The 141,666-nt window shown below is 44.6% G+C and overlaps 7 protein-coding genes across 10 annotated transcripts in view; 5 read left to right on the top strand and 2 right to left on the bottom strand.

Moving 5' to 3' along the window:
- Positions 1–51,169: 51,169 nt before the first annotated feature.
- On the top strand, positions 51,170–54,533 carry ADORA3 (adenosine A3 receptor). Of its 2 annotated transcripts, none has more exons than XM_059374285.1 (2): positions 51,170–51,893; positions 53,406–54,533. In XM_059374285.1, exons 1-2 carry the CDS (start codon positions 51,544–51,546, stop codon positions 54,010–54,012), a joined length of 957 nt encoding a protein of 318 aa, XP_059230268.1. In that variant the 5' UTR covers positions 51,170–51,543; the 3' UTR covers positions 54,013–54,533. The 2 variants fall into 2 exon arrangements, with proteins under 2 accessions (XP_059230268.1, XP_059230269.1); XM_059374286.1 differs by having other exon boundaries at positions 53,557–53,655.
- Positions 54,534–60,392: 5,859 nt separating this feature from the next.
- On the top strand, positions 60,393–66,373 carry TMIGD3 (transmembrane and immunoglobulin domain containing 3). The gene is made up of 6 exons (XM_059374287.1): positions 60,393–60,459; positions 61,597–61,944; positions 63,405–63,471; positions 63,993–64,093; positions 64,605–64,666; positions 66,069–66,373. The coding sequence occupies exons 1-6, from the start codon at positions 60,411–60,413 to the stop codon at positions 66,078–66,080; spliced, it is 639 nt and encodes a 212-aa protein (XP_059230270.1). The 5' UTR covers positions 60,393–60,410; the 3' UTR covers positions 66,081–66,373.
- Positions 66,374–70,342: 3,969 nt separating this feature from the next.
- C14H1orf162 (chromosome 14 C1orf162 homolog) lies at positions 70,343–75,160 on the bottom strand. 2 transcript variants are annotated; one of them, XM_059374283.1, is made up of 7 exons: positions 75,070–75,153; positions 73,034–73,109; positions 72,173–72,239; positions 71,598–71,692; positions 71,257–71,324; positions 70,755–70,859; positions 70,343–70,646 (listed from the first exon to the last, which is right to left on the bottom strand). In XM_059374283.1, exons 2-7 carry the CDS (start codon positions 73,068–73,070, stop codon positions 70,584–70,586), a joined length of 435 nt encoding a protein of 144 aa, XP_059230266.1. In that variant the 5' UTR covers positions 73,071–73,109; positions 75,070–75,153; the 3' UTR covers positions 70,343–70,583. The 2 variants fall into 2 exon arrangements, with proteins under 2 accessions (XP_059230266.1, XP_059230267.1); XM_059374284.1 differs by lacking the exon at positions 71,598–71,692 and having other exon boundaries at positions 75,070–75,160.
- A 13,450-nt stretch (positions 75,161–88,610) lies between these two features.
- Positions 88,611–102,576, bottom strand: ATP5PB (ATP synthase peripheral stalk-membrane subunit b). The gene is made up of 7 exons (XM_059375730.1): positions 102,448–102,576; positions 102,132–102,168; positions 98,062–98,207; positions 96,081–96,244; positions 95,557–95,682; positions 89,984–90,163; positions 88,611–88,941 (listed from the first exon to the last, which is right to left on the bottom strand). The coding sequence occupies exons 1-7, from the start codon at positions 102,485–102,487 to the stop codon at positions 88,864–88,866; spliced, it is 771 nt and encodes a 256-aa protein (XP_059231713.1). The 5' UTR covers positions 102,488–102,576; the 3' UTR covers positions 88,611–88,863.
- A 106-nt stretch (positions 102,577–102,682) lies between these two features.
- On the top strand, positions 102,683–110,925 carry WDR77 (WD repeat domain 77). 2 transcript variants are annotated; one of them, XM_059375728.1, is made up of 11 exons: positions 102,683–102,963; positions 103,216–103,401; positions 104,408–104,549; positions 104,837–104,886; positions 107,200–107,270; positions 107,403–107,457; positions 107,938–108,009; positions 108,564–108,672; positions 109,445–109,513; positions 110,170–110,245; positions 110,301–110,925. In XM_059375728.1, the coding sequence occupies exons 1-11, from the start codon at positions 102,849–102,851 to the stop codon at positions 110,397–110,399; spliced, it is 1,044 nt and encodes a 347-aa protein (XP_059231711.1). In that variant the 5' UTR covers positions 102,683–102,848; the 3' UTR covers positions 110,400–110,925. The 2 variants fall into 2 exon arrangements, with proteins under 2 accessions (XP_059231711.1, XP_059231710.1); XM_059375727.1 differs by having other exon boundaries at positions 110,170–110,925.
- Positions 110,926–110,981: 56 nt separating this feature from the next.
- OVGP1 (oviductal glycoprotein 1) lies at positions 110,982–128,764 on the top strand. The gene is given in 12 exon segments (XM_059375726.1): positions 110,982–116,813; positions 117,213–117,417; positions 118,344–118,400; positions 118,622–118,787; positions 119,288–119,412; positions 121,096–121,204; positions 121,300–121,485; positions 123,059–123,175; positions 126,802–126,937; positions 127,929–128,456; positions 128,459–128,503; positions 128,506–128,764. Coding segments are annotated over 11 exon segments (1,653 nt in total). The 5' UTR covers positions 110,982–116,813; positions 117,213–117,337; the 3' UTR covers positions 128,610–128,764.
- A 9,195-nt stretch (positions 128,765–137,959) lies between these two features.
- LOC132000643 (pepsin B-like) overlaps positions 137,960–141,666 on the top strand; it is a 7,168-nt gene continuing 3,461 nt past the window's right edge. The window contains exons 1-5 of the mRNA XM_059374277.1: positions 137,960–138,015; positions 138,462–138,618; positions 139,609–139,726; positions 140,224–140,342; positions 141,015–141,214. Of these exons, the coding sequence (XP_059230260.1) occupies positions 137,960–138,015; positions 138,462–138,618; positions 139,609–139,726; positions 140,224–140,342; positions 141,015–141,214 (650 nt within the window). The remainder of the gene's footprint in view (positions 138,016–138,461; positions 138,619–139,608; positions 139,727–140,223; positions 140,343–141,014; positions 141,215–141,666) is intronic.

Raw genomic sequence — 141,666 nt, 5'->3', positions numbered from 1 at the left:
CTGCAGGAGCCACATGTTTACTGCATTGTAAATTTTCGAGTAGCCACATTTCTTTTTAAAAAGTGGAAAGTAGGCGAACACTCCAGCCCGTAATAGCATTGGTGATATAAATCCAAGGATAGAATGTGGTCCCGCCAACACAATAGTTTTTGTTTAATGGGACAATGTTTCACACTGCTTCAGTTTTTACATTTAAATTAATGAAAATTTAGTCAATTTAGAAGTCCATTTCTTCAGTCACACTGGTCACGCTTGAAGTGCTTCATAATCTCATGTGGCAAGTGGCCAGTGTGTTAATTACAATGCAGACGTCAGTTTCCCTGGCATCCCCGGCTTGCACTGGGCACCCCCCGCCCCCCGCCATGTTGCTATAGGATTTGGGGCTTAATCCCATCACAGTCCCTATTGCATGGTGATAGAGTTGCCTGCTTGCTTGTCTCTGTTTTCCTTTAGAGTCTATGCCTCTTGATAGTGGGGACTTTGTCTTATTCATCTTCATCTTTTCTGCACCCAGCAATCCTGGGCTCCAACAGCTGCTCAGGGTGTTTGTTTGAACGAGACTGGACGCCTCAACAGCCACAATCTTCTCTGGGCCTTCGGGGCACAGCAGAATCTGGTCCCTGACCTACTCTTGGGCCTCGCCTCCGTTTGATCACTCAGCTGCAGCCATCTGGCTCTTGGCCGTTAATGGAAGTCCTGCAGATGTGCTAACCTCAGACCTTCAGCACTATGTTCCCTGAGCCTGGATGGCCTTTCCCCTGCAGAGCCAATGAACTTCACTTGCTACCTCAAAGCATTCAAGCACCTCATCGAAGCTGCTTTTTCCGGCCACGCTTTCAGAAATAGACCCCATTCTGCCAGTCATTTCCTAACCCCTGAACTTCGTTTCTCATGACACTGCCCTTCACCACCTGGCATGCTGTTGACTAGAATGCAGGTTTCACGAGAGCATGCCCTTTCCTGTGTTGTCTGGTGATGTATTTCCAGAACCTGAAACAGTCCCTGACACCTCATAGGAGTTCAGTAAATACTTGCGGATCGCAGGATGGTTAGACTGTTGATCGCAGGGGAACTCAGGAGAGGAGAAAAGATAACCAGGCATTCAGAAGCAGAGTTCCCGAAATTTCAATAGTTCTCCCACTTCAAGTTTCAAAACGTCCGTTGGAAAGTTACCCAACAACCAGCTTTTCCTTGGTTTATGGTGTAAAAGTTGCAGTAGGATGAAAAGGATAATTATCCATTTCAGGAGGTTGAGGCTTCATGAAGATGTCTGATTCTCTGACCGCAGGACCAAAGGACACCTGATCCTCCAAAAGCAGAGGGGTTTGATGGTTGGAATGTGGTTGTTGGAAGCTTCCACGGCAGTTGGTAAAGGAGACACCAGTTGGACTGATGGAAGAGATCCAGCAGGATGCACAGAATAGAAAAACGTCAGGTAGGGAAGCTTCTGGGAAAAGCAGTCACACTGGATGTCGGGCTTCCCTGTCCTGAGTGACAGTGAGCAGAAACTGAAAGGGCTGGAGGCAAAGATCTAGGTCTCGGTCTGCATATGGACCACTCTGGAGCATGACACGGTGACGTGGGACAGGCCATTCACTCGGTGCTTTGTCCTCATTTGTGTAATGGAGGTAATTTGTATCTCCCAGGGTTGTTGTGAAGATCTGCAGAAGTGCTCTGTAAGCGGTTACATCTCTGAAAGATGCGAGTGATTAGCACCATGGGCACTTTCCCATGGGTTCTCTCGTCTGCCCACCGTCCACAGCCAATTATTGCGTTTACTGATTGTGTACAACTCAGGGGTCTTGTAAACTTTTATTTTGTTATAAAACTCAGAGCCTTTCCTCTTGACTGTCCCTCAGGGTCCAGAAAACTAAATCTGATCTAATCTGTGACTTACAGAGCTGTATTTGGCCTTTCAACAAATACTGTTTTTCAATGATTTCATGTGTGAATTTCTTAGCTCCCCAGATACACTGTAAGCTGCTTGTTGTTAAGAGCACAGACTTCAGGGATGCCTGGGTGGCTCAGTTGGTTAAGCAGCTGCGTTTGGCTCAGGTCATGATCCCAGCGTCCTGGGATCGAGTCCCACATCAGGCTCCTTGCTCGGCAGGGAGCCTGCTTCTCCCTCTGCCTCTGCCTGCCATTCTGTCTGCCTGTGCTCGCTCTCTCTCCCTCTCTCTGACAAATAAATAAAACCTAAAAAAAAAAAAAAAAAAGAGCACAGACTTCAGAGTCCTTCAGTTCTGGGTTTAAATCTTGGCTTCCATACTTCCTTGAAGTGTAGGGCTTTTATGCAATCCCTTTAAGAAATTTAATCTCTTTAATCTTCTCATCCATGATATTCACATTGTGATGTCATTTGTAAAGTGTAGTGAGAATTAAGAGATAATGCATCTGAAGTTCCTAACCAGTACCTAGTACATGGTAAGAGCCCAATCAATGGTACCTTCTGAAACATAGCTGCTAGCACAACACTAGGTATTGGAACGGATTTTGCCAAAATGCTGGATTGAGAGCTGGAAGTAAAGCAAAAGAAGCAATTAGTAACTCAAGGCCATTTTTGGCTGTAAATTCCCAGCTTATCAATAGGAACTAAAAGGGTATGGTTTCCGACCCAGGCAGAAACTTACATGGTATATAAAAGCGATTTATTTTCTTGGGTTGGTAAGTGATAAATTTCACTTGAAATATGGCAGTGGGTTTGGGTAGAGGACAGGGGGATTGGTGATATTAGTCCTGACAGGTTTGGTTGGTGGGATGGTTGTGGGACATGAACGTGAGGCAGCATAGTTTTTTTAGTTTTATTTTTAATATATTTTTTAGATTTATTTACTTGAGAGACAAATAGAGCACACCTAGAGGGAGGGGCAGAGGGAGAGAGCAAATCCTGAAGCCGACTCCCGGTTAACGTGGAGCCTGTCGTGGGGCTCAACCCTCGGACCTCAAGGTCATGAGCTGAGCCTAAACCAAGTGACCTAAGCTGACCGTTTAACTGGCTAAACCACCCAGGTGCCCTGAGGCAGCATAGTTTTGAGGCTATTTCCCAATTTCAAAGCACCTGCCCCATTTTCACACTGTGTGTCTTGATTTTGTTCAAAAAATTTAATGGACATGAAGATAGATGTCTTATTATACATCACCAAAAATGATTAGCATTTTATTTATTTGTTATTTGCTTTATTTATGTACACAAGCAACAGTTCTTAAACTACCTAATTCTTTGCTACATTGTATAAATCAAAGATGAGACCCGGTTTCTTTTTTGAGAGAGAGAGAGCGTACAAGTGTGGGGGATGGGATAGAGAGGTGCAGAGGGAGATGGGGAGAATCTTCAGCTGACTCCTTGCTGAGCACAGAGATTGACCTGGGGCTCAATCTGACAACCCTGAGCTCATGACCTGAGCCAAAATGAAGAGTCAGATACTTAACCAACTGAGCATCCCAGGCGCCCTAAGACATACTTCTTTATCTTATATTCTGGTATGGGAGTCAAACACATAATCACCTATACTGAAATGCTGAATGTGTTTTTTTTAGTTCAGAGTGACATGGGGAATATTTTTCCTATCTTTGTAAGACTTTTTAAATAAGACATACATTGTCAGGCAGAATTAGATTTCCTCTCAGTCTTTGGAAGACATTATACTTGTCTATTTTGCCTTTAATCTTGGTATTGAGAAATCGGTCGTCAGTGTAAATATCCTTCCTCTGTAGCTGATACCTTTTCGCTTTGACTAGTTTTACCATTTTCTCTCTGTTCACCCGTGGCTTTACCTCAATGTGTCTAGATTTGTATTTCTTTTACAAGGGATTCATTGTGATTGCCTAAGTTGAACATTTGTGTCTTTATCAGTTCTAGAAAATGATCTACCCTTATCATTTTTTCAAGTTTAAAAAATTTGTGGTAAAAGATACCTAACAAAATTTACCGTTTTAACCATTTTTATGTGTGTAATTCAGCAGCACTAAGTGTATTCCCATCATTGTATGACCATAACCACCATCCAGGTCCAGAACATTTTTTATTTTCTAAAATTCCGTACTCATTAAACCCTAACTCTCCCTCCCCCCAAGACCCTGACAATCACAATGCTATTTTCTGTCCCTTCAAATGAGACTATGCTAGGTACCTCATAAAACTGGAATCATACAGTATTTGTTCTTTCAGGACTGCTTTATTTCACTTAGCATAATATCCTCAAGATTCCTTCATATTGTAGCAGGTGTCAAAATCTCCCTCACTTGTAAAGCTGAGTAATACAATATTCCATTGTTTGTACATACCACATTTTGTTTATCTATCCATCCATTGATGGGTACTTGGATTGTATTCCTGTATTTGGGCTATTGTGAAGAATGCCTCTATAAACACGAGTGTACAAACATCTATTTGAGTCCCTGCTTTCAATTCTTTTGACTATAGACCCAGAAATGGAATTGCTGGATCAGATAATTCTGTTTTTGATTTTTTAAAAAGATCTTTATTTATTTATTTGAGAGAGAAGAGAAGGACAGAGGGAGAGGGAGGAGCTGAGCAGAGAGCCCCATGTGGGGCTCCATCCCAGGACCATGGGATCCTGACCTGAGCTGAAGGCAGGTGCTTAACTAAGCCACCCAGGCATCCCTGTTTTTGATTTTTTGAGGCACCACTATACTATTTTCCATAGTGGCGGCACCATATTACATTCATACCAGCAATGAACAAAGAATCCAATTTTTCCACATCCTCATCAACACTTGTGATAGGTTGGTTTGGTTTTCTTTCTTGATAATAGCCTTCCTAATGGGTATGATGTGGTATCACATTATGGTTTGGGTTTGCATTTTCCAAATGATTAATGATATCAACCATCTTTTCATATGCTTGTTGGCCACTTGTATATCCTTAGACAAATGTCTATTCAAGTTCTTTGTCCATTTTTTTAATAGCGGGTTGTTTTTTGTTACTGAGTTGTAGGACTTCCTTATCTATTCTAGATATTAATTCCTTATTAGATATAGGATATAGATATAGGATTGGGAATGGGATAACCCATTCCATGGGTTGCCTTTTTACTCTGTTGATGGTATCCTTTGATGCAGGAAAGTTTAAAGTTTTGATATAGTCCAACTGATATATTTTTTTCATTTGTTGCCTGTTTTTTGTGTCATATCCAAGATATCACTCCTTAATCCAATGGCATGAAGATTTTCCCCCCGTGTTTTCTTATAAGAGTTTTATACTTTTAGCTCATCCATTTAGAGTTTTGATCCACTCTGAGTTAATTTTTGTATATGGATTAAGGTTAAGAGTCCAACTTCATTTTTCTGCAATCCAACACCATTTGTTGAAAAGATCATTATTTCATGAAATACTGCCTCTTCTCATTTTTTTCTAGTCTCTCTCTTGGAAAGCTGAATAGACACAGTTTTAGCTTTGTTACTTTGGCCTTTATGAGGTTTTTTGGTTTGTTTGTTTTGTCCTTCATGTTTCTTTCTTTCTTTTCTTTTTTTTTTTTTTTTTTTTTTTTAATTTTTTTTTTTTTGACAGAGACCCAGCAAGAGAGGGAACACAAGCAGGGGGGAGAGGGAGAGGGAGAAGCCGGCTTTCCATGGAGCAGGAGGCCCGATATGGGGCTTGATCCCAGGACCCTGGGATCATGACTCGAGCCGAAGGCAGACGCTCAACGACTGAGCCAATCAGACGCGCCCTGTCCTTCATGTTTCTTAATCTTTCTTTGTCTTTATCTTTGTGATATTATTTAATCTGTCCGCTGAGTTTTAAATTCAATTATTACATTTGTTTCTTTTTTGAAAGGTCTATTTGGTTCTTTTCTACATAGGTCTGACCATTTTTTAGTCTCTTATTCTTATACTTCTAGTTAATTCTCTTAATTATAAACATACTATATAAATGTATTTAGTATTATGTAACCATTGCTACCTATACTTAAAGTCTTAGAAGGTAATTTCCCCCCTACATGTTGTTTCTGTGTGTCTCAGGGAATTTTGTGTCCTCATGTATTTTGTGATTTTTGATTGTGAGCTAACATTCTTTGGAACTTTGTGGGAGTTCTTAGAGGACTGAGTGGAGAGAATTTGTGGTTTCTTTGCCAGATGCTTGGGTACTACCAATCTTGGACCACTTGGAGTAAATATTTGACTGATTTGTTTGTTTTTGGAACATGGAGGAAATCTGAATTCAGGCCCCAAACTTATCTGGGGTCTCACATGTGGTTAAAAATTCACAAAGGAGATTTTGGATCCCGTACCAAATACCTCAACGGATATTATTATTTCTTACTATATTCTTTTGGGAGGTATGTATGTGTCATTTCTTAACTATTCACTGAATGTGTAATCCTTTGCAATCCTGGAGAAATGTTTGGGTCTCAAATATTACTCTTGAACTCACTTGGACTCCAGACTTACTGTGCTGCCTCCAAGTGGCCACTAAAACAAATGCTATAGATTACCCTGTATCAGCAGACCATCTAGAATAGCCCCTTGCTTTAACATTCACCCTGCTTTTTGAGTTTGTGCTGTGGTTTCATCTTTGACCCTTGAATATCTTCTTCACTTTCTTGTGAAACAGAATGCTTTTTAAATTTTACCTGGTGGTTTATAGCAGAAAGGTTTCTCAGGTAAGAAATCCTGAGATCATGACCTGAGCCGAAGGCAGCGGCTCAATCCACTGAGCCACCCAGGCGCCCCTGTTAATTCTTATAATGAGTCTGTAAGATAGATATTATCATGATCATTAGCACCCCCCCCTTTTTTCTGGGAGAGAGTATCTGGAGGGAGGGGCAGAGGAAAAGGGAGAGAGAGAATCTCAAACAGGCTCTACACCCAGCTTGGAGCCGGATGTGGGTCTCAATCCCACGACTCTGAGACTAGGACCTGAACTAAAATCAAGAGTACTAGGACCTGAGCTAAAATCAGGAGTGGACGCCCAACAACTGAGCCACCCAAGAGCCTCAATCATTATTCCCACTTTAAAGGGAAGAAATGGAGGCATAAATAAGTTAAATAATATTCCCAAGGTCACAAAGCCATTAAGTAGTAGGCATTTGGATCTGGGATCTCTGGCTTCAGTGCACATGCGCTTACCCCCTTTAGTCAATCACATTCAGTTTCTGCCTTGTCCCCAGCTTCCTGCTTACAGTTAGAATGAGGAGGCAATGCATACCCATATGGAACCCCTAAAAAACAATATTAGACAATAACATGTACTCAAATTCTATGTTATGTGTGCACGTTCTTAACTCCTATAGATGTTCACAGAAACAATGGTCAATGGGGACTTTTTCTGTGGGACTTGAAACAGGTCTTGAGAAATGGATTCAAACTGACTAAGTGTGAGAAAAGGGAATGAGGGAGGAATTCCAAAGTGGAGGAGATAGGAACCCAATGTCAGAAGTAGAAATGAGCCTGATACTATATGTTTTAAAAATCCTGGCCCATGAAGAAGGTCTTCCTCAAGATGAGATGGACAATTCAGTTGGAGAGGTATGGAGGAGGCTAAAAGCCAGATAAAGAAATTTAGATATCTAAGTAGAAATTAGGTTTCAGGAATATACCTTTGTAACAGCATACTGGATGGAAGTTATAAAAAACTCTGAAGGATCTGACATTTTACCCTACCTGCAATCAACAAAGTTAGCCCTTTGCGGGGATGCTGGCAGAAGATACAAGACTTTGGAGTCAGAGACAAAGGACTTTATTATTTGTGGCACGAAAAGCAGCACGAGTTTCAGTTTCACATCCATTCTCCTTGCTCCTTGGGTCCCACAGAGGTGATGCAGAGTGAATGCTCTATTCTCCATGGCATGCTATCACAGCCAAGGAACCCCAAGCCCAAGAAACTCAAATCTTCTGTAGTAGTCTACAAGAGCCTCTGCCTGACTTTTGCCTGGAAGGAAATATTCTCTTTATTAAACTAGACAGTACACAAACCTGTTCTCTGCTCTAGAGGGAGACAGTCTGAAAATAGAGCCATCTGTGCCTCTGCTTGGAAGAGGGGAAGCAACATGAGAAACCTGGGAAAAATTATTTCCTAGCAGAAGTAATCTGAAAAATAGCAATCCAAGTATGAGGTGTTTGGGATAGTTCATGTAAGTTCTACAAGATCAGAGATCTTACCTGTTACTATTGGCTGAATGATGGTGTCCCCTCCCCCCAAAATTATCTGTTGAAGCTCTCATCCCCAGTGGGTTGGTATTTGGAGGTAGAGCTTTGGGGGGAGGTAATTACGTTGTGAAGGTAGAACCCTCCTGAATGGAATTCATGAACTTCCAAGAAGATGATGATCTCTCTTCCATGTGAGGGTACAGAAGGAGGCTAAGTACAAAGCAAGAAGATAGCTCTCAACAGACATTGTATCTGCTGGCACCTTGATCTTGGGCTTCCCAGCTGCCAGAACTGTGAGAGATAAATGTTTATTATTTTAGCCACCTAGTCTGTGGTAATTTGTTAAAGCAGTTCACATTGACTAAGACACCTGTGGTCAGACTTGTTCACTGCACAAGTCCTACAGATAAGTGTGTAACAGGCCTTTAATAAATATTTACTGTCTGGTAAATATTTAGTCTCTAACAATTTTTTAGCATTTGTTATGTGCCAGGCCCAGCACTTACCACTTGACAAGTGTTAACACATAATCCTCATAACAACCGGTACTTTTATAACCCCATGTTACAGATGGGATACACACAGACACACATGTAGAACTGTTCAGCAAAGTTGAAGGATACGGGATCAAGATATAAAAATCAGTTGTATTTCTGTACACTAGCAATGAGCAATCCAAAACTGAAATTTAAAAAAAATTCCATTTACAATACCATCAGAAAGAATGAAATACTTAGGGATAGATTACTGTTAAGATGGCATCATTTCACTTCAAACCCACTGGTATGGCTAGTACCCAAAAAAAAGCCAAAACCCAGGAAAACGACACAAAATAACAAGTGTTGGTGAGGATCTGAAGACCCCGAAACACTTGCGCACCATTGGTGAAAATGTAACTTGCAACTTGCAACATGGTCAAACTTTTGGGACATTGTGTTGAGTGAAATAAGCTAGTCACAGAAGGACAACTCTCTTTGATTCCACTTACATGAGGTACCTACAGTAATCAAATTCATGGATACAGAAAGTAGCATGGTGGTTGCCAGGGCTGGGCAGAGAGAGGAAAAGAGAATAACACTCAGTAATTGTGCGTTTCAGTTTTAGAAGATGAAAATAATTCTGCACATGGATAGTGAAGATAGCTATAAACAGTGTGAATTGCAAAATATGGTATGGCCATATAATAGAATATTATTCAGCCTTGTAAAGGAAGTACTGATACATGCTATAACATGGATGAATCTTAAAAACATTATACTAAGTGAAAGAATTCAGATACAAAAGGTCACATATTCTATTATTATGTTTATAGAAATGTCCAGAATGGTCAAATCTATAGAAACAGAATGTAGATTAATAGATGCTAGGGAATGGGGGAAGGAGGGAATTGAGAAGTATGAAGTTTCTTTTTAGGGAGTTGGAAATGTTCTGGAATTAGATAATGGTGATGTTTGCACAACACAGTGGATATACAGAAAGTTACTACATTGTACAAGTTACTACTCTAAAATTGATAAAGAGTGTCTGGATGGCTCAATTGGTTAAGCATCCAACTCCTGATTCCAGCTCAGGTCATGATCCCAGAGTTGTGAGATCGAGCCCCAAGTCAGGCTCCATGCTGAACATGGAGCCTGCTTAAGATTCTCTCTCTCTCCCTCTCCCTCAGCTCTTCCCCCTTCTCCAAATAATGTATTACACCTAAGTTCACATAGAACTTTAATTCCTTTCTTCCTCTCTTTTTCTTTCTTTTCTCCTCTCTCTCTCTCTTTCTTGTTCATCATAAAAAATAGCCACTAAAACTACATTTAACAGTTGGGTTACCAAAGAACTTAAACTTCTGCTATGGGTATGGTTAGCAAAATTTCTTTAGAAACTTTCTAGATATTATAACCTCTTGGGGGAACCTACCAATAGATTTTTGATTTACGTTTTCCCTTGAATTCCAAATCCTGGTTTTTGTGTTTTCTTTTATCAGGAGAAAACTGAGTTTGTGAAGGGATAGAAATACAGCTACACAGTTACTCACCTGTCATTTCAGAAGGCTGGCTGCAGTTCTCTCCAATAATAAATCCCAAGAAGTTTCATGGTGAAATAAACAGAAATCTGCAAGTAATATTTTGGTAAGATATTATGGGAATCAATACTGTATTTATTCATGCCTGGTTAGCTCATCTTTATGAGTGGTCTGAGAATTTCCCTAGAGAATTAGGAATTTATAAGGATGCTCTCAGAGCTGCTAAAATCCAGAAAAATTTTTGTTTTTTCTTTCATCTTCTATGGTTACCAAAAGAAATATACATTATAAATTTCAAGTCGAAGAACTGGTCCTGTTGAGGACAGACACGTCTGGTATTGTAAATCTGTGAGTAAGAGAAATTCTCCCTTCACTGCCTATGTCACAGATCAAGGGCATCCACGTGGCTGTGTGGTATGATGTCTGTACTGCTGTAAATCAGATTTCCCCACCCTTAGGTGACTCTTCCAAAACTTCAGTTCTCTCTTCAAACTCTCTACCCAGCCCTCTACTTCCTCTCTTCAACGGCGCCTGCTATTTGGTTAAATGAATAGAAGCCGCCAGGCAACTTCCTCCTGCTTCCGTCTCCCATTCACGCAGTCCTTCTGCCTACGTGGAAGGGAGCCACACAACCACTTCTCCTTTATCTGGCCTCTGCGCATCATCCCCAAGTTCAATGGCTATGTGAAGAAGGGAACACTGGCAGGAACGTAAACCTCTTACATTAAAATTCACATCTTGCTTCTCCTCTACAGTTGTTTCTTTTGAAGGCAGTAGCCATTTTCCTGTCTCTTTCAATCTTGACTCACTGAATTTTTCAACCTCAACCAGACCCAGTTTTATTGCCATCCCTCACAGCTCCTTGAGACTCTCCATTTCTGTGTGTAGCTTCTGTGAGGCTCTTTTCCTCTAGGGGTCTTAGATTTTAAGACTCTTTTATGGGTCCCTCTTCCCCTGCCCATCCCCTAGAGGTTGAGTCCCTCAGAGTTCTGCCTTAGCTCATTGCTTTTCTCTTGATTTCCTCCTCCTGATTATTTCATTTGTTTATGAGGCTATAGCCATCACGTATGTGTGGATGCCTGCTAAACATCTCTACTTGGAGATCCCGTAGGCACCTCAAATGTGGCACATCCCAGATTGCCTCGCCTACAAATTTATCACTCCTTTTTCAGTTTGCCTGCAACTTATCTGATTTCAGTTCTCGCCTCACTGTACCAATCAGGATTCTGTTAGGGTGCTCATAGACAATTTCAGATCCCCTATATGGACCTTGAGCTAAGAATAAGAATGGAAAGCTCTGAGCTCATCATTTCCTTCTCTAAGTTTTTCAGCACACTTAGAAGCAACCAATCAATCCTATTATAGCTCATATTGTCACTAAAATATCCTACGGCAGCAGACTCTTGTTCACCCAAGCTTTACCTTTTATGGCAGAAGTTGGCAAACTAAGCCTCCCAGACCAAACCTGGCTTGTGCTCTGTCTTTGTAAATAGTTTGATCAGAACACAGTAACACCCATTCATATTCTTACTAATGGCTGCTTTTGAGTTACAACCACAGAGTTGAGCAGCTGTGGCTCACAAAGCCTATTATTTTTACTGTCACTTTCTTTTCAGAAAGGGTTTGCCAACCCCTATTCTATAGGCATTTGATTAAAGGTGACAAAGTCTGACAATCTGTGTAACTGCTTTTGCCACATAGAACTCTAGTGTCCTCTTTACCACTGGAAAGGGGACCATTAGTAGTACCTTTAAATCTAATAAAATCAGAGAACGCATTCCAGATAACCCAGAGCCTATTCAGAGAACTCATCCTTCAGGCCTTAGACCCTGAAACCCTGTCCAGCACTAAATTCTCCATCAGAGTTCAATCAGAGAACAAAACCACTCAAGATTTGACCTCATACCATTGTGAGATGTGGTTAATATGGTCTCTGTGAAGTCATGTTCTCTGTGCCTGGTGCAGAGCATGAAGTTTGCAAGGCAGGGAGTTAGGAACAGAAGGAGGAGATAAAGTGGGGGAGGAAGAACAGGAATGGGCTAGAAGCCAGGGCCTTGAGCTGAAGGCCCATGAAGATGGACTAGAACCTGTGTCAGTTTCTCATCACCTCCAGCCTCTGCAGGAGGGGCTGGCCTACTTTGCTATGGAGCTAGATACTGACCTGTCCCAGGAGTTGGAAAAGGTGAAGAAGATCCAGGAGGAGGTAGAGCAGCTGCAGGACTGGCTGTGGCCCCACGCCAAGGAGATGAGCCAGTAGATAATTGACAATGAGCATGAGTTCCATCCATGCCTCCTGCTTCTGCACCAACCTTACACATGTGAAAACATGGCAGCAGCTTCTCTTCTGCTTTCCAACCAGAAACATACAGAGAGTTCTGAGAAATAGTCATTTTAACCAAATTAACAAATTGCAAACCACCATAATCACATTCCCAAGTATTCCCAACTTTTTAATTGGATCATTCCAAATTTTGATTAAGTTACTTAAAATTTCCAATTTATATTTTCTGTCTTTCTGTGTATCTCAAACGTATCTAGTCTCAAGTAATGACACCCTCTTCCCTACACTTCTAAAGCTGGGTACCTGGGTTCATTTCTTCCATCCTCACCATTAGTCACTCACCAAAAATGGCTCGTTTTAGGTCCTAAATATATTTCTAATGTGTGTGTTCTTCTTCGGCAGTGACCTAGCACTTCCCTAACCCAGGCTTTCCTCGTCTTTCGGCTTTTTGCTATCACCACCTAGCCAGTCTCCCTGCCTTTGATTTTGTCCTGGTGAAATTCATCCTTCTTTCTATCCTGTCTCAAGCACAAATTGAATTACATCCTCTATTCTCCCATTTACTACTCCAGAGTATTCTACTTGGTAGGAACAGGGGGATCTTGTGCATAGCTACGAGTAACTTGAGTAACTTTCTTGCTTTTCTGTGTTCGAAGGTGGGGTTTTTTTTTTGGGTGGGGTGGTGATAACATTTAAATAACATAAAACTTGTTATTTTAACCATTTTCCAGTGTACAGTCGTTCAGGAGCATGAAGTATACTTACATTGTTGTGAAACTGTTCCCATCATCCAACCCCAGAATAGTTTTCATCTACCCATGCTGAAACTCTGTACCCATTAGAGACTCCCCAGCTCTTGGCAAGCATCATTCTACTTTCTGTCTATGAATTTGATTATTGACTACCCTAGGTACTTCATAGAAGTGGAATCACGCAGTATTTGTGCTTTTGTTTTGTTTTATTTTTGTGCCTGCCTTACTTCACCCAGCATAATATCCTCAGAGCTTATCCTTGGTGTAGTCTTTGTCAGAATTGCCGTCCTTTTAAAAGCTGAATAATGGGGTGCCTGGGTGGCTCCGTCTTTAATGCTCTGCCTTCAGTTTGGGTCATGATCCCAGGGTCTTGGGTGGGACGCAGCCCGGAGCCGGCAGCAGGCTCCCTAGCTGGGTGGGAAGCCTGCGCCTCCCTCTCCCACTCCCCCTGCTGGTTTTCCCTCTCTTGCTGTGTCTCTTTCTGTCAAATAAATAAATAAAATCCTAAAAAATTATAATAATAAAAGCTGAATAATATTCTGGGGGCCCCTGGGTGGCTCAGTTAGTGAAGGCCATGATCTCAGGGTCCTAAGACAGAGCTCCCACTCCAACCCCCACAACATCCGGTTCCCTGCTCAGCTGGGAGTCTGCCTGAGATTCTTTCTCTCTACCCCTCCCCTTCTGCCCCTCCCCACCTCCCGCTGGCTGGCGCTCTCTCTAATATAAATAAATAAATGCATAAATAAATAAATAAATGACATTTTTAAAGGCTGAGTAACATTCTGTTGTATGCCTACACCACATTTTGCTTCTCCATTTTTCTGTCAATTGACATCTGCATTGTTTCCATCTTCTGGCTGTTGTGGGTAATGCTGCCATGAACGTGACTGTACTCCTGAGTTTTTTCTTTCAGTTCTTTCAAGTATACCCGAAAGTGGCATCTTTGGATCATACGTTAATTCTATCTTTAATTTGTTGAGTAACTGCCATACTATTCTCCGTACCCTCCCCCCCCCCGCCCCCCGTGGGGATTTCTCCCTTCTCCACATCCTCACAACCCTCCTTCATTCATCTGTTTGTTTCAGGAATACCATCCTAATGGATGCAAACCGATACCTCATTGTGGTTTTGATTTGCAATTCCCTACGGAGTAGTGATGTTGAGCATCTTTGTATGGGCTTAATGGCCATTTGTATATCTTCTTTGGAGAAATGACCATTCAATTCAATTTGCCCATTTTTTAAATTGGTTGTTTTTCCATTGTTGGGGATTAGGAGATTATGTATACTATGTATATGTCTCTATCTATCTATCTATCTATCTCTTTATCTATCTATAATTTATTTATTTTTATTTTTTTTTAAGATTTTATTTATTTATTTATTTGACAGAGAGAAATCACAAGTAGATGGAGAGGCAGGCAGAGAGAGAGAGGGAAGCAGGCTCCCTGCTGAGCAGAGAGCCCGATGCGGGACTCGATCCCAGGACCCTGAGATCATGACCTGAGCCGAAGGCAGCGGCTTAACCCACTGAGCCACCCAGGCGTCCCTCTATCTATAATTTATTAACCTCCTATCAGATATATGATTCACAATTATTTTCTCCAGTTCCATGCTTGCCTTTTTACTCTGTTAATAGTGTCCTTTGATGCACAAAAGTTTTAAATTGTTTTTTAAAGTTTTAAATTTTGATCAAGTCCAAGTTACCTATTTTTTCTTTTGTTGCTTGTGCTTTTGATGTCATACCCAAGAAATCACTGCCACATCCAATGTCATGAAGCTTCCCTCTTGTGTTTTCTTCTAAGAGTTTTCCAGTTTTAGCCCTTATGTTTAGATCTTAGATCCATTTTGAGTCAATTTTTGTGTATAGTGCAAGGTAAGTGTAACTTTATGTGTGAATATCCAGTTTTCCCAACACTTTTTATTGAAAAGACTGTCCTTTCCTCATTGAAAGGTCTTCAAACTCTTGTCCAAAATCATTTACCTATATGTGGTTTACTTCTGGGCACTCCATTCAATTCCATTGACCTATATATTTGCCTTTTTTTTTTAATTTTTATATATATATTTTTATATTTGTCTTTATATTAGGAGCACACTGTTTCAATTATGGTAGCTTTGTAATAGGCTTTGAAATTAGGAAGTGTGATGCCTCTGATGAAGTTCTAGAATATAGGTGAGATTCGGTGGGCTGAGGTCTGGAGCCGATGACCAAGAAAGAATTCTTGAGACTCTTCCATGCAAAATGGTGGTTTATTAAAGCACAGGGACAGGACCCGTGGGGCAGGAAGAGCTGCTGCCCTGGGGGTTGTGTGGGGTGGCAGGTTAGGTACCCTGGAGTTGGGGGGGATGTAAGGAAAAGGGAGATTTCAATAGAACTTTCACATGCTAAAGAGGGCCTACAAAAGAAACAGAGGCCTTGCCACCGCCAAGGTCGTTTTGCCCTCTAGCAAGGTATTAACATTAAGATGGGTGGGAGTCCTAAAGAATGTCACATACGTCCCACCCAGAAGTTGGGTGGGGGAAAGTTGGAGGATGTCAGCTTTTGCTTTGTCCTCAGCCAGCCTCATCACCTCCACCATTTTTTTTTTTAATTGCAATTTTTCTTTTTTTTAAAATTAACATATAAAGTATTATTTGCTTCAGGGGTACAGGTCTGTGATTCAGCAGTCTTACACAATTCGCAGCACTCACCGTAGCACATACCCTCCCCAGTGTCCATCACACAGCTACCCGATGCTTCCCACCCCCGCTCTACTGCAGGAACCCTCAGGTTGTTTCCTGAGATTAAGAGTCTCTTATGATTTGTCTCCCTCTCTGATTTTGTGTAGTTTCATATTTTCCTCTCTTCCCCTATGGTCCTCTGCCTTGTTTCTCAAATACCACATATCAGAGAGATCATATGATAATTGTCTTTCTCTGACTGGCTTATTTCGCTCAGCATAATACCCTCTAGTTTCATCCATGTTGTTGCAAATGGCAAGATTTCTCCAGCAGTTTTTTAAGATTGTTTTTGATATTTGGGGCTGTAGTTCCTAGTTTTCTTAAAAATAAGTGAGTATTAATTTCATGATAATAAAACATTAAAAGGCAAGTTTAATAAAATATTATCTACCCAAACAGCTCCCTGCATAAACAAAGAAAAACTCATCGATGCGTCCTCCCCGTGTGCTGGATTCCTTAGCATGCCATTCAAGGTTCTCCACATCTTGTCTTCTATAGATTTACCCTTCCTTGTCTCACCTTTATTCCCACCTTCTACCTTGTGCTTCTTTTGCCTAACTGCTTGCATTTCTTATCGTCGTTCATCTCCTTATGCCACTGGACCTTTGCTTACACTGTTCCATCTGCCAAAAGCACCCTTCCTTATTTTTCCTTTAGAAATTAGGTTATATGCCACCTTTTTCAAGAAGCTTTTCCCCAACCCCCATGCTGGGCTAACAACCCTCTCTTCTTAAGTTCCAGTGGTCCCGAGTCTATGTTGCTTGGTTCAGACATTATATATTTTTAAAAAGATTTTATTTATTTAAGGACATTGTGCTTTTTAAAAAGATTTTATTTATTTATTTGAGAGAGAGTGAGAGAAAGCACGGGTGGGGAGAAGGTCAGAGGGAGAAGCAGACTTCCCATGGAGCTGGGAGTCCGATGTGGGACTTGATCCCAGGACTCCGAATCACGACCCGAGCTGAAGGCAGTGGCTTGACCAACTGAGCCACCCAGGTGACCCAAGACATTATATTATATAGCACTTGCCTATAAGTTCTTCCAGATCAGAGACCAGATCTTCTCCCTTTTCTGTCTAACTTCCAGCGGCTACACAGAATCTTTGGCACACAGATTACATTTGTTAAAGTTAATTCAATAGAACCAAAAGGAATTTTGTTTCTCTAAGGCAAGTGCTTGTTGCTAAGGGTGGGATAGCACTGCTATTGGCAAAGGGAGGCCCAAGTGGGAAAAATTTTCCTGTATTGTTCCTGGGGATCAGGTTCACTGGGATGTAGAATATATAAAATTTTCCTGGGGAATATAAGTATCAGATGAATTCAATATCATAGATTGGGTAAATTCTCCTCTTGCCAAGTCACTATGCAGGGCATCTATTTGAACAAGTATTTACAGTTTAGGTCATTCCAAAGGCTCCCAGGCAAAAATCCAATTCCTCTGTGATGTGGCAGTCCTTTCCTGGAGGAACGCCAGAGGTCCTGGGAACCTTTTTATTCTTCAGGGCCCTGAGATGGAAACATGCTTTCCTCAACCTTAGCTCTTTAATTCTTGAGACTGTTTCCCCAAATGTATTCCAAGGATTGCAGAAGTTGCAATTATTTTGTAGACACTGTGGCTCTAAACCCAAAGGAGAGTCTGTGTGCTTGGCTTCCGGGACTTCAAAGATGAACCAAATGCATTTAAGGCACAGTAGGTAGTAGTGGGCGCCCACTACGTGGGGCCGGATGCCAGGAGGGCCAATTCAGCAGCCACAGCAAGAGACACACGCTTATCAGGAACTCTCTGCTCATGCCCTGCTCAGAACCATTAGTCATACCCAGACATAGCTTGTCCAAGCAATGAACTTGATAAAACGCTTGAACTACACAGTTTGTGTAGCCATGAGAAGGGTGTGGGTGATGAACTTCCCAATGCCAATCCTCCTCCTGTATTTGCTAAACTTGAGAGCAAGGAGTCACTGGGGTACAACATAGTTTTCTGCACGGTATCTTGTCTGTAATATGTAATTGATAAATGATTTCTAATTATTTGAAATCACGTGTCGATATCTTATTCAGAAGAACACACTGTGGTTTTTCAGTGAAATTTCTGTAGTTGTCTGCATGTCATAGGATTTTAATGGCATATCATCCAATGACATCATCCTGATATGCTCAATTTTGTGATGCAACCATTCTTTTAAAAATTGTGAAAATGCCATATGAGCTGACAAGTAGCAAATAAGCAGGCTTTAATTTTAAATGCTTAGGTATTTAGGGGCAGGGCTTAAAGAAAATTAGAAGCCCATCTTGTAATAAGGACGTGGCGGGGGTGGGTGGGAATCCCCTTGAAAAAATGAATATTAATTAAAATGGTCCAGCAACAAATGATCACGTCTATTTTGGGTGCCTGGCTGGCTCAGTGGTAGAGCACACAACTCTTGATTTCAGGTTCGTGAGTTCAAGCCCCACCTTAGGCACTGAGTTAAAAAAAAAAAAAAAAAGATGACATCTATTTTAATCCTGGTTACCATGGTCCCTGTGTGTTTCATGTTGTTAATTATATTGTTTTAATTTTCTTTAAAGTTTACTAATTCCAGATTAGATATGTCTTCTTTGGTCTTGGCAAAGTAGGCTGTTTCCCTCAGAAACAGTCCCTGTATTCCTCAGCATTTCCAAATGACTTCAAACTACCTTCTTTCTAATTCTGTGAAATCACATGTCAAAAAAGGAAGGTTCCTCTTAAAGGAAGGAGAACTCTCTGGTGTCCTAGGACAGCTTGTCCCAGGGACAATTTTCAAAGTGCTGCTTACACTTGGAACCTCTTTGGCCTCAGTGACCAAGGGAAGTTTCCTCTTTAAAGCAACAATGCTTTAAGGAATTTGTTTTTTGTGTCACAAGCGCCATTGACATCCCTGCCTACAATGCTGGAAGGTGAGCTCTGACGTCAGATTACCTTCAAGTGCTCGGCAAGTCTTCCTTGAGAGCCCGCCGAGAACTCAGTGCTGCGCTGGGAGCCATTCATTCATTCCGTGTGGAAATTTACAGAGCCCCTATGCTGGGCTGGACATTGGAACAAAAACCAAAAAGGACGGCTCCTGGGTTTGAACTGCTCAGCGTGCAGGCGAGGAGAGGGCTGAGGTACAGGGACGATCTGAGCGCTCTTGTGTTAGAACTCCTCACCCAAGGTAACCCAAGAAGCCATTACTCTGGCGTTGAGGAAGAGGAAGAGGAACTTGAAGAGAATCCTTGATGCCATCCTTTGAAGGAGGAGGGGCTTTTTACCAGTTAAAGAAGAGTTAGGGGAGAACCATGGGGAAAGGAATTTGGATAGATAAGATGGTTGTGGGAAAAACGTGAAAACCAAGGGGTGGAGTTTGGACCTGAATTGGTGGGTAATGGGAAGCCGTCAACCATGGATTGAGGAGCAGAAGGACAGTGTGACCAGTTGAGCTGCTCAAGGAACATTCCTCAGATGTGACTTGTTGGAGACAAGAGAGGTCGGCCTGGAGGCAGCCAGGTAGCTCTTGCAGATGTTGATCTGTTGGAGGGAGGTAACGCCTGGGGATGAGATGACAGAAGAGGGAATGGAGAGCGAGTGGCAGGGCTTGGCTCGTGGTGGGAGACGAATAAATGTCTGTTGAGAGAAGATTTAAATGGCTAACTAAGAGCACTGGATGTATCGAAAGGGAGCGAACGTAAAACATGACTCACTCTAAGAATCTGAGCCAACACGACAAGAAGAATGGCTTATCATTTCACTGACAGGGATGAGGAGTATGAGAGATGACGTGTATTCAAAGAAAAAGAAATTAACTAGTCACTCTGCATTTCTGTAGGGGAGACTTTTGCCTCCTTCTGAGTATGGTACTTTGTATATAGCCATTACCACGAAGGGTTAATGGGAAGTTAATAATGCAAATAAACAGGGGAAACAAGGGCATGGCTCTTAGCCTCTCTGGGGTCCTAAGGTGGCCTGTCCTGGGGATACCTCGCAAAGGGCTGCCCCGGCCCTTGGCCTCTTTGGCCTTGGTTTCCGCATCTGAAAAATGCAGGAGCTAATCGGTGGCTAGCTAACACTCTTCCAGGGTTAAAAATCAGTGACTTTGTTCTTTCTGCTGATATTGGTATTCTTCCTCCTGTAAAACAACTTAGCAAATGAGCCTTAACTCCTCAGGCTTTAGTCCTTCCCTCTGAAGCGAGCAGAGGAAACTGATGTATGAAGTACAGAGAATGCAGAGGCCTTCTCCGCTGAAGGGCTATTTCCCATTGCCAAAAATGGAAGTGGCGTTTGGAGTGTTGTTTTTGCCATGTCCCCTGGACTTAAATGGAACTGAATTCTCTTGCAAAGTTGGAGAGGAGAGGAGGGGGTGCCTTGACTGGGAGCTGGCTGGTAATCTACGCACTGGATGTCCAAGTTCAAATATGCTTTCAGAAAACTTCAGTTCATTTTTCTCCGCACACAATGGGACTGTTGTGTCTCTAGAAGCTGGGAGAAGGCAGCTGGATTTCTAGAGCCCCATGGCCAGCATCTTTCTGATTCCTTTTTGATTTTCTTCTTTTGGAGAAACACCCCACAGGACACATTGGTCTGGAGAATAAAATACTGGCCGGTAATTGTCTTAAAGTCTAGAAAATGAGAAGCGCATCGTGAATGGATGTTATCAGGCCCTCATGAGCCCTCGGCCTCAGTGAGTCATTCAGCAGTAGATGCAGTAGAGGCTTTCAGTAGAATGGGAGCATTAAATACTTCAATTTCACCTTGATGATTTGTCCTGCCTATGCCCACCCTTTTAGGTAGGTTAAGTCTCCAGACTGCTGGATCCTTGTGCTATGTTATTGTAATTCTGTCAACTACCCCATACAGGAATGTGTTGAAAAACGCCCATCTGATTTCAAAAGTCCAGAAGGATTCCTGTGCCTCCTGCTTACAGGATCTAATCAGATGGTCTCTGAAATGGCTCTGGCCCTCTTTTGGGGAAAAATATCTAAAATTAGAAATTGTGGGTTTTTTTCTGCTAAATTCTGTGTGCTCTGTGTGTGTGTGTGTGTGTATGTATGATTTCTGTTTAAATAGATGAAATTAGAGACTCCTGAGTGGCTCAGTTGGTTAAGCATCTGCTTCAGCTCAGGTCATGCTCCCAGGGTCCTGGGTTTGAGTCCCATGTCGAGCTCCTTCAGTAGGGAGTCTGCCGCTCCCCCTGCTTATATTCTTTCTTTCTCTCTCTCCCTCTCTGACAAATTAATAAAATCTTTTAAAAAAAAATAAACAGATGAAATTTGAGGAATGAGCCCGAAAGGAAACAAGCTGAGACATTGGGATATGCGGATGTATTTAGATACAGTAATGGAGACAGCTGACATTTCTTCAGTGCTCACTCTGTGCCAGGCGCTGGTAGAGGCACCTTATGAAATTAATTCATTAATCCTTAAAATGACTCTATAAAATAGATATCTTTATCACCCTAACTATGAAACGCAGGGAGATTAAATCACAAAGCCGATAGGTTGTTGAAATGGGCTCCCCAAAGTGGTACTCAGGGCCAGATACTATACTGATTTCCTAGAGCTGGGTGTTCCCCAAACTTTCAGGCCTCTTGGCTTAATGTTGTGTTGTGTTCTGGAGATGCCTATTGTGTTGTATGTGTTGTGTTTCCGTTCTGGGTACAGGTCTTGCCTATTCATTGCCTTTATACTCTGCTTCCCAGATATAAGATGAGCAGAAAGTAATAGAAGGTAGATAGGAGTGGAAAGCAAGGGAAGAAGGCATGACGTTGATACCACGTGCACGCAGACACACCCACGCACGCACACGGGCACACAAACTCACAAGCCGACCCATTTGTTTATTTGATACATCAGCCGTGTGCTCTCACAGGCTCCTTTCCTGCCAGCTTCTACAGAGTCTTTCCCTGAGGGACCAGCCCTTTCCAGTCCAGGTCATGGGAAGGGGCAGGAAGGGGGAGGACTTCCCTTCCAAGAGCCTGCCGGAAAACCATGTTTGGACAGGGTCACTTACAAGAATTGATCAATAAGGACAGCAACTGTGAAGGCCAAGCCTCTGTGAGTGGAGCAGTGCAATCAGCAGCTCTCAGAGCATAGAAGGAAATCTGTCCTGTCCTTTAGGAGCTCAGCTTCGACAAAAGCAAACACAGATTCTGATGTGTCTCCCCCCCCCACCTGTGCCTACAACCCAGGATGCCAAGATTAAGATCTTGGGATATATATTGTGGGATATGCTGTCGTGTGCTCTGCAGTCTCTTGTACCCTGCATTTAAAAATAACTCCAACTCATGAGGGCCTTGCATGGCTCAGATGGTTGGACATCTGCCTTCAGCTAAGGTCATGACTTCCAGGTCTGGAGATTGAGCCCCATATCGGGCTCCCTGCTCAGAAGGGCCTCTGTTTCTCCCTCTCCTTCTGCCTCTCCCCCTGCTTGTGCTGTCTGTTTCTTTCCCTCTCTCTCAAATGAATAAAATCTTAAAAAAAAAATAACTTCACTCTTACAACTATACAATATAATCAAATATTGTGTCATTGCAATGAATGAGGTTGAATTAATTTTGAAAGATATCCGTGGGGCGGGGCTCCCTAGGTGGCTGGTTGGTTAAGTGGTTAAGCGTCTGACTTTGGCTCAGGTCATGATCTCAGGGTCCTGGGGTCCAGCCAGCATGTTTTGGGGGGTTCCCCTGCTCCATGGGGAGTCAGCTTGTTCCTCTGCCCCTCCCCCCACACGTGCTCTCTCTGTCTCTTTCTCAAATAAGTAAATAAATCCTTAAAAAAAGGAAAGAAAGATATTGATGGTATGTTTATTAGGTGCAACACACTCGCACAATAGGATACTTGGTATGATACCATTTGTGTAACAGATAGAAATACAAGCATAATAACAATAATAATTCACAACAATAATCTGTGTAACGTTTATTACACACCAGTATTTATTTGTTCTAAATGCTTTGCATTTATTAACTTACTAATCTTCACAACAACCCTTTAAAATGGATACTAATATTATCTCAACTTTATATGAAGAAGTCAAAGAAGGAGAAGTTTATCACTTGCTCCAGATCATCCAACAAATGGGCAAAGTCTGAATTCAAAGCCCCAGCCTCCTGGCTCTAGAATGTCTGTCATGAACCAGTATGCTGTGCTCTACATACCATGTAGGCATAGAATCATTCTGGACAAACACACAGCAACCTGCTAACCATGGCTAGCCAAGAGGAGTGGAAATGGTGGTGGAATATGAGACAGGGCAGGAAAATCCGTTTTTATGATACATACCTTTGTACTTTGGGACATTATTGTCAGACTCTCCTGTGATTTGTTCAGAGTTTGAAGAATCCTTTAGCAGCTAAAGACAGCGATTAAATCTGGACAGACTGTTTCTAGGAGGAGAGAAGGAGACGTGGGTTGGCTATGAGTAGAAGGGTAAGAGCAAGATTTGACTTAAGGAGAAAAGGGTGATGCCAGCAAGGGACTTGGAGCTGTCAGAAGCCTGGAGACAGGAAGTGGGACGGTGCTTGCTGGGGGTGGGGCGGGGAGCCTGAAGTTAGTGCTTCATGGGTACAGTTTCAGTTTTACAAGATAAAAAGAGAGGGGTGGGACTCTTAATTAGAGAGAGCAAACTGAGGGTTGCTGGTGGAGCGGGCGGGTTTGGGGTGGGGTAACTGGGTGATGGGCATTAAGGAGGGCATGGGATGGAAAGACCACTGGGTATTATACGCAACTGAGGAATCACTAAGTTCTAACTCCAAAACTAATAACACACACTCTGAAAAACAATCTGAAGGTTTTGAAGGGGCAGAGGGTGGGAGGTTGGGGGAGCCAGGTGGTGGATATTATGGAGGGGCACGTATTGCATGGAGCACTGGGTGTGGTGCATAAACAATGAATTCTGTTACGTTGAAAAGAAAAACAAAATAACACAGTATGTGTTAATTAATTGAATTTAAATTAAAAAAAAAAAGAGGGGTGCAATGGATGGTGGTGGTATTTGCACAGCAGTGTGAGTGTGTCTATTACCACCAAGCCTGCACTTAAAAACAGGTTAGGATGGTAAATTTCATGCGAAGTGTATGTTGCTACCATAAAAAAGAAATTGAAGAGGATAACAAAAGAAAGGAGAGAGAGAGAAGTGGGAGGAAGAGATCAAAAGAGCCAGGAGAGGCAACAAAGAAGGGAAAGGAGTTGAAATTGGTCATAAATGGGTACTGAGGACCTTGGCTGCTAACACGTCCAGCTTTAACGACCTATACTTAGACACAAAGTCTCTGTGAGGGGGAAACTGAGGTTCTCCAGAACAAAATGTATGTTATAGAGAGAGCATAACTTATGTTCTCCAGAAATGAGTTATCTTGCACGCTTTATAAATTAAACCATTAACTGTCCTTTTGGGAGCTAGTTAGAGGGTCCTGGAGAGAATTCCAATCATAACACGCTTACTTGTCTCCATCCTGAGACTGAGCAGAAGTGAGCTCCCTGTCTCTGAAAAATGCAAATACAAATTGATCTTCACTTCTGTGGAGCAGTATGGATAAACAGGGCCAACCGCAAACACATCAGCGTGGGCGAGCAGGGACCAGATTCAGCCGCAGGGACACCCTGCTGGCCTGCTGGTGAGGTGGCCCCATTCCAGCAGATCCCAGTAGCTCCTTTGCTAGGTCTGGTATCAGCTCACCCACCTTTGGCCTTGAACTAGAGCCAAGGTCTCTAGAGGAAGGAGTGTGCTATTGACATTCACATCTGGGTCTTCCCAGTGCCCAAGGAGGTCAGGCTGTACTCAGCACTGAGTGACTCCCAGGGCTTCAAGTGTGGGGCATTGTCCCTGGAAAGACCGAATCTCTGGAAAAGATAGCCTCAGAAGGGCCATCAATCGGGGCAAACAACAATCATCCTCACTTGGGACCTCTCTGACAATTCTGCTTTTGGGGGCATACAAATGAGATTTTCTTAGATTTTCCTAGGCTTGGAAGGACTTCACTTTACAACACAGCATGGTTTCATTTTGGCAAGTATGAAGAGTTACCACCTTCTTGTGTCTTTCTTGTGGTCACTGTTCCATCTCCAGATAGCTACCTTTATAATAATTTATAAGAATCAGAGTTAGAGTTACTGAGTGACTACTACGTGCCAGAAATCATATCTGAACCCTTCTCACAAGAACATGCTGTGATGCGGAATATCGCCACCATTTTATAAATGGATGAAACTGATCATCAGAGAAGTTATAAGCCTTATCCAGGGACACCCACTTGTGGCAGAGCTGGGATTTGAACCTAGGTCTGTTCAACTCCAAAGCTGGTAAATTTATATATTCAATTTGTGCATTAAAAATTATGCCAATTGCCCTTCTGAGTGCAAATAGGAACTGTTTTTTAAGATTTTATTTATTCATCTGACACAGAGAGAGCCTGCACAGCAATGGGAACAGCAGCAGAGGGAGAGGGAGAGGGAGAAGCAGGCTCCCTTCTGAGCAGGGAGCCCAGTGTGGGACTTGATCCCAGAGCTCTGGGATCATGACCTGAGCCGAAGGCAGACACATAACTGACTGAGCCATCCAGGCGCTCTAGGAACTATTTTCTATTCAAGTAGCTCTCTAATAAATAGGCAGCCAGAGCCCCGCATAACTCAGAGTACCTTGTCAAGATGTAAGGTCTCAGATTCTCCTCTACCTTACCAGGTATGAAAGGCATTTGCATATAGAAGATTTGGAAACTACATTTCCTCAGCTGCTCGATACCATGAGGTCCTAGAAGTGGCTTGCTGTATCCCCAAGGTTCCTCATTTACGCGGAGGATTTAACTTAAGCCCTAAGAAGAATTTGCTCTAATTGTGTTCAGAGGCCTGTAGAATGAGCTAAGCTAATCCACTTCTCTCCCATTGCAAGGCCAAGGACAGGCTCTCCGAGCTCATTGCCTGCAGGGGAGGCAGGAGAAGGCTGTTTCAGTGTTTCCGGCTACGTGTCTGAGGAAGAATCATTGATTAGCAGTCAGGGCTGATTGGTATCTAAGAATTGCTTCTCTGCTGGAGGTCTGTCCTCACGGTGAGGCCGTTCTGTTTGGTTTGTTAAGGCTAGCCCCAATTTCCCAGTATCTCTTGGATGTGATCTTAATGATTTATGCTACTTGAGTTCAAGTTCTCAATCTTTATACAAATTTCTAACTCCTTTTTAAAAAGACAACTCAAGGGGCACCTGGGTAGCTCAGTGGGTTAAGCCTCTGCCTTCCACTCAGGTCATGATCTTGGGGTCCTGGGATCAAGCCCCACATCGGGCTCTCTGCTCAGCGGGGAGCCTGCTTCCCCCTCTCTCTATGCCTGCCTCTCTGCCTACTTGTGATCTCTCTCTGTCAAATAAATAAATAAAATCTTAAAATAAAATAAAAGAACAACTCAGGAGGGTTCTGTTAAAGAGGTGATTTTCTAAAGCTGGTTGACCTTTGCATGACTCTACTCTGCAACGGACAGAATTTTATTACTCATGAAAATGTGTCTTTAAAAACAGTGTTTTTACACTCCCCCTCCCCAACAATCCGTCAAAAAATAGATTTTAGACTTCTAAGTCCAAACAAGACAGACTAAGAGGAACCAGATTTGCTTTCCTGGCTGAAACAAGTAATAAGTTGGACAAACGAGTAATGAGCAGTCTTTAGACACTATCAGGCAGTGAAGACAGTGTTCTCTGAGAGAGGGAAACAAATGAAGTTAGCCCCCCAGTCATCCAGATTACTTCTGGAAGGGTTTCTAGGTTGCAAAGCAGAGAAGAGGAAGCCAGGCAGAGCCTTGTGATGGAGCAAATAGAAATGGGAGTCTGGGGAGCTGAGGTGGCTAGAGTCTGCAGAGAGAGAAAGTACTGGACACTCCCAGAGGGTCTCCTCCTAGTCTAGCCGAGTACGGCTCAGCACATGCATGTGAGGAAATTAGCTGTAGCTGGACAGAACCACCCAAAAGGGAGTAGAGGACAGGACCAGAAGAGTCCATGTACCTCCCCGCCAGAGTGGAAAACTTCCTATTTGATGGGACTTGCAGCAGAGATCTCGTAATGATACTGCCTTGGTTGTAGAACAAAATCAGTCCTAGACTAAAGGCAGCTCTGGTCTTCCAAACAAAGTTTGAAGCAAGCCTGGAAAGGATAAAACTGTTTCTAAGTAACTTAACCATGCTCCAGGACAGAACCCAAGAATATTTATAGGAATACAAAAATATCTAGCACTAACAAGGTAAAATTCACAAGGCTGTGCATCTAATCAAAAAAATTGCCTGTCATGTAAAAAAGCCAGACTATGACCAATAATTATAACATTTATAGAAGTAAAATGTACGGCAATAGCACAAAGGCCAGGAAGGGGAAAATGAGTGTCTACTGCTTTTTGGTCTTATGCTTTGTGTGAAATGGGATATCTGCAGCTGGACTGTATTCTACAAATCTTTTGTTACAAAATAATGAAGAGTTATAGCTAATGAGTCAACAAAAGGGGATAAAATGGAATCTTTAAAAATATTATTAAAGGAACAGGGCAAGGATGTCCCCTCTCACTCTTCCTTTTCAACATTGTATTGGAAGTCCTAGCTAATGCAATAAAACAAAAAGAAATAAAAGGTATAGAGATTGGAAAGGAGGAAATAAAACTGTCAATTTTTTTTAAGATGACCTGATGGTCTATGTAGAAAATTCTAATGAATCAACAAAAAGCTCCTGGGATTAATTTGCTATTATAGCAAGCTTGCAGGATACAAGGTCAATATATGAAAGTAAATTCTTTGCAAGCTGGTGCAGTCACTCTAGAAAACAGCATGGAGGTTCCTCAAAAAGTTGAAAATAGAGCTACCTTTTGACCCAGCAATTGCACTACTGGATATTTACCCTAAAGATACAAACGTAGTGATCCGAAGGGGCACATGCACCCGAATGTTTATAGCAGCAATGTCCACAATAGCCAAACTATGGGAAGAGCCTAGATGTCCATCAACAGATGAATGGATAAAGAAGATGTGGTATAAATACACAATGGAATACTATGCGGCCATCAAAATAAACGAGATCTTGACATTCGCAAAGACATGGATAGAACTAGAGGGTATTATGCTGAGCGAAATAAGTCAACTGGAGAAAGACAATTATGCTATCTTGATATGGAGAATTTGAGAGGCAGGGCAGGGTGTTTGTGGGGGATCAGAAAGGAGACATACCATAAGAGACTCTTTTTTTTTTTTTTAAAGATTTTTATTTGTTTATTTGACACATCACAAGTAGGCAGAGAGGCAGGCAGAGAGAGAGAGAGAGAGAGAGAGGAGGAGGAGGCAGGCTCCCTGCCGAGCAGAGAGCCCGATGCGGGGCCCGATCCCAGGACCCTGGGATCATGACCTGAGCCAAAGGTAGAGGCTTTAACCACTGAGCCACCCCCATAAGAGACTCTTAATCTCACCAACAAAATGATAGTTGCTGGGGTATAGGTGCGTAGGATTAGGGTGGTAGGGTTATGGACATTGGGGAGGGTGTGTACCGTGAAGTGTATAAGCCTGATGATTCTCAGACCTGTACCCCTGGGGCAAATAATACATTATATGTTAATTTGAAAAGGTAAATATTTTATATACAAGCAATGAAAAGTTGGAATTTGAAATTAAAAGCACAATATAATTTATATTAGCATTATTACATAAATATGAAATGCTTGGATATGAATCTGATCAAATATCTGTGAGAGGAAAACTGCAAAACTTCAATGAGAGAAATAAAAGAATAACTCAATGCATGGAGAAATATTCCATCCTCACATATAGGAAGACTCAATATTGTCAAGATATCAGTTCTTTCTGTCTAGAGCTATAGATTAAACATAACCCCAGTCAAAACCCCAATTTTATTGTATGGATATCATTTATTTATTGTATGGATATATATGAAGAGGCAAAAGACCCAGAATAGCCAACATAATATTGAAGAAGAAGAACAAAGTTGGAGGACTGACACTACCCAACTTATTGTAAAGCTACAATAATCAAGACAACACAGTATTGACAAAAGAGCAGACAAACAGATCAATGGAACAGCATAGAAAGCTCCAAAAGAGACCCACGTAGATTCAGTCAACTGAATTTTAACAAAGGAGTGAAGACAATACAATGGAGAAAAGCTAGTCTTTTCAACAAATGGAGCCAAAAGAACTGGACAGGCACATACAAAAGTACATTTAGATATAAATTGTATACCATTCACAAAAATTAATTTAAATAGACCATATATCTCAATGTAAAGTGCAAAATTATAAAACAACTAGAAAATGACAACGAAGGGAATCTAAATGACTTTGATTATGGCAAATGACTTTTTAGATACAACATCAAAGGAACAATCCACGAAAGAAATAATTCATATGCTGGACCTCATTAGGTTGAAAATTTTCTTTTCTGCAAAGGGCACTGTCAAAAGAATGAGAAGACAAGCCACAAACTGGAAGAAAATATTTGCAAAAGACATATCTGATAAAGGACTGTCATTCAAAATATACAAGGAACACTTAAAACTCAACTGTAAGAAAATGAAAAACTAGATTTAAAAAATAGGCAAAAGACTTGAATAAGATACCTCCCCAAAGAAAATGTGCAGATTTTCACATAAGCATAGGAAAAGATGTTCTTCCTCATGTCATCAGGGAAATGCAAGTGAAAATGAGACACTACTACACACCTAGTAGAATGGCCCAGTTCCCAAACACTGACAACAACAAATGCTGGCAAGGATGTAGAGCAGCAGGAACTCTCCTGTGTTGCTGGTGGGAATGCAAAATGGTATAACCACTTTGGAAGAGAGTTGGTAGTTCCTGATGAAATAAAACAATCTTACCATGTGATCCAGAAATCACACTCATTGGTAGTTACCCAGATGAGTTAAAAAACAAAACAAAACAAAACCAACTCATCTCTATACAAAAACCTGCACATGGATTTTTATAGGGACTTTTTTCATAATTGCCCAAACTCAGAAGCAACCAAGATGACTTAGAGTAGGCTGAATGGATGATAAACCGGGGCCCATCCAGACTGTGGAATGTTATTCAGCACTGAAGATAAATAAACTATGAAGCCACGAAAAGACAGGAAGGAGCCTAAAATGCATATTACTAAGGGAAAGAAGCCAATCTGAAAAGGGCAAAACCGGAAAAAGCAAATAAAACAAAACAAAAAACCCATTGGTTGCCAGAAGTTGAAGTGGAGGGGGTGGGACTAATAGGTAGAGCACAGAGAATTTTTAGGACCATGAAATTATTTTGGGTGATACTATAATGATAGATACAGGTCAGTACACATTTGTCAAAACCCATAGAATGCACAACACCAGGAGTGAACCCTAATGTAAAGTAGGGACTTTGGTGATGATGATGTGTCACTATAGATTCTTTGGTTATAACAAGTATACCACTCTGTGCAGGTTGTTGATAGTGGTGGAGGTTATATAGATGGGGCAGAGGACAGATGGAAACGTTCAGTACTTGCCGCTCAATTTTGCTGCGAACTTAAAATTGCCCTAAGAAATAAAATCCATTTTTTAAAAATTCTAACAAATCATCCAAAAGGCATAAAAGTGGAGAAAGGAAACCCAAAACAATGGAACAAATAAAGACCAAACAGCAAGAAAGTAGATTTATTTATTTTATTTATTTTATTTTTAAAGATTTTATTTTTATTTGTCAGAGAGAGAGAGAGAGAGGGAGAGCGAGCGAGCACAGGCAGACAGAACGGCAGGCACAGACAGAGGGAGAAGCAGGCTCCCTGCCGAGCAAGGAGCCCGATGTGGGACTCGATCCCAGGACGCTGGGATCATGACCTGAGCCGAAGGCAGCTGCTTAACCAACTGAGCCACCCAGGCATCCCAAGAAAGTAGATTTAAATCCAACTATATCGATACTTACCTTAAATGCTAATTAAAAGGCAGAATATATATATATATATATATATATATATATATATATATATATATAATGTGACCATAGAAATGGTCACATTATATAAAGAAGCACGAGGGGCACCCGGGTGGCTCAGTGGGTTGGGCCTCTGCCTTCGGCTCGGGTCGTGATCTCAGGGTTCTGGGATCGAGTCCCACATCGGGCTCTCTGCTCATGGAGCGCCTGCTTCCTCCTCTCTCTCTCTCTCTCTCTGCCTGCCTCTCTGCCTACTTGTGATCTCTCTCTGTCAAATAAATAAATGGAATCTTGAAATTAAAAAAAAATAATAATAAAAAATAAAGAAGCACGAATCAACTATATGTTGTTTCCAAAGAAATCCACTTTATATATAAACACATAAAGAGGTTAAAAGTAACACCATAATACACCATGGTACCACTAACCAAGAGAAATCTGGAGAGGCTCTATTAATATCAAAGTCAATTACAGGGCAAAGAATATTATTAAGGATAAAAAGGGTTATTCCATAGTGATAAAAGTGTCAATCAAGAGGACAGAACAACTTTAAACATTTGGAGTTTAATAGAGTATAATAATAGAGCTTCAAAATAAAGGAAGCGAAAACTCATAGAACTCTAAGAAGAAACAGACAAATCTACAATTATAGTTGGAATTTAACACCCTTCACTCAATAGTTATTAAAACAAGTAGACAGAAGTCAGCAAGTCTATGGAAAAACTGAGTAACAACCATCAATTAACTGGGCCTAATTGCTATTCATAGAACTACCCATGCCGCAAGAGAATACGTATTATTTTCGAGTACACATAGAACATTTACCAATAAACCATGAAATAAGCTCCAATAAATCCAAAAGGATTTAAATTATACAAGTGGTTCTCTAGCCACATGGAATTAAATTAGAAATAAATAATACAAAGATATTAGGAAAATTCCCAAATATTTAGAAATTAACACACTTCTAAATAATCTGTAAGTCAAAGAAAACAGAAGGTAAATTAGAAAATATTTTGAAATAAATAAGAATAAAAATATAACATCAAAACTTGTGGACATAGCTAAAGCAGTGGTTAGAGGGAAATTTTTAGCACTAAACATTTCTACTAGAAAGATCAAAACAATGGCCTTGGCTTCTACTTTAAAAAGTAGAAAAAGAAAAGTAAACTAAGCCCAAAGCAAGCATAAGAGAGAAAATAATAAAGATAACAGCAGAAAGCAATGAAATAAAAACCGGAAAAATGATAGAGAAAATCCATGAAACAAATGCTGGTTCTTCGAAAATATCAATAAAATTGACAAACTTTGACAAAAGAGAAGACAAAGTCACTGAAGGGGGGACATTACAGCAGCTCCCATACAGACTAAATTGATAATAAGTGGATATTATTTATAACTTTGCTGATAAATTCAATAATTTAGAAGACACAGAAATATTTTGTAAGGCACAAACTATCAAAGCTAAGTGAATTGAATTTCTTGTTATGAAAAAAAAAAAAATCTTCCCATGAAGAAAACTCTGGGGCTAGATGGCTTTACTAGTGAATTGTATCCAACATTTAAGGATGAAATATCAAGTGCCACCCAAACTCTTCCAGCACATGAAAAGACTTCCTGATTCAGTCTGTGGAACCAGTATTGCTTTCATACTGAAATCAGACAGACAGACACCACAGGAAAAGGAAACTGTGGACCAATATCCTTCATGAAAAACATCCTTAGAATTCTTAGGAAATTAAATCTAACAAGACATAAAAAGGATAACATACATGTCCAAGTGGGATTTATCCTAGAAATAGGAACTTGGTTTACCATTCAGAACCCAACCTATAATTCATATATTAACAGACTACAAAACATAAAAACCATATCATTATATCAATCGGCAAAACCATACATAAACCCTTAACACTGAAAACTACAAAACCTTCCTGGATGAAATATTAAAAGGACCAATAAAATGGAGAGATAGATTGTTTTCATAGATTGTTAAGATTCTGTGTTGTTGAGATGAAAATTCACTCCCAAACTGACCTATGAATAACACAATACCACTCAGATTTCCAGAAGGCTTTTTTGAAGAAATTGGAAAGCTGATTTTAAAATGTATATGAAAATCCAACAAGCCTAACAGCCAAAACAACAAAGTTGGAGTTCTGATATTACTTGATTTCAAGACTGACTATAAAGCCACAACAATCCGGGGCATCTGGGTGGCTCAGGTTAGTTAAGGTTAAGTATGTGTCTCTTGTTCAGGTCATGCTCCCAGGGTCTTGGTATCAATCCTGGGTTCCTGCTTCCTGCTCAGCGGGGAGCCTCCTCCTCCTCCTCCCTCTGCTGTTCCCCGTGCTTGTGCTCTCTCTTTCCCTTTCTCTGTCTCTCTCTCTCTCTCAAGTAAATATATAAAATCTTAAAAACACACACACACACACACACAACAATGGTATGAAGAAAAAGTGAACAGATTGATGAAACAGAATATAGAGTCCAGGAATAGACCCACATGTATAGGGTCAATTGATTTCAAGAAAGATGCCCAGGCAATTGAATGGGGAAATGACATCCTTTTTAACAAATGGTTCTAGAACAATTAGATAGCTAGCTATATGAAAGAATATGAACTTCAATCCTTACCTCATGCCATATATAAAAATTAACTTGAGGGGCACCTGGGTTGTTTAGTGGGTTGTGCTGCTGCCTTCGACTCAGGTTACGGTGTCAGGGTCCTGGAATTGAGCCCCTCATCGGAGACTCTGCTCAGCAGCGAGCCTGTTTCTCTCTCTCTCTGCCTGCCTTTCTGTCTACTTGTGGTCTTTCTCTGTCAAATAAATAAATAAAATCTTAAAAAAAAATAACTTGAAATGGTTCATAAACTTGAATATAAGGCTAAAACTATAAAATTTCTGGGAGAAAACATAGAGGGGCCTAGTGGTTTTGAGCTTGGCTCAAAGATTTTTTAAATATGACACAAACCCCACAAACTATACAAGCAATAATAAGTAAATTGGCTATCTAAGCAAAAAAAAAAAAAAAAAAATCAATCTTAAATCCTTTGCCCTTCAAAAGGCACTATTAAAACAATGAAAAGGTTAGCCCCAAATTGGGAGACGGTATTTGCAGAACATATATCTGACAAAGGACTTGTAACAAAATACATAAAGAACTCCCACAACTCCTTAAGAAGATGAATAGCCCAATTAAAAAATGGGCAAAAGATTTAACAGTCACTTCACCAAAGAAGATGTACAAACATCAAACATGAAAAGATGCTCAAGCTCCTTGGTCATTAGGAATACGAAAATTAAAGCAATGAGCTATGACTACCTAGCCACAGAATCTTTAAAAATTAATGCAACTCACCATTCCAAGCATTGGCAAGTTCCATTTAGAGGACCTGGAACTTTTACTCATTACTGGTGGAAATGTAGAGTGGTGCAATTATTTTACAATTTTGTTTTGGCAGTTTCTGAAGAAGCTATGTATATATCGACCATATGACTCAGTCATTCCATAACCAAGTATCTATCCAAGAAAACATATTGCCTTCATAAAAACTTGAATGTGAATGCTTATGGCACTTTTGAATGTAGTAGTCCCAGACTGGAAACAATCTAGATGCCCATCAATAGAGGACTGCATACCGAATTTGTGACAGATTCATGCAGTGAGATTCTACCCAGCAATAACAATGAATGAACTACTGATACATGAAATCACCTGGATGAATGTCACCATAAGCAGCCTGATAGAAAGGAGCCAGACAAAAAAGAGAGTGCCTTTACTGCATGACCCTCTTTCTACACTTTTCTAGAAAGTACGGACTATAATGACAGAGGGCAAATCAGTAGTTAGTGGGTAGAAGTGGGCGGAAAGAGATTACAAAGAGATATGAGGAAAATTTTGGGGGGACAGGGATATGTTACCTTTTTAAAAAAATAGAATATTGTTTTTTGGGGGAGGATTTATTTATTTACTTTTAAGTAATATCTATGCCCAACATGGGCTCAAACTCATGACCCCGAGATGCTCTCCTGACTGAGCCAGCTATGCACCCTGGATATGTTATCATGATTGTGGTGATGGCTTCACACGTGCATACATAGGTGAAAACTCATCAAATTGTATACTTTAAATGTGTGAAGTTTACTGCATGTTAATTATGTACTTCAAAAGGGTATAAAACAAAAGGAATTAATTTTGGCGTGCTATTGGCCATACACCCAAACATACTCCTGAAACAATCTTGCCAAGGGGGTATAGCTCAGTGGTAGAGCATTCGACCGCAATTAGTCTTGCCCTGAACAATGTTATCTGATATATGCATTTCATTTCATTCCATTCATTTGGAAATATACTCTGATCACGATCTACTAAGTTGAGTTCATAATTCCCTACTAGGTTGATACCTATAGTTTGAAAAACACTGCTTTTAAGATCTGTTTGAAAAACACATGGCTTGAGCCCAAAACAGTCCCTTAATGACACTGACAAGCCCCCATGAGTTAGTTCCTATGTCTTTTTTTTTTTTTTTTTAAGATTTATTTATGTATTTGAGAGGGGGCAGGGAGGAGCAGAAGGAAAGGGAGAGACCATCTTCAGCAGACTCCATGCTGATCACGAGGAGCCCAGGGCAGGGCTCCATCTCTTGACCCGAGATCACCACCTCAGCTGAAACCAGAAGTCAGCTGCTTCACCACCTGTGCCACCCAGGAGCCCTAGTTCCTAGGTCTTTATCACCAATGGTCCTCCTCTTCTGTTAATGTGGTGACAAATTATAGAGTCTTAAAGTAGACGGCCTAAGCTTTCAAATTCTTGTTCTGGAGACCGAGATCAATTCTTACCCTTTTACCGCCATCTTCCTACCTCCTCCTTTGGAGTTGGTTGATTTTAGGACCTCAGACTGAAAATTCTTGGGTGACGGCTCTGGTCAGGAGGAACACTATGGGGAGCTCCCAGGGGACAGTGAGATGGCAGCCGCTGATGCACAGTTACAACAGTCATGCTAGCAAGGGTAGCAGCCGCTGCTAGCTATCATTTCCCTCATAAAGGAAAGCAAACAGGCTCCGGCTCTAAACCGGCCCTTTGTGATGACTTATTTAGCTCCCTGAAGAATTTACTTTGAGTTGTTTTCCTGCCTATGCATGAAGGAGGCCATATGGAAAGTAGCTCCTGTTTCCTAACACACAGCTCACTGACAGTAGTAAGTAACTGTGTGTCTGTGCCCAGCGGGGTCCAGCTAAGAGGAGGGAAAAGCTAGAGAAGAGAATGGATGGAAGAAACCTAGGCTTGGGGTAGTTTCAGCTCGGCCATGGATTCGTGTTCTTGCGTGCAACCTTGTAGTGATGAAGGTGGCAGTCTGTCTTCAATGACACATCTTTCTGTGTCTCAGGAAGTGGTGTCATTTGCAAATTCAGTGCATTTGACGTCCATAAAGATTTTTAATTAGAATCTGGAACAAAAAGGAGTTGAAACTCAGGCAGAATTTGGAATTGTGAGTCTGGATCCCAAGCCAAGCTGGGTGGCCCATTCAGGAGACGTGGGGTCGTGAAGGAGAGCTTGAATTCCTAGGCTTAGCAGAGCGGCCGGGGTCTCAGTTGATTTAGCTCCAAAAATCTAAGATCTGGATTCTGCTCAGAGAAGTAGCTGCCTGAGGCTGTAAGTTCAGAATTTGAACATTCTTTGGGGCGAGGAGTCAGAGTATATTGATACTGTTTCTTCTGGGCAAATAGATTTCGGTGTCAAGTTGATACCTTCCTTATTTAGAACCAGGAGAGAGCATGATATCATGACAAATACTTGGTCTTGGTATCAAGCAGACGTTGGTTCAGATGGTGTCTCCGCTGCCTGCCAGCCCGTGACCTTGAATAGATCATTTAACCTCTCTGAACTTCAGAGTTCTGGTTTAGAGTGGGAGTTCTCAACCGGGAGGGATTTCGCTCCCTTTCCCCCCACCGTTCCACGGGAACATCTGGTGGTCTCTGGAGACACCAATGACGTCATGACTTGGCGGTGAGAGGTGCCGCCAGAATTTAGTGGGAAAGGCCGAGGATGTTCTAAACATCCTATAGCGCACACATAGCGTCCCCACAGCAAAGAATTGTCTGGTCCAAAATGTCAACAGAACTGAGGTTGAGAAATCTTCGTTTAGAGGTAATGTATGCAAAATGTCCGGCATCCACTAGGTAGATGCTGAGTTGGTGGTAGTTTTCATTTGGTGTGGCAGATGGAAACCCAGATTCTAGGGAGGCAAGGATCATGCAAGTCTATCTGAGGTTCAGGAACCGTCCCCAGTAAGCCCACTGAGAGCTACTGTGGGTGTAGCAAAGAGGTTCAAAGCAGTGGCTTTGGAGCCAGCCAGCCTGTGTCCGAATCCTGGATCTACTGTTCACTGCTTGTATCATCCTGGGCAAGTCACTTAACCACACACTATAAAGTGTGATAATGTTACCTGCCTCAGGAAGGACAGGTGTGCCTTGCACAGCAACTGCTCATCCAATACTTGCTATTGTTTGGAGGGAAATAAATACGGAGCAGATGCCAAGAGGAGCCCTGACTGAGTAAGAAACGGAATTTTTGGAGAGGAAGCACGGAGGGGAGCACAAACCAAACATAGATGGGTAATTGACACAGCGGCAGAAAGTTCATCAGGCCGCTAATGACCCATGCTGCTGCTGGGCAAGAGGCCAGATGTTTGTATCATCTCACTGAATTCCCTTGATGACTCTTTTGAAATGGCTTCTATTAACCTAGTTTGGTCTTCTTTCACAGACACGGAAACAGGTTCTAAGCAATTCAAATAGCTTGCCCAGACTCTCACAGCCTTCAGGCTAGAGCTAGGGTTTTGGATCTAGGTGTCTGGATCCAACCTGTGTTGCTGTGGGCTGAAGTTCAGAAGTGCTCAACGTAGGGCCAGTTCCAGGATATAAAACACTCAGCCAGCGGGGGTTCCCCGTGTTCAGGAAAGGAAGAAGAATGGAGAGCCAAGCTTCCCTCTCTCTCTCTCTCTCTTTCTCTCTCTCGGCAGCCTAAGAGGGGATGTGGATGGTTAGGTTACTCAGTGTTGGTGCTTTCTGCCATGAGGAGAGATTTTCTAGAGGATTCCTGAGCTGCCCCTCCCCTCACTAAATGTTTCATGAGGCTAGTGCCGTGAGCGTGTGGGTGCACGTGGGAGCTTTTGTGTGCAGCGAGATGAGACCCCAAGAGCCTGGGACTGAGCAGCCAGCAGACCCAGGAGAATGTTCCTGGTAGAAGCTGTGCCCCTTGCTCTAAACAAGCAGCTGTGTTTACAAGAGAGGTGGAAATGGTGCCTAAAAATAGCCAAGAGGCCTGGATGTGTCCCAAGACGGGCCACGTGAAGGGGTCCCACGCACGGAAGCTCAGGGCCAGGGCTGTGAAGTAGGCGTTGTTTCATGGCTCTCTGGCTTTGCTGGGGGTCCCCTTCACTCCAGACGTTGCACCTGCTTGCGCCCAGAAGGCCATTGGGCAGACCTCCCCAGCGGTTGGCCCAGCAGAAGCCGAGGAGGGGCGCAGCACAGGCCACAGGGCCTTGGACCCATCTACTGCCCTGTGTGTCCTGTAGGGGGCTGCGTTTTTCTCCCCGGGGCAGAAACTCTCTCCCACGTTCACTAACGTGGTTTTTTAACTAGAGGAGAGGAAACAGATGCTGGCTGGCCGGACGTCTCCGCGAGCACACGGTTTTGGCAGGGAGCTTGCTAAGGCTGATAAGGACACAGAGTGTGCTCCCGGATGGGCCTCTGCCAATTCGCTTTCGGGCCTTTTGGAGGTTGCCCTGAGCCACCACCATCGGAACCTGGCTCCTTCCCAAGCCCCTCCACACAGCTGACCGGGAGGAGGGTTATTTTTAAACTGATCTTTGTGACTTCCTCTTGGCCTTCCCCCTTGCTCTCCTCTCTCAGAGACCCTGAGAGCAGTTTCCTGCCTGGGCCCACGGGAACACTGGTGACAATGATGCGTGCAGGGTTTTTGGGAGGTGAGGGCTGGCTGTGCAGGGCAGGGACATGGCCTGGGGCCGGGGTGCATAGTGCTGGGGGTGGGGGCGCGGGGTGCCACAGTGGGTCGACAGGACTGTCACAGGACTCTTGGCTTTAGGCTTAAATGCTGGGAGCAGGGGGGTGCTCCCAGAGTGGTCATCCAGTAGGGGTCATGTGAAACCTGCTGTTCCAGAGCTCTCCAGGGCCACGTAGAAGGGTACAAATGCCCTGAGCCTGGTCATCACCCTGCTGATCCCATGGGGGGGCTTCCTGGGCTGTGCTGTGCTGTGCTGACCAGAACAGCACTCCTTTGCCGTCTGCGGGGAACACCCCTGCAGTGGGCCTTGGCTTACAGAGTCCTGGGGGAGCGCGTCTGGCTGGCTGTACCCCCAGCGTCTTCAGAATCTGTCATGGATCAATCACACTGATGGTCCCAGCCCCAACACCCCCAGCCATAGAGGAGGAGAGCTTCGCTGCTGGCATGGGGACTTCTGGGGGCTGTCTGGGAGACACATCCTCTCACAGGGGCCCCAGAGCTCTGGGGCTTCTGCCCCTGGCTTCCTCCAGTTCCCAGACCCCCAGCCAGGCAGCTCAGGGGCAGCTATGGAGCCCAGCAGCGGCCCCAAGAAGGGGCCCATTGCCTTGGGTGCAAGCGAGCACCTTTGTCATCTGCTGGGACGGACAGCACCTCCGCTCCCACTGGGGAATACACAGCTCCTGTCCTCTCCCCACCTCTTGGGCTGGCCTGAAGCCAGGACCTGAAAACACCTCTCAGCTGGTGACTCCTTTTTCCATCAAAGAAGCAGGGCTGAGGACAGCCATGGAACGGTTTGGGAAGCAGATGATTCCTCTCCCACACAGGGGGAAACCCAGGCTCAGTCCTTACCAGGAGGTGACCCCTGATTCTGCAACCCCCATGAAATCGGGTGGGAAGAGCCAGGCTGCGTCCCATGGGCCAGTCTCCATGTGATGCTCGGGAAGCCCTTTCCAGGTTAGAGTCTGGGTCAAGAACTAGGCCTTCACTCTGGAGATTCCCTCTTTAGGGGACACATGGACCCGGGGGGCATCTCTCTGTCGAATTCAGAATTCTAGATGCTCAGCCTCTGTCAGTCACCCATGGAGAGTGACACCCCACCCCCCTCAGGGTTGTGGGGGGAGGGAATGGGCTGCTGAGACAGGAGCAGCAACCCCCTCCCTCCTTACCCTTTCGAAATGTCAATGTCAACTTCCTTACCTGCGCCAAGCAGTTGTGATGGAAACGATGAGCCCAGTGACATGGCCGCGGCCAGGACAGAAGGAGAGTGTGTGTGACAGAGCCCTTAGCGTGGCGCCAGGTCCACAACAGCCCACGAGAGGGCTCGTGGTGATGCCTGCGCTCCTGCCCGGGACACCCCCAGCCTGGCTTCCTGCACACAGTAGGCAATGGACCCTTGTTATGTTTTCCCCTTCCTTCCTCAACATCTTGAGGGGAGGTGACAGGGTCGGGTGCGTGTGTGTGCCCCCTACCACACTCCACACATACAGCGAGAGGTGGTGGTGCCAGGTGCTAGTTTACTTATTTATTTATGTATTTTAACATTTATTTACTTATTTGAGAGAGAGAGGGAGAGAACACGCATCCGCGTGCATGAGAGAGAAGGGGCAGAAGGAGAGAGAACCTCAAGCAGACACCCCAGTGAGTACGTACGCAGCCTGACGCAGGGCTCGAACCTACGACCCTGAGATCATGACCTGAGCCCAAACCAAGAGTCAGATGCTCCAAGGACTGAGCCACCCAGGTGCCCCTCTGTGCCAGACACGAGTCTAGACTTGGCTTCTAACTCCTTCTATCTATTCCGTCTGAGGGCTTTTGCTGTCCCTTATGAAACAGGGAGTTGGGCCCATCGCTTTCTACGATCCAATTACAGACAGAATTCCAGACGTAAAATGATATCTGTGAAACGGCACGCACACACTCTCTCCATTTCGTCGCAACACAGCGGAGCTGATCTCCCGCAAGGAAAATCAGGAGAAACTGTGTGGCTGGCAGCCGTCCTTGGGCCTGACCCCAAGACCCGGCCGCCTGTCTTTCCTGCTCAGATGTGGCACTGCCCTCCTCCCTGAAGGTCACGCACCTTCCCCACAATGCCTCTCCCACTGCCTCCCCGCCGCCCCACCCGGGCCGGTGGCTACCCTCGCCTCCCTACAGATGTTTCCAGTTTCTAGACGGCACGGAGTTCACGTGGGTCATTTATTTGTTCCGTTTGCTCAGAAACAACAGCCAGCATTATGGGCAGGAAACGGAGACGGTGCCAAGTGCAGGATAACACAAAAAGCCCTAGTCATGGGCACTGGGCAGGGTGGCGTCTGGGGGAGGGGAGGAGCACGGGCTGGATTGTCTCGCAGTGACCTAGAGTTCTGCTGTCCCGGCCCAAGTCATGGTCCCTGAAACGAGGTCCTGCTTTCCTCTGGGAAGGGCCAGAGAGGGCCAGCGGACTCAAGGCGGAGGGACAAGGACGGAATGAGATGCTATCTCGAAGGCTGGGAGTGGCTGCCGCCTGGCCCCAGAGGCTGAACCTTGACCAAGAACAAATTCTGTTTGTTTGTTCCTTCGAAATCAGGAAAGATCGCTGCGTTAATGAAAGACTAAATGATGTTCAGCATTTAAGGTCGAGAGCAAATACAAACAAATGTAAAGCAAATGAAATCGTGGGCCTCCCGTGGCCCCGGATGTTTGCCATGCAGCTGTTTCTGCAGGAGTCGGGTGTGTGTCCAGCCACCTCTCACCGTGCGTAGGAGGGGCTGCCCTTCATAGCAGGTGGAGAGTGCCCTGTGATCTGCCGGGGCTTCCAGAATGAATGGCACCTGAGACACAGACACTCTGGTTATTGCTCTGGATAACCCAGCTCTGGAAATCCTTGCTTTGAGAGCTTCCCCAGCGTAAGAGGAGGCTTTTAGGGGCTAGCGAGCTGGCAGGCTGCCCTTCCCCAGCCCCAGCGGAGTCACGGGTGGCTCTGTGGGTGAGCCCACTGAGCAGGCCTGTGGATGCTTTCCTGGGCAAGCAGGTGCTGCTCCCAGTGTAGACAAACCACTCAGAATGGGGTCAACAAAGCACTTCCTGGCAAGCAGGAAGAAGAGAGGTGTTACCGCCTCCCGAAGTCTCCTTTGGACACGTCCCATTGCTGAAGCCAGGAGCATGTTGTGGGAGATTGGACCAGAAAAGAGCCCCTTGGGTGAGAGACTGAGAGGCAGCACTGGAGAAAACAGGCCCCTGGGGCACATCTTTATGGGCCTGAGGCCTGTCCTGAGTGAAGCACTGGGCCAGGAGCTGGAGGGAGCCTGGAGGTGAAGCCTGGCCCCCTCCCTATCCCAGGGCCCTCACACACACTGTGCAGGGGTGTGAGCCAGCACCGGGGCCCACTAGCCCCTGTAACACCTGTTGTGCCTGTAGTCACTTCACCTGGGCTTCCCTCAGGTATCTTTGTCATCGACCAGAGGGGCAATGAAGACACGGAGAATAAACAATTTGTTCAACATTTTCATGTAGAAACAATTTAAAACAAGAGAGATGGGTTTGCCTTGAAGCCCCTGGCGGGACCTGATAGTGAATTCTCCCTTGGAGCTCGTGGATCAGAGTGCCGGGGAGCAGGCCTCCCGCTGCGTGGAGAGGCCTCTGGCTGTGGCTGAACCCACTGTTGGCCCATGAGCGAGGATCCACGGGCAGACTGCCAGGGGTCAGGAGCAGCAATGAAAGAAGGAAAGACCAACTGTGGGGGGAGGTCCCAGGCTGTTCAGAGCGATGCAGACCGGGGGACCAAAGAGCCAGCAAAATAGAACAGGGAGGGAGCCCCTCCAACAGGGCACTTGGAGAATCAGCCCCAAGGAAACGCAGGAACCCGGAAGCACGTTTTAATGAATTCCCAGCCGAATGGATGCCTAACCATTTCTGCAAGGGAAGAAACCTGGCTGCTTCTCCAGGTCTGACCTTGAACTAGCCTCTCTGGGCACCAGTTTCCTCCAATGTGCAGTCCCTCCCCAATTCCTGGTCCTGCAACCGCCGGCCCCCCCCACCCCGCCCCCTTCCATGGAGCACGGTGACCCAGTCACCATACTTTGTGAGTCCTGTGCCCTCGTGTGTCCGACCGAACCAGCCAGGGGGCAGAGGCAGTTTGAGGTCCTGCAGAGAGACCGGTGACCAGTAGGTGTGCATAAACTGGTTCTGATTGTGTAGTGGGAATGAGCAGAGTAAGGCAATGGACAGTATGTGTGTGAGTAAGTGTTGAATGTGTGTGTAAAGGGCACACTTTAGACATATTACAGAGATGAATGCCATGGGCCGTCCCAAACTACGAAATGTGATGGAGCTATCAGTCAGTCTCTCCCAAGGCCCCTTTCCCGAGGCCCTAACCGATCACATGCTGTTTTCCATCTGAACTGGTTCGAGGTTGACGTTAGATGCAAAATAAACCCCATTTTTTCCTGAGCAAGTGGTCTCCTTGCTGCCTCCCGATTCCTTGCTGGATGTTGAGAGTGTGGTCAGCGCTCCTGGGGGTGGAGGAGCAGCCAGACCCCAAGGTCAACGCATCACGCGTTCAGCGAGGATTTACCGAGGGTGCCCTTTGTGCCTGGTATTATTTTAGGCTCTTGGTACTCCGGGGACAAGGGCAGTGGGAGGGAGATCTAAAGATGAATCAGGTATAATTTCTTACGGAATTTGCTTTGGGACTTTACTAGCTCGTGGGAGAAGTAGTCAAGTAAATAAATAACTATGAACGGTGTTGTAAGTCCTCAAAGGGAGGAACATGTCAGCAGATGTGGGTGTACAGAGGAGGAAGCTATTAACTCAGTCTGCTAGTGACTTCCATCCTTTGTGGAGTAGGCGGTGTGTACATAAATCAAAATAAAGTCTACCTGAGGGAAATCATAATATCACGCCCTACACGGCACCAGTCCTAGGGTGTTTACGATGCGCTAGAGTATGCGGGATAGCGGTGCTCCAAGCTGCTGACCGAAAAGCTCTCCTCAAAGAGCTCAGTAATCTCCAGGGGGCATTTTCTGTCGCCTCATTTTTTTTTTCTTTTGCCTGGAGTGATCATTTAAAAGACCATTGTGGGGGCACCAGGGTGGCTCAGTCGGTTAAGCGTCTGCCTTCAGCTCAGGTCATGATCCCTGGGTCCTGGGATCTAGCCTCACATCTGGCTCTCTGCTCAGCAGGGAGTCTGCTTCTCACTCTGCCTTTCCCTACCCCCTCGTGCTCTCTCTCTCAAATAAATAAATCTTTAAAAAAGATAAGATTGTGGACTACTTGTTGAGGAAGAGAACTTCACCCTGAAGTCAGGAAGTTCTTGAAGACAAGAATCTTTGTGCAACACCAAAAAGAATCACCTTACAGGGGCGCCTGGGTGGCTCAGTGGGTTAAAGCCTCTGCCTTCAGCTCAGGTCATGGTCCCAGGGTTCTGGGATCGAGCCCCGCATCGGGCTCTCTGCTCCTCAGGGAGCCTGCTTCCTCCTCTTTCTCTGCCTGCTTCTCTGCTACTTGTGATCTCTGTCTGTCAAATAAATAAAATCTTTAAAAAAAAAAAAAGAAGAATCACCTTACAGACCTACCTTGGAAATAAACGCCAGGGCTCCTTCTAACGTTAATTGTATGTATTTATTATACCCTGCCTACTTCCAAAAAGGATGGGAGGTCCCTCCCAGTCGGAGAATATGGCACGACAGTCGCTCACACTCGGGGAGCAGAGGGATGGCAGGTAGCCTAAAGACGCAGGGGAAAGTCTCCCAAAAGCGTGGTCACGAAGACAGAACACCGGCTCCGAGCCTCTTTGCTGCCTTGGCAAAGCTGAATTACACAAAGCCTCGCACGAAGCGATGACACAAAACAGGCTGGTTTAGGAAGAAAAGCAACCTCTCTGCCAGCCCTAAACTCCTCGGTGAAGTTTACGCCAGGAAACTTTCTCTAAGGAACACGGCAACAGATCGCTCTCCTCAGTCGTGATGAAATGCTGGGATATACTTCCTATGAAAGCTTTCTGTATTTACCCTTAATAAAAAGCAGAGAGGATCAGGTTACCTGGGAAGGCATTTAGGGAGATGCTGCTGTCTAATCACAGACTGGAGGAAGGAGCAGCACACGGAGAAGGCAGAGGGGTGCCAGCTGCCCACCCAAACCCCAAACCACCATCTTCTCAGCTGAGCTGGGGAGCAGACAATCGACAAGATAATGCACTGCTCCCGTTTCTCCCCAGCTCGCCTGACCCGTGACACAAGACTTACCCAGTAGAGCACCGAAGAATGTCTGCCTCCAATGACAAGCTGGGTTTTGGTATAACTGAGGTGGAACTGCGCTGGGAAGAGCCACGGCTTTGGAACCAAGGGTAGACTTGGGTCTGGGCCCCAGCTCTGTCATTTACTGCTGGTGTTGCCAAGAGTAAGTCACTCATTTGTCACCATGCCTGTTTCCTCATCTGTGGAACGGATGGATCTAACAGTCCTTACCTACAAGGTGTTGGTGTTCTCTCACACTGTCACGATCATAGATACGAAAGGCCTTGTGGAGTAGGAGGGAAGACCGCCCACGGAGCAGAAGAGGGAGGTTACGTATCTCCTGCTTTGTTCCCAGTTCATTACGGAGTGTCATCGCATAGGTTAGGTACAAGGTTTAAAAGAAAAATGGGTTGGGGGGCAGGATATGGCCCCGCTGTAGACATTTAGGATCAGCGGTTGTCCTGTCCTACCCGTTCATTCGTTCCTGCACTTTCTGGAGTTATAGATAAAGGCAATGTGGGTCAACGCCAGGATCTACAGTTGGCGCCCGAGACCTGCCCCACGTTGGGATTTGAGAAGACACCTGACGGGTGCGGGTGATCAGAAGCCTGCCATTAAGTTGAAGACATTCAAGGTGCTTTGAGAAGTTGCAGGCTCTGAAAGGCAGGAGGCGGGACCAGCAAGACTGGCCACAGAAAGGAGAGGACTGGGCGGAGACTGGCAGGTGCTAAGGGAGGGACCAGGGACAGGGAGCAGCTAAGCATCCGTGTGGGTCCACCTCACCTGGAAGGCCCTCTTCTGGTCTTCTCCGACCTGCCCTGAGGTGAGGAGGCCAGCGGCGGCGGGCGGGCTCCCGTCCCTGCATCGCCTCTGGCTTTGATCAGACCCCCCCTCCCCGACCTCTGGGGCTCAGTGTCTTCTGCTGTGAGCCCAGATGAGTAACGTGGCCCCACAGGTGTTTTGTTTTGTTTTGTTCATTGAGTGAAGTGGAGCGAGCGTGTGAGTAGCTTCGCACACACTAAAGAAAAGCGTAGATACTGGCTTTACTGGAATACTCACAATCTCAAAGTAGAAGCAGCTTCTCAACCTTCTTGAGGCAAGAGGAGTGAATTTAGTACTGCCCAGAAATTCACCACGGGATCGGCTTGAACTTGGGCAGGGGGCAATCTGTTGTTGTTTCCCTTGCCCTCGGTTCTCAATTCCTTCATGTTCTGAACCATCTGAGGTCTCTGGCTAAACGGTGCTGGAAGGGGGTGCCACCAAGTGCTCCCTTCTGGTTTTTCTCTGAGCTGCTTCTCAGCTTGGCGCTCATCCTGAGAGGCTGTGGGAATGTGTTGCCACCTGGTGGTCATTGCTGAGCATAGCGCCCCAGCCGGGGCTCCCCAGTAAGCCTGTCAGACACTTGAAGCTGGTGCTGGGAAGCCTCTAGCCGCTGAGACTCTTGCTTGCTGGGTGCCTACAACCTGGACAAAATTTAGAGTTAGCTGAACTCTTCTCTGGACTCTCTGTTAGGGCCTGGAGGCCTCTGACACGTGCGGTGTCAGTGGGGGTCTGGTGGGTGGCGCGTTTAATCAGGGAGTTCCCCTTTGCTGAGCAGGATTTCCTGTTGCTCCCGGTGCAGGAACCTTGAACTCTCCCTCCCCCTTGCACTGGCTCTGAGTGAGCCTCCTGAAATCAGGCTATAAGGCCTCAGGAATCCCTGGTTCCTTCTTGGTCAAACCCATGTGGATCACTTCCCTAGTATGAAGCCCCCTGGGGACAGCGGCTCCAGATCAGCCCCTGGAGGATGGCTTCTGGAGAGCCCAGCCTCCTGCTGCTGGGCTGAGAGCAGGATAAGGAGGGGAACCAGGAGAGGCCGCTTTCTTGGCCATCTCGCTCTTTCTAAGCCTCCACTGCTGCCTAGCAAGCATGAAGCTCTGTAAAAATATAAGCCTTTGGGGAAGTGGTGATGGGGCCAAGAGGAAGCGAGCAAACTGGTTTTGGGCAACTCTGCCGACAGCCGTGGAGGCAGTGTGAGCCAGCCCCAAGCAGAAGCCACTGCCTCCCACCTGACAGACATCCTGTCTCAGCAGCAGCCTGGGCCAGTTCTCAGTCTCTACAGGTCTCCCCCCTCCCCGGGGTTCCTGGGTGCTTGCTGGGCTCTCCAGGCTTGTCTGGGAAGCTGCAAAGGAGCTCAACAGCTCTCTGGCCAGCCTGTCACGAAATTAAGCAGAACCAGGGCAAGGTTGCCTCCCTGTGGCTGAGCTGTGTCTAGGTGGCTGAGCTGTGTCCAGGTGTGTCAGGCCATGGTTTGGGGTGGGCGAGGCCTTTCCCCCAGGACTCCAGATGCTTTTCCTGTGGTTTAGCTTGACGGATCTTCCCTGGTTCTTGCCTCTTCCACGGAGTCCAGGTTCTTTCAGTGAAACTGACACACACACAGACACCCACTTCTTTCAGGTGGGGAAATTCCCTGAGCCACGTCTCCCTTGTAATTTATTTTATTATTAAAAAAATATATTTTTGGCACTCCGGCCCAGTGAAAGATTTTCTTTCTGTCCCAGAGCTCCCCTTGGAGCCCCACCAAGTGGCCCGTTGTATCCTCCCCCTTTTTGGAACTCAGAGCAGGTGCCAGACCTACAAGGACTCTGTGCTCTCTTCCCACAGTCTTGGTCCCCTCTTCCTTTCCCAGGCGTGAGTTTAGGACGTCCGATGGATAATATGGCATCAACAAGTCTGGGGTTGCCTTGCGCTTGTGAAAGCTTCCCACAGTTGTTCACTTGCCCATTCATTTACTGAAGCCCTGAGCCTGAGTTTGAACGCTGGCTCTGCCACTTCCTGGCTGCGTCACCCGGGGCCAGTTACGTCACCTTTCTGAGCCTTAGTTGCCTCCGCAGTGATTATAGTGTCTATTTCATTGGAGTGTTGGATAAGACCATGAAAGCAAAATGTTCAGCACTCTAGATGGTATAAAGGAACATACTCAACAGGTCCCAGCTGATTTAATGGTCTTCTGTAACCAGTGCCAAGCTGATGCCCTCTGGTTCACTGAGGTGTGTTCATATTCATTCATTCAGCAAAAATATACTTGAGCACCTGCCATCTGCCAGGCTCCGTGGTGGGGCTAGAAATGAAAAATGGAGGTCACTACGCTTCAGGAGCTTGCAAGATCACAGGGGAGAGGGGCTTATAAACACAACATGGGGAGGGGATGTCTGGGAAGTTCTCTTTGGGGTCCCATCTGAGAATACTCTTGAAGGGAAAGTGCTTGTGTTCTAGATGGACGTGAGGAGAAGGGCTTTCTGAGCTGGGTGCACAGGGGAAAGGAAGTGAAAGCTCAGTGGTGCTTGCGGTTTCGGGGGGAGGGGGCTCCAGGCACCAGGAGCTGCAGAAGCTGGGAGACCCCCCCCCATCGTGAAGGGTGGGATATGAGACTCTGCCATTCCAGGGAGGTTGGACTTGATCTGAGGGCTACACGGAGGCTGAGGGGACTTGCATCTGGGTGTGGCTCTGGGGGCTGAGGTGGTCTCTCCCTGAAAGATAAGGGAAGTTACCCAAGAGCAGCTGTGGCATGTCTGTGTGTGGTTGGGGGTGGGGGTGGGGGTAAGCAAGATGGCCATCTGCCCTGGCCTCTCTGTCTTCTTTTCCAGGCTGCCTTCTGGAGCTCCATCTGGAAGGAAATGTTGCCTCAGGGCCAATCTTAGGCCAAAATGCTAAGTAACCGTGGAAACCTGTCTTCTTATCCCTCCAGTCACCTCCCTGAGCAGGGATGGGCTCAGGCCTGCCGTGCTCATGGAGAGGAAATTTCCAGAGAATTCCCAGGTGGGAAGAGGTGGCTAGGTCAGATGCCCTAAGCATGCCCCCTGCCTCTCCTTTCCCCCCTGGGTTATTCTCTCACAGGCTATCCTGCACCAATCACACTGTTCTTATCACTGGTGCTGGGTCACAAAGCCCTCTCCTTGGTGTCTCTAACCCAGCTGAGATGGGCTGTTTCCGAAAGAACTCACCTACCTCCTAAAGGAGGGTGAAAGGGGTAAGAATCTGCAAGCACAGCGGTCAGGTTTCCAGCGCCAGCTGTCCAATCCTTCCCCAATGCCTGGGTCCCCTTCCTGTGGCTGGATCCGTGGCTCAGTTTCTTTCCTGGCTTCTGCCGTCTTACCCTGCGCCCCGTTTCTGGCCCATAACCCCACAGAGGCCCCCATCTCTCTCTCTCTAAGTGCAGGAACTGTCCGTCCTTTGACCAGCTCTCAAACGTGGAGCAAAGCTATGAGGCTGACCTGGAGCGGCCCAAGCCCCCCAGGAATTCACTCCTTCCCCTGTCCTTTCACCCCTACCGGGCAACACGACTCTACAGCAGACAGTCTCTCTCTCACATAGGGCTGTTTGGTATTACCCGGTGGCAAGGGGCTGAAGGGGAGGGTGCATTTTTTTTTTTATTTTTCTTAAGCGCGTTATCAAGATTCAGCGATTGCTTTCCGGCGACTTCTTTCGGTAGCACGCATCCTCCTCGAAATGGCTCTCTGTGACTTCCTTCTCCGGAGCAGAGATAAAGAAAGCAGTTGCAGTAGAAACTTTGATGAGAAGTCACGCTGAGGGCTGGCAAAACTTCCCAAGCTCCCAGGGCGCAGGGATGCGGGCATAGTGAGCGCTGGAGAATGCCAGAGCGACAGAGATGCGTTTGCTGCGCTTTCCCGTCTGGGGCTGGGGGTGGGGGGAGATTCACCCAGAGGGAAGCGGCGAGTCTAGAAGGCATGAACCAGGGATTCAGGATTCAGGGATGGACAAGGACTCATCCCCAACGGCGATGAGGTGGGGAAGCAGAGGACGATGCGGAAGCCGCAGCCCGAGGCATCTCCCCAAGGCCCTGGAGAGGGTGTGTTGAATTTTCATTTGGGTGCTACATAGATTGGTATTTAAGGCAAATGTTATAAACCCTTCAATCCACAGTGCTGGTTCAGGTCCACCTACCCCTTCCTCTAAATCACCCTTTTGGGCAGGACTGAGACACCCATGAACTTCGTGGACCTTAAGTCCCAAATGCTTGTAAGTGTCTGGTTTCCAGAAGTTGCAGCCCAGGTGAGCGACTTCCAGGAAAGCAGGTTTCTTCCTCTTTTCCAGCAGGTGGTGTGGTGGTGGTTGGGGGGGTGGGTCGGGGTGGGGGGGGTATGCCATGTGGGAATGTGAGCCTGTGGCCCTTTCTCTCCTTTCTGCCTGACCGGTCATCCTTTCGTCCTGTAGTTCCTCAAAAAGGTTTGTCACCGGATGGTTGCTGGGGTGAGGGCATGTGAGATGTTGGTGGGTGTGCCCCCCCCCCCCCCCGCCTCCGCCAAGGGAAACATAGAGTCAGCAGATATGCTTCCGGGAGGTGCTGAATTTTCTGTCCTTCTAAGCAGGAGATCTTAGCTTGTTCCTTTGTCAAAGGATCTTTGATGCAAAAGCTGGGTCCCAGCTGCGCCTGACCAAGAGTCAATCCATGCTGCCCAGTTCCCAGGGCTTGCTGCTTTGCACTGTTTTATTCTGTCCAGGCTGCTGTAAATGAATACCAAAGACTGGGTGGCTTACAAGCCACAGAAATTTTCAGTTCTGGAGGCTGGAAAGCCCACGATCAACGTACTGGTAGATCTGGTGCCTGGCGAGAGCCAGTTTCTTGGTTCATGAATGGCTGAAGGGGTGAAGGAGCTCTGTGGGGTGTCTCTTCTGAGACACAAATCTCATGCATGAGGGCTCCATCCTCATGACCCAGGCATCTTCCAAAGACCCCATCTCCTAATACCATCACTTTGAGGCTCAGATCTCAATCTGTAAATTTGGAGTGTGCGTGTGAGGGGGTGGGACACAATCATTCAATCTGTAGCATGGGCAAAGAAACCATAAATTCTGGCTAAGACTGCCACCAAAATCTATTTCTTGCTGTGGCTTCTGTTTGCCTCCTTGTCACAGGATCTTTCTGCGATACTAGCAGAAAGCCAGAATTTTCGAGCCTGTGCTTCTTCTGCCCTGCCCTGCAGAGCTACACTCCCATCTGGTCCCCGAGTGAATGAATTCTGAGCCTTCTCCACGCCGCTCACACCCCCTGGTCTGCTCTTTCCATCTTCTTGCTGAGCGTTCCTGGTCTGTGCTTCCTCTTGGCCCATCTCACTTCCTGAAACAGCCCTGAAGAGTGTTGCTTATCTTGATGGAGCTCTAGTGGCCCTCTGGGGGCAGGAGGCAGAGGCCTCGAGCGTGTCTGTCTGGGGAACTAAGAGAAGCGGCACTTTCAGATTCAACTCACATCGAACTGTCCTCCACGCTTCCGATAGCCCAGGGATGTGTGGCCCACAAAGGGGCAGAAAGTGATTGCCCCTGGATGGGCTCTCTCTAAGAAAAGCAGGGGTCTCCCAGGGAGCGTTCCACCAGAGAAGAGAAGGAATGAGTGAGTCGTGATGTTCAGACTGTCGCAGCTGCCCCTGGACCTCTAGCAAGATGTCCGGCGAGAGCTAGGCTCACCGGGCCACACGGATCCCGTCCACACGCCTGTTGCTTGGGAGTCGCCTTGGGGAGGGCAAGATGGCTGTCAACAGCACTGCCCTGTTGATGGCCAACGTCACCTACATAACCGTGGAGATTCTCATCGGGCTCTGTGCCATTGTGGGCAACGTGCTGGTCATCTGGGTGGTCAAGCTGAACCCCAGCCTGCAGACCACCACCTTCTATTTCATTGTCTCCCTGGCCCTGGCTGACATCGCTGTTGGGGTGCTGGTCATGCCTTTGGCCATTGTCATCAGCCTGGGCATCACCATCCACTTTTATAACTGCCTTTTCATGACCTGCCTGCTGCTGATCTTCACGCACGCTTCCATCATGTCCCTGCTAGCCATTGCTGTGGATCGATACCTGCGGGTCAAGCTCACAGTCAGGTAGGAGGGGGGCAGTGTGGGGCGGTGAAGGGCTGGGACACGGGGCTGCTTCAGTGAAAGCAAATCCAGTCTGGCCTCTGAGCTTGAAAGAGGGCACTAAGCTTCTTTGCACCATTTGGTGTGTGAGCTGGGACTGGAGAATAGCTAAAGATGAGGAAAGCATGATGCATCTTTATTTTTTTTTTCTTAGCGTCTCTTGCTTGATGCATCTTTAATTAGTAAAATATTCTTGAGTTTTAGAAATGAAAGAAACTTACTAGCTAAAATAAGGAGCAAACAGAGAAGAACAGGAGATTTAAAGATGGTTCTGCTCTTTGCAGATGTAGGTTATTTTAAAGTTATTTTAACTTTGCTTCCTCTTCCAAGTTGAGGAGGGGACCAAGAAAAGTTCTCCATTGCCGAAAGTAGTAGCAACCGTTCCTAGGATGATGTGAACAGAACAGACCGCCAAATGGAGACATCTCAGTCCCCAGGTGTCCTGAGCGGCAGTTGGCTTATAAGCCGCCTCTCTCGTCTTGGGGAAGAGATGTGGAGAGGAAGCTACAGACAAGCTTTTGATACTAAAAAGCCCGGGCTCAAAGCCCAGATCTTGAGGTCTGAGCTGGGGCAAGTGACTTTTGTGGATTTGGTTCCTCGTCTTTCCACAGCAGTTAGGATACTCTAAACTCAGACTTAACCTCATTTCCATTTTACCTCTGCCGCTTTAAGCGTGTCAGGGTCACCTGGCTGTTTCTTTTTTTCACCTATAAAGTAGGGACAATAATTGCCCCTTCCTCATAAAATCCCACAGTTCACACGTATAAGGCTTTTAGAAAAATGGCTGCGCCCAGTCTCTGCTCACTCTAGGGTAGCTGTCACTACGGTTATCCTCAGCCAGTCGCCAGCAAGGACATGGGGATTGTCGTAAAACTAGCTTCGGTTTGTTGTGAAATGTGAGTGAGATAAAGTCCGAGTACACTGTCAGTACGTAACAAAATCAGCTTCCTTCTTGTAGTCTGTGAGGTATGTTGCCGGGAAGGTTGGCAGGAGGAGGAATGGTGCCTCTCTTTGGAGGAGTCATTTGAGGTCCTGGAAACACTTCAGCCTCAACTCCACACCTCCACAGACCCCCATATATCGAGCAATAAGTGGGGTGCCGGAGCAAATAGAGAAGCAGGGGTGGGCACAGGTGGAGGGCAGCACGGGAAAGGCAAGAGTTGAACTCATGGCCTGCAGCCCAGCAGCCCAACAGAAACAAGACAGCGCATGGCTGGAAACATGCTCTGAGAGCATCTTGGGTAGGTGATCCCAAGAGACTTGGAAAACTCTTACCTTCCACAAACTGAAGAATTCTCAGGCTGGAAGGGTGCCGTGAGTGTGGCAACATATGTCTAAGCCATTTGACATCATATTTCCTTTAAAAAGTCCCCCAGAGAAGAAAGCTGGAACACCAGCTTTCTCCACTCTGATCACCCCGCTCCCTTCGTAAGCAATTCCTACTGAGAGCTCACCCATTCTCTTCCATTCAAACAGATACAGGAGGGTCACCACCCAAAGAAGAATATGGTTGGCCCTGGGCCTTTGTTGGCTGTTGTCTTTCCTGGTGGGACTGACACCCATGTTTGGCTGGAACATGAAACTGACCTCAGAGTATGACCGAAATGTCACCTTCCTTTCCTGCCAGTTCCGTTCTGTCATGAGGATGGACTACATGGTCTACTTCAGCTTCTTCACTTGGATTTTAATCCCCCTGATTGTCATGTGTGCCATCTACCTGGACATATTCTATGTCATCCGAAATAAACTCAATCAGAACTTTTCGAGCTCCAAAGAGACAGGTGCATTTTATGGACGGGAGTTCAAGACGGCCAAGTCTTTGTTTCTGGTTCTCTTCCTATTTGCTTTGTCCTGGCTGCCTTTGTCCATTATCAACTGTATCACCTACTTTCATGGTGAGGTGCCGCAAATCTTTCTGTACTTGGGCATTCTGCTCTCCCATGCTAACTCCATGATGAACCCTATTGTCTATGCTTATAAAATAAAGAAGTTCAAGGAGACCTATCTTTTGATCCTCAAAACCTGTATGATCTGCCAGTCCTCGGATTCCTTGGACCCAAGCACTGATCAGACTTCTGAGTAGTTATCCGGCAAAGATGACTCTTCTCTCCATTGATCTTCGGATTCAGCATCAGTAAACACTTGAGGACCTATCCACCTGAGCCACGGCCTTTCATGTCCTTAATTCCTTCTACTGAGGTGGGAAGCGTTTGACTGACTGCCTCCAGTTGTACCTCCCCTAACATCCCTTCCTATAATCCAATTGTTTTTCCTGTCTTTCTTCTCTAATTCAATGTTCTGGATGCCTGACTTGAGGAGAATGTTCTATGGTTACTACTACCTGTGGTTGCTCCTCCCCAAACAGGAGAAGTCATGGAATCTGAAGGATGCCGTGTGGACTTAGTGATGAAAGTTCCCGGTCCCACTGGACATGGGTGTGGTGGTGACTCAGTTCCACTCTTCATGGCACCAGGCAGAGAAACCACAACAGCAGAGGCTGGGGAGATGGCAGGGACAGAATGTCACAAAGGGGCACTGAAACTGCTGAGTTCACCTGTAATTGTGTTTGAGTGAATAAAAGATGACCGCTAACTGTCCTGTAACTCTTTGCTGAGGGTCAAGGTCATTTGGGGTTCGCAGACCCAGCTGGCTACTCTTGGCACTCAAGCTGCTTGCCACTGGGAACCATGCCATGTTCACCTGTTTGAACTCTTGGCCTCTCACCCCTTGCCCTAGAACACCCTGCTCCTTCTTCCTGGGCTCATAGGAGCATTTGCCAACTTCATGAGTCCGTTTGTCTATTGTTAAGAGAAGGATCAAAAGAGGCAGAAAAGAGACACGGGATATCTACTATTTGTGGAGTGCTGTCTATGTGCTAAGCACTTTCCAGACATGAGCTCTTCTGATCCTGACTATCTCTGAGGTCGGTGCCACCATTATTGTCCTATCCATTTTGCAGAAGGAAAATGGAGGCACAGAGAGGTTAAGTAACTTGTCTATAGTCACACAGTTAACAAGTAATGTGTAAAGCCGAGATTTAAACTCAGCCTTACATTTCAGGAGAACCCAAACTCCTCACCACCTATTCTCAGGCACGAGGAAGGACTTGTCACTTCTCCAAAGGCCAAACTCTCGAGTTCACCTAATGGACAATTACCAGATGCAGTCCTTGTGTGCTCAAGGACTCCTGGATCTTTGGGGAGGTTGCCCCTAGGTACTGTCACGGATGTCTCATTAATCCAGACACCAGGCAGGGACAGAGTCCCAGTCACATACTTTCAGCACCAAATGTGGCTCCATAGATTCAAGGGGACATCAGAAGCACTTCATAGTGTACATAATTTACATCCAAATTTGCAACTGTGGACTCTCCCCAAACAATGAATGTTTGAGCCTAATGAGAGCAACAAGATGGGGATTTCAATTAAACCACTTCAAAGAGGGTAAATGTACTTCAGATTTTTTTAAAAGTAATTCTTAGCCACTTCTGAAAGTTTATCCTGACGGCAAGCTTAGGCCATATCCCATTAGTCATATTTATCTAGTTAACATTACATTTCATTTCAGTGAAGTTCCTCACTGCTCCCCCCACCCCCCGCCCCGTCACTATCTGAGAAGTCTGAAGACTTACGTCTACTTTCCTACTAATGCCAAGCTGAGTTGCTTGCTGACCTGCCCACTTTCCTGCACTGCTCACAATCGTATCTTAAAGGTGAACGACCAGGACCAGTCTCCATTGTCCCTGGAGGTATGGCAGGCCACCTTCATCTCGTCAGTCTCCCCTTCAACATTTGGGGATCTTTGTTCTCTAAAAATCCAAGCGCGGACCCCAAACCACAATTTTTTTCTTAATGGCATCCTGTTGTTTGAGTTAAGGCTTCTCCCCCAAACCCCGAATTCATGGTTGTGCTTAGTTAAAATGCCCCTTTCGGATGATGCCCTGGGTTTACCGTGAGGCTTCTGGTGACCCTGGTGTGTGCTTCAGCCCAGAAGGCATCTTTGCCCAGTTGGATCCTTGAGGGAAGTGCTATTTCGTTTTTTTTCGTCCCAAACAGAAGCACTTCATAGTTTACAAGCAATCTCTGCTGGTTGCTATAGCAATACTTAGCACCTGCTCTTTAGGGAAACCACCAAAAAAGGGACCACTTCCCTCAAAATGAAACAGCGGTCTGTCCTGTGTCATTCGGTGTCATAAGATGAGCCGTAGTCTCTGAGTCTCAGAAAAAAACCTGTTTTCCCCTCTCTTCTCTTTTTGTCCTCATCCTCCCCCGTCTCTCTCTCTCTCTTTCTGAAAGCCACTGCTTAGCAAACCCACGGGGGGTTTGCAGGGAGTTGCATTTATTTATTTATTTTTTTAATTTTGTTTTGGTCAAATGAGAACATCCTGAGCTAAGAGGTTCCACCAGCCCAGAAGAAAGCCTTAACGCAAGAACGCCTTTTGGAGTGGACTCCGGAAAGATGAACCAAGACTCCCCGGTGAGGAGCTCTGGTAGAAGTGGCCGAGCTCCACTCCAGAATTTCAGGCTCAGAGATTAGTGTTCTTGCAGCCTCCCGGAGCCCATCTCCTGGCTAGCTCCCTTCCACAGGGCCGCTGAGGGTGGCTGCAGGATTTGGGGGCTCCAGGAAGAAGGGGAAAAGATTATACCCAGACAAAACTGAAGTTGGCTTCCTCTTCCTCTGTATGAATTCACTGGAACAAACGCAGATGTTGAGTTTATAGACTTAATTTTTTTTTTTTTTTATCAAGTCTACTGTGGGTAAATGAAGACCAAGTCAGAACGAGCAAAGGCTACTGCCAAGCTTGCGATGGAAAGAGAGCAGGTGAAGGCCACTTGCATTTTGGCAGGGACTCGAAGGCAGGCAGCGGAGTGGGGGCATCTTTCTGGGGGTCGCAGGGAGGCTCCGCTGGGCCTGGCTGGAGGCTGGTGGCTAGGGAAGCTTCGGGAGGGCTCGTGGAAGGGGGGCAGCCTGTGGGATGGGTTAGGAGAGCATATCTGGCTTTCTCTGGTTGGTCCCAAGGTGGAGGCAGGACAAAAATTTGGCAAGCTCTCCATTATTACTAGCTACTTGGGGTTGATTGTCACAGGGGTTACCATTCGGTGTTCTGGACTTTTGCTGGAGATTATGGTCTGATTTCCTACAAATCTGACTTCTGGCAGGCTGGCTGCCCCAGCCAGTTACTGTAGATAAGATGCTGGTTTCCTGGGCCAGACATTCTGCACAGAGCTCTATTTTTATAGATGGTCTGGCCATTGTCCATGGGTACATTCAGTTTTTTACAACCAGATGTACATTTTCTAGAGACATTCTGTGCTTAGAGACCATGCTGGGTATGGTGCAAATGGGAAGACAGCTGCGCATTGCCCCGACTGCTCAGCTTACACGGTATATGCCCCGTCCCCTTGTGAAGTCTGACGTCTCTGTACTTTGCCGGGTCGTTACTATTGTGGAAGACTTAGCACCAGGTCAGCCTGTTGTACGAGCCATGTGAACCCAGGCAAGTTCCTAGGACTGAACCTTGTCATACCTAAGTGTTGTTTGGTTTGGTTTTTTTTTTCCCTTTTTATGATGGAAAAGTTCAGGCACACAAAAGTGAAGAGGCCAGAATAATGGCCCCTCAGATATCTATTATCCTGCTTCAGTAGCCATCAACTTACAGCCCACATTGATCCACTTGTGTCCCTCCCCACCTGCCGCACCCTGATTATCTTGACATTTTGGACATCAAATCATTTCATCTGCAAACATTTCAGCCTTTATTTATGAAAGGTATTTTTTAAATGATCACTTGGCTTATTCTTATTATCCACTCATCATCTTAAGTTATACATCTAAGGAGTGAAACTTAATTCTACCCTGATGAAGCAGCAATAGAACAAAGAGCACCAAGGAATACTCAGAATGCTAGCACATGACTCGTTTTCTGTAACTCTGGGCCTCTCATTTGCTTCACAATGTTACCTTTTCATGAGTTGGGCACTTTACTGATATCGGTGCCCAATCCATTTCTCCTTGGGTTGCTACTTTCTTCGGTTTCATGGTGCTATCTCCAAGCCTTTCCCAGCGTCTGTCTGGATGTGGCTTTCTCAGAGATAAGAAGTGATTTTTAAAAATACAACCACAGTGTCTGTATGAATGATCAGTTGCTGTATGTTTTTTATTGATTTTTCTTTCTAAAAAATTTTTTAAAAGATTTTATTTATTTATTTGACAGAGATCACAAGTAGGCAGAAGGAAAGGGGGAAGCAGGCTCCCCGCTGAGCAGGGAGCCCAATGCGGGGCTCGATTCCAGGACCCTGAGATCATGACCTGAGCTGAAGGCAGAGTCTTAACCCACTGAGCCACTCAGGCAACCCTGATTTTTCTTTTCTTTCTTTCTTTCTTTCTTTTTCTTTTTTTTTTAAAAGATTTTGTTTACTTATTTATTTGAGAGAAAGAAAGCAAGAGAGGGGAGGGAGAGGAACATGTAGACTTTGCACGGAACATGGAGCTTGACACAGGGCTCAATCCCAGCACCCTGAGACCATGACCCGAGCCAAAATTAAGAACCAGGTGCCTGACTGACTGAGCCACCCAGACACCCCAGTTTTTATTGATTTTCTTGATCACACAGGCCAGCCCTGATTCAGTTTAGGAGGGGACTGAATAATAGTATGAGTGCCAGGAGCCATCTTCGAGGTTGGTTATTTTTTATTGATTTATTTTATTTATTTATTTTTTAAAGGAACTCATAGTTCCACCAGCCTTCTAAAAAAGATTTTACTTGTTTATTTATTTGAGAGAGAGCGAGTAGGGGGTGGGGAGAGGGAGGGAGAAAGAATCTCAAGCAGACTCTGTATTGAGTGTGGAGCCCAATGCAGGGCTCGACCTCAAAACTCTGAGATCACGACCTAAGCTGGGACCAAGAGTCAGATACTCAGCTGATTGAGCTACCAGGGGACTGGCACTCCTCAGAAACTGGCTCTTGATGATGTCATTATCACATCTGAAAAGAACTTAACAATAATCTCTTAATATCATCAACTAGCCACTGTCTAGACCTGTGGTCAGGATTCAAATATGTTCCATATACTGCAATTTGTCGTTCTTTTCCTAAGCCCCTTGTAATTGGCAGATTCCTTCTTCCTCCCTTCTCCTCCACCCGCCCCTTTTCCCCACCTTGCAGTTTATTTGTTGAACTCACAGAGGTTTGACGAGGAGTCAACGAGGCACAGGTAAAACAGGCACAGAAAACAGGCCTGCCGCTGGACCACATGCGTTGCTGAACAACCTGGACACACATCCATGCCCAGCCTTTGATGGGGAGGGCTATCTTTGGGGTGGGGAGGTGATAAGTAGTGTTCAGCCTAAATTCACTGGAGGGGTGGTTCTGTAATTCAGACTTTCACAATCAGTGGTCAGGCTTTGAGCCCCAGCAGGAGCCAAGAGAAGCTTCTCTCGCTGCAGAGACAGATCTCCTTGATTTGTCCCAGCTCTGCCCCAGGAAGCTCTCAAGAGGTCTGGACGCAGCAGCTGTGGCTGCCGACACCCAAACACCCACGTGTACATGGCTCCATGCTCCAGATACCAGATGCATCTGTTCCTAACAGCTTCACACTTCACCCCCAACCACACTCCACGAGGGAGGCTTCAGTGTTCACCTGGGAGTCAGGGAAGTTAGCATTCTCACCTGATCCATTGGCAGGACAGGCACAGTTGCACACCTGGATGTGTGTAAATACTGATGAGTGTGCTTGTGCTCTTCCAAATGGGTACAAGGCTTTGTTGCACCAGGGTGCATTTATCCAGAAGGGGAATCTCCACTGCTATTTTGGGAGTGCCAGGCCCACAATTTTTTCTGTTGCCTATATTATTATATAAATAAGTTTATTTCCACAAAAGGCTTCCCTCTGATGAGGTATGCTTGTGCAGTGCACAACTTGGATAGCTATACATTGCAGCACTGCTTGGATTGACTGGTTGTTTCCTTTGGCCTGGTCTCTTCAAGCAGGATAAAACCACTTGAAGCTCAAAGATCTCAATTTCCCTTAATCAGATCCAGGATTCCTGAGACCCCTGGGAATGGTTTATCATTCTAGTTGAAGGCTGTTCACTTCCTTCCAGTCATGGGGTTCTTCATTCTGCTCATCTTGACTGTCTTTTCAGGTAAGACAGGGGAAGGAACATCTCTAGCCTCCAAACTTCCCAAACACCTTGCATTTCCTTGCCTTTCCTTCTCCTCTCCTACTTGGAGTGCTGGCTCAGTAGCTCGAACCCCAGCAGGAATGGGATAGGAAAATAACAGGAGGAGAAAAGAGATCCTGTTCAAATTCATCCTTGTTCTTAGCTCTGATAGGAGGGTAATGAGGGGAGGGAAAAATTTTTTTAAAAGGAGGGTTGCAAGAAATTTGAAAACCTCAGCTAAAATGTGGGCTCCGTATTCTCTCAGTGTTAAGTTCCCTTTCCCTGTCCCTTCCCCTTCGCCAAAGAGTGTTTGTGCAGATGGATAAGGCCGGGACTTTCTGCTGTCTGCCTGTGCCCGAGCCTAGAGGTGAGACCCCGGGGACTGACCTGGTGACCTTGACAGCTGCTGTGCCTCTTCTTGGGTCCCCACCCAGGCCTGTAGAGTGAGCATCACCCCATCTACTTTGTGGGGTGGATAGGAGAATAAAATATCAATTCATATGGGGGACGTGAACCTGCCATGCAGGCAGGTCCCAGGCAGTGCTTGTGGGGACCTAGCCCATCTCTGGAAGGCTGAGAGACAGGGGGCCCTGCTGCCCATCTCTGCTGCTTGTTCAGATACTTCCCCAGCCATGGTCAAGGGGGATGTGGTGTGCATGACTTCCTCACTACACAACATCCTAAGATGACGGTGCTGCCTCTGTAGGCCTTGCACAGAGGAAATGGAAAGTTTTGAGCTCCTAAGACCAGAACCTGACTCCCTCTGTTCTCAGCCCTGTGCGGCCGGCAAAAGCCTCCAAACCTTCTCAGGTTTTGAGGGGGCCTCAGCTGGGTAGGGAGCTAGGGGCACAGGATGTGCTCACAGTGAGCCTCGGGTTCTTCAAGCCCCCTGTCAGGCAGTGGTGAGAGTCTGCCTATATCCGTGTAGAGGGGGACACCTCGGGCCAGGCCACAAGACTTGCCTAGGGTTGTGGTAGTAGCCGTCAGGCTTGCCGGAGCCAGCACTTCAGACTGGCTGACTTGAACGACAGAGATTGATTTCTTCCCATTTCCGGAGGCTGGAAGTCCGAGATCAAGGTGAAGGCAGGTCTGGCCTCTTCTGAGGCTGCTCTCCTTGGCTTTCTTGTTGTGTCCCACATGACTGTCCCTCGGCCTGTTGTGTGTATCCTAAGCTCCTTTCTCATAAGGACACCAGGCAGGTGGCCTTAGGCCCTTTCTAACGACCCCACTGTAACTCAATTACCTCTTAAAAGGCTCAATCCCCAAATACAGTCATATTCTGAGGTGCAGGAAGCTAACACCTCAACATACGAATTTTAGGGGGACCCTATTTGGCCCCTCATAGTCACTAACCCAAAACAGGCAGAAAAAAAAAAATCAGCTTTTGTGCTTTAACTGATTTTTCTGGGGGACAGCAGGGGCGGCAACATGTTTAAAGGAACATTGATACGTGTATGTGCGTGTGCATGCACGGGCACACGCTTGCCCTTGTGTGTTTTCACAGAGGCTATGGTCATGGATGAAAAGGTCAAGGAGAGCTTTGCGCTGGACACAACTTCTGCCACCTGCAGCTACAATGCCCACTATAAGGACCACCCCAAATATTGGTGCCGAGGCTACTTCCGGGACTACTGCACCATCATCGCCTTCACGCCCAACAGGACGGACCGCGTGGCCCTGAGAGACACGGGAAGCCAGCTCATCATCACTGTGTCCTGCCTGACCAAGGAGGACGCGGGCTGGTACTGGTGCGGCATCCAGCGGGCCTTTGCCAGGGACGACATGGATTCTACCGAGCTGGTGGTGACTGACAGCACGGGAGGCCTGGCCCATGATCTCTGGTCTGGGAAAGGTATGGAGCCTGTCAGGAGTCCAGTCAGGGGTAACCCACAGTCGTGCGTGTGCGTTACATGTGGTAACTACTCGCTGAGGCCGGGGAGAACCAAGTCAGGCTCCCCCTAGTTTCTTTGGGAGTAACCTCGTTTCTCCTTCCTTCTGAAGTTGGGTGGTTGCTGATTGTTGGGGATTAGCTTGGAATTCAGGGAAGAGTAGGGTGTGTGGGCTCTGGGGTCCTCTTGGAAGCTCTCTTTCCTGACAGCGATCTGGCTCATGGGATTTGGGAGAGGCTCATGGCAGCTAATAATTGGAAGGGCTTTGTGCTGCTGGCCAGGGAAGGCTCAAAGGTTGATATTACACATCTGTGCTTCATAGCCAGCCTTGTAGGTCTAGAATCTTGACACTCCATTTCTTGAGAGGCAAGTGAGGCTATGAAAGATGACCCAGGAACCCGGATGAGCCCCCTCAGAAACGGGGATGAAGATCACGGCCAAACCGGTCAGGAGTACAGTTTACATGGAGGCTGCTGGGTGGGTGAAGGTTGGACTGGGGCATGTAGAGGAAGGTCTGTCCAGGCCAGTCAACCAGTCTTTTGGGCCAGGGCTGAGTTCTCCAGATGCTCACCAAAATTCTTCTGTCAGTTGTTCAAAGTCTCTTTTCTACATGAGAAAGCCTCTGTCTTGGCAAAGAGCTTAAGGAAAGCACTAGCCTTTCTCTTTTTTCCCTCTGTGTCTTCTCAGTCCTTTCCGTTTCTAGGAGGGAGGTCTTTCTATCATAGCCCAGAGCACAATGCCGGTAGGAAAACAAACCAAGAACTTAAGGAAAGCTGTAGGAAGCCTTCTGGTGCTGGAGAGAGGGTCTTGCTCATACGTGAGCAACTACTCCTTTGTCTAACAAGTATCTTATTCAATGGGTGACATCCTCACACCTAGTGTGTTTCTACTGTTCAGTTAGGCTCGGGATGAAAGAGGCTCACCTAAATGTCTCCTTACTTTAAGCCCCCACAACCCCCCCAACTAGATTTGCCAGAGAAGGCAAGTGGGTGGCCATGGCAGAGCTTTTCCCATTGGGTTTTGGTGTCAGGAGCACAGTGTGGCAATGATGTCATCTATTGGCTCCTTCCTTAAGGGTTGGACTGGCCCTCTTGTGCCTCTGGTGTCCCCTCCCATAGGCTTCAGCCTGGGACTCTCTAACCATGGGCCACTTCTAGTCCACACAAGGCTTTTGTGCAAATCTGCAAAGAGAGTCCCATCTCCAGGTGCAAGGAGCCCAGTGACCGGTGGTATATGGCTTGGCGAGCAGAGTGTGTGCTGGATGTCAGCCCCTACTTGTTCCCTCTACTCTTAGGGTGCCTCAGCTTGGGCCAGCATCTGTTCGGAACACAGTCTCTGACAGCCAGAGACGCAGAGATGCAGAAGGCAAGGGCAGGTCTGGGGACTGGCTCACTAGACCCTCAGCACATTTTTTCTGATGCAGGCCTGTCAGGCAACAAGACCAGAAGCTGCAAGGCATCCAGAGTGGTCCGCAAGGCCGATCGCTCCAGGTGAGGACAAATGGGCTATGGAGGTGCCGGGAGGCAGGCAAGGGTGACACAGCGTGGAGAAAGATCTGTCCTAAGGGGAGAGCAGTGTCTCACATGTGAAGGGAGGGACATGGCGCCCTCAGGAGTGGTCCGGAGTGCCTTTGGGACTTTTTCTTAGTCTCTGATCTGCTGCTCTCACGTGTGCTTGCCACCTCTCTCTCTGCACTGCCCTTTTCTGTTTCATTTTGGCCGTTTCTAGCTCCTGAGCTTATGTCTCCCCTGCTCAAGAGACCAGCCAGTCTTGGCTCTGCCTGCTTCAAGTCTGTTAGTCTCTGAGGGAGGGGCCAGACCCGCTCGGTCTGCCCACCAGTCCAGGTCCGATCAGGCTTGGGCTGGGGGACAGGAGCACTCTGAAGGGACACGTGGCAGAGCTCCTGGAACTGGGTAGGGGCGGGGGATGGAGCAGATCCCAGGAAAGTGGATCCTGGGCAGAGAACCGAATTGGAGCGACATGAATTCTGTCGGTCTGTGACTCCTTCCAGGATGTCCATTCTCATCGTCTGCATACTGATCACGGGCTTGGGGTCCATCTTTATAATCAGTCATTTGTCCAAAAGAAGGAGAAGCCAAAGGAGTAGAAGGGGTAAGTAGTCACTGGGGGGTGGGGATTAAGCAAAATGAAAGGGGCCAAGGAGTAGCTTTCAAATGAGTGAGTGTGACCCTCTTCCTGTTCCCTGGACCCATGGAGGTCAATGCAACCAGCCATGGGCTGGGGGAGATTCTGCTTCATGGTGACTAAGGCCCCATGAGAGGTGACAGAGAGGGTATGGCAGCCGTGGTAAGTGGGACCACTTAGACTCGGGAGCAGGGAGGCCTTGAGACAACCACACTGTTAAGTCCCAGTGTGTGGAAGGTCACCTGCCTCCCCAGCACACAACCTTCCAGAGGTAGACTTACTCTTTGCTTGAAACTTTTGTTCATCTGTGGGGACTGTCAAAAGACCTCTGGGGCTTGTGGGTAAGTAGACATAGAAAAGTCTCCTTGAGAAGGTTCAGGAATGGAGACGACAGGCCCACAGGCCTCAGTTCTGGTCTTCGGTCACCAGAGGAAGGGCCCTTAAGCTTTGTGCCTCCTTTTGCCCTTGGGTATTACAGGTAGAATCCTCACTAGAAGCCAGAAAACCAGTCAAGCTTCTTTTGTGATCCCCACACCTCTGGTAAGTTCCCTCCATGGCTCATCCTGAGCCCTGGCCCTCACAGTTACCTGATCTTTAGGGATCCCCTTTCCTAATCAGAGGATAGGAATTTTGTTCAGCAGGGACTCTGTGGATCTGCCCACCTTCCCTTTCTCTCTCTCTCTTTTTATTTTTGTTCACCTTTCCTTTGGGGCAGCATCAGAGAAACCAAAATCCTCAAGACCACCATGTGGTGGTTCTTCTAACCTCTCAAGGAGACACAGGATAGGAAGAACACCACATACAAGTGTCACTGTTTGGCTAGTAGGACTTTTTTTTTTCTTTTTTTATGCTCAGAAGTCACAGAAGTACGTCGGGCCACAGAGGGACTGTATACATAGTTACGAGCAGGTTCCCCCCTCCTCTGAGTCTGGAAGTGCAGGAAACAATGCTTCAGAGAATGAGAGTAAACGTGCACACACACCCACACACATACACACGTGCGCACACACACACACACACACACACACACACACCTGGAAGCACCTGCTACGGAAACACGGGGTAGAACTGGAGGAATCTGGAATTCAAAGCTAAGTCTGAGAGGTCTCATACTCTCCCTGTGATACTTTGGCCCCATGGCAGAGCAGGAGCCCTAAGAAATCAAAGGCCTGGCTCCCTTTTGTCCTCTAAGGGCTTTGGGAACTGGTGGAGATGGGGAAGGTAGTTGTGCCCAAGACCCCTCCCTTCAAGACACAATTATACTGTAGGTTTTTGCAAAAACCAGTGTCACTTCTTCAAGGCATGATCTTGGGTAACTTTTCACTTCTCTGGGCCCATTTTCTGCTATAGATTGAGGACCCCATTCTCATATTCCCCAGGAGTTTTTAGTCATACATTCACTCTTCTTTCAATGCATGGGGACCATACTAGGTGTTGGGGATACAAAGGCAAGAAAAAGAAATGGCATCTGGCCTCATAGAACTTATAATGCAAAGTGGGAAGGAGACAAACCATCACGCAGATGAAAACTGTCAGCATAAATACTCGACAGGAAAGGCACACAGAGTGGTGGAAATTGAGGCAAGAGAATCCAACCCTACTCCGTTTGAGCAAAGAGTTGTGTGACCTGTATTAGCCGTGGCCTGCTTCCTCACATTCAAGCAATTGGAACATGGCAGCTGGAATCAAAGACCCATCTGGCTTTGATGTCCCTGGGCTCTGCAGGGGTCCAGTGGCATTAAATCACCAAAGCTTGGTGAGAGGTGACTGACCAAAGGGCTTTCAAGTAATGACAGCTGATTTCTGCCCTGAGAACAAACTACGGTGTTCAGTCCCCATAAAGCCACCACGAGAGAGTTTGCAACTTCTATGGCAGAAACATGCAGCAGAGGAAGGCAACAGATCTCAACTTGATTTCCTTTTTCTCTTCCCCACAAAATAGACAAGTCACTGAAGCCCTCCTCCTGTGTCCTGACTCCATAGAAAATGGCTCATGCTGAACAGATGTGACTGAAGATTTATTTAGTTTATGACTTAAGTGATGCTACAATAAAGTTGTCATGACAACCGACCCCCACCTTGTGGGACCCGATTGTGATCTCTCAGGTGTACTGCAGGACCCTCTGACTTGGCAGTGATCGCTTGCTGCTAGCTGAGAACAGCAGGTGCAGGTGAAGAAAAGGGGCAAAACCTGGCTCAGAGGGCCAGGAGATCACTTGTGTTTTCTTGGTTTGCCAATAAACTCCTGACTGGTGTTGAATGGACTCTCAGGTATGACTAACCTCTCCTGGGATATCCCTGGAAGTATGTTTCCAGGAAAATTTAAAGCACAATATTGCGATATTTATTTCTGCATTGGTATTACCTGCTATCAGAAGAAGGGGTATCGGCCAAACCAGCAGGTGTCAGGTTTTCTTGGGGGAAAGATTGTCCCCTCTGGGACATTGTCTGCAGACTGAATGGAGGCCGCTCTGGATCAGTCAGAAACCAAGGTGTGGTGAGTGAAATATTCAGTCACATCAGGAAGCACAAATCAAGACGGAGGGAGGCATCGGGAGCTGTGGGTACAAGGGAGGCTGTACTGTCCGAAATGCCAGAGCCACCTGCATGTCTGCACCTTCTCTCCCCATGTGAAGTCTTCCCTGCTATTTCAGGGAGTTTCAGGAGCTCCCCATCACTGCCTCTGCTGCCCCTCACAATCCTACAGGTTTGTTCTAATTCCACGAATGAGGGTACCAGAGACTTTTCTTCTTCCCTTCCCTGGCAAAGACCTTTTAAATCTATGGTCAATAATTTAACTACTCATTTCACCCTCCAGCAGGACTAGGGGCACACCAGTTTTCATGGGAGGGAGACAAAACCTAAAACTTTGTAAGAGTAGGGTTCTGCTGTTAAAAATAGGAAGCTTCTAGAAAACAGAGGGAGGGTAATTAACATGATACGTCATGTCCAAGTAGATGGTCCTAGGACAATGCGTCCTTCTCTGGGAACTGTGGGACAAGCCCTGGCTCTCAACTGGAAAGCTGACCGGACTTCTAGCTTCAAGGTCGGTAGTGTTGTTTGCTGTCAGGTGAAAGCTAGAGAGGCACTTTCCCAACCACCGACAGAAGAGCCTCTGCTGCCCTCCTCGGGCGGCCACTCTGCTGTGCTGTGGCCTCTTCACAAGACCATATCCCCAAATTGTCTTTCTCCTTGGTCCATTCACTCCCACACTGGACCCACCCTTCCGCCATCTTCTCAAAAACCAGCTGTCAGGAGCTTTTCTGGATCGGGTCACCGGACTTGCCCTTGCTAGTTTCTCTGCCACTCTGCCTGCTCTGGGTGAGGCAGCATGGCCTGGAGGCAAGATGCAGGGGACTGCAAGTCAGAGGACTGGATACAAGTATGGCTCTGCCACCTCCTCAATGGGAGAGACTGGCTACATTATTGATCTCTTTGAACTTGAATTTCCCAACCTCAGTCTTTAAACATACTGCCTGATGTGCTATCTCAGAGAGATTTGGGGAGGCTGCTTTTCTCCCACTGCCGCTTCCTTGGCTATAGACTGAGCCCCAGTAAGGTAACACTCCTCAGGAATGTCCCATTGGAGGAGTGACCCATCTGATGGGAGTCCATGGGTCAGAATCTGGGTGAACCTGCTCTGCCCTTCCTCTTCCCTTTTTAACCTTCTGCGTGCAGCTTTCAAAGTACACATGACCTCTTTTGTGACTCCCGGGCTCAGCTGAGCCACTGTTCAGAGACGGGGAGGGGAGGGAAGGGGATTGTCCCCTTCTCTGCAGCCACGTACATGCTACGTTCTCCAGTGCCAGATGTGTGATGAAGACGGTACTTCTCAGTTGGTTCAGAATCCAGGTGGGGATGGGCGCACCAGGTACCTGGTCCCCTGAAGATCCTCAACAAGGGAAGTGGAGAACTTCAAAAGTTACAAAAGGGCTTTTAAGGGACAATACCTCCTCCCCCTCCCTGCCCCTCAGTCCCTCGGTTATCAAGCTCCCTTGGCCAGGGGCAGTCACGGAGACCAGTTAAAGGTATTTTCTTTCAGAGACTAGATATGGACAAATATAGGTGCACACATACGCACGTGTGCGCACACACACATTCTCTCCTGGACACGAACAGAGCGGGCAGAATTCTGTTTAACAGCTTATGTTTGATATAACTCTCGGAGATCTTTTTTGTCCTAGAACACAGAGCGTCTTCCCTCTTTTGAATGGCTACATTGTACTCCATTGGCTAGTCCCCTCTCAACAGACACTGGGGGTTTCTTTGATCTTCCACTGTTGCAGAGTTGAGCATAGTGGGAAAACGGGCACACTCTGGAGCCAGCCCACCTGGGTGTGAGCCCCAGAGCCAGTGAGAACTCAGCACATTACTCGGCCCCTCTGGGTCTCCCTTTCTCTTCTAAAATGCGAATAATGACCATTGTAGCCTCCTAGTGTTTTTGTGAGGCTTCCATGAACACACATGCTGGGCACTAGGAGTGTACTTAGAGTATGAGGAGCCTCACCGAGTTTTAGGCAATTTGGTGAACACGACAATTTAAACTATGCATAATTTAAACCTTAAACAGGATGTATTTGCAGCTATAGGATTTAAAACCTGGTTAGCTTTTGCCAAATTGCCAACCATATCATTTGAATGTGTGTCTTTGTTCCCCACAGGGGTTTGTTAGCAGACTTTGTGAATGTTTCTCATCTCATGGATGGAGAACACCTAACTGTAGTTTTAATTACTATTTCTTTTATTATGAGTAAACTTGAGTATCTCTTCATCTATTGAAAAGCTACTTACGTTTCCCTTTCTGTGACTAACCCAGACTCATCCTTTGTGCTTTTTTGTTTCAATTTGATTTTCCTACTGAGTTGCTGATTTTTTTTTTTTTTTTCTGACTGACTGACAGAAGCTCTGAGTATATTAAGAAAATCAGCCCTGTGGCTATGAGATGCTTTGCAAATATTTTCCAGGCTTGGCATTTTGAACAGTATTTTGTAAGTCCAGTTAATCAACTTTTTCTGGTTTATTGGCTTGGGGTCACATATTCAAGGCAGGGACCACTCATTCTTAAAGTTCTATATACTCCTAGTACTTTTACACTTTTTTTTTTACAGTTAAATTTTTGATGCGTCTAGAATTTGATTTAAGGAGGGAGATGTGGATCTGATCTTATTTTCTTCCACATGGCTGCCTACCTGTCAAAACACTTTTTACAGATAAACCAATTTCCCCCAAATGATCGGATATGCCATCTTACTCAATCTTTAATAAATCTTTAGTAAATCTTAATAATCTTAATAATCTTTAGTAAATCTTACTCAATTTCTTCATGTATATCTATTTCTAGTCTTCTTACTCTATCCCATTTGTTTATTTGCGAACCATGAACACATTTTAATGACTCATGCTTGATTTAAAAAAAAACACTTTTAGTTATTGGTTAGGGGTAGCCTTCCTATATACTTTTATTTGCTTCTTTTGATAAATTTTCCTGGATTTGCTTTCTGGTTTATTGTCTACATAGGGACTTTAGAGTAACCTCACTGAATGAAAAATAATCTTACTGGGGTGGGGGGGGGGATGCCTGGGTGGCTCAGTGGGTTAAGCCTCTGCCATCGGCTCAGGTCATGATCTTGAGGTCTTGGGACCGAGCCCCACATCAGGCTCTCTGCTCAGCAGGGTAGCTTGCTTCTCCCAGTGTCCCTACCCCCTGTTCGTGCTTTCTCTCTCTCTCAAATAAATAAAATCTTTAAAAAAAAAAAAAGAATCCTATTGGTATTTTTACTGGGACTGTCTGTGGAATCATCCATTAGGATTTGGGGGGGGTTCACATTTAAATTTTTTGTTCCCATATAACATCACTTTGCATATCTTTTATGCTATATCAAAGAGGTGGACATCCACATGTGAACATTGCTTTGTACATGTGGAACTTATATTTGTGTAAAACTCTTGGGATGTACAAAGTACCATAGAAGATGGTACATCTTCCTTATTCTCAAACTAACAGGTAAACGTTATTAGTTCTGTTTTCACGAGGAAGCAACTACACTTACCAAAAGAATGCAGCTAGCTGGGGCCGAGATTGAGGCCGGAGCCCTGATCAGTCCTGAGCTTGTTCTGGGGTACCATCCTCTCTGTTTGGCTTCTGGCTATGGAGGAGTTCTGGATCTCTGGATGTGATAGGACCAGACAAATAAATGATACCGGAGGAGCCAGCACTGCAGACTGGTTGGTTTTATTTGGAAATCCTGCTCACTTGCCCATTTGGCTGGCTTCTCCCAAGCTGTTCAGTGGCACCAAGTGAGCACCCTTTGTGCGCTGAGCTCTGTACCACGCACTCTGGAAGAGGACCAGGGAGGCCGTCTCAGCCCTCAAAGGGCTAAGAGGCTGTCCATCCAAGCAGGAGGGCTGGCAGTGTCTTCTCAGGCCAACACTCCCCCTCGGTCTTCAAAACTGCCAGCTAACATTTCCAGATCCCACCCAAACAGCTCCAACCAGACCATGCTTTGGTCCAGAATTTGTCCTAAGGGGAAGTGATGAATAAAGACAGAGCCGAGAGTAAGCGGGACAGGCATCAAGCCTCACTGGAAAGGTAGGGGGAGTCTGTCCCTTTGACTGGAGCATAGACAACCTTGTCCGAGGGTGCAGAATGTTTCTCCGTCAGGTGTTCACTCTTCTCTTCCAAGATTTTGAAAGCTACGCTAGCATAGGTAAGTGCTTCCTCTGGGGATGAAAGCTGCAGAGGAAGAAGGAGGAGGAACGACTGAGTTCAGTTTGGAGGGCAGTGTCTCTTTAAAAGCCAGGGTCTCGGGGGCCTGGGTGGCTCAGTGGGTTAAAGCCTCTGCCTTCAGCTCAGTTCATGATCCCAGGGTCCTGGGATCGAGCCCCCACATGGGCTCTCTGCTCTGCAGGGAGCTTGCTTCCCCCTCTCTCTCTACCTGCCTCTCTGCCTACTTGTGATCTCTGTCAAATAAAATATTTTTTAAAAAAAGGAAACAGTTTTTAAAAAAATAATAATAAAAAATAAAAGCCATGGTCTCTGTAGAAGCCACTTGGAGGCTGTGGTCATAAAGGATCAAAGAGATCAGAAGATGCACGTGCCCAGGGTCCCCTAAACAGTGTGATCATCTTACCTTGGCCGGAGGATCACGGCTGGAGTGACTGTCCAAGGGAGTATCCCGGGCCCAGGGACTGGAGTGGCCTGCCACAGGGGCCAGGAAAGAGAGGAACAAGTCTCACCAGCGGGGCATGGAGGAATGGGAAGACCCTCTCTGCAGGCTGGGGGGCGAGGTGGGTGTTGGAGGTGGCAAAAGTGGAGGGGTAGGGAGGGCAGGGACAGAAGCCAAGGGGATCAGTTCCCCAGTCTGTGGAGAGGGTGCACTACCAAGGTTTTACTCCCCCTCAGAGCTAACACCGAGACTAATTCTCAATGTCAGAGCCAGAAGAGCCGTCCCATCTCTCGGAGACCGCTTACATTTCCTGTAGCTCTTCACGATGAGGAAGACAAGGACCAGCAGCAGCAGTGTTAGCAGGACCCCCACAAAAAAGGCCAAGACCAAATGCTGTACGCTGTTTTGGCAAAGAAAGGGAGCAGATGACCAGCTGGGCTTTCTGAAGGCCTCTGCTAAAGGCCAGAGGGTCACCGTTCCTGCCTGCGGGTCGATCCCTAAAATAGCTTTCATGCTGGCTAGGTGACTTTTACCCACTGCTTTTCAACTTTCTGCTTTGGGGTTCCAGAACTCTCTGAAACCTCAGTGCAAATCATGAGCTCTTGTCCCCCTCAAAAATCTTCACAAGCCCGCCCGTACACACAGTTTGTCGACGAGCTGAGGGGATTCATGGATCTCCTGAGGGATCTCCCTCCCTGGGGCACTCCGGGTTAAGAACCACACTCTAAATATAAAAAACCGATTCTTTTTTTTTTTTTTCAACTGTTTCTGGTCCCTTTTCCCCAGCCCGCCCTCCCAAGTCCCATCAGGCAGGGCCGTCAGCACAAAATCCAATGCCATGTAGTGCAAGATGAGATGGGCGGGAGAATGGCTCGCTTACTTGGTGGGCTCCTGGGAGCAGTGTGTGGAGGCAATTGTCGGAGCTGTGGTGCTGACACTTGGTTTGTCTGTGAGAGAATGCGAAGGGACTTAGTGCATCTGCCACATCTCGTGAATCTTTCCAGCTTAAATTAAGTCCCCAGGTGCCCCACCCTATCCAAGCCCCCAGGGGACATAAACAATGGAGAGTCCCACTCTGTAAAAGGAGAGAACGGTGTTTCATGTCCTGGATCCTTTAACAAAAGTAGAACTTTCACTTAAAAACTTAAAAAACAAACAGCTACACCCATGAAAGAGGAGCCTCACGTTTCTGCAGCCCCGTGTGCCCCTTTGACAAATAAACACATCTCCTGTCCCTCCCTCCAAGATTTAATGGACCCCAGGGAAATGTGCTTCCTCGGACATAAGCAGACAATGTCAAGGCCAGGGAGTAGAGAACCAAAAGCAAAACCCAAAACTAGCATTTCCCAAAGTTTTGGGGAACTTGACCTTGGAAACTACTGCCTTTTTTTAGTGGTTCCTTTGTTTGCGGGTGGCTTTTAACAGTGTCTAGTCAAAGGCAGCCACAGTGAGTTCTCGCAAGGCCAGAGTCATAAATAGGGGGCCAGTAGAGGGAAGTGAACTACCTTGCCCTAAGCTACCCAGCTGGTCTTATACTGAGCACACAGACGCCCTTTACTCAACTTGGGAGGGTAGACTGTTCTCCCTGGTTCCCCTTGACACTCTTCTTGGCATTGGGTAAAATTTGATTCTTCCAACCTCAGAAATGTTGTCCCATTCAGCTCTTCAGTATCATTACTGGTTAATCCAGTCCATGTTAACTCAGTAGTGAGGCAGGTAATGGTTTCTGCCCTGGACTTACCATTTTTGGGTTCAGGTTTGGAACTCCATCCTCCCATGCTGTCTTCCCGAGAATAAAAAATGTTCCTCTTTGAAAGCTAGAAAGGAAAGGTAGCAGAGGGCTGAACTCTGAGGCTGTGATTTTGTTACCAGAGCAGTATCCATGAGAGAGAGGCTAATCATGGTGGGTGTTCTAGTGAGGACAGTGGTCATGGACTTTACATGGTGTGGTTATTATACCTCAGCCAACAGTCCTCAGCTTTGCAGGTCTAGAAATCTGATTTTAGCAGGGCTAAAATTCAACCAGAATGACTGATGGGTCCAGAACTGACTCATACCAACTAACTCCCAGGAGACTGATGTATAAACTGAAATGACATAAGGAACGTGTTGGTGTCACCAGTGCATTCTATCAGAACACATGGGAGAGCCATTTAAAACCACAGTTTTGCTTGGCAAACATTGAATTGAACTGAGTATGGGAGAAGATGAATGGATGATTTTAATACTGAATGTCATAGAGGTCTAATGTATTTGCTTCACTCCTCACTGGCAGCTGGGTAAGCTTTGACCGTCTTTCTTGTGAAGGCCCTTTCTCTAGGCTGTTTCAGAATTTTTATTCTGTTCAAGTATTATCTTTTCAAGAGTGTCAGTGTCCTTATCTGGGCTACGGTTCTACTTTTTACGTTAAGTTTTCTGTATTTTCCCTTTTATTTATTTGTACTAAAAAGTGTAAAGTACCTAAGAGAAACAGAGTAAAATCACCTGAAATCCTACTATTGATTATTATATTAATAATTTTGGAGTATTTCTTTTTAGTTCATCTTCCATGCATTTCCTAAAAGCTAGTTGAGACTTCATATGTCCTTTTCTGTTGTTGTTTTTAAGTTTTTTCTTTATCATAAACATCCCTCCTATGACATTCAAAACTTTCTATAAGCATTTTTAGCAACCATAAGTGTTTCAGTTATAGCTATATACTATAGCTCGCTTAACCAGTTTCTTTGCTGATAAAAATGGTCTCCACTTTTATTTAAATAACAGGACAAAGACATTTTAGGAAACCACAGTTTGACTTCATATTTAGGCACACCCATGATAAGAATTTTTGGCTCTGTCTATACCTGCTGTATTTTAAGGTAATTTATTTAGATTATAAATGTCACCTATTTTTTGTGTTTATTTATTCAGCTTTCAAAAGTGAATCAATTTCCAAGTCCTTGGACATGGGGAGGGTCGGGAGAAGGATAACTAATCGCCATTTACCTCTTACAACAGCAATAATAATAAGTGCGTTAGACTTGACCAAATAATATAATATAAGGTAAAGTGCCAACAGGGAAATCTGGTGAGAATTCTGAGACACAAGACTAGGAAGCCCATCATCTGCAGCAGAATCATCAGTGGTAACAATTTTTCTAGCATTTTTGCTCCTTTTCTAATTTAAAAGTCAACAATGCTCTTTGTAGAGCACCATAAAATAGAGACTATTTTTTAAAATATTGAAATATGTGTTTGCCCTAAAAAGAGCATGATCTTATGCTATGAATTTATATTAAACTTCACCACTGGGGACGTAGGAGATGAGACGATTGTAGGTTTCTGTAAAGTCTTAATTTTCAAATAAGTGGCTCTGAGTTTACAACCATCCCAAAGAAATGCCACCACAGCCACCTTTAAAATTTTGGGGGCCACCTCATATTGAAAGACAAAACCATCACACAGAGCAGCAGGAAAATAAATACTTACAGATCCAGGCCAAGAAAAGCAGGAAACACATTTCCATTTGAAAACAACGCCCCAAACATTTGACAGAGCATAAATTAAAATAGAAACAGCACTATATATACTTTTGCACATTTTGTCCAGTACTGGGAGACTCTTACCAGTTGCCACAAAATCCACTAGCTACGTGCAGCCACTCAAATACAACCCTTTCCCCACCGAATAAAGTTAAAGAGGAAAAAAAGAGATAGAAACCACTAGAAATTAGATGACATTTCCCTTGCATGAATAATTATTTCATCTAGATTAAAAGCATGGGGTAAATGCATTTACCTTCTAAGAAAAAGTCCGGTCATAAGATGCCCGTTGTCTAAGACTGAACTTTTCATTTGCTTCCGTGACTACTCCTACTTTTCAGAGATGACGAAATCATGATTTACTGCTACTACCCCATCAAGCTGTGTGTTGCAAAGATCTTGTCTAAACTTGAGGTCAGACTTCCCCTTTGAGCCCAACATTATATATATATATATGTTTTAATTATTTTTTAATCCCATGAACAGCTTCTCTTATATCTTTTGACACATGAACACAAGAACGTAAGGGTTAAGACAAGTGTATTTCTAATTAAGCACTTAACTACCATGCAAGATAAGGTGGAGTTCCCAGCAATATGGCATTATCATTGTCATCAAGCACCTTCAAATATCACTTGTTCTAACCAGAGAGATGAGGTTGATAAGGAGGGACAAAGAGCAGGGTCAAGCAGAGTCAAGCGTAAGGTACTAGCTGGGCAGACATGAAGCGTGCTAGGAGTTATGGAGATCACTGAGGGTGCCTGAGTGGCTCAGTCAGTTAAGCATCTGACTCTTGATTTTGACTCAGGTCATGTTCTCAGGGTCATGAGATTGAGCCCGTGTGGGGCTCTGTGCTTAGCAAGGAGTCTGCTGGAGATTCTCTCTCCTCCTCCCTGTGACCCTCCTCCCAGCTCATGCTCTGGTGCTCTCTCTCTCTCAAGATAAATAAATAAAATCTTAAAAAAAAAAAGTTATGGGCAATCCCTTTAGGGTGATGGTGAGTCATTTCTTTGTAAATATTTATCCATAAAATAATGTTAATAAAGTACTCTGCATCTTAAAAGAAGTAGTGAAAAGTAAAGGGAGGATGGATTTAGAATTTAGAAAAATAAACATATGGATTTAGAAATATTATCCAAAAGAGAATTTATGAAAGATTCACTAATACATATTCACAGATATTTAAGAAATTTGGCACACAGTAATTTCTAAGAACACCATAGAAGTTCTGGTCACTCCACTGTGTTTTGTGTTTGGCTCTGTAAGAAAACCTTGAGAGTGAAAATCTGATATTTAAGGATTCAAGAAGTTTGACAAAAGAAAATAATCCCTGAAATTATTATTCTTTTTACAAAAGAATTTGTAATTTGTGGAGTTAATGAAAAATAAAGCAAGAATTCTTATGAGGCCAAAGTTATCAGAGGAACAGATTGGATAATCCTTGTTAGATTTTCCTCTCAGCAACTAAAAGAAACTATTGAAATAGAGTAAAAACACCTTTAACTTGGAATTACTCCCTCTGGATCTCTTAATCAAGAAAGGCATGTTATTTTTTTATGTGGTATTTGAAAATAAGAAACATTCTAAATTTGAAAAAAAGATTTAAAATATTAATACATACACTTGCTAAATAAACTGTGTGTGAATTAGGTGCTATGGATATTTCAGAGAACAAAGCAGAAAATTTTCTCATGGGGCCTATTGTCTAATTGAGAAGAGAAATCAAAAACAAGAAAACAACAGACATTACAGATTGTGTTAAGGGCCATGAGGGACAGAAGCAGATTAAATGGTGGGAGGTCTTTAGATAGATGGAGGAGCAGGGATGGTCTGTCCAAGGAGCAGACACTGAGAACCAGAGGATGGGAAAAAGCTGGGCAGGCAGAGAGCCCCAGAAAGACAGTTTCAGGCAGAGGGCAGAGCAACTCAACAGGCAAGGGAAAAGGAAGAGCTGGAAGAGCTTGTAGAGCTAGTGAAATCAGGCAAGGCTGCATGCTGGTGGACCCATAGCTGGGGCTCTAGAGCATGGATGGGTTTTGGACAGAGGGAGCAGAAAGGAACCACATAGGGTACCCCAGGGCGGGGACTGATTGCTGGGACTCAGGAGATGTTTTCCTAGAGATCAGCATGGTTCAAGAGTGGAGCATTTTTAAAATGTATTAAATTCAATTGTTTAACATTTAGTGTATTATTAGTTTCAGAGATAGAGTTCAGTGATTCATCAGTCTTACATAATAACTCCGTGCTCATTATATCACGTGTCCTCCTTACTGTCGTCCATCACCCAGTCACCCCATCCCCCATCATCCTCCCCTCCAGCGACCCTCAGTTGTATTGTATGATGAAGAGTCTCTTAGGGCTTGTCCCCCTAATTTTGTCTTATTTTTCCCTCCCTTCCCCTATGATCCTATTTTGTTTCTTAAATTCCACATATCGGTGAGACTGTATAATTCTTTCTCTGATTGACCTACTTTGCTTAGCGTAATACCCTGTATTTCCATCTACATCATTGCAAATGGCAAGATTTCATTTTTGTGAAGGCTGAGTAGTAGCCTCTTGTGTATATATACCACATCTTTATCTCTTCATCTGGCAATGGACATCTGGGCTCTTCCCATAGTTTGGCTATTGTGGACATTGCTGCTATAAACAATGGCATGCAGGTGCCCCTTCAGATCACTAGATTTGTATCTTTGGGGTAAATCCCTAGCAGTGCAACTTCTGGATCATAGGGTAGCTCTACTTTCAACTTTTTGAGAAACCTCCATACTATTTTCCAGAGTGGCTGTGCCAGATTGAATTCTTACCAAAAGCATAAGAGGGTTTATACTTTCTCCGTATCTACAACAACACCTGTCATTTCCTGACTTGTTAATTTTAGCCATTCTGACTGGTGTGAGGTGGTATCTCAATGTGGTTTTGATTTGTATTTCCCGGCTACCAAGTGATGTTGAGCACTTTTTCATGTGTCTGTTAGCCATTTGGATGTCTGTTCATGTCTTCTGCCCATCTCTTGATTGGATTATTTGTTCTTTGGGTGTTGAGTTTGATAAGTTCTTTATAGTTCTTTATAATCTGTAAAGATAAAGGGTACTAGCCTTTTATCTGATATGTCATTTGCAATTATCTTCTCCCATTCTGTCTGTTGTCTTTTTTTAAAAATTTTTTTATTTTTTATAAACATAAAATATATTTTTATCCCCAGGGGTACAGGTCCGTGAATCGCCAGGTTTACACATTTGACAGCACTCACCATAGCACATACCCTCCCCAATGTCCATAACCCCCCAACCCCCCTCGCTGCAGCAATCCTCAGTTTGTTTTGTGAGATTAAGAGTCACTTATGGTTTGTCTCCCTCCCAATCCCATCTTGTTTCACTTATTCTTCTCCTTCCCCCTTAAGCTCCCATGATGCATCTCCACTTCCTCATATCAGGGAGATCATATGACAGTTGTCTTTCTCCAATTGACTTATTTCACTATGTCTTTTGGTTTTGTTGACTGTTTCCTTTGCTGTGCAGAACCTTCTTATCTTGAAGTCCCAGTGGTTCATTTCTTGCCTTGGTTTCCCTTGCTTTGGAGATGTGTCTAGCAAGAAGTTGTTGCAGCTGAGGTTACAGTGGTTGCTGCCTGTGCTCTCTTCTAGGATTTTGATGGATTCCTGTCTCACAATTAGGTCTTTCATCCTTTTAGAGTCTATTTTTATGTATGGTATAAGAAAGTGGTCCAGTTTCATTCTTCTGCATGTGGCTGTCCAATTTTCCCACCATTTACCAAAGACATTGTCTTTTTTCCATTGGACATTCTTTCCTGCTTTATTGAAGATTAGTAGACCTTAGAGTTGAGGGTCCATTTTTGGGTTCTCTATTCTCCATTGATCTATGTGCCTGTTTTTGTGCCGAGATGTAAGTGAATTTGAGAGATATCTAGGAGTGGAAACAAAAACAAGGAAGGGCAAAAGATCAAAGATGTTACCAAAGGGCTGAAAGATGAAGAAGAGCCAGAGAGGGAAACAGTAGTAGCTCAAGACTTAGAGTGACAATTAATTAATTAATTCAACATTTACTGAGAACCTTCTATGACCCACATGCATTGCCAAGTTATGGAGTAAACAGCATAATGAAATATTGTAGATGAAATGCTGATATCTGCACCAGAAGAGTGGGACCCAATGGAGAAAGGGCTGAGCTTACACAATAAGGAGGGAGACTGAGTGTCCCGAGAAGCACCATAGAGGAGATGATGTATGAGTTGTGTCTTGAAAGATGAATCACATTTTCTAGACAGGCAGAGGAAGGAAGCGTATTCCAGGCAGAGGGATTGCATGAGTAAAACATGCTTTGTCATGTTAGTTACAGTCCAAGAAATGCAAGTTTTTTTTCCATGGCTGGTGCAGTGGGGAATGAAGGTCAGGTGGGGATGGGGAATGGAAGAGAAAAGGCTGGAGGAAGGAAAAGACCAGGTAATGGAGGACTCTAAACAAATCTTACGAGAGATGGCTGAAGAGTGACATGGTCACAATGGGTTTAGGCAACAGAACATAGGAGGGCCTGGGGAGGGGCCAGGCAGGGGGGGAGCAAATCCTTTACCATTGCAGAGGTCTGACCAGAGGCAGTGGCCATGACAAAGAAGAGATGGGGAAGAGAGGTGATGAATCTAGTCATTTACTACTTGTAAGAGGAGGGTATGGGAGAGAGGAGCTCAGGGTAGCTCCCAGATTTCTGCATCGTTATCACTGACTAGTTAGTGCCAATATAGAAGTGATGTAGAATTGGACAAATAATGTGTTTACTCTTTGACACATTGACTTCAGGGTGCTTGTGCAACATTCAGGCAGAAATGTGGCAAGGGTAACAGGACACACAGATCTAGCGCTCATAAAAGAGCTCTAGATTTGTGTGATAGACAGTCCTAGTTCTTGCCCACAATCAATTCTCTTCTCCTTCTGGCCCAAAGCCTCGCCTGTGATTTGGGGGGGGGAGGGAGGTTGCTATGTGACTTGTTGTGGCCAAAAGACTATGAATGAAAGTGAGTTATTCCCTTTGAGTTGAAGCATTTAATCACTGAAGTAAGACCTCTTCTGACCCCTTCTGCAGGGTGGTCACGGAGATTTGTGGTGAGAAGGTAAGGTTGCAGGCTCTTGAAGCTGGATCACTGCGTCATCATATAGAGGATAGTTTCTCCGGAGGGCCACCTGGACCTGTGGTGGATTCTTTATGAGCAAGAAATAAGCATTTCCACATTACACAAAGATTTGGGGATAGTTTCTGATCTCCCTTAACCTAACCCATCCTGCCTAACACGATTTGAGTTAGAAGTGAGGAAGTCAGCTGCATACAAGTGATAGTAAAAGCCATGGGAATGGCTAAGTCTGTCCACGTAGCCTGTAGAGTGGGAATAAAAATTCATAGGCCAGAACCCTGAGAAACACCAATATTTAGAGGGAGGCAGACAGCTGTCAGCTAAGGAAACTGAGAGGAAGCAGTGACAGCGAACACAAGCTATTAGAAGCCAGGAAGAAAAGGAAGGAAGGAAAGCTGTGGCCAACAGCACCAGATGCTGCCAAGAGGGAGACCCAGTAACATGAGGACTGGAAAGAGTGGACTGGATCTGGAAATGAAGGGATCATGATGACCCCTTTCTGTGAACACAGCTTAGGGTGTGGCAGTGGCAGAGAATAAGACTTCAGTGGGTTGAACGGTGAACACGAATCCCAGGACATAGAACAGACTGGATCTTTAAAGAGATCCTCTTGTCAAAGAGCACCAACCAATGCTGATGAAACATTTTAAACACCAGAATTGAGAAATGCGTGGCTGAACTGGATGCTGGGAATCCTCAAAAGTACAAAGGAAGCATATTGAGTGAGAGCTGGAGCTGGGGTTTGCTCTGGGAACAGCTGCTAATTTTTGTTGACTCAGAGTTAGGGTCGAAAGGCCATGTGCATGAGATCAGGAAACCGAATCTAAAGCCTGCACCAAGGCGGGAGTCGGGGGGTGGATTGCATCAGACCCTCTGAAAGGAGAACCACAGTGGGTGGATTAGGAAAAAAGCCACAGATGGACATGTTAAGGATCCTTGTACTAGCTTTCAACAGCAGCATAACAAATGATCACACATTCTGAAGCCTAAAAGAGTACACATTTATTATCTCTCAGTGTCTGTGAGTTAGAGGCTTTGGTACTGCTTACCAGGGTTCTCTGCTTAGGGTCTTATCAGAGTGCAGTGAGGGCACTGGCTGGGGCCTTGGTTTCATCAGAGGCTTGACTAGGAGAAGATCTACTTCCAAACTCCATTTTTTGCATGAATTCTTCTCCTTTCGGCTGTGCGACTGAGGGGCCCTAGCTTCTTACTGCCTGTGTGCTGGGGTTAGCCCTCGGGTCCTAGAAGCTGCCTGTCGTTCCCCACCTGTGGCCCTTTTCATAGGTAGTTCACAACATGCCAGTCTGCTTCTTTGAGGCCAGCAGGAGAGTCTTGCCAGGCTGCCAGGATGGTGGTCTACAGTGTAATGTAGCAGTGGGAGTGACTTCTCATCACCTGTGCCACATCAAATAACCCAATGGAGGGAGTGGCAACATATCACCTTTGATATATTGTATCATTAGATGCAAGTCACAGAGTCCATCAGTGCTCAGGGCAAGGGATTTTACTGGGGTAACACCAGGGAAGACACTGGGGGGGCACTGTAGAACTCTGCCTGTCACGCTGGTTTATTCCAGTCTTGGCTCTGGGCAGAGGAGAAAGAGAAAAACAAAACAACTTTTGAGGATTCTCTAACCACAAACCCGACTTCAGAAGTTTGGGGCCAGATTTCGTACTCCTTGCACCTCTGTATCTTCTGTTTTTTGTCATTCATTTCACAATAGTTTCTAATTTCTTCTTTGAGGCGTGGATTGCTTAGAAATGTATTTCCTAATTTCAAAATACACATTGATTTCCTTATCATTTGGTTAATTTTTAAGCACAACTGCTCTGTGATCAACAAAAAATACTATGCATGATTTCAATCCTTCAAAATCTGTTGAAGCACGCATTATACAATATTACATGGTCAATTTTTATGTACTATCTTTTTTTTCCACCAGATTTGTTTATCTATTTGAGTGAGAGAGAGAGAGCTTGACAAGGAGGGAAAGAGAGAGGGAAAGATAATCTCAAGCAGACTCTGCACTCCGTGGAGCCCCCCTACACAGGGCTCGGTATCACAACCCTGAGATCACGACCTGAGCCGAAACCAGGAGTCAGCGGCTTAAGTGACTCTGAGCCATCCAGGGGCCCTTTGAATGCTATTTCATATGTACTTGAGAAGAATGTGTAGCCTGTGGTTATTGGCAGTAGCATTCTGTATGTCTCTATTAAGTACAGTTTGTTGTTCTGTCCAAATTCTATATCCTAACTGTTTACTAATTTTTTAGTCATGGATGTGATTATGAATTTGTCTACTTCTACATAAAAATATTTTAATCTCCCAAGAGCTTATCTTTACACTTATCTTAGGTCTACTCACGTATTCTTTTTTTAAAGATTTTATTTATTTATTTGACAGAATGAGATCACAAGTAGGCAGAGAGGCAGGCAGAGAGAGAGAGAGGAGGAAGCAGGCTCCCCGCTGATCAGAGAGCCCGATGCGGGACTCGATCCCAGGACCTTGAGATCATGACCTGAGCTGAAGGCAGAGGCTTAACCCACTGAGCCACCCAGGCACCCCTCTACTCATGTATTTAACAGCTGTTTTTCTTCCTTTTCCCGTTTCTGGCATTTTCTATGGGATCATTTTCCTTGTCTTAAGGATACCTTTTAGTGTTTCAGTGAAGTGCTGCTGGCTGTTAACTCATTTAGTTCTTTCAAAATTTTTATTTCTCTTCCATTCTTAAAAGATATTTTAATGCCATGGAATCCTGGTTGGTTATTTCCTCCCCATATATCGACCACTTCGTGTCATGATTTTCTGGCTGTGAGCTCTTTTAAGTATTGCCTCTGCTTCATTTTCTTTGGGGATTCCAACTGCATATTAGACCTTGTTGTATCTTCTCTCCTACTGTCCATTTGGTATTTCTCTCTCTCTCTCTCTCTTTTTTTTTTTTTGTCTCTCTCCTTCCTTCTAGATATTCTAAGTTATTTCCAGTTCATAATTGCTCCTTTCACCATGGTCTAATCTGCTATTGACAAGAGCCAACTGAGCTAATTTTTCTATATATTTTTTTCAGTTCTAGAATTTATATTCTTCAAATTTTGTTTCTTTAAATGTATGCTCAGTTCTGTCAACATTTTCAAACTTGACTTTTATCTGCTTTAATACAATAAGCATATTTAGTTTATGGCTTAATATTTAGTTTTTGCTTACAGTATCTTATCTTCTAATCATCTGATTATATTTTACTGTAAAATTGGGTTTGAAAAATCATTCGTAGAAATATAAGAGTAGGGTCACGTTTTATTCCTCCAAACCAGGTTTCTTGTATTGCTTTTGCCAGGAACCTGGCGCCCCCAGCAATCTGGGATCACCTTAATCCAAGTTCAAGGCTGAGTGTTCATGGAGTTATCCACTCACAGCAGGGCACTGGCCATGGAAGGGCTGGTTTTTTGGTCTTCACCTTTATTTCCAAGTACAGCTGACTGTATGTGTGTTGGTGGTGGTGGGAAGTGGTGATGTTTACTCGGTTCCCCTCCTCAGTGGGTCCTTGACTCCATCCTTCATTTCTCTGAGAATAGCCACTATTCTGTGAAGTCACCGAAAGAATAGTTTAGTCTTCTGGCCATCTCTCTCAGATTGGCAAATGCTTCCAGGGCATATGTGGGCCCGAGTGCTAAACTCACCTCTCTGAACTTCCACTGTCTTTCGGTCCTTGGCCTGATGATATCTCATTAACTCTTAGTGCTTTAATATTTTTTTTTAACTTTTTAAATTTAATTTAATTTATTTATTTGACAGACGGAGATTACAAGTAGGCAGAGAAGCAGGCAGAGAGAGAGAGGAGGAAGCAGGCTCCCTGCTGAGCAGAGAGCCCAATGCGGGGTTCGATCCCAGGATCCTGGGATCACGACCTGAGCCGAAGGCAGAGGCTTTAACCCACTGAGCCACCCAGGCGCCCCAGTGCTTTAATATTCTTAAGATATGTATTATATCTCACTCAGATGTTAAAAAATTTCTTCAGTTGCACAGTCTGAGTTACCTAATCTACCATTACCGGAAGCAAATGTTACAAGATTTTGCATTTCAATTGCATTTTAACCCCAACCAACAAAGTTCCAGGAATCCACATCTTAATTTTATTTCTTCAACAACAAATAGAAAATATAAGCAAGGTACATTTTATAATACTAATAAAGAATAAAGAGTTTTTAGAATAAATGTTATAAAAGAGGTACCAGACCTTAACAGAGAACATCAAAAAACTTTAATGGAAAACACATAAGACCTAATACATGGAGAAACATAATCCTTAATTTAATTACTTCCTTTAATGTCATTTATCTTGTTCCTCTATCTCCTGTAGTTCCTGGAAACTGGAATTTACATCTTAAGCCTTGACAGATTCAAGTTCATTATTTTTGGCTAGATTACATCATAGGAGACATTGTCTACTTTATATTTAATCACATCAGGAAACATTTCTGGGTTATCTTACCATGAGGGATGTTAAGAATAACCACCGAATTAGGGTGATTGACTTGACTAGAATGGTCTTCAGATTATTATTTATCATTGAAAATAATTTGTTTTGCTCAGTATAAAACTTACAACAAAAGAATCTAACATTTCCCTTTTTTCACTAACAATGTAATTGATTTCTTTTGCTCATACAAAAATACTTCAAATTCAACTGGACTTTTTCATATCACATACTTAAGAAATAATCATGATACTCTCATCTGCAGATTGCCCAGCCAGCCAGTCACCATGCAGCCGGTTGGTAGGTCCCAAACCACATCTACCGCATAGAAATACATTTCTGATAATTTGGAAGTAGAGATTTGGAGCCGGGGTCTGGAGTTTTGCCTCTAGGACTCCTGCTTGGCTTATCACCTCCTCTTTGGGTTGACATCATACTGCTTGGGCACAGGTAAACAAATTCCTCTAGCACATCCATGGCCCCTGGCCCAAGAGAAGCAGCACGTGCTCTACAACTGGGCACCATTGCTTATGTCCAGGTGGGAAAACCCTCTCTTGGCAATGTGTCAGTGTTGCTGAATGCAAGACGTTGGTCATCCGGTTCTCTGGTTCTGGGCACTGTGGGGCCTGTTCTTAGACTCTGCTCAGACCAAATGGCCTGATGAGAAGCCCCAGATGAAACTGTTCTCAGCCTGAAATCGTTGGCCTGAGGGTCAGCCCCCCTGCCCCACATATTAAGTAGTATCTCCGGCATATTAGCCATCTGTGGCAACCTGTCTGGGAAGCTTGGAGTTTGTGCAAAGCGTTCAAACTGGAACAGTTCAGATGTGTGAGAAACAGCAAAGAAAGGGTGGCCAAAGCAGAATCAATAGGGAGAGTGGTGGTCATGAGGTCAGAGACATTGCTAGGGACCAGATCATACAGTACCTTGTAAATAAGATAAGGATCAGATTTTATTCTAAATGTGATAGAGCATTACATAGTTTTAGGCAGGGTAGTGATAGGATTCAACTTACATTTTATAAAGCTCACTTTGGCTGCAGAGAATTGTTAAAAGGATGCAAGTGTACGACAGAGAATTGTAGTAGTCCAAGTGAAACATGGCAGCTTGGATTAGGCAGTGGTAGGAGTGGACATATTTGTGATAATTTTTGAGTAGAAGTAAACAAGACTTGCTGATGGACTGGGTAAAGTGAAAGCCTGGGGCTCCTGGGTGACTCAACTGACTAAGCATCTGCCTTTGGCTCAGGTCATGATCCCAGGATCCTGGAATCGAGCCCCACATTATCATTTTCAGGCTCCCTGCTCAACAGGGAGTTGGCTTCGTCTGCTTTCCTCCACCTCCCCCTATCCCCTGCTTGCAACTGCTCACTCTCATAAGTAAAATCTTAAGAAAAAAAAACAACAACAACAAAAAAAAAACGAACAGTGAGAAGGACTAAGGTAGACTCCTAGTTTTTTGGGCTGGCCAACTTAGGTGAAAGGTGGTGCCATTATGGGATAGAGAAGACTTAGGAAGAGCAGGGTGGGGGTGGAGACTAAGAGATCTATTTTTAACTTACATTTGAGATGTCTTTAAGGAATCCAACAGGGGTGTAGACAATACAAGTGAGGGTGAGTAATGTTCTGAAAATTATTCTATGTAGATCTATTTCCTCACTGCTTCTCAATCCTTTACCACAACCGTAATCTATCTTTTGCCCTGCTATTCAACCAAACCTACTCTAATATGGGCCACCAGAGACTTTCTGCTATTAACTCTAATGCGCACTTTGAGTCCTCTTAATCTCCCTGAAAAAGTGGCTCTTCTGACACAGAACTCTCCACGGTCTTGATTTTTTGACACTGCTCTCTCCTGGTTTTCCTCCAATAACTGGCTATTCCTTTTTTTGTGTAATCCTCTACCATTTCAAAAACACTGATATTTTTTCATGGCTCTATACTTACTTACATTCTTTCCTGAGTCACGGTGAGTAACAGTGCCTCCCATTCTCTTCCCTTTCAGGCTATAACTTCTCCAAGAAAGCTGTAACTCACATTGATTGTTCCTTCCTTCCATTATCTGCACACTCAAGTCCCATTAACGTTGCCTTTAGTGTTTCTCAATTACCTTCTTTCCAACCACACTGACAAGGCCTTCAGTTGAGGTCTTCAATGTCTTTTGGCTAGAATGATCCTGCCGCTGAGCAAGCTCTGCCTCTCCCCAAACTGTCGTCTTCTGTTGACAGTACCTTTTCTGAAACAAAAATCTAGTTGTCATTCCTCTGCTCCCCGGTCCTCAGAACAAAATCTAACTGCTAAGCAGAACATTTAAGGACCCTAATATAACTCCTATTTGTATTTCACTTGAGTAACTTAGATTTAAAAATGTTCCTCTTTTACATTAGCTTTCCCACAATCATGAGTTCTGCTCCTTCTTTCTGGACCCAACCCCTAACTCTTTTGGCTTTCTCTTTCAAACACCAGCTCAGCCTTCCCTTTCTTACCTGTCACCTTTCTGCTCTCTCCACTTCACTGGATGTTCACGGACTTCTTGGGATTAGATTTTTGCTTTCAGTATTATTCATCCAGGCTAACATTTATTAATAGGCTAGTTATTGTGGTGGTTTGTAATGTGTTGAGTGGGTTACACGAAATTACTTTCCAGAATTCTCTTCCCTGAATATTTCTGTTAGAGTGAGCAATCGGTCCCTGAGCAAGTTTACAGAGCAGATGTGAAGCAGCAACTATTTAGGAGCTCATATGTGTTGTTGGTGATCTGTGGCTCCCAGTTGTTAACTGGCCGACAACTTCCCCGTCTTTCCCTGGAGCACTCTTCAGCTTTTCTAACCTTTGGCCACCGTAATATGTGTGAAAAAGGACCCAGGCTTTTCTGGAAGTCATACCATCAAAGTCCGAGGTAATAAAAATGACAAGGGTTTCGGTCTGTGGTTGCGATTTCTACTTGTTCCTGTGTCTCCCTCTTTACAGCCATCTTCCCCTCTTCCCTGCCTACTCTTGGACTTTGAGCTCCTACATCAGAAACAAAGGTTAACAGCCTCAGAGAGCCATGCTTAAGCAGTTCCCACAACAGTGCCAAGTCAAATTCCGTACAAACCTCTGTCCTAGTAGTTGTGCTTCTCCGACTGAACGCTTACTGATAGTTCTATAAAAGGAAAACGAGGCTAGTGAAACCACCTGAAGTGCCATTATATTCTCAAAGCACCGGTGCTAAAGTCTCTATTGTTCACATACTCTTACTGCCTTTTCTAGATTTTTAACTTTCTGAGAGGCAATTTTATCTCTGTATGACCAGTGAAGAATAGTGCTTAGCACAAATTAGGTATTTATAAATCCTTTGTTAAACAAAGAATTTGGAGCACCTCTGCCAACCATAGCAAAATCTCTTTAATAACAATAAAGATGTCAATCTGATTTCTGTAGCAAATGAATATATTAGCTACCAATAAATACTGACCCTACATCGGCTGTTACATGAATTAAAATCCTAGGAAGTGAGAGAAAATAGCAGTTACCCAAATGGTACACATTTTCAAATATTTCCTATTATGTAAGTTGCCCTTTGTTTATAAGTACATCCTTAAATAAGTATGGGAGAATTAAATACAAACAAGCCTATGGGGGAACGTAGGTGGCTCAGTGGGTTCAGCCTCTGCCTTCGGCTCAGGTCATGATCTCAGGGTCCTGGGATGGAGTCCCACATCAGGCTCTCTGCTCGGCAGGAGCCTACTTCCTCCTTTCTCCCCCTATGCCTGCCTCTCTGCCTCCTTGTGATCTCTCTGTGTCAAATAAATAAATAAATAAAATATTTAAAAAATAAAAATAAAACAAAAAACAAAACAAGCCTATGGAAGGGCAGAATTTTTTGACATATCTGCTGGACTCTTTAGGTTAATTTTATAACACATTGGGTCCATAATATATCCTACAGACATACTAAAATAATAAAACCAATGTGACTGGATACACACTTCCTTTAGTTATTTTAATAATAAAAAGCTTTAAATTTCCTGTAACTTGTCAGTAGCCAGAAACAGCTTACCACTAAAACATCAGTTCAATGATGCGTTCAATTTTTAGCCATATGATGTTAAAATATTTCAGAATATTATACAACCTGAAAAACCTAGTTTCAACTATCACTTATACAGTGCAAGATGGTAGAATTAACTACAGATTTAAAGTATAGCTTGGTAATCGTTAGCCACCAACAAGTTTTATTAATAGCAACTTCTCATTCAAAAGTGATCATGGAAGGATGAAAAACATCTCGTTCACCAACAGACTGTTTTAATTCTCTCACTCTAAGAAACAAACTTTTCATTTTTAGGGAAGGTGAAGTGTAACTTCAGTAGATAGCAATACAGAAAGATTGTGTCACATGGACTAATTTCTTCAGTCAATTGCTTCTAGCTGTCTCCACTGGGACAGATGCATTTACAGAACTGGCTGTGCTTGAGCCTTCTTTGCAAGCAGCTTTAGATCTGCAATGCACTTGGCGATTGTCTCCTTTTCCTATGATAAGGAAAGAGAACTCTAGTTAGACCTCTCCAAATAACAGAAGTATGTATAAATACTGTAATTCTAAATGACAGTTCCTGTTACAAGATCTTGAGGTTCCTACAGACTCTCAAGATGACATGACAGACCACTACACATTTTTTACGTATCAAGGGGGGATGCAATTTACTCTAAGCAAATCCAGGGAATTAGTTAAAATCTCCTGGCTCACAGTTTTTATGAGTGAAATCTAAGTAGAATTTGAAGCCAGGCACTCCTATAACCACGTGCCACTTGTTAGCTTGTATAGCTAAAAGCTGCATGAGAAACAGCAACCTAACAAACATTAACACAGAAATGTTAAGAATAAAAATTTTATCTTTTTTCTTTAGGGTTTTCCCCATTTCTTAATTATGTTATTTTTAGGTAAGACAATTTACTTAAAAAAAAAAAAATCACTAAATGTTGGTAGACCCTGTTCTTCTAGTCCCTGATGGCTATATAGAAAATTATCAGAAATGCCTATATATTCCATATATTTGGGAAAGAAAAAATCAAGTCCTAATTAAAAAAGGAATATAACCTTTAAAAAGGAAAACAAATTAAGGCAAGTAATAAAAAAAACATTTCTCTTCTGTTCAAGAACAACAATGTAAGCAGCTGGGAAGAGGAAACCGAGTAGAGATCATGGTATTAGGGAATGGAAGGGACTCAGAAAGTTTTATCCAGTCTGCTGTACAGAGAAATGAACTATGTAGGTTAACGTTTCCCACGTGATGGAACCTGAGTACAAGTGTGCCACCATCAGTGTTCTCAATTATCTGCCACTGTCTCAGACTGTGAGGGACCCTGTGGAGACCACATTGTGAGGAAGAGGAAAGCCACCAACATAGCTGTGCAGTGTCTTCCACGTTACCACTACCCACAATGAACCAGGGCAACCCCAGCATCTCTAGGCTAAAGACTCCTTGACAGCTACTCCTATCCTAAGAGAGCAACAGCAAAGGCCCATTAAGAGAAACCAGTACAACTCCAGAAGCTTCTGAACGCCAAATACCTGCTGTGCAGAGATGCTCTGCACCACATGCTTCTCCACCCAGTTTATCATGTGCTCTTGTTCCTTTCGACGCATCATGTTCTGCACAGAGATGTGATAGTCCAGGCGATTCTTCACCTCCCTGTATACCTTGTGCAGCCGCTCCCGGTAAGTAAGTTCCAGTGCCATAGCAATGTTATTCTGAAGCAAAATTCAGAACCGATGAAATACTTGGCATCACTGAAGGATCACTTCCACTCTGTGGATTCTGCGATTAGAATACCTCACCACTTTCTTGTATTTTATGATAATATTTTATTTAACATGAACAGGTAAGAGATGAATGTGGTAAATAAATTCTAATAGCATATGGTAAAAATATACTTAAAAGTACATAAAGTGAGTTTCCTCTCATCCACCCACAGGGCACCATCTTCCTGTATTTCTTGTATTCTCTCCCAAATATATTCAGTAAACAAAATACAGGTATAGGCAGGCATGCACACATACCCATGCACACACATCACTTTTACTAATTGTGACATCTAGACCCACCACAATTTTAAGTTACCCTGAATTCTATTACACTGGTGTCCCATAATCCAGAGTTCATTTAGCTAAACTCTATTAATACATTAAACTGCTTCCAATTTTTTCTACCAGAAATAATGCTGCAACTGTTCTGTATGTCTTTGCACCTATGTGTAAATACTTGCTATAAATGGAGTGGCTGGGTGGCTAAGTTGGTAAAGCCTCTGCCTTCAGCACAGGTCATGCTGGGATCCAGGCCCCTGCTGGGCTCCCTGCTCAGTGGGGAGTCTGCTCCTCCCTTTCCCCTCCCCATCCCGCTCGTGCACGCTCTTTCTTTCTCTAATAAATAAAATCTTTAAAATAAGTAAAAAAACAAAGTTAACAAAAAAAATACTTGCTGTAATAATAACATGTACTCAATATAGTACCTACTATATTCTAAAAACTGTGTCAATTCAGCTAAGTCTTATAATCATACTACTGGATAGTTGCTATTATTATATCCATTTTACAGCAAAGAAACTGAAGCAGAAGCTAAGGAACTCATCAAAAGTCACAGAGGTAATACATTGTGAAGCCAAAATCTGAATACAAGGAGCCAGGCTATAAAACCCATGCTCTTAAATTGTGATTAATACTGTCACATTCTACATAAAGCTGAACTACACTTCATTCTCCTACCAGTAACACAAATGCTTATTACTTCAAACCCTAACCAATGATAATTAAACCTTTTACTCTCTATCCTCATAAGCGGAAAAAATAGGAATTTTAATGTCATTATCTAAGAACATTTACATATTCAGAAACCACTTACACTTATTTATTTATGAATGGTCTATGTCCTATGCCTAGTTTTCTACTGGGATGTTGGTCTCTCCTAAGGTAATACCCTTTTGTGTCAGATGGAAAAAACTTATTCTTCCCAGTTTGTGGTTTAACTTAGTGTATGATTATTTTTACATGTAAAACGTTCATGAGATCCATTTAACAACTCTTCCTCTTATAGTTTCCGGGTTTTTAAAATTTTTATTTTTTTTCTCTCTCAAGTTTTATTTAAATTCCAGTTTGTTAACATACAGTGTAATATTAGTTTCAGTGTAGAATACAGTGATTCAACACTTCCATACAACACCCAACGCTCATTGTAGCAGGTGCATTCCTTCATTCCCATCAAACCATTTCATCCAACCCCTACCCACCACCCCTCTGTGACCATCAGTTTGTTATCTACAGTTAAGAGTCTGTTTCTTGGTTTGCCTCTTTTTTCCCCCATGCTCATTTATTTTGTTTCTTAAATTCCATGAGTGAAATCATACGGTATTTTTCTTTTTCTGATTTATTTCACTTAGCATAATACTCTCTAGCTCCATCCATATTGTTGTAAATGGCAAGGTTTCATTCCTTCTGAGGGCCCAGCAATACTCTATTGGTTGTGTGTGTGTACACACATCTTGATCCATGGACTTCATAAAAATTGAGGTGTAATTTAAAGGTTTTATGAACTGAGGTATAATTTCAGGTGTTTAACATAGATTCAGTACTTCAAATATACTGTGAGACGACCACCACAGTAAGCCTAGTTAACATCTGTCACCATTAAGTTTGTGGATTTTTTAATCTTTATTAGAAAGGCTTTGTCAGGGGCGCCTGGGTGGCTCAGTGGGTTAAGCCTCTGCCTTCAGCTCAGGTCATGATCTCAGGGTCCTGGGATCGAGTCCCGCATTGGGCTCTCTGCTTGGCAGGGAGCCTGCTTCCTCCCCTCTTTCTCTGCCTGCCTCTCTACTTGTGATCTCTGTCAAATAAATAAATAAAATCTAAAAAAAAAAAGGCTTTGTCAACTCCAAAGGTATTTTTTTTGTGTGTTTATGTTCTCTTTTTCTACCTTATGACTTCATTTCTTACAAAGATCTTTAATTTATTTGGAATTTATTTTAGTAGAAAGTGAAAGGTAGGAAACCAAAGCTGTGTCTATACAGGTGCCAATTCTCTCCCCTCTACAACGGAACTGAGACATCTACACTGAATTAGCGTTCTTAGCATTTAAATGGATCTCTAGATCTTCTCCTCTACTGTGCCACACTGACTTTCCATTCATGCACTGCACCACACTATTTACAACTCCTTATAATCTTATAATGGATTTTCATATTTGGCAAGACTGTTTATTACTTCTCTTTTTCAAAATATTCCTGGATAGTCTTTCTTTCTTTTTTTAACTAATAATCAATGTGTCCAAGTCCCAACATCCCCTCCCTCCAGGCTATTAGTTATTTTCCTTCTAGGAATGTGTTAAGTATAAAGATTAAAGTAAGGAGAACTGATGTCTTTGTAACACTGAGCCTTCCAATCTAAGAACAAGGCTCTTAGAACCTTATACCTCACAAGCATCGTTATGTTTTTTGAAGGAAAAACTGCACATTTCTAGTGAAGTTTACTCAAGGCATCTTTTCCTATACAGTTTATCTTCTTCCAGTGTACTGCCTAACTGACTGCTATTTGTATATGGAAGGGTACAGATTTTGCTTATCAGATATTAACGGTGTACCTAGACACCTGACTGAATTTGGTTATTATTTTAATAATTATGTCGATACTCTTGAATCCAGCTACTATCTCCAGGAAAATAATCGATTTAACAACAGTGACAGGGATGTTGTTATCTTCTAGTCTGTAATGAGAATCTTTACAGGTTTGCCTGTTTTAATCTCAAGGAGGCCCTTAATACCTCTAAGTACATTTCTTTAGTCCATTCATCCTCCCGGTCTTTTTTCTCCTACATCTCTGGTATCTCGACTACTTTCACTCTCAGCACATGACTTTCATCCTAGTTCACCAAGAAAAGGGGAGCAGTAAAAGAGCTTCTACAAACTTCTCACACCATGTAAACCAGTCTGAACCCATACTTGTGTACTTTGCCTTCCTTCTGTAACTGCAGCTGAGCTGTCCATGCCAGCCCCGTCACCCGCACCTTTACTCCAAGTCCTCTGGCCTACTGAAGGGCATTACTCCAGCAAATTTCTCTCCCTTTCTTCTGCATCAATTGTTCTCTCTCCTTTTATCAAACACTAACATGTAACAATACTTTCTATCCTTTAAAAAAAGCTCTTGATTCCTATATCCTCCCCTCCTAGCAACTAATTCCTTTTCCTACCATTACAGTAAAACTTTGACAATTTTGACAGTTGTATATACTGACTCCAATCTCTTCCCTTCCATGTTTTCTTCAACCAACTCCCATTACTTCCTAAAACAGCCCTTACCAAGATTACCAAGAACTTCCATGTTGCTAAATCCATGGCAAATTTGTAAGTCCTTTATTTCCTGACCATAACTAGGATGACTACTCATTGGAACTGTCCTTGTTTTCACTGGTTCTTCCCCATCATGTCTTAAAACTTTAAGTACAACCTGTCAGCTTATGACTCCCAAATCTCCAGCCTGGAATTCTGGACTTCTCCTCATAAATTCCAAACTCCTATATCCAATGGTCTACACCTAACAACTCTACTTCACTAACTTGTAGGCATTTCAAGCCAATGCTACAAGACCAAAGGCTATTTGCATCAAGGCAAGTGAGATCGTGTTACTCCTCTGCTTAAAGCTTCAATGTCTTTCTTACTCACAGTAGATTACAGTCCACAGAGAAGGCTACAAGACTCGACCCACTCTAGCCCCTCTCTGACCACTCTCTAATTTCCTTTCTCCTCCTCACCCATTCTGCTTCAACTACACTGGTCTCCTTACTACTCCTTGACTATACCAAATAAATTTCCAGGTGTAGGGCCCTTAAAATTTTTCCTCACTCTGCTACAATACTGTTTCCCCACCAGTCCACAGAGCTTTCACCAATACTTCTTCAGAAATCTGTTCAAGTAACAAATTAGTGGCCTTTCTAGACTGCCCATTATAAGTGACTCCCTTCTTCTAAGATCTCTCTTCCTTTCCTAGTTTGTTGTTCTACACAGCACTCATTATCACTGACATTCCTATCTGCTCAATTATTTTCTATCCTCTCAGCCCCTGGCTAGAAGGCAGACTCCATGAAAGCAGACTTTTCTTTTATTCCCAAACACCTGCCTTTGACCAGAGTCTCTATACAGGAAAAGCTCAATCGAGTCATTAAATATTTCATAAGTAAGTAAAAAGGTAAAGACTACCATATGATTCTTATTAAAGAGATACATCCTGAAAAGTCAGATTTTTTGTATATATATCATGTATGAGATAGGAAGCATTCTCTGGTTGAAACCTAAATATATATGGAGAGGTTCTAAAGTTTCCTGAGGTTTTCAAACATTTATGTGCTTAAGAATCTTTAGGGATCAGTTTTAAAAATAGATATCTAACAGTGTTTCTGAGCACACAAGTCTTGGCCTGGGTCCATAAACCTGCACCAAAGAGGACTGATACATGTGATACCAAGACCACACTAAGTAATACTAGCCTAGATCTTTACTATTTCAGATACTCTTTATTTTAGCATCTCACTTTTCATTTCATATGCACTTCTGTAACATAAAATTTCAATATAAGGGCATCTCACTGTAAATATCAGGATAAACCAGGGGCTCAAAGTAAGTAACAATGTGATGTCAAGCAAAAATACTTGATCATATTCCTAAAAATGTTTCAGAAATGAAGCATTTTAGAATCTAATGATGCCCTGACCATGTTTGTAAAAAGCTTCACAGCTATCTGAATTTGCTTTGTGAACTGGAATGTAAGGTCTCAGACTTCCTCATAGCAAGCATACCTGAGTATTTCACCTATGGCCCTAGATAGTATCATTTTTTAGTCAGCTATAATTTAATGGCTACTTTCCTTTTGTGTGGATCCAAAATATGTTCTTTTATAGCTTTTATTCTAATTTTAGAGTAACTATTTATCTACTTGGTAGATATTAAACACCTAAATAGCTGTAATTGCCAAGCCCCACCTGAATCTCATTTCTAAATAAACTATGCTCAAGATATTCAACCATTCCTCATAAAATTCTAACTTTTGTCTTAAATGCACAAAAATGAGTAACTTTATTTTCCTTAGAAGGTTCTGAAACCTACCCTCTGGACATCAAAAAGGTAATGGCGCTTGTCAACCAGTGCCTGCTGTGACTTCTCCATATCAATCGCATCCTGGATCTGTTTGATGGAAGCCTGTTTCGCCTCTTCTAGCTGGGCAATTTTTTGCTGCAATTATTTTACAAAAAAGATCAGCAAAAGCATTAGGGGCAATAAAAACAGCTTCATTCTATGCTTTCTCAAAGTTATATTCCTCATTTGTGAAAACACTCATGAAGAAGCGTATACACATACAGGCAGAAATGCACAAATCCTTAAAAAATAATTGCTCATAATAGCTATGCAATATCTTGTTGAATGAACATAACTATGAAAAAACTGGACAAAGTTTTATAGATTTAAAAGTCTCAAATTAGTAACCAACATTAACACTCTATAATTTTAATCATTGTAATCAGATTCATTTCTATATGCTTGTCCCCTAACATTAACATCAGAAACATCACTTGATGGTACTGATGCTTTTAATACCATCTAAAATGAGAAATCAGGTTTGCAGTGCTTACCTCATTGAGTTTATCAGCAAATTCCCCAATAGAGGCACCGTATTTTTTAGCTACATAGATAAGCAACCCTATTGTTGATATGGCAGAGAAGGTCTCTGCAGTAATCACATATATTTCTTTGGACAGAAAATACAGGATAAGTCCAGTTCCAAGCACATACGGTCCTGAAAAAAGGAAAAGTTACTTTATGATGGATATACTATATCTGAAAGGAGAGACAGAAAGTTCTACATTTTGGGGTGCCTGGGTGGCTCAGTGGGTTAAAGCCTCTGCCTTCGGCTCAAGTCATGATCCCAGGGTCCTGGGATCAAGCCCCACATTGGGCTTTCTGCTCAGCGGGGAGCCTGTTTCCCTTCCTCTATCTCTGCCTACTTGTGATCTCTGTCAAGTAAATCTTGAGGAGCAGCATGGTAGGGTGGAAAAAAAACAAGGATCTGGACTCCAGGAAATCTGGCTCTGCAACACAGAAGAAACTAAGCAAGTATCTGAGGTTTAGTTTCCTCCTGTAAAACGCAAACAGTACTTTCTTCACAGGATGGAAGAAACTGAGAAATAAGGTATGCAGAGTGCCTGGCGTGACAGATTAAGTAATTTGTGCAACTAAATATACTATAATGGGAACACTGGTCAGGATAAAATTTATCCATTCCTGCCTACCTGACACTGGAAATAAGCAAGCAAGAAAACAAACAAAAAAAACCCTAACAGAAAATAGTATATATGTAAACGGATGAATTCAATATTAGGATTCTCAATTCCTACAATGCCTAATTACAATGCTTCAAATATAACTATCTTCTTTAACCAGGCTGTGAGCTCTGAAAGGACACCATGATTATGCCTCAGAAGATATGAGAAACAGACAAAACTGCTCCCTAAAGGGCAGCACTTTACAAGTGTTTCTGAGCAACACAAGTACCAAAGGATGTTACGATATATTACAGGAATAAAAAGCATTAACAGTTTCAAACGTATTTTATCCAGTTTTCCATAAAAAATTTCAACAGCTCTTTTTAAAATTTGCCTCCATTACATAAACTTTAAATTTGAACGAACATAAATTAAAAATTTTAACTGTGAACTTGCAAAAAAAAAAAGCCTATCATAGGTAACTTTTTTTCTTTTAAATCTTCTTTGGGGATCTGAGGACCCTAATGTTTCTTGCAATTTCAGTTACAGAAATGTTCTTTTCGGCCACTCCCTGGAGGGGTAAAAAAAAACAGACAACAATCACCTTGGTTTCCAGTGTTTCCTAGTCACAGCAGTAGCTGGAGCAAGAAAGGCAATGGATACCATAAAAGAATATTGAATTGGAGAACCTGGATTTAAGTCCAACCCAGTCACCAAAGAGAGACTAAATCTCAGCAAATTCTTTATTTTCTAGTTACTCTTGGTAATAAAAAATCTCTTACAGACTGCTGTGAGGATTAAATACTGTAAGTGAAGGCAGATTGCATTATAAAAAATGTAAGATCTCAGAATAGTGTATGCTTTCTTAAAAGGAAAAAAACTGGTAAATATGGCTCAATTTCTGTTTTCCACTTATATATACAATATAATAACCTCTACTACCTTACCTAGCTTTATTTTAACCCACAGCTCTTTCCACTACCTGACAATGTATCATACAGTTATTCATTTCTTTACGGTCTATTCTATGACAGAACATGTGCTCTGTGATGGCAGCCACCACAGCTCACCACTGTATGCCCAGAAGAGTACCTGGCACAGAGCAGGCATTCAGTGGATGTGTGTACCAACAAATGGAGACAATGTTATAAAATCAAGTTAAGATCCCAAACACTTTACTTCATAGACAAGTTAGGGCAACCAAGTCACAACTGTTCCACTGAATTACTTCCACAATTTACTGCTGACTTCATTTTTCTGTGTAAGTGGAAGAGGTAGAGACCACTAAAATCCTACGTACACCTAAGCTATACCACCTAAACATACTATCAAACACGGGGCAAATGCTTACCTGTTACGCCAGTTTTGGGATAAAGGAACTGAAAGAATTCTTCAGGAATCAGGCCCAAACGAACTTTTCCTCCATGCTCAGGAAGAGGTGGTACAGGGGCAAGACTTGGCTGCCCTGTGTGGAAGATCCTTGTTGCCTGCAATACCCTACGGGTAGCAATTAGACAAAATTAAAGGCTATTCTGCAGGTCTAGGTCATCTGTCTAGCACTATATATGTTTATTATTAGAATTACAATATGTAGGAATGTAGACTTTGCAGACAGATTATCTGGGTTCAAATCCTACACCAGTCACTTGAGCAAGTAGATGAAGCTTCTGTAATTGCAGCTTTCTCTAGGTAAAATGGGAATAAAGAATATGATTTTATAGGGTTGCTGGGAGGATTTTAGGTAAAATGCTTTGATTGGTGCTAAGCATACAATAAAGTTCTATGTAAGCAATTAGCTATTACGTATTCAATGTATTGTGAGCACCCTGATGGTCAGAACTCCGACCTTTATGAGTATAATCTGTGATGGGGTGCTAATTAACCACAGTGTGAAACAGGACTTTCCAGTGTTGGGTAGCTCTACTTATGTTCTGAGATGCTGTGTATATACTTGATACCTCTATCCATTAGTTCTAATTTTATTATTATATGTAACATACAAAACGCCCGTTGTGGGTTAAACATGTGGGTTTAAATATGTGGGTTAAACATCTGTTCTCTCATAATCCTAACTGTCCACAAGGAGCTGTCTGATTTTGTGTCCTACAATAAGGTATACAGAACAAAATTACTCTAACTACAGCTTCACCAATTCATTCATTCATTCTACAAATATGTGTTGAGAACTTGCTAATTACTGAGCTTGAATTATTGTACTATTACTGTGGATTTGTAAACTATTTGCATAGTCCAATAGCCCAAGACTGCATTTTTAGTAGTTACAGCAGTGACAGTTCATTAAGATTCTGATGAAATAAAACCCTCTAGTCTTTTATACATATGCTGTCAAGCTCAGACTCCTTCAAATTCTCACTATGTTTTTGTCCCACACAGCCCCACTCTACCTCTATCCCTTCAAAGTGTAAGAATTTATATTATTTCATTCATTTTGGTTTCTTTTAGCTTCTGAAGATTATTTCTGCCTCCTAATATATTAGCTAGCCCACCAAGTTTTGTAATTTAGGAATCATGCTCAAGATTCTTTCATTTAAATCAGGGTTTCTCAACCTCATCACTATAGACAATTTTTGTTATAATGGAAAGCTGTCGTGTACACTGTAGTGATCAGCAGTATCTCCATGGCCTTTATGCCACTAAAAGCCAGTCAGCATCCCCCCATCCCACCCCAGTGGTGACAACCAAAAATGTCTTCAGACATTGCCAAATGTCCCCTGGAGGGCAATACTGTTCTGGAATGAGAACCACTGATTTATACAATTTTTTTTTTCTTTTCATTTTTTAAAGATTTTTATTTATTTGACAGAGAAGACAGGGAGAGAGGGAACACAAGATGGGCGAGCAGGAGAGGAAAAAGCAGGCCTCCCCTCCAGCAGGGAGCCCAATGTGGGGCTTGATCCCAGTGCCCCAGGATCATGACCTGAGCCAAAGGCAGATGCTCAATTCTTTTTATAAAGATTTTAATTTATTTGATAGAGAAAGAGAGAACACAAGCAGGAGGAGTGGCAGGCAGAGGAAGAGGGAGGGGCAGGCTCCCTGCTGAGGAGGGAGCCTGATGAAGGGCTGGATCCTAGGACCCCGGGATCATGACTAGCGACAAAGGCAGACACTTAACCCACTGAACCACCCAGGCACCCCTTTTTTATTTTTAAGTAGGTTCCATGCTCAATGTGGAGCCCAACATGGGGCTTGAACTCAAGACCCTGAGTTGAGACGAGCTGAAATCAAGAATTGGATGCTCAACCAACTGAGCTACCCAGGTGCTCCAAGAACCACTGATTTAAATCACAGAACTAGAGAACTTGCTTTAGGCCAACTCAAATCCTCTCCCGAACTGGCTGTCATAGTTCAAGCCCTGATCATCTCTTGCCTTAACTACTTAATCCAAAACCTGGTATTCCCGCTTCTCAACAAATACCCTCTTTAAACCTAGCCCCTCTACACTAGTGCCAATGTTTTTAAAATGCAAAGTTGACTTTAAAGCTCTTCAGGCTCTCCTGCCTATAGGAAAGAAACTTAACAAAGTATACATGACAACTGTCAGATTCTAAATCCTCCTCTTTCTTCATTCTCCTATCCTCTAGCCATATGAACTACTTAGAGCTCTCAAGAATAAACAAATAAAAAAACCCAAACACATGCCTCATGCTGCTCCTTCTGCCTGAAATGACTTTCACTAAATGGCTGCTAAGCCCAACCAGCCTTCAAAGCATCTCAAGCATATATCCTTTTAAATAAAGGTCTCCCCAGTCTTACATTCATTCACCCTTATGGCAGGTGCTGAGGGCACAGCAACGAGCAGACAAGCCCCAGCCTTCACATTCTAGTGGGGTTGTGGATAGTGTTAGCGTGTATGTCTATACACAACTTCAGGCAGCTGAAAGTCTACGGAGAAAAATGGGGTAAGGTAGGTGCTAAGAAGCAATGAATGGTAAAAGTCTTTTTTGATGTGAGGTCAGATGACATCTAAGTCAGTGACCTGGGGGAAAAAGAGGAGAGCAAGTACAAAGATTCTGAGCAACAATAAGCTTTTCACAGCAACAGCAAGGAAGCCTGCATGGCTAGAGAGTGAAGCCAAAAAGAGAATATAAGGAGATAACTTAAGAGGTAGGAGGAGATCAATTCATGTTGGGCCTTCTGGATTATGTTAACTTTGGATTTTATTTCACTGAGACAAGGAGCTCTGGAGGGTTTTGTTGGTGTTGGGAGCTCATGTAATCCCTACAGCTACTAGGAGAATGGGCTATAATGGGACAAGAACAGAGATGCTAGGAAACTAGTTAAGAGGCTGCTGAAACAGACCAGGAGAAAGTTGACCGTGGTTCATACTTCAGTAGCACTGGTATTGGAAGAGTGGTTACAAGTCCATATATAATTTGGAGAAAGAGCCTTGCTGATATATTAGATAGGGAATGTGAAACAAGAGAAATCGAGTATGTTCCTCTTACCTATGTAATTATTTTGTTTATGACTTCTATTAAAATTGTTTACCTGTATGTATGGAATCTTTTTTCTCTGCTAAGTTGGAAGCGACTGTAATCTCACTTTACTGCACACACAAAAACTAATTACAAATGAATTAAAAGCCATTTTTTTTCAAGGCAAAAATAGTTGTCAAATGTTGTCAAGATTTAGGTCTAAGTCTGGAAGCAAAAAGACAAAGTCCAAAGGAAACTAACATGATTTATGATTTATGAAACATTAGTAACAGATGTCAACACTGAGCACATACTCTATATCCAGTGCTGCTTTTCGAGTTTTGCAGGAATTAAGTCTCTTGGTTCTAACTATAATGTACTATTATCTCCATTTTGCAGAGGAGGAAACAGCTGGTACGTGAAGGAACCAGGTGTAACTCTAGCTTTACAGTCTTTGCTCTAAACCACTACTATCTATAGCTGCTCCTCTCAGAGACTGAGCTCCAGGGCAGGCAGGTTAGCCTTATTCATTTTTCTATCTTTTGTTAAGTAAGTGGCATGGTAAGATTGACTGAATCAATGAATTTCTCTGACTCTTACGATCCGGCAGTAAAAGTCGGAATATGGGAGAGACACTAAAAACAACATGCTTCAATATTTTATTTACTAAAACTTGCTTCTGGGTATGCAATCTCGAAATTCCGATTCCCGCGGCTAAGTCCAGACGAAGGTCACAAGAGAAAGGGGCGGGGCTTAGAAGACACCAAAACCAGCTTCCAGTTTAGTTAGAACACATCACATACCCTCTTAGTCTTTGCCAGAAGATGACCAGACAACGTTCCGGGCAGTTTCAATGAAGCTTTAAGCCTTTCAAAATTACCTAAAGAAGGGTAATTTCAGGCCTAAAGCTAAGACGGTGTTACACAGACGTGAAATGAAGTGATAAAACAAGGACGAAGGGGGGTATTACACCCCTCTTACTTACCCTGGACCGAGAAGGGCTGCGTTCTTCAGACAGGGGGCTGCACAGAAACAAGGCGCAGGTCAGCAGGGTCAAGGTGAAATCCGGTCTGTCCCTTCCTCGTCCCCGCGGAGCCCGCCCACTAAGGTCATGCACCTCCCTCTCCAGTACTCCGAGACCCCCACGCGCGCCCCTTGCGAGCGGCGTAATTAATTCCCCACCCAGGCCCAAGTCTTGCCGCGCCTTTCTACACCTCCTTTCCTCCCACTTCCTCCAGTTACCCTAGACACACTCCTTTGCAGTCACTCTGATGGCCCCGACCAGGGTCTAGACATCTCACCCGCTGCAGCAGCCGCAGAAAAAACCACCCGGGACAGCATGGTCAAAAGGGTCCGCGCAGTACGCTCTGCGTCCCAGTGACCCCAACAAGACACTCTGTCAGGGGCAGGAGCAAGATGGTCGCTCACAAATCTCGCGAGAAGAGAACATTGTGCCCTCTGTCCACTAACTTTGCCTCGTATTGTTTTTCTCGCGATAAGACGCGCGGAAGGCGGAGAACTTTTTGCCAGAGGGCCGCTGCCGACCGCGGAATGGAACCGTAGAAGCAATTCTCGCGAGATGTAGAGTGGCTGCAGCCTGTGGAGAGGGGCGGAGGCCCAGAGGGGCACCACGTGGGGCTGCGGGTGCCGTATCTTGGGCTGTCGTCCAGTTTGGGTCTAGGTTGGAGCTGGAACCGTGGAGATGCGGAAGGAAACCCCGCCCCCCTTAGTACCCCCGGCGGTCCGCGAGTGGAACCTTCCCCCTAATGCGCCCGCCTGTATGGAACGGCAGTTGGAGGCTGCGCGGTATCGGTCCGGTGAGCGGAGATCCCGGGCCTGGGGGCTCCCTCACCCTGGCTCGGGTTGCCCTTTCCCGGGACTGGCCTTTCCAGCCTGCCCCCGCCCCGCATGCCTTCCCGACCCCTGCCTCGCGTCTCTTCATTCAGTCCCCACCCTTGCCCCGGGTTCCTGAGCACAGATCCAGACTCGGCCCGCGTGCTGGTCTGTGCGGTCACCATGGAGACGAGCTCTTTCACTCCTCCCGCGCTGACAGCTTGTACTTCCTTTAGATGGGGCGCTTCTGCTCGGGGCCTCCAGCTTGAGTGGCCGCTGCTGGGCTGGCTCCCTCTGGCTATTCAAGGACCCTTGTGCCGCCCCCAACGAAGGCTTCTGCTCCGCTGGAGTCCAGACGGAGGCCGGAGTGGCTGACCTCACTTGGGTTGGGGACAGAGGTATCCTAGTGGCTTCCGATTCAGGTGAGTCACTTTCTACTCAACCCCACAGGTGGAATGGACGATGGGGTACAGATCAAACCGGGTTCAATCTTTAATTTCCCATACTCAGTGCTTCGGGTGTTGGCCCGAAGGAGAGCTCTTGTGTAGCGGCAAAATAACGTTTCCGAGATTCCAATTTGCCTCATGAGAATTTCTAACAAAATTAGGAAGTGAATTGGAACCATTTTTCTTCCCTATAACCTTCCCAGTATCACCCCCCTCAACCCAGACCAAGGATGATCTTGATCTTAAAGATGATGCTTAGGTCAGTCTGTGCTGTCTCTTTCCATTTCCTCCCATTTTCTTCTTTTTAAATGTCTTCCTTCTGCTTTGTTTGTTCTGAAAGTCAGGTTCAGCAATGGAGTCTTTGGAGTTTAAAAAAAAAAAACCAGTGTTTGGATATCGGCAGGTTTGCATGGAAGGATAAGTGGGACTTTAAAGACTGAACCTCTCTGACAGTTGAGCTTGAGCACTACCTACTTAAGACAACTTTTGGAGGGCTCTCTGTACTTAACCTGTCACTGTGCAAGACATTCAGTTATTCACAACATTTCTAAAGAAGCTACAGGGCATTTATTCAAATTGTTCAACAAATGCTAATGTCCAAGCAATTGGAAAGATTTAACCACACCAGACTGTATGCTACATAGATTGTTGAGACTTTGTCCTTGTCTATTGGGACTTATTTTCCAGTGTTTTCTCAAAGAAGCCAGATAATGGATTTTGCCAGCCATTCCATCTTTCCCTGTCTTCCTAGAAGCTTTCCCTGCTTAATTGTCTGGACTGTTATTAAGAAACAGTAATGCCAGCGTAAAGCCAGATGGCTTGGAAATAAGCTAAATCCTCTAGTAATAATGGACTTTGCTTTTATAGTAATAGTTTACTTTGTTAGTTTAGTGACAGTGGACTCACTTGAAACCTGGAAGTGACTTACTGTATTATTGGAATCCACACTCATTTTCCTCAACCTTCTCCACACTCCCAACAGGTGCTGTTGAATTGTGGGAGCTGGATGAGAACGAGACACTCATTGTCAGCAAGTTCTGCAAGTATGAGCATGATGACATTGTGTCTACAGTCAGTGTCCTGAGCTCTGGCACACAAGCTGTCAGCGGTAGCAAAGACTTCTGGTGGGTGCTTATGCTCATTGCTTCTGCATCTTAGACCTCTTTTGGGTGTCTTTATTCTCCTGTTAGCCTCATTGAGTAATGTTTTGGGTGTGCTGTAAGAACACGGTTATTAATTATGACATATCTACAACATTTCTAGAGATACAACAATCCATTGTGAATAGGGCTTAGCAGAAGCCCAGTAGTCAATGACATAGGTCATGTCAGTTAAAGGAAGTTCTTGAACACGTGTTTTTATGTGGATACTCCAGGTCAAAATTAAGAATCTCTTTCCTTTTGCTTCTTAGCATCAAGGTTTGGGACCTTGCCCAGCAGATGGTACTGAATTCATACCGGGGTAAGTGCACATTCTTTTTAGTCCTGGTCTTAGCTGTTTTGTTTTTATTCTCCCCTTGGGCTCTTTGAACTTCAGATATCAGGGAAAACAGTTACTTGCGCTTCTGCCTGATAGTTTTCTTCCAAAACTAGAGTCAGGCACCAATATCTATCCATTGCCTTTTCAATTTCCTTATTTCTGGTAATGGCTTCACCATCTTCTTGGCTACATGAGACTCCGGCTCTCAGTCCTTTTCTGCCCTTGCTGCTTCCTCATGATCAGTGGGTCCCCGAGTTCTTCGGAGTCATTTTCCACTTGGTCAGTGATTTCCCTTTCCATTTCTGATGCTCTCTTTTGCTTTCAGGTTTTACTTCGCACAGATGGTGGCACTTACCTCCTCTCTCCATCATCTTTTGTGGTTCTTGTGGCTTGTGGGTTAATATTCCATTTTCTTCTCAGGGCATTTAAGCCCTTCTGTCACTCCCCCTTCAAACATACTGCTCTAATTGAACCGGATCACAGGAGGTCCTTGACATTCTCCAAGAATAAACCCTGAGACTTGTGAATCTTGAACTTCTGAATATTCACCTGCATAAAATTTCTATTTTTCTGGTGAGAGCTATTACTTTTTATTAATGTTACTTTTTAATTTTTCTTTTACTCAATTTCATTAATAGTGGTAGCCGCTGACTTTATTCGGGGATCCACTCTTCATGAAGATAATACCTGGAGCATTAATGTGTGTGTGGCCAAGAGATGTAGATGTTGGATGAACACCTGGTTCCCTCAATGTCTAAGCGCCATTCCCTGCCAATTCTAACCACAAAGTGTATGGTTCACATGTGTGCCACAGCAAAAATCACAAACTCCTTCAGGGTCCGAGACTTATAAATGGTCAAACAATGTTAAATTGCCAACCTAGCATCTAATACACATGCCTTTTGTTTCTTAGGCCTATGAGGGATTTTTTCCTGCTCTGCCCTAACTCTTTCAGCACTTCCTCTGTTCATCCTTTTTCATTAATTCTTTGTAGTTCTTGTCTTACTTCCTCCACTGAATTGCACATCCCTTGAGGGCAGAGGAACCACTTATTCTATCTTTTGTATCCCCCACCCCCCACGATGGTGCTTATCTCTGAGCTTTGCTTTCAAGTGAGCAATCAATTCCTTTTCATTGTGTGGCTTTCCGTGGATGCTAGGGCTAGGAAAGAACTGTGAGAGGTAGTTTGATTACATCTCCTGTCGGGCAGAGCCATATTCAGGCTATCTCAGGTAGTCTGGCTAAATTGTATGTGGTTTCCACAGCCTGTAATAACAAATAACAGTGATCTTCAAAGTTTTTTACCATGTAGGCCTCCTAAAAATTTTTCAGAAAACTACCCTCTCACCTATTTTTTAATTTGGCATCTAATTTAAGTTTAAGTAGTTGCAAGGGAGGTACTTTCTGGCCATATCATCATTGTGCACTGGATTAGCAGATTAAGCCCCTTCAATCTCTGCAAAATGCTACCAAGTAACCTAACTGGCTAAAAACCAACCTGCATTGCCTGCATTGTTAGGCTAGCTGGCCGAGTTAGACCTAACTTTCTATTAGAAAAAGTCTCACTTCATTTTTAAGTTCAGTTCAGCCTGTCAGATGTGTCCTTATGACAACCATCTGTCATGGTTTTCAAAGTTTTCATTGTTAGAAACAGAGATAAGTCCCAGAATCACTCTAGCGTTTGTGGTAGGATGAAGCAAGGCCAGCCCCTGCAGTGAATTTTACCCAGATGCTTTTCTTTGCTCTTTGACTCTTAGATAAAAGCCTCTTTGGTTTAATACCTTAGGTTTTTGACACCTGGGCATTGTACCGGGGTGCGATGTGGGGTGGGTGAGAGGTGTGTGTCCCTTCAACTGGGAGAAGGGGGATGTGAAATTGGAGGCAGGAAAGGGGCACTGGCAGACCCTGGCAGCTTCTCAGTCAATTTCAGCAAATGTTTCAGTGTGCAGACCTTCTTTGAAAGTGTCTGTATGTTATCTGGAGGGGTGTGGTTACTATTGTATTGGAATTGCTATTCTGGGATGTAAATTCCTTCACTCTTCTTGCGTAGCCTCTAATTTTTCTTTCCTTTTCTTTACTAATTCATTTTCTTCCCCAAGCCTTTGTAGGTTTTAGAACTCCATCAACATCTTCTTTTAGGTTCTGTCTAATCCAGAATCTCTCACAAAAATTTATTTAAATTGCATCATGAGATAAGGCCCTTTTCTCACACCTCCCTGGGTAGTATCTGGGCTGTGCAGTAGTAATGCCTCCAGCTTCTGCTCTGTCATACCTCCCTACCTCTCTCCTTCACAGCTCACTCCGGGCAGGTCACCTGTGTCGCAGCCTCCCCCCACAAGGATTCCATGTTCCTTTCATGCAGTGAGGTGAGATACAGCCTTTCCTTCCCTCCCTACTTCCTGACCACACTTGAACCCTCTGGCCACAAGTCTAGTGTGGAGACTTGGCCAGCAGCTGCTTTTGGGGTTATGAAGCTCTTTTTCTGTTCTTCCTTCTAGGACAACAGAATTTTACTCTGGGATACCCGCTGTCCTAAGCCAGCATCACAGATGGGTGAGTCTGAGAGCCAGTGGTGGGAGGGTGGTCCTAGGAACCCACCTGGAAGAGGCTTCCTTGCCCAGAGACAGAGGCAAAGTCACCAGATGCTCAGTCAGTGTGACATACGGGACATAATCACTTCTTTCCCCACTGAGGCTCTGTTGATTGCATTTTGTGCAGTGGGTACCAAGAGGAAGGGTTGGTTTGTGGGTGACCAATTGACTTTACGTTTCTGGGATGGGTGGGTAAAGGGGCCGGAATTGATGCCATCATGCTTTAGGCCTGAAACCTGCCTGTGACTCATGTCCAGAAAGGCCTGGGGTCCAAAGGATAAATGAGGGTGTGAGCGTCAAAGGCAGGGACACAACTGCCTTAGCAGAGTTTGGGAAGGTGAATAATGGTGTTTCTGGGATTTGGAGTGACTTTGTAGGAGAAGCTCCTTCACAGAGCTGGGCTCTGAGTCTCTCGTTTCAGATCCCTCTTCTCTCATTGCAGGCTGTACTGCCTCTGGCTACCTTCCTACCTCTCTGGCTTGGCATCCTCAGCAGAGTGAAGTCTTTGTCTTTGGTAAGGCAGCCTGTCCCATAGCATTTGACTCTGGGAAGGGGGAGGATGAGAGCACACTGACCCCGTAATGCATGAGGCCCTAGCTGCTCAGTCTCAGCAACATGCTTGGGCATTATGTGAATTATACCAGTGGGAAGGGTGGGATGATCCAAGAGTGGGTTTAGTTTGGCTTGGGAAAACATGATGACTTTTTAGATTTGATTCCTGATTGTGTCCTCCAGCTCCTGTATTCTGGGCATAGCCAGAAGTCAGTGGACCACAAAACAAGTGGATTGCCAAATAGGGCATTCTGTTGGAGAGTAGGAATAACTCCCATGCTCTCATAGCTGCCAGGCTGTACATGTGATGACATAGTTAGTGGTTAAAATGATAACTACCTTGTTCATTAATTTTCACAATCACCAGTGACTAATTACCCTATTTGACAAAAGAAGAAACTGATGCTCAGAGTGGTTAGCTCCTGTAAGGTTGAGGAGCTAGCATTCAGATCCAGGTATGGCTGACTCCAGGGCCCATGTTCTTATCCACTGTGATGGGCTTCCTCTTTTTTCTAGGTGATGAGAGTGGGACTGTCTCCCTTGTAGACTCCAAGAGTGCAAGGTGTGCCCTCAGCTCAGCTGTGCACTCTCAGTGTGTCACTGGGCTGGTATTCTCCCCACACAGGTACTATCCTTTGTCCCCAGCGGCCTGATGGGTATGAATGGGACAGTGCTGGGTCATGTTTATGTTTGCAGAGCATCAGCTGATTAGGTCATTCCTTAAAGCAGATGGTGCTCTAGCTGAGGTTCAGGAGAGGATGATCTCTGAAGACCATAGTCCTTTTTTGGGTAGTTTGGTTTCTTTTTTGTTTTGTTTTGTTTTGTTTTTGTTTTTTGTTTTTTTAAAGATTTTATTTATTTATTTGACAGAGAGAAATCACAAGTAGATGGAGAGGCAGGCAGAGAGAGAGAGGGAAGCAGGCTCTCTGCTGAGCAGAGAGCCCGATGCGGGACTCAATCCCAGGACTCAGATCATGACCTGAGCCGAAGGCAGCGGCCCAACCCACTGAGCCACCCCGGCACCCCGGGTAGTTTGGTTTCTGCCTGCACAGGGCTAAAATAAGATACTCTTCCTGCTCAACACCCAGAATGATTAATATTGTGTGCTTCTGAGACTGTGTGGTTGGGAAAGTTTCTGGGTTCTTGCTAAAGCTGCAGAGAGGACCAGATGGGGTAGTTGGCCACTAGGATGATTATCCACCCTGGCTTATTCCATTTCCCTCCTCTTTCCCTGGAACTTATAATGTGGACTCGAGAGGTAGCCAGACCTTAACCCAGGGTGGGGATCGGGCCACCTCTTCCAGGTCACTTTTGGGTGGGAGGTGGGGGCTAGACCAGGCAGGATTCATCTTGGGACACTAGCTTTGCCAGTCATAACCCTCCCCTTGCTCTCCTAGCACCCCCTTCCTGGCCTCTGTCAGTGAAGACTGCTCACTCGCCGTGTTGGACTCAGGCCTTTCTGAGGTGTAAGTGTGAAGTGGGATCCTGTGGTCAAGAATTGGGGAGAAGAGCTATGGGTGGCTGGTCCTTTCTGTCTTCATCAAAGTGCATGGTCTCCCTCAAGGGGACCCGGTGGTGGGAGTGGGGAGACACTATCTCCCTGTTCCTGGGGCTGACTCACAGCCAGCTCTGTCCCTGGTAAGGAGGGGTGTGGTGGTAGGTGGGATTTCCAAGTCTGGTGATCTAGCCATCTCCAGAAAGGAACTACCCATCGCTTCTCAGCCTTTTGGCTAAGATCAGGTGCGGAAAGGGACTACCCTTTTCACATAAAGAACACATACGTATATGCAACGTGCTGTGGGGTGAAAGGCAGCAAACCCAGTACTGGAATTAATACTTCCTTCTCACCAAGAGAGCCATGATTTGCTCTCTAATCCTGGCCCGTATTTCTCCCCTTGCTTTAGCCACCATTTCTTTATGGAATGAGGGCACCGGATTGAATGATTGATGAAGTTCTCTGTGGATAACTACATTGCTGTCCTAAGGACAAGGCCACACATATGGTGAAGTTTGTGTCACACATCCAGAAAGGTGCCCTGGTTGTGTTGGATTCTCTCTTCTCCAACTCTGCTTTTTCCTCTTGTCTCTCATCATGCCCAGACTTTCCTTTTTTCTCTTCTAGGTTTAGAAGCCGAGCCCACAGAGACTTTGTGAGAGATGCTACTTGGTCCCCGCTCAATCACTCCCTCCTTACCACAGTGGGCTGGGACCATCAGGTCCTCCACCACATCCTGCCTACAGAGCCTCTCCCAGCCCTTGGACCTAAGAGTGTTGCCGAGTAGAGTGGATTTAAGACAAAAAGCAAATCCCCCTGAGTATCCACTCCATCTGCCCCTCCCTTTCTTTCTGTAATACCACACAGGAGCCTTACATAGTATATTGGTACAGCAGATCTGGGCAATTAATAGGCTTTGTCTCTCACCCTGAGGGAAGCTGGATGCTGGGATCTTGCAGTCATAGGGAAGAAAAACTTTCTTAAAATTGGATATGTATGTGTGTCTGAGTGTGTGTGTAGATACATAGTTTTTGGTGGTGGGAGGGAATTAAAAAAAAAACCCATCTTACAACTTTCCCAAGCCCTCCCCCCACCAAAAAAAAAAAAAAAGGTCCAAAAGGGTTTTATGCTTCCTATGTAGCTGTGCATGAAGAATTGGCCATGACTGGATGAGGTGTGGGATGTGAACATCCCTGGATTCTTGGAAGCAGCTTATATACTACTCATGGAGATAGGAGCAACTTTATTTTTTATAGAACTTAATCTGCCTTTCTTAATGGCAATGCTTCCATTCACAAAAATCCCATCCAGCTCACCTTAAGGAAAAGCCAGGAGACTCATGTGGTTTTGCACATCTCTTTGCCATTAAACTGAGTCAAAAGTCCATTTTCTGGCTGAATAAAATTTTGGCTGGTGCCTGTATAACGTTCCCGCCCCCAACCTTTTTCCACGGGATCTATGACAGGAAAACACTCATCTTTCACATATATAATTCCATGGGGTGGTGGGGAGCATAAAGGCATTTCAGTTAAATTAAAAACTGACATAGACTTGTGCAGAGAAAGGTCTACCCTCTACCCTGTTTCTCACTGGAAAACAGCTTGGGGCCTGACCTCTCCTGGCTTCTAGACCCTTTTCTCTGGATATAGGAAGTCTGAATGCTGTCTCTAGGGACTCTGAAGATTTTAAAATACAGCATCAGAGAATCAGAAATACTAGTTGGTGAAATAAAAAGCTGAGGCTTTGTTGGCCTATCTTTTGGTGCGTGTATTATGTGTAGTTAGACATACCTCACTTATGGGAGTCATCCAGGTATTAGTCAGAGCCCAGTATTTGTATGTGTCCTTCCCTAGCCCCTTAGAGTAGCAACTTGGGACTTAAATAATGAGTTGCTTGGGTTGGTGGACTAGTTAACCCCAGAAATCATGGCCAATTACTGATTATGAAACTAAATAACAATCCATTATGTGCTTTGGTGCTTTGCGAGTTTAGCTCAGCTAAAAATCACCTGAAACTGGGCTAGTTTGAAGGGGAATATGGACAAAATATTTGTAAGTAAACCTTCCATGCTTCACCCTTGCCAAATGTGAGGTCTGTCATCACAATAACCCTGAGTAAAAATACTGGGATTTGTAGTTATGTGATTACTGGGTTTGGGGTAAGATGGGAAGAAAGCCTTCACTGCTCCTGACCATAACTTCTTGGAAGGTAATAGGGTGGGTGGGTGTGTGGAAACACTTAAGTTCTTCCCAGAGATAAACTTCACAAAAAGTTGTGATGGCTTAGAGAAAGGAGGGGTGAGGTGGTAGGAACTAAGTTTGCCTAGCTCTTTTCCTCCTGAACTCAGGAATGGTGGAAAGGAAAGCAGTGGAGATGAGAACCCAAGGAATTGTCTGTTTCAAGGTGGTTAAAATGACCGCAAAGAAGGAAACCCTAGTTTTTGAAAAACCACATTATCTTACTGTAAAAAAAAAAAAAAGTTGGTTTGGATTCATGTCTGTGTGGATGAGAGTAATCACATCTATTAATGATTGCCACCAAGACATTTGCAAATCTGATCAAAATCACCAGCCCAGGTAGGAATGACTGTCCCAATTTGGGTTGAATATCTGTGTACAGTGAGCAAAAAAGGTGGTTTAAAATAGAAAGTGACTCCCCAATGAGAAATGTGATAGCCCATGTGGTTCAGTAAGTCCTGGACAAGGGGAGAGTTTCAGTAGTGTGAGCATGGACTCGACCGGTGACGGTTGGGAATGGGCTCATTTTACTTGGCTTAAACCTACAGGGATTTATATTGCATTTAATTTCACTGGTTCAGAGGTCTAATGCTGGAGTCAGTCCATTTCCCCATCTTCATTGTTCTTACTCTGAAACCCATCATCCTGACCCATGATTGTCCACTGCTGACCTTCAGTCATTGCAGTTACAGGCTCACCTTTCAGGTGGCACCTGGAGCGAAATGCTGAGGGAAGCTCGGTGTGTTTTCAGGTGGCACCAGACACTGCTCTGATTCCCACGGTGTCTCCTGCTCCACAGGACAGCAGGAGGCCAGTTCTTTAATAGCCATATGAACATTACTTGCTGATTCTTCCATCACATTAGAGCAGCAAAATCATCCCAATAGTACTATCGTTATTAATTTATTACAATACTCTGAATTGCCTCAGTTTTTAAACAGCGTCTATGAAATCAGGGATGTGGGGGAAATACACACTTTTTAAATACGTGTTAATATGTTAAAAATCCCTACACAGAACCAAAAATCTCATATCACATATTGGAAAACACTGCTCTAGCTCACTTTTTTTTTTTTTTTTTTTTTAAGTAAACCTACCACAAGGGGGGCTCAGATTCACAATCCTGAGGTCAAGAGTTGCACACTCTACCAACTGAGCTAGCCAGGCAACCCTGTACTATTTTAAAGATGTAAAATGGGTTTGCACCAATCTAGTCAACACTCTTTGGGCCCTTAGATTCAACTAACTGATTTTATTCAAGTCATATTTGTTCAGTTTATCCACATGTGTATCACCAAAGATTTGGCCAAATGCTCTCTTAAAAGCAAGGTGTTTCGGCTCCACCATCTTGCTTTCATCTAGTTGAGTGTTGTAAAATACAGGAGGTGATGCACTGCTGTAGGTGTTTTTTCCATAAGCCAACTAGAAGACATTAATAAATGTCTTCTCCCTTGTGAGAACAGGCTAAGCACTAGGGAGGAGTATTCTCAAGTATCCAGGTGGGTGTGTAAAATATATAACAATGGTGGTATTTTTTGAGAACAGACAGAGTGACATGGTGCAGTGACTTCGAACATAGCCCTCATTCAGTATTTACTATTCATCATCTGCTGCTATACACATGAGGGTTACAGTTGCCATCCTTGGCATGGTCATTGCTGAACGAAGCAGAGGTCACTCCTGGGTGTCCATTGTTTCACTGCAGTGTTCTTTTCATCCTCAGTCATCATAAGGCATGGGATGGTTAGGTCTGAGATCCAGCCTTACCCACTGCAGCAGAATAGGATCCTGGAGGACTGACCCAAGTACAGATGAAGATGATCCAGACTGGCAGGCAAATTTAGCTCTGTCCAGGAGACAGCTTTCAGAACTAGTGCTTCTGGCAGGAGTCAGGATGGAAGGGCACAAATCTCGTGGGAAATCTAAGTGATATGGAATCTGGGGGACAGAAGGGGCCTGAGGAGAGGCTTAGAAGTAGAGACAGGCAGGCATTCACTTCAAGGGGGGACTTGAAAGATAACCAGCAAGGGCCCCAGGAGGCAAGACTGAGTCAGCATCCAGGCCTGAGGAACAACTGTAGTGTCTATAGTTTACAGAATAGGAAGAGAAATGAATACACAGACCTCTTAACAAGAACTAGGTGACTCAGGCTAGGAATTGGGAAGGAAGAACATGGTCATCAGCATTAGAAACCACACCAGTGGTAACGTAACCAGTGGTTCAAGTTGTTGCCTGGCCTGATCCAGTGTTGCTCTCAGGAAGCTTAATTATCTCCTGATTCAGGTCACTCAGGCCAAGGAATGGAGTATGGCATTGAGCATGTAAGTGGCCCCAGTGATGGTGCAGGGTAAGAACTGGATCTCAAGTGTGTTAAGCAACAAAACTCGTGTTTTCCCCTTTCCCCCTATCCAAGAGAGATGGGAGAGACAAATACTTCTTTAAGATGGAGACCTAACACTAACTTTTGGGGGGGTGATCAGTCTGTTCACTAGACTAGAAGCTCCGTGAGAGCAGAAACGGTGTCAGGCTCACCATTGTACCCAAAGTGCCTAGCAGGGCCTGGTGCATGTTCAATGAATATTTGCTGAATATTTAAAGGAAGACAAGGATGGATGAAAAAATGGAGACACAGTCTCTTTAAGGTGGGTTATTCCATCAGGCTTGCCTGGAGTTTTACAGAAATACCCTTTGCCTAAACATTCTATATCATTTAAGGTTTTTGTTCCACGATACCCAAGCAATCTTCTGATTCAAGATTTAAGATTCTGATTTCTTCATACTGGATGGGATTCAAATTCAATCAGTAGTACTTGTGTTTCCATGTGTCATTTTTAAAAAAGATTTTATTTATTTATTTGACAGAGATTACAAGTAGACAGAGAGGCAGGCAGAGAGATGAAGGGAAGCAGGCCCCCGTGTCATTTATTATATTGACATCTGGTTAGTACCTCAGTGACATGTGGACCAGGTGAACTATCGGTTTCTGAGAAGATGGGTATCTAATCTGGTCTTCCACGATTGAGCTTTAGACCCTGACAGAGGATCTCTGTAGCAGGAAGAGAAGACCGATATATCATAAAAGCATCTGGCTACAGATCTATATTGTTTATCTCTCATATTGTTGTTGTATTTTTAAACATTGATTCTTAGGTATCCAGAATTATATTCCTTATGTTCCTTAAGTTCTCAGCACTGGCTTATATACTGGATCAAACATTGTTCACTCACACAAAGATTCATATTTTTGTCTTTTCTTAAGGAATTGAGAGGTTAGGATGCCTGGGTAACTCAGTAAAACGTCTGCCTTGGGCTCAGGTCATGATCCCAGAGTCCTGGGATCAAGTCCCACATTGGGCTCCTCAGTCAGCGGGGAGCCTCCTTCTCCCTCTGCCTGCCATTCTCCCTGCTTGTGTGCTCACTCTCTCTCTCTCTCTCTGACAACAGAAGGAAGGAAGGAGGAAAGAAATTGAGGGATCTTCCAACATGGGATCTATTTCACTACATGGCCACCATTAGTGGCTACTTGGAGTGCTGTCCCTGTTGATACCAATCTCTGTTGTCTCCTGACCAAGGGGTTTCATGTTATTTCATGTGTATCATTGGGCTTGAACTCTTGTTGTTATAATAAAGTGGAGAGGGCTATTATATTGTGTCCACTTCACCCAGGCATTTGTGTCACCTGCCTGGTGGGTGTCAGTGTGTGAGTTTGAGAACCTCACTCTGTGGGGGTGTGGGCGCAACTCTTTCCGCATCCTTAGTGACATCGACCATTCACTGAGCCCTTATTACATGCAAAGTCCTGAGCTAACAGTTTTTCATACATTATCTTTTTAATTCCTATAAAACCTTATGAGGTGAATATGGGGTATTACTTCCATCTTAGAAGCGTGGAAGCTGAAGCCCAAAGATCGAAATAATACCCACGATTATAAACTTCTAACTGATAACACTGAGATTCAAACCTTGGCCTGCCTAGGTCCAAAGCTGGGACTTTTCAACTTTTCATTACATTGCTACCCTAACCAATAACCTGATAACACTGGGATTACTGCCTCCATACAGTGTTTACTCCTCTTCATACTCAATCCCTGGGGGGCAAATCCCAGGAACAGGGCTGAGCACTGCCCTGACCTCGCCATGGCCCTTGGCAGACACCCACTGCATGCCAGTGTCAGACCGAGCTATCACTTTGCAAGCTCTGAGAGCTACAGCTCGACTGGAGAGGGAGGATGGGAGGTGCGGGGTCACTGTGTCTCGGGCAGCAGCCCATTAATCACTGCCCCTGGCTTTGTGTGTGTGTGCAGCTGGGCTATGCCAGCACTGTCCCAGAGCTCTTATAAAGGGGCTCGAGCCCTAAGCTCACAGCTCTCAGACCTCTGAGATGGGCAGACTGTTGCTGTGGATTGGTGAGTGTGGCAGGTCCCAGCCCCCACAATATTAGTCCAGGAGATACCAGGCTTCCTACGTTTGTCACCTCTCGAGTGCCTGAGGAGCAGCCAGGGGCTCGGGGTTGGGTTAGATGGAGGTGGGATGGGACACAGTGAAGGGCTGGAAGGGCCCAGGCAGGAGTGATCGGAGCAGTGGTTCTCCAATCCAGCTACCCATTAAGTATCTTTACGCCCCGTTCCACGTTGGACCAGTGATACCAGAATCTCTAGAGGAGGAGCCAGAACATTACTACATTTTATACTTACAGCCAGGGGGAGAATCACTGGCCTAGAGCTTTTGCTGGGACTTCTAAGTCATCGTTGTCCCCATGCTAATCAGCATGTGTGAATCGATGTGGTGTTTGTTGGGGTGAATAGGAGCTTCGATAGATCTGGCAACAATGGCTCAACTTAGAGAAGAGGAAGCCAGTGAACGCAACGTGTCTCCATGTGTGTGTCAGTGTCTGGCTATGGGCCCCAGTCCGTGGGTGCCCTGGAGGACCGGAGTGGGGCTGGGGCATGTCACTTGGGGAGAGCATGGGAATTTGAGTGTGATTCCATCCTTTGTTTCCTGCAGGCCTGGTTCTTGTGCTGAAACAGCACGATGGTAAGGACATTGTGTCATCTCCAGAGCTTCTCCGGCTGAGAAGTTCTCTGTGTGGAGTGTCCCCTGCAGATCCTCCCTGTCCTGGTTCCTGTGTCCCAGATCATTGATCTGCTGCAGTTCAGTGGAGGATTTTCAGTCCTGGCCATTTGTGTTGCTCTGTGTGCCAGGATGAGGATCCATTCTGATCAGGACTGCATAAAGCACTCTTTTCCTCCTGGGGCCTCAGCAGTAGGGGTGGGGGTGGGGGCAGACCTCAGGGTTGCTTTGGGCTGCGTTTGCATGGGGGTCGGGGTATTCTGGTGGCCAGGCCTCCCGGGCTGTGGTCACAGCGGTCAGCGGGAGCCAAGCTCCATACCCTCCCTTGGTCTCTGCCAGCTAACACATGTCCTCCCTTGCCAGGTGCTGCCTACAAACTGGTGTGTTATTTCACCAGCTGGGCACAGGGTCGCGCCAGCCCTGCCTCCGTCTTGCCCCAGGACCTGGACCCCTTTCTCTGTACGCACCTGATATTTGCCTTTGCCTCAATGAACAACAATCAGATTGTTGCTAAGGATCCCCAGGATGAGAAAACTACGTATGCAGAGTTCAACAAACTCAAGCAGAGGTGTGTTCATTGGCATGTGGGGATCATTTTTTCAGGAGGTCCTAGCCTCCTCTCAAGTGGGCCTTGGGAGCATCCCCGCCTGAGAACTCCCTGTTGAATAACACCCCAAGCTCATTCTTTCCTCCTTGCCCTTGTGAGGCCTTTGTTGCCTCTGCCTGGTAACCCCCAACTCACCCTTCAAGCCAGTGGGGCGGGGTTCATGTACTCATGCTGCTGGAGTGCTTCAAGGAGAGCCTGCCCATCACAAATGCTAGGGTCTTTATTACCATTTGTCACTTGCACCCCCTAGCCAATAAGCCCCACCCCCCCCAAGGTAAGGAGCAGGGTCTCCAATATGTTTGTATACCAGTGGCTGGGGGAGTGCCTTGGACACAGCGGGTGCTCATTAAGTGCTTGCTTAACTATTCCTCCCCACAACTCCTGGGTTCTCTCCCTGTCCAAGAGGAGGTCTGTCTCTGTGTGAATGATTATAGACAGCCAAGGTAAAAATTTTTGTCACTTGATCACAGGCTCCCTGAGAGCAGGGAGCTTGTCTGTCTCACTCTCTGTCGTATCTCAGTCAAGCACCTAAAGCCCTCAACCGCGCATAGTAATTGCTCAATAAGTACTTGTCACCTAAGAAAATGGAAAAGAAACATTTCAGATTACTTCTTTCTTCTTCTTTATGTGGGAGCATCCTGGGGATGAGGGGGGGTTTTGTGGAATTTGGACAAGCCTGGGGGGAACCTGGGTTGTGATGACCCATGGTTTGATTGTTCTCCCCTCTTTTCCCTCCTTTTCTTCCCTGTGCTTTGCTCTGCTCTCCTCTCCCTCCCTCCACCTGCCTTCCTCTTTCACTTCTCCACCCTCCCCCTCTACTTTGTACTGTTCCCCAGGGACCCACTGCAGTGGGGTCCCAGGTTACCTCCATTTATCCCCCATCACAGGAACGGGGAGCTGAGAACACTGCTGTCCATTGGTGGGTGGAATTTCGGCACTACCAGGTGAGACTGGAGCCCCCTCCCTGCTGTTTGAATTCCTCCAACGCAGGTATTTAGCCCCGCCCCGCCCCGTGCTGGGAGGGGCTTCTGAGAAGGGTGGACCCGCCTTCCTTTCCTCCAGCCACAGCTGTGTGCCCTCCGCGGGGCAAGAACCAAAGGGCTTTGTGGAGGTTGCGGTTCTGCAGAAAGCCCTCCTTCCCCGCCTCACCACGGGTCTCCTGCAGGTTCACCACTATGCTGTCCACATTATCCAACCGGGGAAGGTTTATTGGTTCGGTTATATCCCTCCTGAGGAGACATAAGTTTGACGGTCTGGACCTCTTCTTCCTGTACCCTGGACTGAGAGGCAGCCCCAAGAGTGACCGGTGGACTTTCTTCCTCTTAATTGAAGTAAGGCCAAGTCCGGCGGGCTCCAGGATCCAGCAACGATTCTATTTTTATCATATCTGGGCTCAAGGCGCAGGAGGAGCACAAGGCCAGGGGCAAGGGCAGGAGAATGGTGGTAGAACATTCTTTTACTACCGTCATCTTATAAGTGTCAGGCGAAGGAGCAGGAGTCTTGTGGCTCTTCCTCTTGGTCACAGCCAGGTCCTACTGCAGCAGGCCAGCCCAAGTGACGCCTCCTTTCGGCAGCGGCCGGGTCTCCCTCAGGCCCACAGTCTGCAGCCGGTGCTCCTGACCCTGCCGGCCACGCCTCTACCCCTCCCTCTATTAAGTCAGCTATCGTGGTGGCTCGAGGCCACCTCCCTCGCGAGCCTGGGGGAAGGGCCCGTGTCTGGCTCCCCTCTGTGTCCTCAGAGCCTGGCTCGAGGGGCTCTGTAAATAGTTTAACCGGCTGATACTTTCTTTTCCTGACGGTGCGGACGCCGCGTCCGCGTCTTTCTTGGTAGGAGCTCCTGTCTGCCTTCCGGCAGGAGGCGATACTCACGGCGCGTCCCAGGCTGCTGCTCTCTGCCGCCGTCTCTGGGGACCCACAGACCATCCGGACGGCTTATGACGTGCGCCCTCTAGGAGGGTGAGTGCGTGCTGCCTGGCTGGGCGGGACGTGGGAGGCAAGGAGGCAGCGCACGCTCACAACCGCCGCACCGCCCCCGCACTGCCCCTGAGTTCTCGCAAGGTGCTGGTGGGGGAGGGGGCATCCAGCTGAGGGACAAGGGTGGGGACAAAGGTTAGCTCAGCTCCACAAAGCCCGGGCTTGCTTTAGGAGATCAGAGGTGGAGTGTAGAATCAGTCGCAACCATCACGTCCTCTTGGGTAGTGCGTTCCGCAAAGCCTTTTGCTGGGTCTCCCAGGCGAAGCATCCCGTGGGCCCGGCCTCTGCCGTCCCAGGGGACAGCTGTAGACATACGCTTTGCCGCCCATGGCTGGCCTCAGAGGCAAATGAAAAATCACCCATCGCCACAAATAACAAAAATAGGAAAGCCCAGCCAGGCCCAGCTTTCCTAGCACCCGTCTTTGTGCAAGTTACAAAGCAGAGCAAAGAATAGCTCATAACTGACTTTTTTCTTTTTTAAAGATTTTACTTATTTGTCAGGAGAGCTAGAGAGCAGCAGGGGGAGTGGCAGGCAGAGAAGGAGAAGCAAACTCCCCGCTGAGCAGGGAGCCTGACCCTGGGCTTAATCCCTGGACCCAGGGATCAGGACCCAAGCAGAAGGCAGTCACTTAACCCATGAACCACCAGGCGTCACTCAGAACTCACTCTTTCTGGACATGCCAGCTCTGGGCTAATTTCTCAAACCTCAAGAATGGAGTATTTTACAGAGGAGGAGCTGAGGCCCGTGCAGAAGGAAAGAGAGGATGGGGTGTTTCTGTGTGTGATGACACCAGAGAGCTGGGTTTCAGTGTGGGGGCCAGGGGGAGAGACCCCGTGCGGCACAGAGTTTGTCAGCAGTGGTGTGGGTAGCCGGCAGGATTGAGGGAGGCTGACCCTCAGGCAGCTGGGTGACCGCAGCAAGTTAGTGAGCCTGTCAGAGTCACACCATCTTCAGCTCTAAAATGGAGACCACTGTGACACTGAGGCCATTGACCAGGTTAAAATTAAATGATGGAATCCTTGTACACCTTTACGCCTGTGACCTGGTAAGTGCTTACTGACACTTGTTCATTCTGAAAGTGTTCTGGAAGACTTGGTTTCCTTGGCGCCTCGAATGGTGGGAGGACAGATGCTCTTTAGCTGCTGTGGGCAGTACTGCCTTCCTCATGACATTTACACAACCTGTTAGTACTTGCGTCAGGCATGAGTGTGTTTCCTTCTGAAAAATTTTAAAAAGATTTTATTTATTTATTTGAGAGAGTGAGCGAGTGTGAGCATGAGCATGGGAGGAGGGGCAGAGGGAGTGGAAACAGTCTACCCCCTGAGCGGGGAGCCCAACACAGGACTCGATCCCAGGACTGTGGGATCATGACCTGAGCCGAAGGCAGATGCTTAACCAACTGAACCACCCAGGCGCCCCACAAATGTGTTTTCATGTCCGACTCCTGCCTACTTCCCTGGAAGCCCTCGGGATGACCCGGGTTCTGAGGCATGGCTGTCCCTGACCAGCAGTTTGTTGCAGCAGCTCATCTCAAGTAGATGACACAGAAGGGCGGGCAGCCTGGGCTGAGATGGGAGGGCAGCTTGGGTGGCCCTCCCATGGTTGATCTGACTTGAAAATCTCGTTAGCCCAATCTGCTTATCTCCTCCTCTTGGCCTCCACAGACTCCTGGATTTCATCAGTGTCTTGTCTTATGACTTTCATGGAGGCTGGGAAAAGCTCACAGGGCACAACAGCCCCCTGTACTCTCTGTCTGGAGACCCCAGCTCTTCGGTAAGGAAAGACCTCAAGGGGCCCAGATGCCTTCCCTGAGCCCAGGGCATCGGCCCTCAGTAACACGGAGGGGTTTGTGTTCTATCTACCTGCAGGCGTATGCCATGAATTACTGGCGAAAGCTGGGGGCGCCCCCAGAGAAGCTCCTCATGGGCTTCCCCACCTATGGGCGTACCTTTCGCCTCCTTAAAGCCTCTAAGAATGGACTGCAGGCTGAAGCCGTGGGACCTGCATCTCCAGGAAAGTACACCAAGCAATCTGGCTTCCTGGCTTATTATGAGGTGACAGAAATAGGGACATCTATCTGTTAGGGCTTCTCCATCCTCTAACAGGACAAGAGCAAGGTCAGCAGGGCAGAGGCAAGGGTGAGGACTAGAGACAGGACAAACAAGTGGTTTACCAGTGCAGGAGAAATCCACTATCAGAGATACTTCCTTTTTCTTCAGGGAAAGGTATCTGAGTCCTTTGTAGGGGATAAGGGGGCTCAGTCAAGTCCAAGTGCAGGGTTGGCCCTTGAAAGAATCTTAACTGTTACGCAAGTCAATCCTGACTTATGACTATCTGGCCTAAATAAAAATAATATCTGAAATATATATAATTTCAAACATTTGCAAAAGTAAAAGAATAGTGTAACCCCCCACCCCAACTCCCACCTACCCCTCCCCAGCTTCAATCACTAAGCTCTCCTGGCCAATCTTGTTTCATTTTCACTCCCTGATTCCCTTCCCTCCTACTACTGGATTCTTTACAAGCAATTCAAGACTTTCCTTCCTACAGATTCTTTCTTCTTCCCCCAGTTCCATTCCCTTATTCTCTGTCTCAACAAAGCTTTCTACTGAGTGGAAGGAAGAGACATGGACCCAAGGGGATATGAATATGAGGGAGGACAATAAGAGAAACAGGGGGTGTGGCTTAGGGATCTGGAAAGGTCTCATGGAGCAGAGCTTTGGAGCACAGGAAGAATCCTGATGCGCAGGAATGACAAGAGGAAGGGGCCTCCCAGGCAGAGGACAGCAGGTGCTGGGGCACATGGTGTATGTGGGTGCCTTAGGTAGGAGTGAAGGCACAGGGTCTCCCCAGTCTTTGCTCTCTGCTGGCTGGCTGGAGAGGTTTTCCTGCTAAGCCAGTGAAGGTTTTCCTACAAGTGATAGCATAGTGGAAATAATATTCTTGAACAACATTACAGCCAAAAAGATGTTGACGGAACCTTTAAAGAACCAAAGAGAGGAAGAAAGGAAAGAAAAAAAGCCTGGGACATGAGCTTCTACAACGGACTGGAACACTTCGACTTATTTGTGGCGTAGGGTTTCCAGTACAAGCCCGGGCACCTAGTAGTCACTGGGATGGTCGAGTGATTGTAATTACCCAGTTCTCCCTACCTTTGAGAACTTTAAATTTATTGGAGGTTCACAAGCTAGTGTGATAACTACCGAGACTGGGCCCTTCAGGCTGATTTCTAATGAAGAGAAATTGTTTATGATAAATGAAGAGAAATTGTTTATGGTAACTCTTTGGAAGAGATCCGGGTTTGGTCAGGTGGGATAGGTTACTGTTTGTATTAGCATTGACGTTATTTAGCCAAGACCTGATTTGGTTTCTAAGGATGTTAGCCATTCCTTGGTTCTGTCTCCCTTTCCATCATGGACATTAGAGAAAGGAACATGTTCTAGTAGGAATTTGTTCAGGAAAGAGAAGGTCCTCTGTGAGTGGCTTCCTGCTACCTCTTTGGTCCGCCTCTTCATACTCCCTGGGGAGGGGCCCTTGGTTTCTTCACCACTGGGAAAAGAGCAGCGTGCCTGCTGGCATTTCTCCCCATGGCTCTTCCCAGAACTAACCTGGTGATCCTCCGGGCAGGTTTGCTCCTTTCTCCAGAGAGCGACAAAGCACTGGATTGATTTTCAGCATGTCCCCTACGCCTACAAGGGGAAGGAGTGGGTTGGCTATGATGATGCCATCAGCTTCAGTCACAAGGTAAGACCTTGGTCCTTTCTTGTTCCGGCATATAGTTTTCTTCTGGCTCCCATGAGACTCTTATCTGTACAATGTGTGTGTGTGTGTGCGCGCGCTCATATGCACATATGTACACGCATGCGTGTGTGCATGTACTGGTTGGAGGATAAAAAGGTGAGGGTGGCTGGATCAGGTGAGTCTCAGGTACCTGACCAACCTGGGGTTTCCTAATCCCGTCTATTCAACCCTCTCCTTTTGAAGAGAAAGAATTTTGGTTTTGAGGGGAGAAATGACTTCTTTCGGTTTACACAGATTTTTGGCAACAGTTTCTTCTTTTCTGTTTGGACCAGATAATTTCATAACAGACAAACAGCAATACAAGGTAGACCATGCTAAGCGTTCCATGAGTAGCACTGATATGTGGGGTAGGAGAGTCTGGGAGGGGCTCCTGACAGAGGTGAGCAGCAGGGGGAAATAAGGACATGGGGAGAGGTTCAGTGGGCACTGAAAGCTCATTCAAAGTAGGTTCAAAGAATTTGGGGGGGGGGCAGAGCATTTTTGTTAAGTGTAAGAGAAGGTGGTGAAGTGCAGGCCGGTTTATAGAGGGACTTGAATCCTGGTGAAGGTGTTTGGCCCACTTCTTGCAGGTATTTTAAGACAAAATCAGGTTTCTGACCAGGCATATATGATCTGTAAGTTTGAAGCCTTTAGAACCTAACTCTGATCACCCCCTCGCCCCATGCAAGGGATGTTGAAGGGAAGTGAGCCCGGTGGGTTTCCATAGTGAATTACAACAGAGAGGACATGCCTTTGGTGATTTCCAAACCTGCCCGGGCTTTGGAATCATCTGAGACTTGACAAATATAGAAATTCTTGGTTCCATCCCTGAGTATTTAGCAGGTCTTAAAAAGAATTTGGAAACTGTTCTTAGTATGTCCCCATGGGATTCTGGCATTCTGAAAGCACTGGGGAATGCAGAGGTGTGCAGGGAAGATAGTGAGGGCGTGGACCAGGTGGTTGGAAGAGGAGGTAATTTTTGAATAAGAAATGATCAGGACTTGGCAACTGCCTGGATATCAGGGTTTATTAGATGTTCCAGTCTCTGGAAGAGATTATGCTGAGTGAAATAAGTCAAGCAGAGAGAGTCAATTATCATATGGTTTCACTTATTTGTGGAGCATAACAAATAGCATGGAGGATATGGGGAGATGGAGAGGAGAAGGGAGTTGAGGGAAATTGGAAGGGGAGGTGAACCATGAGAGACTATGGACTCTGAAAAACAACCTGAGGGTCTTGAAGGGGCGGGGTGTGGGAGGTTGGGGGAACCAGGTGGTGGGTATTGGAGAGGGCATGGATTGCATGGAGCATTGGGTGTGGTGCAAAAACAATGAATACTGTTACGCTGAAAAGAAATTAAAAAAAAAAAAAAAGAAGTTCTAGTCTCCTCTATTATGGGTGATGTAGAAGTAACAGGTGTCAGCTATTCTTTGGGAGAAGTTTGGGGTAGGAAGCATCAGAGAAGGGCAGCATTCATGAAGATCCACCATAAGCTCCCCTGTGCCTATCACTGGGTGAAGCCTGCTGCAGGGAGAGAGGTAGAGAGAATGGCTTTCAGCCTCTAGGATCTTACTCTGGTTTGGGACCAGAAGACACACACAGAAAAATTCAATGACTCAGTGGAATTACCCAGTTGGATGGAATTAAGAATATGATCCGCAGGACACGGGAGAAGTAATTGACCTACGTATGCTGGGGGAGGACCCAGGCCAGCCAGGATGGTGTCCTTGCTTTGAGGGGCTGTTACCATGCCTTGTAAAACTAGAGGGGGGCAGAACCCTGTGTGAGGCTGATTAAGGGATTTCATCCCAGAATCCCAGAGCTGAAAGAAACCTGAGAGATCATCATTGGGAGAGAATTATCCCTGGATTTCTCAGTGTTCCTGCGCAGTCTGGGCCCTCTGAGCAAAGGAAGCAGACGAGCTCTAATGAAAATAGGAAGCTGCCTCTCCCTCTCCCTCAGAGCCTTTGCTACAGTCCCAGATGTAGAGGTCCCCTCCTCAGAGAGGGCTTGTCTACGTTCCAGTGAGGCTCTCCCTCTCTCCGGATGACAGTCTGATTTGCTGGCTGTCCTCGATGAGCTCATGAGTTCAGGAGCCTGTGCTGACACCTTCCTGCATGTGGACGTGACTATCTGGCCTTTGCCATGTTATTCTCTGGGCAACTGGTGCACGAGGACCAAGGTCTAGGTGCTCTTCCAACTGTTCTGTTGCAGCGAGCATCACTGGTCTGTTCTCTGAACCAGAGATCCTGTGCGTGCACATGTACACATAAAGCTGGCAGGCTAATTTGTTCATTTGTAAGCAGGATAAAAACCCGGAGTCGTCTTAGTTTCAGCTGAGCTCTAATTGGGTCCCTCCTCCTTCTTATTCTACATTTGGGGAAAGCAAATCCCAGAAAGGAGGCCAAAGTGATTTGGCCAAGTCATGCAGCTATGCAGAGGTGATAGAGTCTGTCTTTTCCATCAACCTTGATAGAGAACACAAGCAAAGAAGTAATAGGACCCGGATTGGAGTCTAAACCCTGCCTTCTAGTTATAGCTGAGGTTTTAGAAATCATGGACAAAAGCCTTTATTTTCTTATCTGTGAAGGTAGTTTCTCTCTTCTTTATAGCATCATTGTGAGATAAGCTACATGGAAGTGATTCTAAAATAATATAGCAACATCTATTTAGAATGATGATAATGTTGATTAGCCATGGGATCTTGGAGAAACAGTTTTAAATATTTATGAACATTTACTTGGTGCAAGGTATTGCTCCAAATATTTTACAGGTAGGAACTCTTTTTTTTAAAATCTATTTTTAAAATTGTGGCAAAATATGCATGACATAAAATTTGCCATTTAACCCGTTTTTAGGCATCCAGTTCAGTACCACTAAGCGCATTCATATTATTGTTTAACTATCACCACCTAACATCTCCAGAACTTTCTCATCTTTTCAGCCGCTGGTAATCCCTACTCTGCTTTCTGTTTATATGCAAGTGACAACTGCTAGGACCCTCTGTGAGTGGAGTCATACAGTAGTTGTTCTTTCGTGATGGCTTCTTTCACTCAGTATAATGTCTTTGAGCTCCATCCTTGCTATAGTGTGTACTTGTAGGAATTCTTTGGCCCCTAAACATGTTGGAAATTTTACTATCCTTTTTCACAAGTGAGTCAACTGAAACACATAAGGTTTTTTGTTGTTGTTGTTGCTGTTTTTAAATATTTATTTATTTGAGAGAGAGAGAGAGAGAGTATGAGAGAGAGAGAGAGTGCATAAATAGAGGGGAGGGATGGAGGGAGAGGGAGAAACAGACTCCCCTCTGAGCAGGGAGCCTGATGTGGGGCTTGATCCCAGGACCCTGGGATTATGACCTGAGCTGTAGGCAGTCGCTTAACCGACTGAGCCACCCTGGTGCCCAAAGGCACTAAGGTTTGTGTGACCTTTTCAAGATCCCTCAGCTAGGAAGTGGTTAGAGGCTGGATTCAAACACTGACTCTCTTGCTCCTGTGGTGTTTCCTGAGGGTCTGTCTTCAGTGTTTAGCCATTGTACCCAGTCAGGTGGTTGCCCAGCATAGCAGGTTGATTGACTACTACTTTTTCAGGCAATGTTCATAAAGAGAGAGAATTTTGGGGGAGCCATGGTGTGGACGTTGGACCTGGATGACACCAAGGGTGCTTTCTGTGGCACTGGCCCTTTCCCCCTTGTCAGCAAGTTGAATAGTCTCCTGGTGCAGAATGGTGAGTAGCTATTGCCTGGAACTGGGGTTAGAAGTTGTGTAACTAGGCTCTGGCTGGGTCCCTTCTGTTAGATCTGAAGGTTTTGGTGAGGCAGCATGACTTCAAAGGAAGAGAATAAGTTCTGATGTCAGGCCAGTCCATTTTCTTGGTTTAGAGGTGTGCTCCAAGTGACCCCTCTGAGCTTTGGTTTCCCTATCTGTAAAACAGGAATGATCCTTATACTCACGACATTATTACAAGAATGAAAAGAAATGAAGAATGAAAACTACGGGCTCATAGTTAGTGTTCAACATATGCTAGTTTATTTCTCTCTTGCCTCCTCCTGTTTTCAGGGGACAAGGGCCAGAAAAGAAAGTCAGATTTCTTTTGCCATCTCATTGATAGTAGAGACTGCCCCAGTGTTTAGGAGATGGAACCTGGCATGCTAGAGCTGAAACATTCTTTGAGTTGGTTTACCCATCATTTTATACACCAAGAAACTGGGGCTCAGAAAGCTAACTAGTCAGGCTAACTAGTGGCCCTGCTAGTCAGGGCCAAAGATAGGACTCCAACCCAGTTCTTTACAAAATGCTGCCTAGAGTGGCCTCCTTGCCCCTTGACATTGTTCCTGGTGTCTCCTACAATGGGGGACACAAGAGGTTTCTGTTATTAGGACTTGGGGCAGCAAGGTCTTGTTGAATTCACAATCAGAGAGGTCAAAGTGAGGTGAGGTCTTAAGCATAAAAGACTGGCAGGCTCCCTAGGGTCATTCACCAGAAATCTAGTAAATGTGCTGAGTCCCCATGTGTGTCTGGGGTCACATTAACGTGATGAAGTCAAGGAGCAGGTATTCCATATGGTGGGATTTTATCTATGCCCTCAGGTGGGTATATTATAAAATCCTTCAACTCTGGATTTTGGGAGCATGTACTTCTGTTGTAGTCCTGCCAGTAATTAATAGGATGGGAAGGAAGCAGTAGGAGTCTCATCCTGTTCTGATGATTTTCTCTAGAGTCCAGCTCAACTCCTTCACCAAAATTTTGGTTCTCAACTGCTATGACTTCTCCAAGAACTGGCCCTGAAAGGCCAGCTATAACCAAAGCTTGGACCGCTGATATGAGGATTTCATTCCCAGGAGGAAAGTCTCTGGCCGCTAATAACCATGGAAAGTTTCAAAATATGACTACAAGAAACAGAGGTGGGACTGTGACCCCTACAAGGGAAACTGAGCCCTTTGGAAGTTTCACTGTAACTCTGGAAGGGAATATTGAGACCTTTAGAGAAACCATGACCAACGGAGAGACGACTATGATTCCTAATTATTTTTGGACCTCTGGAAGAACCATGCCCCGTGGAAAGAGGGCTATAGACTCTGAGATGATGACTATCCCCTCTGGAAAGATGACAGTCATTCCTGATAGGCAGACCAAGACCCTTAGAGAAGAGAGTTTGATTTCTGAGGTGGACACTGATCCCCTGTTGGATTATGTTGTTCCTCACATGGAAGCTGAAAGCAGGAGGTCATCCTCTGGTCCTGTCATCTAGCCCCAGGACACATTCCTCTTGCTTTTGACAATCCCTGTATTCCCATTACGGAAACAATTCCTCTGTCAATCTTATGACCCTTCCAACAAGTGCTCTCTCTCTAAGAAAAGAAAACCCAGAAAATTCTGCTGTGGGTCAAGGAGCCTAGGCTCTGTTGAAGGCAGAAGCTGGGAAAAGCCCTTGTCTTTTCTTGTAGGGAGCTGCTTTTACCCAGACATTCATAAACCCTTCATGGGTATGAGCAAACCCCAATATCAGTGAGATCATCTCTTTTCTGTTGAATAAACTGGAAACACAAGAATCCATCTGAGTTTTCTGGAGTTCTTTTCTTGAAATGACCTGTACAATGCAATTGTCAGCTTCTGCCTTTCAAGTTCACTTTCCCCTACAGCTTTTTTTTTGGAAAGAGGAAATTTGTGTCTAGTCAGTACCAGTTTTTTTCAATGTGGATTATGTGTTTCCCTCTCTGCCTTGCACAACTACTCCCCTCATGGGTGGTCAGAGACAGGATCTCTCCCAGCACAGTTTCCCATAATCCTCTTTTTGACTCCAGTATAACATCTGCTCCCATGAATATATTAGAACTACTCTTGCCAATGTCCCTGGTGATACACATGCTGCTGATTGCAGTGACCAAAGCTCTGTTCCTACTTTCCTTGAGACAGCAGCAGCATTGACACACTTGGTCACTTTGTTCTCCTTGACACTTTCTTCACTGTACTTCCAGCTTTTGTGGTCATTTCTTCACAATGTTCTTTGCTGATTTCTCCTCTCATCCCGGATTGCTTCATGCTGAGGAGTACCGAGTCTCTTCTCTGGCTCTCTTTTCTTCTATATTTACAATCATACTTCTGGTGTTGTCATCTAAGCACATCACTTAAACAGCAGCTATAACATTGTCAAGAGAACAAAAGCACAAAAGAACATCTACAGTATCCTACCTTTCATGTAAGAAAAAAGGGGACAGAAAATACATGTGTCTGCTCATTTGTGCCCAAGTAATACAGAAAGGATAAACGGGAAACAATGAGTTTGGTACCTGTAGGAGTTGAGTGGAGATAGAGTGGAAAGAATGGGAGACTAGGGACAGGTTACCAGGGAAGGGTGGATTGATGCTTACCTGAGTACTCATATTTGTGTAATTCTGAATTTAGAACCACGAAAATGCTTCACATGATCCACAAAAGTAAATAAAATCAACCCCAAATTGAAATACAAAGAGTAACAAATCTATTTAACTGTGTTAAAAACACAAGAACAACATAATCACATTGAAGGAATTAAGGAAGGAAAGAACTAATCTTAGTAACTTTGGAAAATAGCATTTTGCCTCTACTGAAAAGCTAAAGACAAAAGGAACTATGAACAAATACAGTACTCTAGAAGATTTGCTGTTTATAGGTATATAAGTTAGCAGTTCTGAAACTGCCTTATGTGTATTCCAGAATTAAACACAGAAGGAAACATACTGTGGGTAAGAAGAGCCATGTTTCTCACAGTCAGAGAAATAGTTACAGATAGGAAAAAAGGAAAGGTAAGAATGAACCCTGGGGTGTTGGATTCAGATATATCAGCAGGAAATCATGATTTTAAAATATTTATGGATTAGTTCATATAGAGATTGATACGGAAATATGTGTATACAAAAATGTATTTCCTGCTTTCACCAATGGAAAGGGCTAGAGCAATGACATCCTAATACACCAACTACCTTGAAGAGAAGGTCCCTGAGCACCCCTTGAATAAGTGGGGATGGAAGACTGTGTATCTTGCTACCCTCTTCCCTCTCCTGGTAGATAATTTTGAGTGATGATTCTGGGTGGAAGGCACTGTGCTTAGCACAGTGGGTGATATTTCAGAACCCAGGCTTCTACAAGACTTTAAACCCAGAGAAGACAAGTAGTCCACGATTTGTTTCTGATAGAAAGGAGTGGTTGCTCTATGCTTCACAGGCATGGCATCTCGTGCTGAGGAAGCCGACTCAGAGAGCTTATGTACTAATGTCTTGCTGCAGAGAAGACTTGGTAAGTGCAGTAAGAGAGCCTGCAGTGTTAAGGGATTGATAAGAGGTCAGAGACGCAGATGTGTGCTGGACATGTCCCAGGAATGGTTGGCAGATTGTAGGTGGGTGGACAAGGGGGCAGGACAGAGGCTCAGTGGGCGTAGCTAATGAGCAGGCACCAGTCATCTCCACACAGGAAAGTGAGCTGTGGACTTGATGTTAGGAGCTTTCGTCACTTTCTCATTAGACTTTTGAAGAGTGCCATGAAAGGCTTCTGTTTCTGCTTCTGTGAAGTTAGGAATGTTGCCACCAGGAGGCAGCAGCATGCAGGGTTACATTGTCTAGGCAGGCAGTGGACAAGTAGGAGTGGAAGAACATGTTAGAATCCCTTTCTACAGAAAACTAAGTTGCATGTAAATCTCTGTCATTATCGTTAAAGCTGATATTTTTGTGCACATTGAGGCAGAGAGAACACGAGGACCCCAGGCTTAGAGGAGGAGGCTATGCTGAGATACAGGTTGAGTTGAGGCAAATGGGACTTGAAGTCCCAGATCTGCCTTTGGTTCACTATGTGATCACGGGGAAGTTAAATCAGCTTCTTGGGTTGTTACAATGGTAAATGAAATACGTGTCTGGTCCAAGGTCAATATGTGGGAGTTGTGGATATAAGCATATCTTCTGTAGATCTTCTAGTTTCCCTCTAATAATTTCTTTCTATAAAGAAATATTAGAGCATGCATGTGAAATTGGAAACTCTTTGGGTTTGTGCATAGCTCAAAGGCTTCAAGGTAGATTCATGACAAAGTTCCAGTAACTTCTCTTGTGCCCGCTACAACTTTATGTAGGGAGTCATTTTGTAAACTGGCTTCTTTCACCACATGCTTCTAGAAGGCTAGAAATTAGTAAGGATATATAAAAAGCATTAAGTGTTTTATTTCCTTGATTAAAACAAATTAATGGCTCCTTATTGCTTAAGGAATAAAGTCCATGTTACTTAACATGGCATACGAGGTCCACCTCACCATCAAGTCATGTCAGTGTAGCCACCTACTACTGTGCTCTAAGAGTTTGGTCCAGATGCTTCATGGTGTGCTCCATCATTATGAGGCTTAATAATAAATAGTTTGATGGAACAAAAGTTAAATACTGTGGAAAAATTTATAAGATGTGGGTCGAGGGGAGGGAGCCAAGATAGTGGAGAATAGGGGACCCTATTTCAACCAGTCCCCTGAATTGGGCTGGATAGCTACCAGACCATTCTGAGCACCCATGAAATCAGCATGAGATGTAAGAAGATATATCAGGTTCTATACCAACAGAATACCTCCGGTGGCTGGTTTTGAGGTATGAAGTGGGGAGCAGATTCTGCAGACAGATATCAGAAGATATCAGATATCAGGAAGGTGAGATAACACAGGAGCTCAAAAGCATCGTACGCTGCACCTCAGGCACAGACTTGCAGACTGATAGCCATGGGGAAAGGTCTTAAGGGAAGCCCCCCAAACTGAAACCTAGAGCTATGGGGGCATGCATGTGACCTGGGGGTTGCTGGCAGTTTTAGAAGCATAAAGGGCAGAGACGTGCCTGGACCTGGAAGTGAGGGCTAAGAGTGCTGCTATGGGGTGCACAACCCAGGAGGCTGTGGTTTTCAGCAGTACAGACAAAAGTGGAGTTAGTGTGGTCTGGAGGACTCTCTGGAGAACAGACTGTGATCTCTCTGTTCTGAGACAGAGGCTGGATACAGTCACTTCTGCTCTGACTCTCTAAAAAGACACAGAGAGCCACCAGGGAAAGCCACCAGAGAACCAAAGCCCCCCAAATCAGTTTTCACTGAGTCCAGCCCCCCCCCCCCCCCGCCCTGCCCCGCAGGGGGCAAGGCAACTCTGACCAAATAAGGTTGCCTGAGTAACAGCATGACAGGCCCCTTCCCTAGAAGTCAGAACAAGAGGTTGACAACCCTAAGGTCCCTATAAAACAGGTGCATCTTGCTTGGGTTGTGGTCAATAGTTTGGAATCTGTACATTCCCTCAACCACATCTCACCAGAATGATTAGGAGGAGGAACCCCCAACACAGGAAAACTTCAGAGACTGTGACCTCTTCCACAGGAATGGATATCTAATGGATATGGATATAAGCAAGAAGTCAGAAATAGACTTCAGGGTAACGGTTATGCAGACAGTAGTTAGGTTGAAGAAAACCATTAATGGCAACATAGATTCTTTAAGGGCAGAAGTGAGAGCTGATCTGGCAGAACTTAAAATCAATGAGATCCAATCAAATCTAGATACTCTGACAGCTAGAGTAAGAGACAGAAGAATGAATTAGTGATCTAGAAGACAAATTGATAGAAAATAAGGATCAGGAGTAGGCCTGGAACAAACAGCTTAGAGTCCATGAAAACAGAATTAGAGACATAAATGATGCCATGAAATGTTCCAATGTCAGAATTACTGGAATCCCTGAGGGGGTACAGAGAGAGAGAGAGAGAGAGAGAGAGGACCAGAGATATATTTAAGCAAATCCTAGCTGAGAACTTCCCTAATCTGGGGGATGAAACAAGTATTTATGTTCTAGAGGCAGAGAGAATACCTCCAAGATCAAGAAGAGCAGACTGACCCCCAGGCATGTAATAATGAAACTCGTGAATCTTAAAGCCAGGGAAAATATCTTAAGGGCAACTGGGGGAAGAGGTTCCTTATGTACAGAGGGAGGAACATCAGAATAACATCAGACCTGTCCACAGAAACCTGGCAAGCTAGAAAGGGCTGGCAAGACATATTCAGAGTACTAAATGAGAAGAACATACAGCCAAGAATAAAGGGCTTCCAAGACCAGCAAAAGCTGAAAGAAAATGTCACCACTAAGAAATATTAAGGGGGGGTTCTATAAAATGAGAAAGACCCAGAGTGATATAGAAAAAGAAATATACAGAGACAATCTATAGAAACAAGGACCTCACAGGCAGCATATCTTTTATAAAATCATATCTTTTAATAATCACTCTCAATGTGAATGACCTAAATACTCCCACAAAATAGCACAGGGTTACAGATTGGATAAAAATACAGAACCCGTCCATATGCTGTCTATAAGAAACTCATTTTGAACTGAAAGATACATCCAGGCTGAAAGTGAAGGGATGAAGAACCATCTTTCATGCCAATGGACTGCAAAAGAAGACTGGGGTAGCAATTTTCATATCAGAAAAAATAGATTTTAAGCTAAAGGCTGTAGTCAGAGATACAGAAGGGCACCATATCATTCTTAAAGGATATATCCAACAAGAAGCTCTAACAATTCCAAGTATCTATGCCCTCAACATGGGAGCAGACAACTTCATAAGCCAACAGTTATCAAAATAAAGTGACATACTGATAATAATACGTTAATTGTAGGGGAAGTTAACACTCCACTCTCAGCAATAGGCAGATCATCTAATCAGAAGATCAACAATGAATCAAGAGCTTTGAATGACACACTGACCACATGGACCTCATAGATATATACAGAACATTCTACCCTAGAACAACAGAAGGCTCATTCTTCTCAAGGGCACATGGAACTTTCTCCAGAATAGACCACATGCTGGGTCAAAAATTGGGTCTCAACCAATATCAAAAGCCTGAGATAATTCCCCACATATTCTCAGACCACAGTACTTTAAAACTGCAACTCAATCACAAGACAAAGTTTGGAAGAAACTCAGACTCTGGGAAACTGAAGACCATCCTGCTCAAGAGTGTTTGGGTCAACCAGGAAATCAAAGAAGATCTTAAACAATTCATGAAAATCAATAAGAACAAAAACACATCAGTCCAAAAACCTACGGGATATAGCAAAGGTGATTTTAAGGGGGAAATACATAGCCATCCAAGACTCACTCACTCACTCAAAAAAAAAAAAAAAAAAAGAAAAAAGAAAAAAGAAAAAGAAAAGAACAATTCTGAATACACAAACTCTATTTACAGCTTGAAGAACTAGGGAATCAACAATAAATTAAGCCTAACCCATGCACAAGAAGGGAAATAATTAAGATTAGAGCAGAGATCAATGAATTAGAAACCAGAAATAGAGTAGAAAACATCAATGAAACTAGAAGCTGGCTCTCTGAAAGAATTAATAAGATCAATAAACACTGGCTAGATTTTTCCAAAAGAAAAGAGAAAGGACCCAAAGTAATAAAATTATGAATGAAAGGGGGAGATATCATGACTAACACCAAGGAAATAGAAACAATCATCAGAAATTATGATCAACAGCTATATGCCAATAAGTTAAGCAACCTAGAAGAAATGGATGAATTCCTTAAAACTATAAACTTCTAAGACTTAAACAAGAAGAAATTGACAACCTAACTAGACCAATAACTAGTAACGAGATTGAAGCAATGATCAAAAAACAAGAGTCCAGGACCTGATGGATTCGCTGGGGAATTCTATCAAACATTCAAAGAAGAAATAATATCTATTCTTCTGAAGCTGTTTCAAAAAATAGAAGGAGGGGTGCCTGGGTGGCTCAGTGGGTTAAGCCTCTCTGCCTTTGGCTCAGGTCGTGATCTCACGGTCCTGGGATGGAGCCCCACATCGGGCTCTCTGCTCAGCAGGGAGCCTGCTTCCTCCTCTCTGTCTCTGTCTGTCTCTCTGCATACTTGTGATCTCTACCTGTCAAATAAATAAATTAAATTAAATTTAAAAAATAGAAGGAGAAGGAAAACTTCCAGACTCTTTCTATGAGGCCAGCATTACCTTGATCCCAAAACCGGGCAAAGACCCCATCAAAGAGGAGAACTTCAGATCAATATCCCTGATGAATATGGATGCCAAGATTCTCAATAAGATACTAGCTAATAGAATCCAACAGTACATTAAAAAGATTATCCAACACAACAAGGTAGAATTTATCCCTGGAATGTGAGGGTGGTTCAACATTTGCAAATCAATCAATCTGATAGAACAAATTATTAAGAGAAAAGAGAAGAACCATATGGTCCTCTCAATTGATGCAGGAAAAACATTTGACAAAATACAGCATCCTTTCCTGATTAAAACTCTTCAGAGTATATGGGTAGAGGGAACATTCCTCTATCCCTATTCACAAAATCCATCTATGAAAAACCCACAGCAAGTATCATTCTCAATGGGGAAAAGCTGAGAGCCTTTCCCTTAAGATCAGGAACATGACTAAGATGCCCACTCTTGGTACTATTGTTCAACACAGTACTAGAAGTCCTAATAACAGTAATCAGACAACAAAAAGATATAAAATGTATTCAAATTGGCAAAGAAGTCAAACTCTCTCTCTTTGCAGATGACATGATATTTTATGTGGAGAACCCAAAAGACTCCACTCCCAAATTATTAGACCTCATACAGCAATTCAGTAATGTGGCAGGATATAAAATCAATGCACAGAAATCAGTTGCTTTCTTATACACTAACAATGAAACTGTAGAGAGAGAAATTAGAGAATTGATTCCATTTATAATAGCACCAAAAACCATAAGCTACCTTAGAATAAACCTAATCAAAGAGGTCAGATCAAAACCACAGTGAGATACCACCTTACACCAGTTAGAATGGCAAAAATTGACAAGGCAAGAAACAACAAATGTTGGAGAGGATGTGGAGAAATGGGAACCCTCGTACAGTGTTGGTGGGAATGTAAGTTGGTGCAGCCACTTTGGAAAACAGTGTGGAGGTTCCTCAAAAAATTAAAAATAGAGCAACTCTATGACCCAACAATTGCACTACTGGGTATTTACCACAAAGATACAGATGTTGTGAAAAGAAGGGACATAAACACCCCAATATTCATAGCAGCAATGTCCACAATAGCTAAACTGTGGAAAGAGCAGAGATGTCTTTCAATAGACAAATGGATAAGGCAGATGTGGTCCATATACACAACGGAATACTACTTAGCCATCAGAAAGGATGAATAACCAATTTTTGCATTAACATGGATGGGACTGGAGGAGATTATGCTGAGTGAAGTAAGTCAAGCAGAGAAAGCCAATTATCATATGGTTTCACTTACTTGTGGAACATCAGGAATAGTGTGGAAGGAAGGTAAAAATAGGAATAGAATAAGGAAGGTAAAAATGAAGGGGGGGAAATCAGAGATATAGATCATCCATGAAAGGCTGGACTCCGAGAAACAAACTGAAAGTTTTAAGGGAAGGGGGTAGAGATGGGTTGGCCCTGTGACAGGTATTAAGGAGGGCACGTATTTCATGGGCAACTAGGTGTTATATGCAAACAATGAAACTTGGAACACGTGACTAACATAACATAATAAAAAAATAATAAGAATAAGAAGTTAAAATATTGTGTATACTAAACACATGCTGCTTTAATGTAGTTTTGCAGAATCAAGAGTATTCCTATTTTTAGCATTATAGTTCTTTCCTTTGCAACAGAAGCCTGAGTAGAAAATAATTTCCAGAGCTAAGTGGCATGATGAGGACTGTGCAGACCCAGTGCAGGTCCTTTGGATGGGTCTTGGCTTGTGAAGAGCCATGTTGAGAAGTGCTCTGGTGGCCACACTAGTCACAGTGTTCCATGACACCAACTGCACTTCTGGGTGCTATTGCTCAGGCTTTGCTTCTGCCTCCAGTGGCTTTTCCACTTTCCTTACTTTCTCATCTACCAACCAGGAAGATCCTAACTCAAGTTACCTCTTCTCTGAAGGCTTTTCCATGCCTCCAAAGGAGCTGTCGCTTCCTGCCTCTGCTTGCTTTATGAATACTGTTCTTATCATTCTCATTCATTCAACAGACATTTGGATGCTAGAGTGATCACATCATCTCATAATCAGATTCTTTGTCAGTCATTAGGCAGGATGCTGACCTTGCATAGGAGGAACATTTCTGAATTTTCTTTGTACTCCCAGAGCTTAGTGCAGAGGTAAGTGCAGAGTAGACAATCCATATATGTTGGCTAATTGTGAACTAAGAAATTGAAAATGAAGATCAGAGTGTCATGGACCATGAGAATCACATTAGAAGACTACAGAGGAGTCTGATGAGAGGAACAGGAAGGAAAAGGAGAAGAAGAAATGTAAATCTACTGCAAATCTCCAAAAGCACATGGACTTTGGAGTCAAAGAACAAATTGTTCCATTTTTCTGGCAGAAGGTGCCAGCACCCATTTTCCACTAGATGTGGGCACCAGGATCCTTTGTCTCCAGTGCATTTCCCATTTGCTATCACATCCTAATCTTTGGATTCCATCAGCAAAGTCACTAATCACTTCTTAAGTTGACTACAGAGTGGATATTAAAGGCCATAATTCTTGCCAGGAGGAAAAACAAACAGAATCCATAGATGTGTAGGGGCACAGGTTGGTACAAGGCTAAGAAGACCACGTGCCTACAGGTGAAAAGTGCAGGGAGATCAGAGTATAAAAGAGAGACCCAGTCTCACTCTGTGTGTCCTACACATTGGGGGTGCCGCTGTGTCTTGTTGTGTGTGTGGGGGCCACCACAATCAGCACCATGAAGATCCTGGTCTTGGTCTTGATTTGTCTACACCTCTCAGAGGGTGTGGAAAGGTATGTATGAGGATTCAGCTGCAGATCTTTTGGAAAGGCAATCATATTTTGTCTTGGTACCATTAACTGAAAACCCAGGGAACCATGACTTAAAATGGATGTATGGATGGATAGATGGATGGATGGATGGATGGATGGATAGATGAATGTGGTGTGTGTGTGTGTGTGTGTGTGTGTGTGTGTGTGTGTGTATGTAAGGGTGGATTGGTTTTGTGTTGGCCAAGAAAGAGGGAAACAGGATTCGTGTCCCAAGTTTATAGGAGGGACTTCAGATAAACAAAAATTTATTCTGTGAAAACAATATGTAAGTAGAAAAACCCAAATATATGTTGCAGTGGATTTTCAGAGTTCTAAGGAGATTTGAAAACTCCAGACCAGATCACTGAAGGAATTGCTTTAATGGAGAATGTGAAGGTCACACCTTTTGTTTGTCCTAATCTCTGCAGAATCATTCTGAAGAAAGGCAAGTCCATCCGCCAGGTGATGAAAGAGCGGGGTGTACTAGACACATTCCTGAAGAACCACCCAAAGGTCGACCCAGGTGCCAAGTATCTTTACAATAATGATGCTGTTGCTTATGAGCCCTTCACCAATTACCTGAATGTAAGTGAAGGGGGAGGTGGTGTCCATAACCCTTGGCCACGAACCATTCTTGGATACTTATTTAGACTTCTCATTAGCTCTGATTTTGGACTTTTTACTAAACCTAAGTCTCACCTTCTATGGAAAGTATCTGGGTAAGTTATGAGTTGGTACCCCTTAACACTGCAGTATTCCCTTTCCTTCCTTCATTCCTCGCATTATTGACTCACTCTCTAAAGCTCCATTTATATGATTATGAGATTCACAGTGACCATACTGAAGTCAATTGAGAGAGCCAAAGGACATCCTAGTGATGGGCTGCAGGGGAAAGAAGGAAACCACATGCAAAGCTGCCAGGCAAATCTCCAGTGGCTTCAGATGCCATATATCTTCCCATTTGGAAACATATACTGGTACTCAAAGCAAGTGCTTGAGTGTTCTCAAGGCTGCAGTGTCTGCTCAGGGCATCTAAACACACTGGTGTCCTATGGCCTGTGCTTAGTGAGATGTTACATGAGTGTCAGATCTAGAAGCCACCCTAAGTATCTCCTATTTCGACTTTCACTTTCTGTAGCTGGTGGAAGAAGAGGCAGGTATGTTACATAACTGGCCTGAATTCACTTAAAACTTAAACTGTGTCTCAGTGAAGTTCTCTTCTTGCTTTCCATGCTACCTCTCATTCTAGACTTCCTGGTATCTTAGCTCCTGTGTGACCAGAATGGTAAATCCATGGAGTTATCATGTGATACAAGGTAGAAAATGGTTTTGGAAGAAGAGATTGGCTTGCCAGACTAATTCTCATCCAGTCAAAGCCTTGAATTTGGGGATGAAAATGGGGGAATATTGAGAGAAATATGGCTCTAGATGGGAAAAAGAGCCCATTGGAGGAGAAGCTACTTATACCCCAAGAAAATGATTTTGCCAAAATGTGGTTTCTAGTGAGTCAGCTTCTTCCCCATTCTTAGGACAAAATTTGTCTGCTTAATGAGAATGAAAAACTTTTCTTTGCAGTCTTATTACTTTGGAGAGATCAGCATTGGGACACCACCACAAAATTTCCTGGTCCTCTTTGACACAGGCTCTTCCAACCTGTGGGTGCCCTCTACCTACTGCCAGAGCCAGGCCTGCTGTGAGTATACCACCATTATCACCCACCCGTGGAGAGGAGCAGAGAGCAGGGCAGAGTCAGGACTGGGCATAATCTCAGCACCCAAGTCCAGAGTTCTTGGTGCATACCCATGATCTCATCCTCCTTAAATTCAGACCATCTGGAAATCTTGACCTTGGTCTACATTTCACCGGTGCTACAGTTCTGGAGAGAGACAGCAGAAATAGACCGAGGCTTCCATTCTTTTCTACATTGTTCCCTTTCCTCAGCTTTCTCCTGTAGGCCCCAATTCCTGGCACTTTGACTTGATCCATCCCTCAGGAAAAGGAAGGAAGGGATGACATCTGTTTCCTAAGGGGACAGACTTTTCTGTGGCTACAGATTATCTTTAGCAAAAGGATCTGAGACTGAAGCCCAGTCCCAGCCTTGTCTGATGGTCTCAGGCCATCAAGGATAAGTGTCCTCCAAGTATTTTGGAAAATGTATTGACCTTAACATTCCATTCTATCCTTGCATAGCCAATCACAACACGTTCGATCCTAGCAGTTCCTCTACCTACAGAAACAATGGGCAAATTTATACACTGTGTTATGGAAGTGGCAGCCTGACTGTGCTCCTGGGATATGACACTGTGAATGTAAGTGCTATTCTCAGTTCTTCTGTGGGTCTGCTCTTTGGCTCCCCTTTTTCAGAGCATAAAGCTCTCAGAGAGACCCATGATTACTAAATAGGTACAAATTCCTGGAAACTGATGTTTGGAAAGGATGTTAAAGGCCATTTAATCAAAACATTTCTCCCAAGACCGGGATTGCTTCCCCAGCAGTCCTGACTGCAGGGAGCTCTTTACATTGTGCCTCCCCTGACTTTGCTCCCTGGTTTTAAGCTGCCCTCTGCAGCCACATGGATCACATCTGCTTCCTTCTCCACATGATTTTACTGTAGGTATTTGAAGACCTTCCTTTCACTATTTTCTTTTCTTTACATCAAGCACTCATAGTTCCTATGTCATTTGTGCACATGGATTGTTCAAAATAAAATCAGCCACTGTCTTTTCACTGTCCATGGAAGTGCAAACTCTAACTCCAGAACACAATGACCTCTGCTTCCCCAATACCCACACTCTTCTTTCCAAGCCATATATGGTTGGGTGATGTTGAATCCCTTCATCTTCCAGACCCCACCCATGGTTGAACTAAGCATGAAAGAGGCCAACTTCCCTAGAAAAGTGTACATTCTATTCCCTGGGCACCCAAGTCTGGGAAGATTTTGTCCACCCGAGTTGTTAATTTTTTCTTTCTGCTTGTCCCAGGTTCAGAACATCGTCATCAAGAACCAGCTATTTGGTCTGAGTGAGGTTGAACCCAGCAACCCTTTCTATTATGCAAACTTTGATGGTATCCTTGGAATGGCCTACCCCAACCTGGCAGTGGGGAGTAGCCCAACAGTCATGGAGAGCATGCTTCAGCAAGGCCAGCTCACCCAGCCCATCTTCAGCTTCTACTTCTCTCGGTGAGCACCCTTGCCCTGGGTAGGTCTCAGAAAATGAGGCAATGTAGGAGCTTTCAGCAAGTTAATATCAGACAAGGCCAAGATTTTAACACATCTTGACACAAGATGTTTATGCATTTCTGAAAATTCATAATTACATTTTTGTGGGAATTTTATTTTAATGCACTAGAGGAGTTTTTTTCCTGAAGAATTCGTTTATTTATTTGAGAGAGAGACAGAGAGACAGAGAGAGGGTATGAGCAGGGAGGAAGAACAGAGGGAGAGGGAGAAGCAGATCCCTACTGAGCAGGGAAGCCCAATGCAGGGCTGGACCTCATGACCTGAGATCATGACCTGAGCCAAAGATACACACCTAACCCACTGAGCCACCCAGGTGCCCCTGCACTAGAAGAATATTAATTTAGGTCACAGCGATAGGATGACCCTTTCCTTAAATGAACTACAGTCCCCTA

Source organism: Mustela nigripes, chromosome 14 (assembly GCF_022355385.1).
Source record: "Mustela nigripes isolate SB6536 chromosome 14, MUSNIG.SB6536, whole genome shotgun sequence".
NCBI classification, from domain to species: domain Eukaryota; kingdom Metazoa; phylum Chordata; class Mammalia; order Carnivora; family Mustelidae; genus Mustela; species Mustela nigripes.
The sequence above is the reverse complement of the archived record's forward strand: the minus strand, read 5'-3'. Positions and strand labels throughout refer to the sequence as shown.

Excerpts from the sequence above, each read along its gene's own strand:
- ADORA3 (XM_059374285.1), top strand. The coding sequence starts at position 51,544 with ATGGCTGTCAACAGCACTGCCCTGTTGATGGCCAACGTCACCTACATA. Across the intron at positions 51,894-53,405 it reads CGGGTCAAGCTCACAGTCAG|ATACAGGAGGGTCACCACCC; the intron begins GTAGGAGGGGGG and ends CCATTCAAACAG.
- TMIGD3 (XM_059374287.1), top strand. The coding sequence starts at position 60,411 with ATGGATAAGGCCGGGACTTTCTGCTGTCTGCCTGTGCCCGAGCCTAGA. Across the intron at positions 63,472-63,992 it reads CGCAAGGCCGATCGCTCCAG|GATGTCCATTCTCATCGTCT; the intron begins GTGAGGACAAAT and ends GACTCCTTCCAG. Across the intron at positions 64,094-64,604 it reads AAGCCAAAGGAGTAGAAGGG|GTAGAATCCTCACTAGAAGC; the intron begins GTAAGTAGTCAC and ends TGGGTATTACAG.
- C14H1orf162 (XM_059374284.1), bottom strand. The coding sequence starts at position 75,125 with ATGAAAAGTTCAGTCTTAGACAACGGGCATCTTATGACCGGACTTTTT. Across the intron at positions 72,240-73,033 it reads CAAACCTGAACCCAAAAATG|ACAAACCAAGTGTCAGCACC; the intron begins GTAAGTCCAGGG and ends ATTCTCTCACAG. Across the intron at positions 71,325-72,172 it reads TGCTCCCAGGAGCCCACCAA|GCCACTCCAGTCCCTGGGCC; the intron begins GTAAGCGAGCCA and ends CCCCTGTGGCAG.
- ATP5PB (XM_059375730.1), bottom strand. The coding sequence starts at position 102,487 with ATGCTGTCCCGGGTGGTTTTTTCTGCGGCTGCTGCAGCGG. Across the intron at positions 102,169-102,447 it reads TTCTGCGGCTGCTGCAGCGG|CCCCCTGTCTGAAGAACGCA; the intron begins GTGAGATGTCTA and ends GTTTCTGTGCAG. Across the intron at positions 95,683-96,080 it reads TTGCTGATAAACTCAATGAG|CAAAAAATTGCCCAGCTAGA; the intron begins GTAAGCACTGCA and ends AAATAATTGCAG.
- WDR77 (XM_059375728.1), top strand. The coding sequence starts at position 102,849 with ATGCGGAAGGAAACCCCGCCCCCCTTAGTACCCCCGGCGGTCCGCGAG. Across the intron at positions 107,458-107,937 it reads TAAGCCAGCATCACAGATGG|GCTGTACTGCCTCTGGCTAC; the intron begins GTGAGTCTGAGA and ends CTCTCATTGCAG. Across the intron at positions 108,673-109,444 it reads CTGGTATTCTCCCCACACAG|CACCCCCTTCCTGGCCTCTG; the intron begins GTACTATCCTTT and ends TTGCTCTCCTAG.